This window comes from Tiliqua scincoides, chromosome 5 (assembly GCF_035046505.1).
Source record: "Tiliqua scincoides isolate rTilSci1 chromosome 5, rTilSci1.hap2, whole genome shotgun sequence".
Taxonomy (NCBI): Eukaryota; Metazoa; Chordata; class Lepidosauria; order Squamata; family Scincidae; genus Tiliqua; species Tiliqua scincoides.
This window is the reverse complement of record NC_089825.1, coordinates 141,112,748-141,254,634: the sequence shown is the minus strand read 5'-3', so window position 1 is coordinate 141,254,634 and position 141,887 is coordinate 141,112,748. Positions and strand designations below refer to the sequence as shown.

The 141,887-nt window shown below is 44.6% G+C and overlaps 18 protein-coding genes across 18 annotated transcripts; 6 read left to right on the top strand and 12 right to left on the bottom strand.

Annotated features, from left to right (window-relative positions):
• The first annotated feature begins 3,509 nt into the window (after positions 1-3,509).
• Positions 3,510-4,469, top strand: LOC136653985 (olfactory receptor 11G2-like). Its single transcript, XM_066630846.1, has one exon. The coding sequence runs from the start codon at positions 3,510-3,512 to the stop codon at positions 4,467-4,469; it is 960 nt and encodes a 319-aa protein (XP_066486943.1).
• Positions 4,470-9,811: 5,342 nt separating this feature from the next.
• LOC136653984 (olfactory receptor 11G2-like) lies at positions 9,812-10,756 on the bottom strand. The gene has a single exon (XM_066630845.1). It carries the CDS (start codon positions 10,754-10,756, stop codon positions 9,812-9,814), a length of 945 nt encoding a protein of 314 aa, XP_066486942.1.
• A 2,775-nt stretch (positions 10,757-13,531) lies between these two features.
• LOC136653983 (olfactory receptor 11G2-like) lies at positions 13,532-15,059 on the bottom strand. The gene is made up of 2 exons (XM_066630844.1): positions 15,050-15,059; positions 13,532-14,475 (listed from the first exon to the last, which is right to left on the bottom strand). The coding sequence occupies exon 2, from the start codon at positions 14,468-14,470 to the stop codon at positions 13,532-13,534; it is 939 nt and encodes a 312-aa protein (XP_066486941.1). The 5' UTR covers positions 14,471-14,475; positions 15,050-15,059.
• A 5,399-nt stretch (positions 15,060-20,458) lies between these two features.
• LOC136653982 (olfactory receptor 4Q3-like) lies at positions 20,459-22,265 on the top strand. Its single transcript, XM_066630843.1, has 2 exons — positions 20,459-20,471; positions 21,307-22,265. The coding sequence occupies exons 1-2, from the start codon at positions 20,459-20,461 to the stop codon at positions 22,263-22,265; spliced, it is 972 nt and encodes a 323-aa protein (XP_066486940.1).
• Positions 22,266-30,280: 8,015 nt separating this feature from the next.
• Positions 30,281-32,257, top strand: LOC136651874 (olfactory receptor 4Q3-like; the record flags this gene model as incomplete). The annotated part of the gene is made up of 2 exons (XM_066628605.1): positions 30,281-31,164; positions 32,227-32,257. Coding segments are annotated over exons 1-2 (915 nt in total), but the record flags the coding sequence as incomplete, so codon positions are not given.
• A 6,315-nt stretch (positions 32,258-38,572) lies between these two features.
• On the top strand, positions 38,573-39,541 carry LOC136654244 (olfactory receptor 11G2-like). The gene has a single exon (XM_066631188.1). The coding sequence runs from the start codon at positions 38,582-38,584 to the stop codon at positions 39,539-39,541; it is 960 nt and encodes a 319-aa protein (XP_066487285.1). The 5' UTR covers positions 38,573-38,581.
• Positions 39,542-45,114: 5,573 nt separating this feature from the next.
• Positions 45,115-46,059, top strand: LOC136653981 (olfactory receptor 4Q3-like). The gene has a single exon (XM_066630841.1). It carries the CDS (start codon positions 45,115-45,117, stop codon positions 46,057-46,059), a length of 945 nt encoding a protein of 314 aa, XP_066486938.1.
• Positions 46,060-51,033: 4,974 nt separating this feature from the next.
• Positions 51,034-52,017, top strand: LOC136653980 (olfactory receptor 4Q3-like). Its single transcript, XM_066630840.1, has one exon. The coding sequence runs from the start codon at positions 51,034-51,036 to the stop codon at positions 52,015-52,017; it is 984 nt and encodes a 327-aa protein (XP_066486937.1).
• A 3,146-nt stretch (positions 52,018-55,163) lies between these two features.
• On the bottom strand, positions 55,164-55,817 carry LOC136653979 (olfactory receptor 4Q3-like). Its single transcript, XM_066630839.1, has one exon. It carries the CDS (start codon positions 55,815-55,817, stop codon positions 55,164-55,166), a length of 654 nt encoding a protein of 217 aa, XP_066486936.1.
• A 7,889-nt stretch (positions 55,818-63,706) lies between these two features.
• On the bottom strand, positions 63,707-64,645 carry LOC136653977 (olfactory receptor 4Q3-like). The gene has a single exon (XM_066630838.1). The coding sequence runs from the start codon at positions 64,643-64,645 to the stop codon at positions 63,707-63,709; it is 939 nt and encodes a 312-aa protein (XP_066486935.1).
• Positions 64,646-73,510: 8,865 nt separating this feature from the next.
• On the bottom strand, positions 73,511-74,449 carry LOC136653976 (olfactory receptor 4Q3-like). Its single transcript, XM_066630837.1, has one exon. It carries the CDS (start codon positions 74,447-74,449, stop codon positions 73,511-73,513), a length of 939 nt encoding a protein of 312 aa, XP_066486934.1.
• A 4,989-nt stretch (positions 74,450-79,438) lies between these two features.
• LOC136653975 (olfactory receptor 4Q3-like) lies at positions 79,439-80,377 on the bottom strand. The gene has a single exon (XM_066630836.1). The coding sequence runs from the start codon at positions 80,375-80,377 to the stop codon at positions 79,439-79,441; it is 939 nt and encodes a 312-aa protein (XP_066486933.1).
• Positions 80,378-90,693: 10,316 nt separating this feature from the next.
• LOC136653974 (olfactory receptor 4Q3-like) lies at positions 90,694-91,632 on the bottom strand. The gene has a single exon (XM_066630834.1). It carries the CDS (start codon positions 91,630-91,632, stop codon positions 90,694-90,696), a length of 939 nt encoding a protein of 312 aa, XP_066486931.1.
• A 6,912-nt stretch (positions 91,633-98,544) lies between these two features.
• Positions 98,545-99,483, bottom strand: LOC136653973 (olfactory receptor 4Q3-like). Its single transcript, XM_066630833.1, has one exon. It carries the CDS (start codon positions 99,481-99,483, stop codon positions 98,545-98,547), a length of 939 nt encoding a protein of 312 aa, XP_066486930.1.
• Positions 99,484-108,184: 8,701 nt separating this feature from the next.
• LOC136653972 (olfactory receptor 4Q3-like) lies at positions 108,185-109,123 on the bottom strand. The gene has a single exon (XM_066630832.1). It carries the CDS (start codon positions 109,121-109,123, stop codon positions 108,185-108,187), a length of 939 nt encoding a protein of 312 aa, XP_066486929.1.
• Positions 109,124-118,872: 9,749 nt separating this feature from the next.
• Positions 118,873-119,811, bottom strand: LOC136653970 (olfactory receptor 4Q3-like). The gene has a single exon (XM_066630831.1). The coding sequence runs from the start codon at positions 119,809-119,811 to the stop codon at positions 118,873-118,875; it is 939 nt and encodes a 312-aa protein (XP_066486928.1).
• An 8,384-nt stretch (positions 119,812-128,195) lies between these two features.
• LOC136653969 (olfactory receptor 4Q3-like) lies at positions 128,196-129,134 on the bottom strand. The gene has a single exon (XM_066630830.1). It carries the CDS (start codon positions 129,132-129,134, stop codon positions 128,196-128,198), a length of 939 nt encoding a protein of 312 aa, XP_066486927.1.
• Positions 129,135-139,852: 10,718 nt separating this feature from the next.
• Positions 139,853-140,791, bottom strand: LOC136653968 (olfactory receptor 4Q3-like). Its single transcript, XM_066630829.1, has one exon. The coding sequence runs from the start codon at positions 140,789-140,791 to the stop codon at positions 139,853-139,855; it is 939 nt and encodes a 312-aa protein (XP_066486926.1).
• Between the last annotated feature and the right edge of the window lie 1,096 nt (positions 140,792-141,887).

Here is a 141,887-nt window from a genome sequence, read left to right as displayed (position 1 = left end):
TCAGTGTTCCAACCCCTAAAATTCAGCCACTGAATTGAGGGCAACAGATTCAGAACAGTCCAAAGAAAGTTCTTCTACACACATGTATAGAATTTGCAGCCACAAGATGTGGTGATGACCAATCCTAGGCATGTCTACTCAGAAGTCAGTCCCATTAGAGTCAGTGAGGCTTACTCCCAGGACAGGATTGGGCTGATGGGTGGCTGGATGGGTGCGGGAAAGTTGGTTAGGGCCGGGCTTGCCAGGCCAGCACCTGCTGCAGAAACAGACTGGGATAAAGAAGATAAGCAGATCAGCCTGGACGCTGCAGAAGAAAAGTGCATGGAGGGGGAGAAGAACACTGGACAAATGCAGACTGTTGCCTGTTGTGGTCTCCTCTGGAGGCTTGGAGTATCAGTCGAGAGTGCTTATTCAGTGGGGCAGATGGCATTCATGGTCTATTTCTAGGCTCACCCCTTGCTTGTAGCCCTTGGTTCCTGTTCCCAGCAGCAGCCTTTTGCAGCTGTCTGAGCCACCAAAACCTTACTCCCACTACCTTCCCTCATTTTCCTCCTCCCTCTGCCACTTCCCCTTTTAAGGAGCTCCTCATTCCTCCCCTCTCCTCATTTCTCCTCCTCTCAACTGCTTTCCCCAGGACCAGTGCTATAGCTCCGTAGAGCCACATGGTACCATGTGGTACTGGGTCGCACTTCAGGTCTTCCATGCCCGGTCAGGTCCTCCTCCCACTACCCCCTCCCAGTGATTTGGCCCACTGGCTTTAGCCACTGGCTGCAGGAGGCAATAGGACCTGCCCACCGCCTCTGCAGCAGTCAGTCATTTGGAGTTGTGTCGGTCACCTCTGAGAATGTGGGCAGTATAGCTCTAAGGTGCACGATCACCCTGAGCCTGGCTTCCTCCTCTGCCGCAGTCAGTCTCAGCATGGTCATCCTCTGAGCAATGATGCCCACAGAAGAAAAGGGCAACATCGTTCTGAGGCATGGTTGCTGGGAGTGAAGGTGGCAGCTTCTTCTGAACGCTGCCTTTGCTCCCAGAGAGCGTGTTGAGAGGACTGGCTGTAGAGGCGACAGGCAGGTTCTCCTGCCCACACAGTCATGCTTGGAGCAAAGCCAGTCACTTCAGAAGAAGCAGCTGGCCTCACCTCAAGCATTCCAGAAGTGATAGCAGTGACATCACCAAATCACTTTAATTATTTCCAGGGCAGCCAGGTGAGGGGAGGTATCTAGTGGTGTGATCCAGCACCAGCTACACCACTGCCCAGGACCCAATTGTTGAGTGATTATTAACTGTAGAATCCCCCCTCCCCCCATACAGATTGAGTGTGTGAGAGTTAATTCAGCTAGGCCTCCCTTGAACCCCCTTTTGTTTTTTCAACACTTTGGTACATTGTATTGCACCTTCACCCTCATCTCCATTTTCTTTTCATTGATGAATCACGTCATTGCACCATTGGCCATTATGCTGGGATCCTGTACATGATTATTCCCTCCCAACCCATGTGTTGATGTTTTGAATATGATACATGTGTTACTGCCAGTAGCATGGGACACAAAGGCTGACCACTCTCGAGCCAAGCACAGGAGAGGTTCATCGGGAAGCAGGTATTTATTTTTCACTTTGTATCTCAACCTTCCACTCAAGAGCTCAGGGTGATGAACATTGATTGCTACCCAGTTCACCCTCCACAACAATAGGTTGAACTGAGAGATGGTGACAATGTCAACCAGTGACCTTCACAGCTGGTCAGGGAAAACAATTGAAGATCTCCAATTCACTATCTACCACATACATGTCACTGGATCACCCTTTTGTGCTCTGGGCCTAGGAGGGCATCCAAAATGGGTCAACATTTGAGAGAGTAAACACTCTGGAAAATACAACCCATGGAGGAAGGGGGGAATGAGAAGGTAGAATCCTGCCTCCCAAAAGATAAAAAAGGATAAAAACTCTTATATACTTAGAGGGGTAGATGATGTGCTATCAGGTGTAGAGGCTAAATATATAAGGTTGATTATTAAGCAACGTATGTCCACTGTGGTCACAACTTGTTGAGTTCTGTGATGATGTCTGGTTCAGTGTTGATTAGGGTATTTGGATGGCACTATCATCCAACTTTTTTCTTACTTTGTATGCACTTTAATTATGCCAATAAAGATTACTTGAACTTGAAGATGGACTTGTTCTTGAGAGACCTATTCCCCAGGTGCGCTACACTCACTAAATAAATCTTCAGCCAAAACTTTTCAGCAGCACTGAAGCTGCTGACTGCATAATCAAACCAATATGCACGGCTCCTTCATTCCTTACAAACCGCAGATGAGGACATATTTGAGGCATAGACAATTCCATCCTTCCTCTCAAATTCCAGCATGGCACATGGTGAACGTTTGACTGGATGGACCAATGCCTTGAGTTACGCAGAGGTAGAGAAATGGAAATGATCTATTTTTATTTTTCAAATTTTCATACTGCCCTCATGGTAGCATCACGGTTCCTTTGCTCATTTTGCCCTCATAACAGCGCTGTGAGTTAGGTTGGGCTGAGAGATGGAGACGAAGGAGACTTGTGCAGAACTCTGGAGGGATGGGTTAGCATGCGGAATTCTAAACTCCTTCCAAGTCTTCTCCACAGAATCTTGCAGAAGCCCAGACTGAGATCATAGAGTCTTGTTTCCATTATAATTTTCCTTCTGCTAATGCTAAAAGATATTGTTATGAATGATGGGAGGCCACCCTTAGCTTGCAAACAATCCAGGGTCATGGGTTCATCTTCCATCAATGGGAGCTGTGATGACAGATGTGTTCCTGGTGACTACAGAATGTCTTTCCCTTGCTTTTGGAAGGTGGCAGTTCTCAGTGGAAGAGGATGGGGCAGAGGCAGTATATGGTCCTAGATATTAGAATTTTAGAGACAGAAAGAGCTGTGAGTTGGTTGGGCTGAAGCTGCCTTGGGATGCAGTTCCTTCTTTGGGGATCTGATGAAGGATTAAGAACTACACCACTTACCTAGAGTCATGTATTTCCTCCTTCTATGATTGTAAACAAAACAAGTGTGTGTGTGTGGGGGGGGGAACGGAACATGTCACCAATGCACACACATTCTCTCACAGGTATCACAATCCTGAAGCCGGCAGCCCTCAGAGGGGAGCAGCTCAAAAAAATGGTGACCACATCATCCAGTGGGCGCTGTGGCTACTGCCAGGGGCCTCCTGAAATATACATTTCAATATATTCAAAATTATAGTGACCTAAAATTATATCTCATAAATAAGACCATTTATTGGACTTATTTATTTTAAGATATTATAATTAAAAACAATTCAAAAATAATTGCTTCTGTGAAAGGAATCCCTTGTGATTTGCAGAAGGAATGCCCCACTACCCATCCTGTATAATATTTCTGCATGGCCTTTATATTTCAGCAGAAACAGAGAGGAGACTGATTTATAAAATTAAAAAAAAATCATGAATTTCTTCATGGTATTTAAAGATGACTGTTTTCTCCGAATCCAGATGGACGTGGCCAACAGAAGTGCTGTGCAAGAATTCATTTTGCTGGGCTTCCGTGTCGAGCAGCAGAAGCGTTTACTGCTTGTCACCTTCTTCAGCATTCTCTATATACTCACTTTGGTGGAGAACATCACCATTATTACACTGGTCCGTCTAGACATCTACTTGGGAAAGCTGCCTATGTACATCCTCCTGGGCAACTTCTCCTGGCTGGAGATATGCTATGTCACCACCACAGTACCCCGAATGCTCCTTGACCTGGTGTCTCCCCCTGGGGTCATCTCCTTCCATGCATGCTTCTTTCAGTTCTACATATTCTTTTCTCTTGGCACCACTGAGTTCTTCTTCCTCTCAGCCATGGCTCTGGATCGCTACTTGGCCATTTGTCACCCACTGCACTACCCACAGGTTATGTCTCCAAATTCCTGCTATGCCCTGGTAGCTGCTTGTTGGGTCTTTGGTTTCTTGGGATACATAGTCCCTACGATTTTGATCTCCAAGTTGTCCTACTGTGGCTCCAACGTCATTGACCACTTTGTGTGTGATCCTGGGCCCATTCTGTCCCTTGCTTGCCCTCCTCTAGGAAATGTTCCCTACGGCAGTCAAATTTTAATCAACACTCTGTTTTTAGCCAATGTCATCTTTGTTGTCATGTCCTATGGCATTGTGATTATCACCCTAATGAGAACCTCTAACCGCGGGAGTCGCAGGAAGGGCTTCTCCACCATATCCATCCACCTTGCAGTGGTCACTCTTTTCTATGGTTCGGTGGGAGGCATGTATTTAATTCCAGGTGGAGAAAGCCAGCCAGAGATTACAAAGGCAGTTACACTTTTCTACAGTGCTGTTACTCCCTTTCTCAACCCCATGATCTACTGCCTGAGGAATGACCAGGTGAAGGAGGCACTGGGCAGGTTGCTGAAGAGGAAGGATTGTTGGCTGAGGAGAAAGGTGGTGATGTGAAAATGGTTGAGCAAAGAATTCAATACAATCATATCAAAACGCCAAAGCACTCACTTGATGAAAGAAGCACCACTCCCTCCTCCGTGTCTACTGCCTAATTGAAGCTGAGGAGAGGGGTCAGGGAGGAGATTGTTGTCTAGTGACTACAAAGCAACTCACCTTTGAGAATCAGAATACAAGACACAAAACAGATTCTACTGGAATAAATTTGTCATAAATAAATGAAATGGATTTTCTGATTTGTTTTTGCTTTTTTTTTTTTAATTGGACAGTCTCAATTGTGTGGTTTTTTCATATTCTATGAAATGGAGATAATAATTAGGTAGCCTAGAGCAGCTCAACCAGGAGGCCACCTGAAGTGTTCATGGAGAGTGACAACCTTGGGGGGGGGGGGTGAACAGATGAGCCACCTGCCTGTCCACTATCTTCCCCAGCCTGTCACTTCCCTGGGCACTCTGATCCTCTTATGACTTGCTGGGAGCAAGTTAGAGGAGGATCACACAGCAGCTACTGAAGAATGAAGTTTGGGGAGGAGGGAATCTGCTGCAGCTCAAAATCGCTTCTCTGAACCTGTTTGGTGCTTACAAAGTACAATACAAGCAGGGAAAGGCAATTTGGAGTGCCCTTCTGTTTATAATGAGCAGAAGTAGAGGATGCTACAATTGCAACTTTGCATAACAGCAGTTTAAATTCTGGAAACTGCATGGGGGGGGGGGGAGTTCAAGTCCACCTCTCACAACATCCACCACACTTTTGGACCTTCTCATGACCACTTTCAAGTTAAAAAGAAAACTACTAGGGAGAGCCAGACATAATTTAGCCTGTATTTTTTACCTTGAAAAATGAGCATAGCATGCTCTACTGTCTTGGCTGCTATTAAACAGGACCTGGGCAGAGCAAGGAGGCTGCTGAAGCCAGAGGTAAGGGACAATGCAATAGGCTGTTGGGCTTCCTCAGCTTGCCTGATGCAGGGATGGGACAGGGCAAAAGGTTCCCTCGCTGCCAGGTTCTCAGTGGAAAAGCAACATTGTCTTGAAGAAACTCACTTGACTTCCTTTGAAAATCCTCATATATTTTTCCTTGGGAGGAAACACAAAATTCAGGTTATTTTCCCTTTTGTCAAAACATCAGTGCCATCTAGACACAACAGGGTGGCCAAGTTTACAGAAAGCCTGACTAGAACATGCCCCGTGCCTTTCCGTCTCAAAAACCCAAACACCTTCAGAATGCCCAAAGTGTTCTATATAGGCACTTTGCTACACCTGTGTCAGGATTCCTCAAGCCAAACATTTCAGAAGTAAGAAGAGCAGAGACTGTTACATATAAATAAAGGTAACACGCTGCTCAGTGGGAAAAGTCAATGTGCCTTCAGTAGTGTCCAGAACATTTATTTAATGTTTAATGTAGGAGGGAATCTGCTGCAGCTCAAAATCGCTTCTCTGAACCTGTTTGGTGCTTACAAAGTACAATACAAGCAGGGAAAGGCAATTTGGAGTGCCCTTCTGTTTATAATGAGCAGAAGTAGAGGATGCTACAATTGCAACTTTGCATAACAGCAGTTTAAATTCTGGAAACTGCATGGGGGGGGGGAGTTCAAGTCCACCTCTCACAACATCCACCACACTTTTGGACCTTCTCATGACCACTTTCAAGTTAAAAAGAAAACTACTAGGGAGAGCCAGACATAATTTAGCCTGTATTTTTTACCTTGAAAAATGAGCATAGCATGCTCTACTGTCTTGGCTGCTATTAAACAGGACCTGGGCAGAGCAAGGAGGCTGCTGAAGCCAGAGGTAAGGGACAATGCAATAGGCTGTTGGGCTTCCTCAGCTTGCCTGATGCAGGGATGGGACAGGGCAAAAGGTTCCCTCGCTGCCAGGTTCTCAGTGGAAAAGCAACATTGTCTTGAAGAAACTCACTTGACTTCCTTTGAAAATCCTCATATATTTTTCCTTGGGAGGAAACACAAAATTCAGGTTATTTTCCCTTTTGTCAAAACATCAGTGCCATCTAGACACAACAGGGTGGCCAAGTTTACAGAAAGCCTGACTAGAACATGCCCCGTGCCTTTCCGTCTCAAAAACCCAAACACCTTCAGAATGCCCAAAGTGTTCTATATAGGCACTTTGCTACACCTGTGTCAGGATTCCTCAAGCCAAACATTTCAGAAGTAAGAAGAGCAGAGACTGTTACATATAAATAAAGGTAACACGCTGCTCAGTGGGAAAAGTCAATGTGCCTTCAGTAGTGTCCAGAACATTTATTTAGGGCCCAATCCATCCAATTTTCCAGCACTGGTGCAGCACGATGCAACCTCAAGGTAAGCGAACACATGTTCCCATATCTTACGGAGGCCTCTATGACTGCTGCTCCCCCACAAGATGCAGTGCATGCTGCACTGGCACTGGAAAATTGGATAGGATTGGGCCCTCAATCTCTTAACCATCAAGCATCATTTTTAAGCATTTCACCCAGTTACCAGTATAACAGAAAGGCTGTTGGCGCCAGATCGGCGCCAGCACAGGATTGCCCCCTTCCCCAGCCTCGTGCAGCCAGGCTGAGGCTTGGCCGCGATTGGTTGTCGTGGCCAGGGGTGGGCGGGGCCAGGAGCGCCAGCCCGAGTGTGAGCGTGGGCTGAGTTCAGTTTGCTCCCAGCCAGCAACTCCTCCCGCCCGCCCTGTAACCAGTCTGGGATTAGCTGGTCGCATTTTTGGGCCGGGTAGAAATTTTTTGCAGTCATCCAGATTGGCAGTGCGATGACTATTTTTTGGCCTACCTCAGACTGGCACGGGGTGGTGCAGTTTTTTGGTTGGGAGTGTCGGTCACTTTATGGTTAGCAGGATACGTGTGGGGCAGGGTAGGTAGGTATCTGGCTCGCTGTCCATCCAAGGCAGCAAGGTGAAGGGTTAGCCTGAACCGCTCCCATGATGCCTGACCGGCTCCAGGAGGCAGGCAGGCGAACCCCTTGTCTGGGCTGTCAGGCCAGTGACGCTCTGGCGGCTGGTCTGAAGTCCAGCTGTCTTGCCCCCTTTGGGGGGTGGCGATGAAAGACCCAGGCTGGCTATTTGACAGCTGGGGCCTCGAGCCAGGAGGTACACCCAATGAGTTGCAGGGGGAGGTAGACGGCTAGGACCGTTTCCCCCATATGGCTCCGCACGTTGGTTTGAAGGTTGCCCTGTTGCAGTTAAAGTTTTAATAAAGTGGCCCATTTATAACCAAGCCGAAGTCTGGTCTCTTTATTTGGGGGTATGGGGGTAAACTTTATAGTACAGTTTCTTTCATATCCATTAAAATTTCCACCTAGAACTGGAACATCTTGCTTTGATTTGATTATAAGTGACAGTATGTCTCATAATGTAATAAGCCTCTATTCTGAATAACAATCTGTGCAATTGTAGCAGCCCAGTCCTATCCCCAAAGTCCACTGACAGACTGTGAGTTGTGCCATTGTGGCAGGCACTGCATCAGTCTGTGGAGCTCTGTCACCAATGCAAAGGGTGAAAGGCCACCTGTCACCAGCATTGCCCTTCAGACCAGCTACCAGGTTTCTGTTGGTGGTGGGTGTGGACTAGAGCCACACCTCTCAGGCGTGGATTGGGGGTGGGACAGGGTGGATCTTGGCAGCACCGTCCTCCATATTCTATCCCAGACCTGACATGCCCCTGTGGCGCTTCAGATCCATGCAAGCAACAGAGCTGGCATAGATCTGAGGAATCCCATAGGAGACCCGGGAGCAGCCAGGGAGGTAAGTAAAGTTTTTCTTGACTTACCTCTGCTGGTCAGCCTGGTCCCTGATTGGGATGCAGAATGCAGCTGAGGCCACATCTGCAAGGCAGTTCCAATGCCGTCTACTGCATGCCTACTCAGAAGAAAGTCTCGACTACTTCAGTGAGAACTGCTCTCAGGTAAGTGCGCAGCAACCAAAGATAGACATATTCCTGAGGTGACTGCCCCATGACTGCCCTGTGCTTTTGGCTCTCCCAAAAATAATATGACTTTCTTGTTATAGTATTTCCTCATCTTCCCACAGAAACAATTTTAATCTCCTTCACAAGATGGCATCCTATACTTCTTCCAGAAGGCCCTCCGTACACATTTAGTCTGTATTTGAGCCCCTGGTGGATCTGTTGAATTGATCGTTGATCTTCTTGAAGCTGGAAACTCTGTGACCTTGAGCTTTCTCTGTGAAAAAGCTCTGTGACCTTGAGCTCTGTGACCTTGAGCCCTGCCCTCTGGTATGAATGTTCCAGCTTAGGTCTGTGCTTCTCTTTTCAACATGCACCACAGTCTTCTTCACCTGGGCCAACTGACCCCCCCCCCCCATGCAATTAGGAAAAACTCATGAGGAAAGTGGGGGAATGGAAGGGACAGGCCAACACATTCGCGTTCCATTAAATGTGTGGGACCAGTTGGACTGGGCAAATATTGTCTAAACTGGTGGTTGTTTCACCTCATGCGTTCCATTCAAATGTTCTTGGGGAAGGTCACATTTGATGGCATTAATTGCCAAAGAGAATAAGGTAGTAATACTGTTTGGAAGGAACAGGAAAAAGCAGTGATCTTATACTAGTGTTCAGGGTATATAACCAAGGCAAAGTTTGCCCCTGCACAGTCGTATCCAACTCTAGGGGGCGGTGCTAATCTCCTTCTCAAAGCCAAGGGAGCCAGCGTTGCCCAAAGACATCTTCCATGGTCATGTGGCCACCATGGCTAAATACTGAAGTTGACAGACTGCTGTTACCTCCCCACAAAAGTGGTACCTATTTATCTACTTGTATTTACATGCTTTTGAACTGCTAGGTTGGCAGGAGTCCAGGCAAGCAGCAGGAGCTCACCCAGTCCAGTCTCACCCAGGGGTCTCAAACTCCTGGGCTACCGACCTTCCAGCTGACAGTCCAGTGTCTTCAACCACTCAGACGCCATGCCTCATATAACTAAAACAAGCCTTAAACAAATGGAATATGGTGTTTTTAACTAATTATTTTTATGGCTTTTCATGGATACACAATAATTACATGACTGAGACTGCAAAAACCATTAACAAATGACCCACTTTATTTTAGTGACTGCGTAGTATTTCCCTCAAACAAATCTGTCCAGATAACTTTGGTGCCTTTTGTTCTCCCTGAGAAGAAGCAAACTCCTGGGTGGTGGTGTGTAGCTGCCAGGCATCTACTCCCTCCCATCTGCAGTCATCAGCTACAAAAGTGGTTATCTGAGAGTATAAAATACTAAGGAGGCAGAGATAACTAACATCCAGTGAAAGCCTTCATTTGTTCTCTTTGGTTGGGTGGTAGGGAATATTATTTCATATTCTTTTTTTCTTTCCCCATTCTCCATTGTCACTTCAGCAATCCTACCTTTCTTCTCTGCAACCTGCCCAGAGCCTCCTTCACCTGATCATTCCTCAGGCAATAAATCAGAGGGTTGAGAAAGGGAGTAATCGCTGTGTAGAAGAGTGTTACTGCCTTTTTGACCTCTGATTGATTTTTTCCACCTGGAGCTAAGTACATCCCTGCAATAGATCCATAGAAGAGTGTGACAACTGATATGTGGATACAGATGGTGGAGAAGGCCTTCCTACGGTTACCTTGGTTAGATGTTTTCATCAGAGTGAGAATCACAATGCCATAGGAGAACACAACAAATAAGACATTGAGTAAAACCCCAGCATTCATAGCAAACTGAAGAATAGCAGGAGCACTTCCTAGTGGGGGGCAAGCCAGAGAGAGAATTGGCCCAGGATCACATAAAAAGTGGTCAATAATATTGGGACCACAGAAAGCCAACTTGGAGATCAAAATCAATGGGATGGGATACCACAGGAAACCAAGGACCCAACAAGCAGCCACCAGCGTATAACAGGAATCCTGGGACATCATTTGGGGATAGCGTAGCGGGTGGCAGATGGCCAAGTAGCGATCCAAGGCCATGGCTGACAGGAAGAAGTTTTCAGTTGTGCCAAAAGAAAACAGAAGGTAGAACTGGAGGAAACAATCACGGAAAGAGATTATCCCAGGAGGGGATGCCAGATCAAAGAGCATCCGGGGCACTGTGGTGGACACATAGCAGATCTCCAGCCAGGAGAAGTTGCCCAGAAGAATGTACATAGGTTGCCGGGCCAGGTGAGTGTCTAGAAGCACCAGTACAGTGATGGTGATGTTCTCAGCCAACGTAAGTGTATAGAGAATGGTGAAGATGATGAGGAACAAAAACTGCTCCTGCTGCCCAGTTCCAAAGCCCAGCAAAACAAATTCCTGCACTGCAGTCCTATTGGCCAACTCCATTGGGATCAGAGAACCAAACTCAAGGAGTTCAGTCTTCAGTTTTTTTTTAATATAGTAAGCAAGTGTGCACCATTCATAGCAAATGATGAAATACCTGCCCATAAAGCTATGAATTATCCTCTGCAAAGATCCTATAGCTGCTCTGGAAGAAAGCAAATCTGTTTATAAAGGTAGCCTTTGTCGGTAGATGCTAATTTGCGGGGGGGGGGGAGGAAGGAATTATTGCTCATTTGATGGTGGCATAGCTGGGCTGAATTCTCCCATTAAAAAAAAATCTTGTTTTCCTAGATCTCTTATAATGCACAAACATGGCTCAAATTTGCAAGGCAAGAGTGCATATTTAGGATTTACACACAGTTATGGGATAACTAGTCTTAGCTGAATGACCCTGAGTATGCCACTTTGTTTCAGAAGGCAATAATTGTCATGCAGGATTCCTCAGTCCACTAATCCAGAAATCTTTGCAAAAATTTTTGCAAGCCAGAGGTATCAGGACTCCACCAGAAAATGGTCCTTTAGTGGACTGAAATCCTACCTTCTGCCCTGACTCTGTGCTCAGGCATAGTCCTGGCGATGGACAAAGGAGAGAATGCAGAGTTCCGATAGTTTGGTTGTGGATTATTTACACAGCTTGTATCTTGGTTTAAATGAGGTGCTGAAGCTTTCCTTCAAGAAATGAATGGCCCAGGGGAACTTGTCTATTGAGGGTGGTTCTTTGTTTCCATCAAAACAAGACTATCCTTAGAGAATTGCCCCCACTGAAGAATCAGTGATTTATTTGCAAGGTTTTTGTTTTTCTGTGTCTTCTAATTGGGGTGGATGAAACCAGTGGCATCACTAGGGTGACATCTTAGGGTGACTAGGCATCACTGGTGACATCTGGGGGGGTGACACCAATACTGGACAAATTCTGGAAACTTTTTGGAAAATTTGTATTTATGAATAATACCATCATATTATATATACTCAGAAAGGAAATTTCATGCAGAATGTAATGAAACAAACCTTGCTGAATTATCTATATACTATCAAATGTCATGGCTAATTAATTCTAAAAAGAAAACACAACTGCTGCTATGTAACAAAAAGTGTATTTCCATAATTCAAAAGTGTCCGATGAGATTGATAGTTCTGAGAGCCAATGGGGTATTATTATGACACAGCAAGGAACCAATAAGGTGGTCATATGAGTCAGCTCTCATTTCCAGGTATCAGAGCTAATACCAGAACTCTTATTTGATTGTATGAGTGTCATCAAGTTGGCCACTGGTTTTTTTTGGTGGTTACTGATTTGTTGGGTGACCAGCATTGTAATAAATAAATAAATAAATAAATAAATAAATAGCAGTGGCGCCAACCCTGATGCCCTACTGATGCCACTGCATTTAGACTGTGTATGCTATTATAATTTTTTCTGTATCGTCTGATACGAGAGAAGGTCCATCATGATGGTGATGCAATGAGCTCTTTCACGAGGTGACACAAACCCCAATGATATCTCTGGATGAAATCATTAGTTTTTCTCTTGAATTTGTTTTCCATTGAACCTCCAGAATTCTTTTGAGAATATGTTTTGAATGCTGGTACGGACAAGAGCTTGCTGCATATGCATGAAGGACTCCTACTCCTTGTTTCGGTCAGTGTCACCATCACACTATCTCTGAGAAGTTTGGATGACATAAGAATATAAGAAGAGCCCCGCTGAATCAGGCCAAAGGCCCATCTAGTCCAGCTTCCTGACTTTTCCACATTTACTAAAAAATTACATCTCTGGTTTGTCTGAGGACCAAACTGTGTGCTATGTTAAAAATGCAGTTACCCATGCATCTCTTTTTTCTGACTTAAATAGCAGCTGTGGGAGGAAAGCAGGATCAGAAACATGGTGTGTGTGGGAGGGATTTTAACTTTCCCCTCCAGCTGTGGTCCCCATCTGGATCATTCATCCCCTCCCCACAGCTTCTTAGGAAGGAATTTTCCATAGGTGCCGAGTTGGACTTAGCTATGTCTTACAGCTGCTGAATGTAGATGGGAATATCTTGTAGTAGTTTTGCAAAGGCAGAATTTGAGTTCCACCATTGCAAATGCCACAGCACTACCTAAATGGTGAGCTGTGATTAGGTGCTTTGGAGCTACCAGCATGAACAGCTCCTTGCCCCCACCAATGGTCTACCCAGGTCATATCAGAGCAAGTAAGGTGTTGGCAGGGGCAGCCCATGGGAAGTTCTGGGGAAGATCAGGGTGGTAAAGGCGAGGAACCAAAAGTAGTTCAGAGGAGGGAGGGAGTAGATCAGGATGGCAGCTACACTCACCAGATCTGATCCCCCTTCCTTGGTCTGGATCCATCACTTTCCTCTCTTTGGACTTATACCAGCTAAAGAGCTGGCGTTGTCCAAGAAGACTCACAGGCAGCCAAACAGGAGGCAAGCAGAAAAGTTTTTTACATACCTCTTTCTGTCTATCTGGTTGCCTTCTCACCATAGCATATACTGTGAGCTCTGTTGGGGTGTGCTGCATGCTATGGAGTGCCAGGGGATAGAATTGGGCTGCTAAACAGGTAATAAATTTTTGCAATCATTCAGATTTCCCTTAAACCTCAAAAAAACATATTTTTTTAAATCCTGTTATCCAGCTGGGCTTTAAGAGATTGTTGAACTGCATTTTGAACTGCCTTGTGAATTGCCCATATTTAATTCGAGCTTCCACAATTGCCCCCCCCCCAAAAAAATCAAAAATCCAGCTTTTCAAATTCCAGCTGATAGTCTTCCCTCTTTACTCTTATGTCATCCTTTTCCTTCTCAAGAGCCTGATTAATGACTCTTTTACCTGGTCATTCCTGAAACAGTAGATCAATGGGTTGACCAGTGGTGTAACAGCAGAGTAGAAGAGTGTCACTGCTTTCGTGACTTCAGCATGACTTTCTCCATTGGGGCCTACATACATAGCCACTACAGATCCATAAAAAAGCATTACCACTGCCAAATGGGAAGACACTGTAGAAAAGCCCTTGATAAAACTGCTTTGTCTAGAGGTTTTCAACAGGGTGACAACTACACATACATACGAGAGCACAATGAGGAGGAAAGTAGCCAGAACCACGGAGGATACAAAGACAGAGAAGAGGAAGGGGATGTACCCCAATGGAGGGCATGCCAAAGCTAGGATTGGGCCAGGGTCACAAACAAAGTGGTCGATGGTTCTGGGACCACAGAAGGACAACCTGGAAATTAAGAACACTGGTGCAACATACCACAAGAAGCCAAGGATCCAACAAGCAGCTACGAGGGAGAGGCAGAAATCAGGAGACATGATACGTGGATAACGGAGTGGGTGGCAGATGGCCAAGTACCGATCCAGTGCCATCGCAGAGAGGAAAAAGCATTCGGTATTGCCAAGGGAGAAGAAGATATAAAACTGGAGCAAACAGGCATGGAAGGAGATGACTCCACATGGGAAGGTGAGATCAAAGAGCATACGGGGTACAGTTGCATTAACATAACACATCTCCAGCCAGGAGAAGTTGCTCAACAGGATGTACATTGGAAGTCGGGCTAGGCGACGATCGTGAACGACTATCATGATGATAATGAAGTTCTCAGCCAAAGTAAGGATGTACACAGCTGTGAAGAACATGAGAAGGAGCAGTCGTCTATGCTGTCCAACTCTGAAGCCCAAGAGAATGAATTCCTCCACCGTGGTCCCATTGACTAGCTCCATCTGGAGCACAGAACCGAAATGCAAGCAGGCTAATCACCCATTCTTCTGCTATGGTCAGTCTCATCTGATGGTCGGAATGGATGAAACCTATGTTGGTACGGTTTGGGTAGTCTTCCACTTACAGCATGCAATTGCTCCACTTTTAAGTTCTACGGTTTGTAGAGATAATGTTGGCAAATAGGTGCTAATTTGCTGAAGTGACCAATGATAGAGTAGAACTGCTTCTTTTTTTTAAAAAAAGAAACTTTAATATAAGTTGTGGTTCACAATTTGGACAGCTTCTTCATTTTTACATGCTTGGCTTGTTTTTTTCTGTTTTCTGTCTTATGGTCCATTGTCATGGTTTACATTTGCAAAGCAACGAAACATACAGATTCTGGATGTTCTAAAAGCTGAATTGAATGATATGAACTATGCACTCTTGTCTAAGCAGGTATGACCTTGCAGGATAGGTCCTAGGTCCATTTAGTCTAGAATTCTTTGCGACATTCCCAACAATCAGTAGGCATTTGGTGGCTCACTATGAATTGATCAGAAGACCCCATATGGACCTTCCTTCTGCCCCAATCTAGTCTAGACAACAGATTAAGGAATCCTGTTTGTTTTAATCAAGAACTTGGAGAAGCAGTGAGTAGCAAACTCTTTCAGATGGTTCTGTATATCTGGTCCTTGAAGAAATTTAACCTCTTAAAAGTATTTGTGTGACTCCTTGCTATACCTCCAGAGCACATGGCGCTGTTCTCCAAACAACCATAAACATGAAGCTGACACAATGCTGGTATTTTGAAGTCCAAGTAGTATCTCTTGTGTCCTATTCCTTGTTTGAAGGTGGTCTTGGTAGATAGTAGAGGAGAGGTTGCACTGTCAGCTGAGCTTGGGCAGGTTGGTTGTGAGCTCCAACTGGAGTTCTGAATGGAACATAAGCAGTGCAGCTTCAATCCTGTTTTAAAGGGTTTACAGAAGCCTTCATCCAAGAAAGGAATGACTTTTGGGAATTTGTCTGTTGTGGGTACTCCTGTTTTTCCATGAAAACAAGAGCTTCTCAGAGACCAATTGTTCCACCCTGGAGAATGTGAATAATTTACACATCTTTCAGCCCTGTAGCATGCCCCTGTGCCCACAGGGTATGTGCTACGTGCTATGGTGTGGGCATGACCTGAAAGCTAAAACTTTTTACTTGCCTCTGGGTAGGGCTCCTGGCTGCTTGTGGGCCTCTTTGGACCTCCACTAGCTATACAGCTTGCATTAGGAGGGAAAGGGGGCTGGTCGGTCCAGGGAATTGGGGATAGGATCTCACACAAGTTGCTGCTGCTGGGGTCCACCACCTTCTTCTTCTGAACCACCTCTTGCCCTTTCCCATCCCTGCTCCAAACCTCCCCCAACCACCTCCTCCTCCTCCTCATTCATGATCAGCCCCCCCTCTGATTTACCCAGGTTGGTGTGGTTTGTGGTCTGCAGTGGCAGATAGAGGGAACAACCAATGTTTGGGTGAGTGGCTCTGGAGCTCCCAATGTGAAAAGCAGACAGGCAGAATTATTATTAATTAACAGTATTTATATACCGCTTTTCAACTAAAAGTTCACAAAGCAGTTTACAGAGAAAAATCAAATAACTAAATAGCTCCCTGTCCCAAAAGGGCTCACAATCTAAAAAGATGCAACACCAGCATACAGCCACTAGAACAGACACTGCTGGGGTGAGGTGGGCCAGTTACTCTCCCCCTGCTAAAAAAAGAAGCACCCATTTGAAAAAGTGCCTCTTACCCAATTAGCAGGGGTTATTAGCAGAAGCTTTTCACTAGTCATATAATTAGCAGGGCAATAACCCAATAACCCTCTAACTCTGTGATTTTCAACCTTTACTATCTCAGGGCACACCGACAAGGCACTAAAATGGTCAAGGCGTACCACCAGGTATTTGACAATTGACAAGGCACACCATGCTGCCATTGTGGGGGAGAAGCTCATATCTCCCATTGGCCCTACTAATAAATGACCTTCCCCCAAATTCTTGTGGCATACTTGTGGACCACTCGCGGCACATTAGTGTGCCACGGCACAGCGGTTGAAAATGGCTGCTCTAACTACTCAGTCAGCTCCTGTCTGCTACCAATTGCTCTCTCAATTTGAGGAGCCCTTAGACCATACCAACATGTCAGTTTTGCCCTCCAAAACCTTGGTTTCCCAGCTAGAGTCCCCACTTGGCTTGCAAGAGAGTGCTAGGCACACTTAATGGGCATCAGGGTAGCATAAGACCAATTCACTGGAAGCCAGTCCCATTTATCACCCGCTTCCCCCTTCTGCGATTCCAGTAATTCACACAGCTGTAAATAGATAGGATTTATTAAAGGAAAAATGTAAGACAGGCACTTTGCTTAGGCATAGATTTAGCAATTTAAAGAGAACATACAATACACACCAAAATTAAAATAATAAAAACTAAGTCCTAGATAGTTAAATACTGTCACTCACCAAAAGTCTCACATCAATAAATCTCAGTCCATCAGCCAGTCCTGCCATGACCAGGGCCATCCATCCATCTTGGAACAGAGTGGTCAAAGCTCTGGCCCCACAGGCTCAAGAAGAACTAAGACAAAGTATGTGCCTAACAGGTGACTCTTATACTGACTTGAGCTCAACAGCCAATCAAAAATCAGAAGGAGCCAACTTTCTAGAGCACACATTTTGCACCAGTACCCACTTTTTAGAATGAGAATCTTTTGTGACCCACAGGAAGTGATGTCATGACCAGAAGTGACCTTATCAAGCAGGAAAATTTTTAGCACTCCTAGGCTGCAATCCTACCCACACTTACCCAGGAGTAAGTCCCATTTACTACCATTGTTAAAAGAATATACATAGAAGTTTGTTAAAAGTCCGGGTCTGTAACACTTCCCCAAATGCAGTCACATACTATGGTAGCATGAAGTCTAATATATTAAAGATAAAACATTGAAATGAATGGGGTCCCACCTGAAATTGGCTTGTGACCCACCTAGTGGGTCCCAACCCACAGTTTGAGAATCACTGTTCTAGAGGCAGATGTGCAATCAAGTCACTTGCTCATGGTGGATCACCCCCTCAACCTGAACCTGCAACTGGAACAAATTCCCAATCAAGGTGTCTTTGGCCAACCAAGTCACTCTGGGAACAGCTATCTCTTTGTTGATACAGTGTGGGTTGTCCTCCACTTAGAGCGTGCAACTACTTTTGAGTTCTGCAGTTTGTAGAGATAATGTTTGGCAAATAGGTGCTAATTTGCTGAAGTGACCGATGATAGAGTAGAACTGCATTTTTTTTTTTAAGAGAAACTTTAATATGATAGAGAGAAATTTCTTTCTTGGTTCTTTTAGCTGAGCAGCCAAACAGAATGACAGAGACTTGTACTGTTCTTAGTCCGTCTTTATTGCTCCAGCAGATATGCCATACAGGACAGAAACAAGACTGTCAGGACATAGGACCAGCCCCCAAGTAACCTCCCCTTTGCACACAAATTTATAACAATGTGTAAACAAGTTTAATGAGCCCCTCTGACGTAACTTGGCTCTCATCCTAGGACTTTTCACAATTCTCAGATCAGGAGGTCACTTCGCCCTGAATGTCTTGACATGTTTCCCGTATCTGTTCTTCCCACAGAAGTCCCTGGCCCCCAGCCCACTGAGCACTTGGTCATAAACATGTTTTTCACTTTATCTGCTGCTTAGGCAGACTTGAAGCTAGAGCTGCAAGCCTCTGCCTGAAGCCATGACACTAGGCCCTCAGCTGTCCATTTGCAAAGTAATATTCATTTCTGGCTCCTTAGGATAACTCACTAGATATATGATTTAATAGAAAGATTATAAAACAGGTAAACCCCTAAAATCTCTTGCAAATATAAGTTGTGGTTCACAATTTGGATAGCTTCTTCATTTTTTTACATGCTGACCCATGACATTGTGGCTGCTGGGGCTTATCCTGAGGAAACTTCCAGCAGCCAAAATATCCTCATGGGATGCAATAGAGTCCACATTGGTGCTGCTGAATCTGTTGGAGAATAATCTTACCCTCCTTGCACCATGTTCATTTTAGCACTAAACTGCGCAATTTTAGTCACGTATACCCAGAAGTTCAATGGGACTTACTCTCAAGTCAGCAAGCATAAGATTGCAACCTAAAACACATTCCCTGGGCAGTTGTCCTGACTCTATCTCAAAAGTTTAGCAATTATCTCTTTTGGCAAAGGCATCTGATTGGGAACCTGGGATCTGCTTCTGTGACTCTCTTTCCCCCAAGGGATAACTGTGAGCTGAGAGATTCCACAAGGGTCTTGACACACAGTAGTCTTTTCCCTGGTCTTGCTGGAGTTTTCATCATTACAAGCTCAGAGGCTTGGGTCATCTAATTCACTTCTCTCTTTTTGTGATTGCAGTTATGACCCCGTCTCTGAAGGGACAGCACCCCAAGTATAATGTTGAGGGTCAGGGCTGCTGGTTTTCACACTGGGCTCTAGAAGCAGAGTAAAGTTTCATGCTTTGAGTGGGGAGCAAAGCTAGTACTCTGGACAGATTGATACTATTTCTCCATGTTTTATTGCATCTGGCTTATAAATGCTCTGGTCCTTTAAGGAACCATGAGACTCTGCTTTTTATTTTTTTCAACCAGATACTATTCTTCCTGCTGAGAAAGTAGATCTGTAAATAGAACCAAGATTATTGGTAACATTCTCCCCTATTTTTCTTTCCCTTTGCTACTCATACTGATCTCCTGAATCTCTCCCCGCAACCTGGCAGCACCATATAGATCAGCAATCCTAAAGAACATTCAGCAATCCCAAACCCATCAATGCTTGCCAGCAACCAAGGTAACTTAGTTTGAATTGTGTTAAATAGGGGATTTAGAAGAGATCTGTGAATTCGCAAATGAGAACCATCAATGTTAAAAGTTCCTGTGTTCATATAGATATTCAAAGTAATGAGGAAAGGACAAGGGATGAAGGAGGCTGGGGAGGGGTGGAAATTATCTGAGAGACACAAACCTAATTGAAGTTAAGTTTTTAAAAGGCTATGTGTTTGTATAAAAATGTTAAAGTAATAGAGCTTGTGTTGTTTTAAAAATGCATGTCTACTCAGAAGTAAACCCCATTGAATTTAATGGGACTTACTCCCTAGTACGTATGTAGGATTGCATAGGATTGCAGCATAAGAGAAGGCCAATAGGCAGTGTACAATCACATCATGGTTTGATTTTTAAACAAAGGTACTGATGCTTAATCTGCTTAATCTGATGCAAGTGGCCCCTCCCCTTTGGAGCCATTCTGGGTGATGGGAGCAAAACGGAGGCAGCAGGATGGTTTTGCTCCCATTACCCAGAATGGCTCCAAAGGGGAGGGGCCGCATGCACGGCACATTCAGGCACCTGCAAAACTTAGTGCTTTGCACCCCCTCTAGCTACACCACTGTAGAGTATATCCTGTTAATAGTGTAGAAGAGGGAACTTTGGCTGTTGCAGATTTGAATTTTTATCCTTTCATGGCAAGTTACACACCAATTTCCAACTCCTTCTTGCATGCCTAGGGAGTTTTATCCTGCTTTGCACATGGCTGACTTAGAAATTTGCTTCCAAGAAAGTGTGCTTAGAATAGGAGCATCCTAAGCATGTTTACCAAGAACTTAGTACCAGTGTGTTTAATAAGACTTATTTCCAGGTAAGTCTCCATAAATTTGGAGCTTTGGGCTGCAATTCTAAACACACTTTCCTGCAAGTAAGCCCCACTGAACATTCTGTCCAAGGTTGCATATAAGCAACAGGGAACAGATGTGTACACCTGTGGGCTGGCAGAAATGGGTTAAAATACTATTTTACCCATGGTAGAATGAATTTCACTCCACAGGTGATCTGGGGAAGTGTTCTTTGTATTCGTTTTTGCAGTTTCATTTTTGCATGGGGCTCATGCATGAGGCTTGCCTAAGGGCCCAATCTTGTCCAACTTTCTAGCACCAATGCAGCTGCCATGAAACCAAGAGGTAAGGGAACAAATGTTCCCTCACCTTGAGGAGGCCTCCATAACTACCCTTTCACCACAGGATGCAGCACACACCCCACTGGTACAGCTACACCATGGGTCAAAAATTGGATAGGATTTGGCCCTAAATGAGCCTCAGGGGAAGAACTGGAAGAAGAACAGGTGAAGTAGAGCAGAGGGATGTAGAACGATGTATTAATATTCCCCCCTTTTGTTGTTTCAGTGACTGCCTGTGAGAATGCTAGCATCATGTCACATATCCAAAGGAGGAAGCCCAGAGAGTCATAGGGATTTTTTTTTTGATGGCCAGTGTGCCATGAGATGAAAAAATTTGAAAATCGCTGGTCTACTCACTTACACTCACTCTCACTCATATGTATCACACATGTACACACAAACAGTACAGGGCCCAGGTTTGCCTAGCCCTGAATTAACCTAAATTGGGGCATTTATGACTCAAGAGGCTGTCGTGCAACTGTTTTGGGATTGTTGACTGGAGAGTGGAGCAAACAACCTCAATGTGCCTCTAGTTAGGGTAACAGTTACCACCAGACAGAGTTTTCCAAAAGGATATAGTGTTTATTATGAGATGGAGAAGGAGCAAGGAAAACCAGTGTTTACCTGGAAGGTCAGTTCCTCAGGGACTTAAATGGCTGAGGATGAAAAAATATTTGTGAATGTTCTTAAGTGATGGAAAGAAAGATTGAAAGTGGGAGTTGGGCTGTCAGTTGAACTGAATTTCCAATGCCAGGGATTGGGTTTAAATGGGTTTAAAACAAGCACTGGGGAATGCCATGTTCTCAACATTCATGGATGTCCCCTGTCTTTCTCCCTAGATCCACCTGTTTCCATAAATGTTTCCACTGTCACGGAGTTTGTCTTCCTGGGTCTTCCCCACGTCCGTCCTATTCAGCTCCTTCTCTTCATTCTGGTCTTGGCTGCTTACACAATAGTCCTCCTGGGAAACCTTCTCATCGTGGTGACTGTGCATGGGGAGCCTCGCCTCCTCCAGTCCCCCATGTATTTTTTCTTGACCAACTTGTCCTTCTTCGACATTGCCTTGGGCTCAGTGGCTACACCCAAGCTGTTGACAGTCCTGGTAAGCAACAACAGGACCATCACCTTTCTTGGTTGTATGGTTCAGATCTCCTTCATTCACTTGATTGGGGGCTCTGAGATGCTCCTTGTCACCCTCATGGCCTACGACCGCTACATGGCCATCTGCCACCCACTGACGTACACAGCCGTAATGAACCGGCCATACTGCATCAAACTTCTTCTTTCCTGTTGGGCTGGAGGCTTCATCCATGCAACTATCCAGATGGCTTTGCTTCTCCGGTTACCTTTCTGTGGTCCAAACAAGCTGGACAATTTTCACTGTGATCTCCCGCAGGTGGTCAAGCTGGCCTGTGCTGATACCTACATCACTGAGCTACTTGTGGTGGCCAACAGCGGCCTCCTTTCGCTGGTCTGCTTCCTTGTCCTGGTGGCCTCCTATGGTGTCATCATGGCCACACTTCGTGGCCACTTCAGGGAGAGTGGAGGAAAAGCTCTGTCCACCTGTAGCTCCCATTTGATTGTGGTGTGCATCAGCTTTGTGCCCTGCATGTTTGTGTATCTTGTGCCTTTCTCCAGGTCTCAGACCGACAAGATGGCTTCTGTGTTCTATACTCTAATTGTGCCTTCACTCAATCCAATCATTTATACCCTGAGGAACCGGGACATGAGTGAGGCAATGGGGAAGCTGAAGAACAAGTGCCCTTGCTCACTCTCTTCTGTGAAAGGACAAGTATGAGTTGTGTTTTTTCATAGGAGTGTAAGAAGCATGCAGCACTTTTAATTTGGCTTCCAGAGATCTCACAGCCCTGATTCATACATAAGAACATAAGAACAGCCCTACTGGATCAGGCCATAGACCCATCTAGTCCAGCTTCCTGTATCTCACAGCGGCCCACCAAATGCCCCAGGGAGCACACCAGATAACAAGAGACCCCATTCTGGTGCCCTCCCTTGCATGACATATAGCACCTCCACAACCATCTTCCAGGTCCCTGCCTAGCTTGGAACACATGGAGATTCTGTTTGAGGGAACTGGCAGGTCCTTATGAGTTCATCGAGAGTCACCACAATTTCTTTGATGCGGGTGGCTCAAGAAACTGCTAACCGTGGAGATCCATTACACACCTAGGGAAATGGGTTCATACAGATGTACTCCCATGCAAGCTCAGTCATGCTGCAAGCCATTCGGCAGCACTGCACACTCCGAGAGGCAGTCAGGGTTGCTAGAAGAGTCCCTGCATCTTATTTTGGAAAGTTTTCTATTTATAGAAAATTGAGCTTTTGGAAAAGTGGTCTATAAATCTTTTAAGTAATTAACAGCCCAGTTCCTATGCTGGACTTGGTTGCTGGCTGGAGAACTTAGCAACAGTAGAGCAGACATCCACTGTCACAAAATGGCCACTGACAGGTCACTGGTGGCCATTTTGGGAATGCTTGCACAAGAGTTGGCAGTATTCCCCATCTGTCGCTGGACCCTTCTGCAACCAGAGGAGATAAGGCGACGGTGGGGGATGCATTGTGGATTGGGAGGCTTTTGGAGGAGTAAGGGGGTTCAAATCTGCTTTCCCTTCTGAATCCTCCTGACCCACCAACCCTGCTGGATACAGCACATTCCTTTTCAGCACAGTTGCACGGGGGAGGGGGAATAGAATTGGACACTAAATAAATAAATTCATGAAATAAACTGGGCAGTTGCTGTTTCATTTAAAGTTGCCAGTTAATTAGTTCATTAAAAGATTCAACGGTTCTAGGATTCTTTGGGGTCTGGTTCACAAAGGTCGATCACATCACCACTACAGGCATCCATTTGCATGTGCATTTGAATGAAACATTACAGATCTAAAACCAGACAGAGCACCTGTAACATCTCACATATCTTTCATGCCACTGCAGCAGTTTCTTTAACAGCAGCTTGATATGCAGATACTAACAGGGATAAATACTTCTCTCCATTCTCTGAGGAATGTCCTGGGAGATTATTGCATGTCAAGCAGTTGAACAACCCAATCCTATTAAACCCCATCTCCAACAAAGCTGCCAGTAGTGTAGTTGGAGGGGGTGTAAAGCACTAAGGGCGCAATCCTATCCTGTGCTGGAACAGGCAAGCCAGGAGGAACCTTGCGGCACCCCAAACCTAAGAGGTCGGGGTGCCAAACAAGCATCCCCCAGCACCACCTTCTGGGATCTGTCAGCCAGGAAGGAGCGGAACCACTTCAAAACAGTGCCCCCAAGCCCCAACCCGGCCAGCCGACCCAGAAGGACACCATGGTTGATGGTGTCGAAAGCCGCCAAGAGGTCCAGCAGGACTAACAGGGACACACTCCCCCTGTCCATTCCCCAGCAAAGGTCACCAAGGCAACCAAGGCAGTCTCTGTCCCGAACCCTGGCCTAAAGCCAGATTGGAATGGGTCCAGATAATCCGTTTCCTCCAGTACCCTCTGAAGCTGGGACACCACCACCCGCTCAATCACCTTGCCCAGAAATGGGATATTCGAGACTGGGCGAAAGTTGTTTAAATTAGTGGGATAATTTAATTATTAGTGGGATAATAGGATAGCTATTTCCTTTGAGTTGCTCCCTGGCAATGGTGCATCTGGAGACTTCACAGTTGCTCATGAGATCTCCATCCTAATCAGCATCAGGCTCTTGACTGAATTCCTAGTGATTTTGGTGAGAGAAGCCAGGGGCTGAAGGCACATCATTTGCGATCACATATGGTCATGTTCATCTTGGAGCAAGGACACTTCCAGGATGTGGTTCCGTCTGTAGATCTGAATAGGATAGCTAAGCAAGGAGTGGTTTGTCCTGGAATTGTTCCAAGGTAAAGCTTCTCACAAGCCAGCAAGGAGTGAGGAGGGTTGTGCAGGGAACCAAGCTTTGATTTTTGGCCTAAAGACCTGTGCAACCAGATTCCCTTTTGCTTTCAACCTAAGCAAAAGCAACATGAGACCCTCCTGGGTTACCTTCTCCTGGTACGTACTGAGCACCACGTACATATATGCACACATATATGTTAGAGAGCACCTTTGTAACACAAAGGTTCCTCCTCTACCCCACTGCACCATGAACAGGTGCTCTGCAAGACCCTAAGAAGGGGTCCACAAGGTCTCAGAAAAATATTACCTTCTCTTATGGAGAAATAAGTAGAGAATGGACTGCCTACAACTGACACTTCAGTGCCAGCTGCAAGCAGTCTGTTCTCCACCTTCTCTTGTAGTCCTTGGGGGAGTTCTCACTCAGTGAGGAGACATTGGAAGTGATAGAGGGTGTCTATCACTTCCAGTGTCTCACTGAGCAAGAGCTCCCCCATAGACTATGAGAGAAGGCTGAAGTGTCAGCTGAAGGTATGAGAGAAGACTGAAGTGTCAGCTGTAGGCAGTCCATTCTCTACTCTCTCTGGTAGTCTGTAAGAGAACACTTGTGCAAGAGATGATTCTCCATAGACCACAAGAGAGGGTGGAGAACGGAATGCCTGCAGCCATGGTGGGCACCAAAAGCAGCAACCTACACACCTTTTCTATAAATATTAAATCTCTAATACATCATCTCCAATTATTACAAATCTAATTATATTTTTCATCTGCAGGGGGTGGAGATCCAAGTGGTCCATGACAATCCCAATTTTGTCTCAGTGGTCTATGTACTCCTAATTGTTGCTGCCGTCTGGTTTCTGATTGTTTATTCACATTTCTTATGAAACAGAGGGGACAAGAGGGACCTGGGTGTATTGACTTCTAGCCCCATACCTTGTGACTCAGCATTTCCTTTGGCAAAAGCATCTGCTTTGGGATCTGGGACCAGCCTTTGTGACCCTTTTCTCTCTACTCCCCCCAAGGCATAATCATGGACCACTGAAATATTCACGATGTTTGTTGGCTCACTGCAGAGACAGGGCTCATTCTCTTGTCAGACCGGTGAAGTTTCCACTACTGCAAGTAGCAAAGGGTAATTGTTGCCACTTAACGTCTTCCATCTTCAAAGTATTGTCTGTAGGTTTTAACTATAGCTCTGCTTTGATGAGGAACAGCCTATCATGAACCAATCAGGAACTGCTGGAAAGGATTTTAGGAGATATGTGGCAGGTGGACTGTAGGGGATGGATACAACCTTTGTGTTCTGCTTTTGAATTTTTGGAAGCAACCCAAATCCACTGTTGGAAATGAAGCACTAGATGAGGTGGCCTGATCAGACATCATAATAGAGTCCATGCTTAGAGTGAGAGGAAAAGTTGGGAGTCAGAATTTATGGGTTCTGTTTAACTGTTGGATGCTCTCTATGGTAATTCATTGTTGACCTAGTGGGGGGTATTCTTGTTCCAGAAAGATCCAAGCTTACTGGTCATATTTTCTTTTCCTTTTCATGTGCACTAGCTCTTTTTTCCCCCTTCATTTTTCCTTGTCCTTGCAGTGTGATCTCAGGAGATGAACAACCCCGGAGAGAAACTGATGCTAGCTGGCAACAAAGGTATCTAACAAGCTAAACAAGACAATGGTAACCCCATGATCAGATCTCCCATCTCTTTATATTTTTTGTAAAAAGCAGAAACTGCAGAAGGGCTCACTTTGAATTGGGATGGCACTGTGCAGGAGGTGGGGATGGAATTTCTCTCTCCTGTGCCATTCTCCAATGAAAATCTCCCATCCCTGAAGCTGCTATTTGCCCCATTGGAGAAAACCTGCAGTCATGAATCCATGAATAGGACTCTGTGTGGCTTTCAAACTATGTGTGTCAGAGGCTGGTGATCTGAGGCTCAGGTAAATCTCAGCGAGTTGGATGTGAAGTGGAGACTTCATTGTGGTTACTGAAAAAATGTACACTTGTCTGCAGTAAGCAGAAGATGATTCACAGAAAAAGGGACTTAGATCTGCATGTGTTTGGTGTCTCTAGTGTGAATGCCTGTTTTTTTGGTGGTTTCTCTAGTTGTTTCTCTTGCAGTTGTGGTTTCTCTTGCAGTTGTGGTGGGGAAGATTGCCCTGAAACAGACAGCACTGGAATATATCATTGCAGAAATCCAGGGTATTTAGCATCTCAATCAGGCTGTTTTTTTTTGTTTATGTTTTTTTTTTGGGGGGGGGGGGCGCTATGGGTCATCTCTGACCACCATACCATTACAAACAGCCTATTCAGACCTCATACACCAAAGCATGATTTGGCACAACCTAAACAAAGCGTTTGCTGTTAGGTTGCAACTTTGGACAAACTATTGTTTCTGCAAACCATTGATTGCCCAGAAATCAGGCTCAGGCTTAACAACAAATCATATTAGCTGCTAAATTGGAAGGGAGAGAGAGTCAGAAGACAGACCACATATGCTTGGACTAATGTTTGAACAAATATAAATGTATGTATTATATAACTGGTGGACTGACTACGGTGATGTACCCTGTTTTGGGAATATAGAATATGGCCTTTTAAAAACTGCAAACTCTTCTGCATGCACCTTCAGATATTTGCAGTACAATTTAATGCCTGTTTACTTGAAAGTAAACCCCATTATGTTTCATGGGACTTACTCCCATGTAAGTGCGCATACTTGCAAAGTAGCTTACAGTGTACATTTTGACAGTAGGGAAGGCAGCAGAGGAGGGAGGGAGAAAGCTGATAAGGTGTCCTTGCAAGCAAGTATCATGTTTATGTTTGACTACATTTTGGGGTGATGATTAAGAGGTTTCTCCAAAGGTTTCCTGGACAATTTGACTTTTGAAGAGGCTTCTGCTCTAGCCTTGTAGGCATTGCTGGAAAACTGAGAATCTGTTAGCCAGCTTTTCATACTTTGCAAGTACAGATTGAAGTATTACATGAAGAATTCAGAATCTTGAAGATTATTTGTGTTCACCTTAATAAAAGGACACAAGTTCCTAGCCCTTAAGATTGGAATGATAGGTCTAAAAGGAAGTGGTGATGCTGGGTTTGGTGCTGATTTGCAGGCTTTCCTGTGGTCAAAGGGGAGAATTGCAGTGCCTATCATCAACTCTCTTACCCTGTCTATGGTGAGCAAAACAAAACAAATTGATGCAATTGGATAAGCAATTCAATGCAGTTTAATAATATGGGACGGATTGAAATGATTCAACCATATATGGACAGGCTGGAGAATTTGGACAAGAGTACTAAACATTTTTTAACACAAAGAATGCATGGTTCTGCATATGTAAAGATCTGTAAAAGCAATTCATGTGATACCCAGAATTTAACCTATGGTGCATCTAAGGTAACCTTTGATTCCAGTAGTTGGTCGACCAGTGGATGATCCATGACCAGTGGATCCACGACCAGTGGATGGTTGCATCCTGACTGTATGTTCAGGGTCAGCTCAAGAAGGATATCGTAGAGTTGAAAAAGACAAATACAGGGAGGATCAGTCTATCAGTTTCTACTAGTCATGATGGCTACCTCACTTCCAGACTGAGAAGCTTTATGCCTCTGAATACCTGTTGCCTTTCTGTCATGCCTGTGGGCTTCCCGTAGGCAACTGGTGGACCACAGTGGGAAACAGAATCTTGGACTAGATGGGCCTTTGTCCTGATCTAACATAACTTTTCTTGTGTACTAATGTTTATAAAAGTGAGGGTAGGGACTCCAGTGGTTTTATGACCTCTCATCAGTGGCTTGCATTGTTTTTCTTTCTTCACAATAGTGATCCAAGGGTCAATGCACACATTTCATGAGAAATATATGATTGGATTGCCTAAAGGATTTTTTTTTTAAATGGAAACCTGAAATGCAGATGCAGAGAGGCTGCAGATTAATAGCAGTAGTGGGGGAATATTTTAAATTGAAAAATAATACCAGAGTGAAGGGATAATCAAAACTGCAGCCCTTTGCAATCAGGACCCAGGATGGCTAGTGTTTGACCATGATGGGAAGACTGAATGTCTGATCTCCTTTTCTATATGAACAGCTCCTTACTTTCAATAAGCAATAATGTTACTGTGTGGATAAGATACAGGAAGGCCATTTGCATGCTGTCCTGTTGCCCATGGAGAAAGGCAGGGCAGAAAGTTTCAGATAAAGGAACTTGCTGGGAGATCCATCTATGTCAGGGGTGTCCAAACATTTTGGCAGGAGGGCCACATCATCTCTCTGACACTGTGTGGGGGGCCAGGAAAAAAATTAATTTACATTTCAAATTTGAATAAATGTACCTAAATGAATTTATTAGAGATGGAACTCATATGAATGAATGAAAGTCTTGCAGTAGCTCAAGGCCTGTAAAAGGCCTTGCACAAAGCAAGGCCAGCCTTTCCTTCTCTGCCACTGCTGCATCACAAACATGAAACAACAAGCAGTGGAGGGAGCCCTCGTCCCACAGCTCAGGTGTGAGGTCATCAGGCCAGCATGGGCTCCAGCAAGTCTCTGAAGGGCCAGAGGCTCATTGGAGACTGGGGTCTTCCTGAGGGCCTGATTGGGAGCCCCTGAGGGCCACAAGTGGCCCCCGGGCCGGGGTTTCGGCACCCCTGATCTATGTGATTTGAACCAACAGATGGAGGAAATTCATTGCTCAAGGAAGGTATCGTGAAGAAAATGTGTGAAGCAGATATTGCCCTTTGACTCTGTAAACTAGAAGGTATAACAAAGAGTAGCTCTAAGCAGCTCCTTGAAGAGTAGGAAGTCAGGGATGGGTGGTGCATATGAAGCTTCCTTTCGTGGCCCATCAGCAGGTTCACATGCTTTTCCCCACAACTGTCCATCAGAGTAGTTGAGAAGATCATGAGCATAAGAAAAGGCCTACTGCATCAGACCAAGGCTCCATCTAGTCCAGCATCCTGCTTCCCACAGTGATTAATCAGATACCTGTGACTGTTCCATAGGATTGCTTGAAGGCAATAGCCACCTTCAGCTGTTGTTTACCAGCACCTGAGATTCAGGGGGCCGACTCCCTTTATTGCCAGTTTAGCAGAAAATACTTCCATAAATCTTACTGAATTATACAGTAAAAGCTCAAACTCCTTACCCCAAGTCACACATTGTGGAAGCTTGAGAATCTACTGAGTAATTCAGTTAAAACAGCATTTGAGCAAGAGTGACTGTGTTCTGTCTGTGGTAACTTGAGGTCACTTTACTGAACATACTATCCATCAAATTTCCATATCCATAGATGCTGAGCCCATGACTGAAGGACCTCAGAGGACCTCTTGGACATGACCAGAAGTGCATTCCAGTCATGTCTGGGATGTGCTCTGCAGCATGGGGAGGTCTCTGGACACAACCAGAAGTCAGTTCCGGTTCTCGCTGGTGTCTTCCAGTCATGTCTGGGAGGTCTCCTGAGGTCCTCCAGTCATGGATTTGATTCCATGGAATTCAGTATCTATTGAGGGGGGTCCTGGAATGGATCTCCTGATGATACTGAAAGTCCACTGTAGTGATCCAAGGACTTCTTTATTCACATATAATGGAAACAATAGTTTCTCATTCTTGCATTGCATCTATCCAGAGTAGGACAGATCTCTGGAAGCTTTTCTCTTTAATGCCCCATTTAATGCCCCATTTTACAGGCCGGATTCCTCTATGATCTGCTGCTTTATGCTCTTTTTATCTGACTACTGTTTTTATGGTATCTGTTAATGTGTTTTTAATATGTTTTTTTAACTATTGGTTAAATTATGTTTTTTAATCTGTTTTTAACATGTTGTAAGCCGCCCTGGGTCCCTTTTAGGGAGAAGGGCGGGATATAAATAAAGTTGTTTATTATTATTATTATTATTATTATTATTATTATTATTGTTTCTCCTTCCAGATCCAAACATTGCCATGAATGTCTCTACAGTCACAGAGTTTGTCTTCCTGGGTCTCTCCCACTCCCGTCACATCCAGCTTCTTCTCTTTGTCCTCGTCTTGGTCTGCTTCCTCACAATCCTTCTGGGCAACCTCCTCATTGTGGTGACGGTGCATGCAGAGCCCCGCCTCCTTCAGTCTCCCATGTACTTTTTCCTGGCAAATTTATCCATTATTGATACATCTATAGGCTCAGTTACTATCCCTAAAATGCTGGCAGACCTGATGAGCTGTGGAAGGACCATTTCATTTGGGGGTTGTTTAGCTCAGGTCTTTTTCCTCCACTTCTTTGGGGGTACAGAGATGCTGCTCCTCACCCTCATGGCCTACGATCGCTATGTGGCCATCTGCCACCCATTGACGTACACAATCACAATGAACCGCCCGCACTGCATCAAGCTCCTCACTTTTTGTTGGGCTGGAGGTCTCATTCACACTGGCACTCAGCTGGTCCTGGTCCTCCGTCTCCCATTCTGTGGACCAAACAAACTGGACAACTTCTACTGTGATGTACCACAAGTGGTCAGACTGGCTTGTGCTGATACCTACATCCCTGAGATACTGATGGCAGCCAACAGTGGCCTGCTCTCCCTTGTCTGTTTCCTCGTCTTGCTCGTCTCTTATGGTGTCATCCTGTCCACGCTTCGAGGTCACTTCAAAGAGGGTGGTGGAAAGGCTCTGTCCACATGCAGCTCTCACTTGACAGTGGTTAGTCTATTTTTTTTGCCATGCCTCTTTGTGTATCTCATCCCTTTCTCTAACTCCAGTGTGGACAAGATGGCTTCTGTGTTCTTTACACTGATTACTCCTGGCCTCAATCCTATGATATATACTCTGAGGAATCGGGAAATAAAGGAGGCTGTGGGGCGGTTGAGGAACAAGTGCAGTTTTCTCAGGAACGTGAAGGGAGAAAAAGTATGAGTTCATAAGGATCATGAGGCTTCTTTTGATTACTAAATGTTTGTGTGGTTGGAAGTTCAAAAGTTTCAGTTCTCCACATAGTTGTGGGATCTATTTTTAAGTGGCCACCATGCCAAAATACATTATCTTAAATTCACATGTTGTGGTCTTATAAGAACATAAGAACAGCCCCACTGGATCAGGCCATAGGCCCATCTAGTCCAGCTTCCTGTATCTCACAGCAGCCCACCAAATGCCCCAGGGAGCACACCAGATAACAAGAGACCTCATCCTGGTGCCCTCCCTTGCATTTGTATTCTGAGATAGCCCATTTCTAAAATCAGGAGGTTGCACATACACATCATGGCTTGTAACCCATAATGGATTTTTCCTCCAGAAACTTGTCCAATTCTCTTTTAAAGGCATCCAGGCCAGATGCCATCACCACATCCTGTGGCAAGGAGTTCCACAGACCAACCATGTGCTGAGTAAAGAAATATTTTCTTTTGTCTGTCCTAACCCTCCCAACACTCAATTTTAGTGGATGTCCCCTGGTTCTGGTGTTATGTGAGAGTGTAAAGAGCATCTTTCTACCCACTTTATCCTTCCCATGCATAGTTTTGTATATCTCAATCATGTCCCCCCTCAGGCGTCTCTTTTCTAGGCTGAAGAGGCCCAAACTCTGTAGCCTTTCCTCATAAGGAAGGTGCCCCAGCCCCGTAATCATCTTAGTCGCTCTCTTTTGCACCTTTTCCATTTCCACTATGTCTTTTTTGAGATGTGGTGACCAGAACTGGACACAATACTCCAGGTGTGGCCTTACCATCGATTTGTACAACGGCATTATAATATTAGTCGTTTTGTTTTCAATACCTTTTCTAATGATTCCAAGCATAGAATTGGCATTCTTCACTGCCGCCGCACATTGGGTCGACACTTGCAGGTCATTATATGCATGTATCCTCACCACACAAACTTCGCTCACAACAGGAGAGGAAACTGAACGCTTTCCACATGCGCTGCCTCCGACGCATCCTCGGCATCACCTGGCAGGACAAAGTTCCAAACAACACAGTCCTGGAACGTGCTGGAATCCCTAGCATGTATTCACTGCTGAAACAGAGACGCCTGCGTTGGCTTGGTCATGTCGTGAGAATGGATGATGGCCGGATCCCAAAGGATCTCCTCTATGGAGAACTCGTGCAAGGAAAGCGCCCTACAGGTAGACCACAGCTGCGATACAAGGACATCTGCAAGAGGGATCTGAAGGCCTTAGGGATGGACCTCAACAAGTGGGAAACCCTGGCCTCTGAGCGGCCCGCTTGGAGGCAGGCTGTGCAGCATGGCCTTTCCCAGTTTGAAGAGACACTTTGCCAACAGTCTGAGGCTAAGAGGCAAAGAAGGAAGGCCCATAGCCAGGGAGACAGACCAGGGACAGACTGCACTTGCTCCCGGTGTGGAAGGGATTGTCACTCCCGGATTGGCCTTTTCAACCACACTAGACGCTGTGCCAGAACCACCTTTCAGAGCGCGATACCATAGTCTTTCGAGACTGAAGGTTGCCAATATAAATACAAATCCTCACCACAACCCCACAGTATGACATCATAAAGTCCAGTGACAAGCACACAGTGTAGCAATTGGAGTCTAGAGTCAGGACCAGGCAGACCCAGGCTTCAGTTCCTATTCAGTCATGAAACTTACGACCCAATCCTAACCAACTTTCCAGCACTCGTGGAACAATGCCAACTGGACCTGTACAGCATTCTGTGGTAGGGAGACTGTCATGAAGGTCTCCACAAGGTACAGAACATTTGTTCCCTTACCTTGGAGCTGAATTGCAGCTACATTGTTGCTGGAAAGTTGGTTGGGTTTGGACTGTATTAATGAATGAGCTTGCTCAGTCAAAATCTCTCAGCTGAACTTCTATCACTGGGTGGCTATCAGGATAAAATGAGGAGGGGAAATGATGTACGCATCTTGAGCTCCTGGTAAAAGGGGAGTATTAAAGTGTAATAGAAACAGAAGCATGACATGCCTCCTCAGTCCAAAAATGTCAAACAGCAAAAACATCACCATGTTAACTGGACTCTTTTTAATGTGGTCTTCTAATTTGTAGGAGAGGAATTGTCCCTCCTCGTCTCATCAGAGTGACTGTCTGCATCTTTTTAGAATGTGAGCCCTTTTTGGACAGAGAATTATTTATTTATTTAACTCTGTAAACCACTTTGTGAACTTTTTCTGTTGAAGAGCAGTCTATAATAATAATAATAATAATAATAATAATAATAATAATAATAATAAATATCACAGAAGAGACTACTTGAGTTAATTGGGGTTTTAGAGTTTTAGAGGGGTTTTAGAGTTGGGGTTATAACACTAGGTGAGTGGGGAAAAAAAGTAGTTGCCATTTTGCACTGGATTTGCACTGAAACTTCTCTATATTCATCATGGGAAGAGGGAATGCTGGGAATCTGATGTGACCTGAATTTTCAGCGTTTGAAGCCTTTCTCACAGCTGCTAGACACAGGCATAAAATCTAGTTTTATAGGCCAGAATATAAGAGGGAGGTATTGTATTCTGGCTTGAGAACTTTTGCTATGTACTCTGCCCCACAATACATAGGAGGTTTCACATACAGTCAGACACTTCCCTTGACCTGCAAGATATCTTCTTCCCCTTTTCAATATTTTAAAGGCAAAAATCAACATGGCCTTTGAAGTAGCTAATTACATTCAAGACTTTTCCTTCTTCCTATCTGGTATTTATAAAGCATAGTATTTATTTTTATTTTTTATTATTTTTTATTCTTTACTTTTTATTACGTGAACAAAAAAAAAAAGAGAATCACATGGATACATAATTATTAATTACATACCAAAAAAAGAAAAAAATGAAGAAAAAAATATATATACATGACCAAAGTTAATCTGCATATCAACGCATTTCATGCGGCTTACGTTATTATATTGAATAGCCTCCAGATATCCTCAGATATATCCATGCGTAATGGATGCCGATATGCCATTCGCTCAAATACTGATAAGGGCAAAATAACATCCATCCATCGGGCATATGTAGGTGGGCATCCTTCCTTCCAATGAAGTAACAAAAGTCTGAGGAAAGTGGAGCGGCTGCATGGAATGGGGGCTGCTCAGGAACGGGGCCTAGGATACAGCATATCTGCCGGGTCCCAGGCCCGCCTCCCACTTCCTGTCTTCCCCCTGGACCTCCCTCTGCCCTCCCTCCACCTGTCTTGGAACACCTCCATCCTGCCTGCTCCCCCCCTCCTCCCAGCCCTGCCCAGACCCTTGCATCGGCCAAGCTCGGCCGACGCGAGCCTCCCGTGTCAAGTCAGCATGGAGGCTGGATTCAGCCTCCGCAGGCCGGCAAGCGTCCCTGCGTTGGCCCAGCCCACTTGTGCCAGCTCAAGGCACAGTTTGGATTGTGCCTTCCAAGAGGATCACACAGCAGCTGCTGAAGGAAGAATTGGGGGGAGGCTGCTGAAGTTCGAAATAGCTTCTCTGAACCTGTTTGGTACTCACAAAACACAAAATAGGCAGGGAAAGTCCCCCCCTGCCCTTCTTCTGTTTGTAATGAGCAGAAGCTGAGGATGCTGGGCTTATGGGACCATCCTTGTCTCCACTTTCCCACGCCTAATCATTTGAAAATGGAATCTCTTGGGTCAAGTTCAACAGTCAATCCCCTACATATGACTTCTCTCTCCTGGGCTCTGGTCTTAGGTGATTTACTTTGTTCTGAACATTCAGAAGATGTTTGACAGAAGCAGCATCTGGGAAGCACAAAACACAGATTAAAGTGTGGTGGGAATGAGATGATGGCATCTTTTATCCCAGGAGATGTCGTTACAATGGTAACAGTTTTGCAATTTGGAGATTTTTTTTCCCCTCCAGGTTCATTGCAATCAGTGATTAAAACTGCAGCCCAGAACCTACCAGTTCCACTGAAGCTCTGGTCTGCAGACCAGTCTACTAGTCCACAGTATGGCCCTCTTTCACTCCATCAGAAGTGCAGGTGAACATCCCTGCAAGGCAAAAAGATCAGCATCCTTCCCCTCAAGTACAGCTGCAGCTGTTATGAGCTTTCTGCTGGTTGTTTCAACACTTTGACTCCTACTGAGGTACATAAAGGAGAACTATTAGAAAGGGAAGGGAGACTTGGTTGGGGAGTATAAAGGGAGGGATGTGAATAGATGGGAAATGTGGAGCTATCATTTTAAAATTATGCTTGGAGGGTGGAGAAGACAGAAATCCTTAACTTCAGCATATACCCCTCATCTCTGAATCCCACCAGAGTTCTCCGTAAATGTGCCCTTTAAATTTATTTACAGAAAACCTAATGTCCCTTTTTTTAAAGCTATTTGAACCTGCCTTCTTGCTCCTCATTGCCACAGTTGAGGACAAAAATAGAGATGGGGCTAATCTCTGTTTCAATGTATCTCCTGAGATCAAGGCAGCAGGTTTGGTTAGCACCTCCTGATTGAGTGATCTATCCACAGAAAAGTCAAGGACCTAGACAGGACCCTGTTACAAAATATTGCTAAGGGCACAATCCTAACTACCCGCTAGGCTGGCGCAAGTCCCTTGCACTGGCCCGAGAGGGTCGCAAACATGCAGGAAACACGTTTGCGCCATCCTAGGAGTCAGCTGGGCCGGTGGTACACCGGGCCATGGAGGCTGCATCCAGCTTACCCCGTGCCAATGGAAGATAAGTCTGCACTGGCTGAGCTTGGCTGGCGCTGGGGTCTACCGGGGGAGTGGGGAGGAGGCAGGGAGGAGACGGTTCAGGGTGGGTGAGGGAGGGAAGCAGGCAGGCCCATGAGTGGGCAGGCGGGGAGTAGGAGATGGGGCCAGGATCTGGCAGTTATGCCGGATTCTAATCCCTTTCCTGGGCAGTGCAGAACAGCTCCAGGCTGTTGGCTTCTGCTTGGAACTGCACCACCTTTTCAGGTGGTGCAGATCCAAGTAGCCCCACTGGGGCTGCTGTTGTTCTCCCTGGTGTAAGGGGAATTTTTTTCCGTTACTTTGGGCCAAGCCTCAGCCAGCCTGAAACTTGTGTTGAATACAGCACAGTCCTGCCGGCCTGCTGGTTCCAGTGCAAGTTAGGATTGCGCTGCCCAACAAATAAAAGCGCTAAATATTACATTTTATTTGTAAATATTAAATACTGCAAAGCCTTTGCTAGTACACACCGACAGTACCCCATGGAAAAGATAAAGAGAAACTGGCAGTGATGTGATGAAGGTCATGGTGGGATGAAGGAAACACACACTCCCAGTCACTTTTGAGCTTGACTTCTGTATCCACAGGCCAGGTAACAGCCATGCTCCCCAGGTATTGATTCCTTGGTCAGTAGTGGCAGGGCCAGGGCGATCTTCCCTTTGCTCCTTTGGGGTCCCGTACATAAAGAATTTTAAACATTAATTCCCCACCGAACACACAATCCTTACTCTGTTATGCACAGTTAGTTCACTGGGCATGACCTTGCCATGAACAGTTGGGTGCACTTTGTAAGAGAAAATCCACCTAGAAGAAATATCTGAGCAAATGACCTAAAAATGGAGCAGAGCAGCTCAGATGCTGTCTGTGGGAAGATGTTGCAGGCTGTTTATGGGACCATACTTGTCTCTAGTCTCCTGTGCTTGCCTGTTTGAAAATATATGTGTAAAAGTTGCTTTAGATGAGTCTGCAGAGCTTTTTCAGCCAAACAAAACTAAACCAGGCCATGCTCCCCAAAGGACCTCTAGCCGCTTCGGGAAGTGGAGAGCCCAGGATATGGGAGTGTTTCCCTGTTGCACAAGTAAAGCAGATGCATTGAATCACCCCTATTTTGTGCCTCCATGTCTGCTCAAACCTCTGAGAAAACCTGGATGACTTTGCAAAGGGAGGCACAAGGGAGGTTTCATCTGACAGCACAGCAGAACACTAGTCTCTAATCCAACCCTCATTTTGGAGTAGCACAGCTTGAGCAATGAGGTGGGAAGCCTTGGTGCACATCTCAGCTCAGCCATATTGGGCAGCTGTAGGGAAAACCTTTATTGATGATGCTGCCCCCATCCGTACATGATGGGTAATCCTGGTCTACCTTTCAAAGTTGTGTATGAATTGCATAGATAATATTTTCTGGAATGGTTTCTTGCTGAGGACAAGTATGCCTGATCTCAGGCAAGATATAGTCAGGGAAAAGACTTGGTTTTGTGTCACTAATGACATTGTTTGCTCCAAATCAGACAGCTCCCCCATGCGGCTTTTCTTGGAAGGTGCACATTTACTATGCAAGCAATGTGTAGCTGGTCATGGAATTTCCCCAGAAGAAATGGAAAGAAGGCTTCTCTTAAGCCAATCAACTGTGGGCAGGGTGGTGATTGCTCTGATGAAAGTTTTGGTCTGCCTTTCCATGTGGGACACACGGCCTCTTGCCGTCAGACAGATTCACGTGCCATGAGTGTTACCTGGCTCCATCAACTACTGTCATGCACCCAGCACCACATGCAAGTGCATTCACCAACGGGAGGAAAATGTCAGGAGATACATGCTATTTTGACAAAGTTCCATTGAGAACAATTGGAAGTTTTTACTTGTATAAACAGTGCAGTGTGTGTGGGTATGGGGGGGGGAGAACTCAAATTAGTCTGGAACTGTATATGTAGGCAACCTTCAGTCTCGAAAGACTATGGTATCGCGCTCTGAATGGTGGTTCTGGAACAGCGTCTAGTGTGGCTGAAAAGGTCGATTCGGGAGTGACAATCCCTTCCACACTGGGAGCAAGTGCAGCCTGTCCCTGGTCTGTCTCCCTGGCTATGGGCCTTCCTTCTTTGCCTCTTTGCCTCAGACTGTTAGCCAAGTGTCTCTTCAAACTCGGAAAGGCCATGCTGCACAGCCTGCCTCCAAGCGGGCCGCTCAGAGGCCAGGGTTTCCCACCTGTTGAGGTCCACTCCTAAGGCCTTCAGATCCCTCTTGCAGATGTCCTTGTATTGCAGCTGTGGTCTACCTGTAGGGCGCTTTCCCTGCACGAGTTCTCCATAGAGGAGATCCTTTGGGATCCGGCCATCATCCATTCTCACGACATGACTGAGCCAACGCAGGCGTCTCTGTTTCAGCAGTCTGGAACTGCAGTAAGACAAAGTACTAGAGCCCTGCCATGCTTTCAACAAGTTTCATAGATCCCACACCAGCTTTTTCTGAGGAATGAGCACACATAACCTCAGACAAGAGGGATGGGTGACTGCTCACGTGCCTTCCAAAAGACGGCACCTCCTTAGGCTTCATCATTCCATGGAAGCAGAGAGGCAAACAGGCCAATGATTGATCATGAATGCAGTGTGTGATGATCTTAATTATCATTATCTGATTTCAGATGGAGATGGCCAATAGGACCACAGTCCAGGAATTCATTTTGCTGGGCTTTGGAGTCACAGAGCTGAATCGTCATCTGATTCTTGCCTTTTCCACTATTTTCTACATACTCACTTTGACTGAGAACATCACCATCATCGCACTGGTGCTTCTAGACCCCCAGCTGGGCAAACTTCCCATGTATATACTCTTGGGCAATTTTTCCTGGCTGGAGATGTGCTATGTGTCCGCCACTGTGCCCCGCATGCTTTTCGACTTGGCAACAAGTACTGGGATCATCTCCTTCCATGCCTGCTTCCTCCAGTTCTACATCTTTTTTTCACTGGGCAGCACTGAATGTTTCTTTCTTTCATCCATGGCTTTGGATCGGTACTTGGCCATTTGCCACCCACTGCACTACCCACAAATAATGACAACAAACTCTTGCCATGCTCTAGTGGGTTTTTGTTGGGTCCTTGGCTTCCTGTGGTTCCTTCTTCCAGTAGTTTTGATGTCCATGTTGTCCTTCTGTGGTCCTAATATCATTGATCATTATCTGTGTGATCCTGGGCCAATTCTGTCTCTGGCTTGCCCTCCACTAGGAAATGCTCCATTTGTCTGTCAGATGTTCATGAATGCACTTGTTTTGGTCAATGTGTCCTTTGTGGTGCTCTCCTATGGCACTGTGATTATCACTCTGATGAAAACTTCTGGCAAAGGAAGTTGGAGAAAGGCCTTCTCCACCATATCTTTCCATCTGATGGTGGTGACACTTTTCTATGGCTCAGTGGCAGGGATGTACTTAAGTCCAGGTGGAGAGAGTCAGTCAGGGGTCACAAAGGCAGTAACTCTGTTCTACACGGCCATCACACCTTTCCTCAACCCTCTGATCTATTGCTTGAGGAATGATAAGGTGAGAGAAGCACTACACAGGTTGCTGGGGAGAAAGGTGAGATTTCTGCATACCAAAGTCACAGTGTAAAAGGTTGGGAGAGGGGAGGAAAGTAGAAAGTCAGGTGAAAACTGTCAACTACCTCAGGGCCTGATCCAAACCGGGTCTTGGGCCAGCACATGTCCCTTGCGTCAGCTCAGAGGCTGTTGTGAAAGTGCAATAAAACATCAGCTGAGCTTCACCAACACAGGGATCGGGGTGGGTGGGTGGGGAGGGCAGGGAGGAGACGTTTTGGGGCGGGGCAGGTGTTCCCGGGGGCGAACGGGCAGGGAGCGGGAGGTGGGGCCAGGATCCGGCAGTTATGTTGGATCCTAACCCTATTCCCGAGCAGCCCAGGGCAGTCCCAGATTGCTTGAATTTGCGCTACTGCTTGAGGTAGTGCAGATCCGTGTAGTCCCATTGGGGCGGTGTGTACATATAATTTACTGTGTACAGTTGTTCTTTATGTACTGTTGTCCTCTACCTTGTGTTTGTATTAAACAGAAAAGGGGTCTGCATATTTTGTGATAAAGATATAAATATGTGTATTTGCTTTGCAAGATTTATGATTGACATGATGCGTGCTTCTGCCTTACTCTGAGCATTTATCAAATCTTATAAATAAAAAGAAGCTTCCTACAAGGCTCTCCCTTTCTTCCCAGCAATGCTCACATGCTTCGAGAAACCTTTTCTTTGGGCACACATCCTTATACAAAATCCCAGAAATGTGGTATTGTGAGCATACAAACAAATGGTCCATTGTACTTCCACGTGACACAGCATTACTGTGAGTTTATGGTTGTTAGCGTTGTTTAGCGTTGTTGTGATCTCATCAGGTATTGTCCCTGGTATCTGTTCACATATTCACATTTACCGTGTAAAGGAGAGGGCACAGGGGACTCGTGCGTACTGAGTTCTACATCTATGGCTCAGCAATTATTTCCTTTGGCAAGGCATCTGCTCTGGGACTTGCCTTTGTGATCCCTTTCTCTTCCCCCTCAAGACATAACCACAAACCACTGAAATATTGACAGTGTGTTTGTTGGTTTAGTGTAGAGAAGGTTCATTCCCTTGTTCGATTGCTGGAGTTTTCACCGCTGCAAGCAGCAAAGAGTACTCATTGTCACTTCTTAATTTTCCAAAGTATAGTCTATGGTTTTTACCTGTAGCCCTGCCTAGACGAGGAACAGCCTGAGCCGCTGGACAAGAGCTGGTCTGGAATTGCTTCTCTCCTATCCCTTGGCTCTAGAAAGAGAATTGGATTTTGGAAGAGACCTGGAGATCTTCAACTCTGTAGGTGAGCTTTTGGTGATATCCAGCCATCCACTATTGGAAACAGAATGCTAGACCAGCTGGCCTGATCCAGTATAACAATCCTTACGTTTGTGCTGATAGTGGAAGGAAAGATTGGGAGTCAGGATTTCTGGATTCTGTCACTACATTTTATATTGGATGCTAGTCATGATAATCCATTGTTGACCTAATGCTTCTGTGACCCCAGTGGTAGAGTCTTACAAAGGGAGTACTAGTCTTTCGAAGGAAGGGGAGTTAGGATCCAGCCAGTGACCACTTATCTTTCTTTTTTCTTATTATTTAACTTTCTTATGCAGTAATATTTATCTTCTACATCTTCTACATCTCCCTTCATCCAGGCAGTGTGACCTCAGGCAATTAACAACCCTGGAGGCAGATTTGTTCTGGCTAACAACAAAGCTATCTAACGGAGGGTCAAGCTAAACAAAGCATGCGTGAGTGACATGTGTGAATGACCACCAATCTTAATCATTTTGAAAGTGTTGTTCCCAGTGTTTGATATATCTTCACATGCACCCTGGGTTGATGGTGAAGCAGGCAAGAGAAGATGGGGAGAGAAGTAAGGGGCAAACTAGGGTAGCAGGATGTGCATGGGAGAAAATCTACTTAGAGCGCAATCCTGAGTGCTCTCTGGACAGGTGCAAATGCTTGTTCCAGCATGGGTTAGGATTGGGCTGGGAGTTATGTGTTCTCTCTATCATTACAGAGAGAACAAATTTTTGGACTGAGGGCTGAAACATAAAACCAGATGTGATCTTTACGTATCTACTTACAGGGTTCCACTTGAGTAAGTAGCTGTCTGTTTCCCCTGTTATATGGGCCCTCACTTTTCTGTTTCCTCATGCACGATCCCTCTCTTTCTCTGTCCCTTACCATTTGACTGAACCATTTAATCTACCATTTTATCTTCTCTTCTCTGCATAATTATATGCTCAATCACTTCTAGATGTGTTTCGATTCTATAATGTCTGTAGTAAACTGTAACTTAAGTGATGCTGGTTTTACATGTTGACTGAAGATTCAACCAGGTACCTTGCAGTGAATGCAATGTGACTGAAACATCAGAACCATCTGTCATCAGACCTATGTAATATATTTTATTTTATTTAAGGGAGCGAACATGGAACCAACTTCAATATGTGGTTTTCCCAAAAGGTTTCATGTGATATAAGCTTTGGCTTCTGAGTGTGCAAGGGCAGATTTTGATCTCACTTGCAGTTTCATCATTTGAAGAATATGATATTTTTTTTAAATGAAACTATGTCATTCAGGCTGGACTGGTCCAGTGCTGGGCAGATCTAATAGGACATTCCTCCTCATTTTTAACTTTAATCTATTCCCCTGTAGTTTCAACTCATAGGCTGTATTCCTCACCTTCTTATGTGTGGCAGTCCTTTAGACATGTGAAGATAGCTAACATCCCCCCCCCCACTTGCTTGTAAAGATGGAAGTTGCCTAAACCATCAGGACTAACAGCCACTGTTAGACCTATATCCTCCATATTGTCTTGTTCCTTTCCAGATGGAAGGGTGTTTGGGTGGATGAATTGCCAGGTTATTAGCACATGTTTACATAAATCGTCCTGACTGAGATAGTACAAAACTGTATTCCATCATCCAAAACATTTATTGCAGAAACAGAAGAATCTACCTAGAAGTTGACTTACTAAGGAGCAAAAAGAATTTTGCAATAGTTTTTCCAGCACTGACACAGCTGTGTCAATGGGACATGTACTGCATCCTGCAGTTGGGTGGCAGTCATGGAGGCCTCTTCAAGGTAAGGCAATGTTTGTTCTCTTACCTTGGACCTGCATTGCCCTTACCCAGGGTCTCTGAGAGGAATTTTATCAGGGGGTACAAGTTTCTTTTGGGCCCCTTTGCAAAGGCAGAGGGGTGAAACAGAGCGGGGGAGGGCGGTAATGGGTAAGCAGAACTGGGGCATGGAGGGGTGAAACAGGATGGGAGGATGGAGACAGCTGGAAGAGGAGTCCAGAACTACCCACCCATGTGGAATCGACAGTAATAAGGAAAACCAAACACACACCTAAGTCTCCCTAAAATATTTTAAATATAGAAAACCATGCAGAAAATTAGCATCATCATATTTAGGCTCACACTAGAATAGAAAGTGTCCTGTGTGGACCAATCTGACTTCTGCAGCAGCTGTGTCCCTGAGCTCCTATACATTCCTTCATGGTAAGCAGATCCACAAGCCAAAGAGCTACTGTAGGTGTCACAGGATGATCCACAAGCTGACAAGTAATTTGCTGGCTGCATAGTAACAGGCCTGAAGCCTTGGCCATACCAGGACAGCACAGCATCCTGGGAGCCTCATGCTGATGCAATATCGGGTGACATGCATCAGGTGACCACATGTGAGTGTGTGTATGTGTGTGGCAGCAACTGCACAGCCAGCATGACTGTGCAGTATTACCAACGCTCTGATTGGATGTAGGAAGTATAAACGTCCAGCAGTGGCAAGCAAATGTGTGGGAGAAGCAGAGCATTGTGAGCCGGAGGCTACGTTAGTTGGAACAGAGAATCGTGTACCATTTGTACTATCTGGACTGTAAATATCTGTACATAGTAAAGGAGGAGTGTGGTAGAGAACTTCTGCCTTTGAGTCTTCTTTGTCGCCGGGGGTGAGGGCGCTCCAACCTTGAGGCACAGGAACGACAACTGCTGTGCAGCTTTCTGTGTGCCAAGCCGTTGGCGGAGCTCCAGCAGCAGAGCGGAGCCGTTCTGGAGCGGCTTGAGCACAACGCAGCTCGCAACAGTAGCAGGCCAGTTTCCTCCGAGATTTGACACTGTGTTAAGGAGTCTCATGTATGCATTCCTCAGCCCAGCATATATGGCTTGCTAGTAGCTGCACCTGTGCGCTCGTGGTAGTGTAACCAGCATCCCGTGTGGGCAACAAGTCTGAGTAGATAGGAAAATGTGAGATCCCAGGAAATTTCTGGGCCACCTCTTTTGGTTTCTGGGCCTCCTTTTTGACCCTGGGCCCAGGTACAAATTACCCCCTTTACCCCCCTCTCCTAGGCCCTGCCCTTACCTTGGTGCTAGAAAGTTGCTTAGGATTATGCCCTTAGACCCCCATCCTGTGGTCCACGCTGCGGCTCCGCGCTGCGGACCACAGTTGCAAATGTGCCGTAAGGCACGTTTGCGGGACTTACTGCTGGTCTCCCACAGGAGGTAGCCCAGCTCTGGCTGGTGCTGAGTCAGCGCGCAGTGGGCTCCCGGGTTCTGCGGCTCGGCGGTCTTTCTGACCGCCAGGCTGCGGAACAGGAGATGGGGCGTGGCCAGGGGCGTGGGGGAGGCATGTCAGAGGAGGGGGAGAGGCTGGTCTGTGGAGCTGAGCTCTGCAGGATCAAAGGCGCTTGGACAGGGCTGCTTGCCCTCCACGAGCGCCTTTAGCGGCAACCAAAAGGTCGCTGCTAAAGTGAGTAGCCCCATTGTGGGGCTGCTTCCCTTACTAAGGGGAAGGGGACAAACATCCCCTTCTCCCGAGGAGCCTCCCACGGTAGTCCTTCGTGGAGCTGCTGTGTCCCGGAGCTCCGGGCAGCTCAGGATTGGGCTGCTGGTCATCCAATGCTATTTTTGTTCACAACATCTCCCATTTTGTGGACCCAACAAACCAGACAAAAAGTGATGTTCCACAGGTGGTCACACAGTCTTCTGCCGACACCTACTTCACTCGTGGCCCAGTCCTATCTGGGCCTTAGATCTTATGATCCACCACCATAAGGCATGGAACAATGAAATCAGCTCTGTCTCTGTTGCTCTGTCATTTTGCAGGCCAGATAGGCCTGTGCAAATGGTCCATAGAGACTCCCTTGTTCTCCACTGGAACATGTACGTAAGTGATGGGAACAATTTGAAAAGGAGAATGGGTAGTTTGGGGGACCAGAGTGGGTCAAAAGTAGTTCAAGGGTGGGAGTTGGGGGCACTAGTGCGCATCAAGGTCCTATCCCTTGTTACCCAGTCCTTACCCGATCCCTCTCATCAGATTTACATCAAATAAGGGACTAAAGAAAGTCTGAGAATTCCCACTAGAGACCAAGAGGCCTATGGGGAGGAAAAAAAAAATTATTTACCTCTCCTAGGATTCCCACCATAGCATGCAGTGTGCACCTCTAGCAATAGCACTGCATGCTATGGACCAGCGGGGGATAGGTTTGGGCCCTGAGATGCTGATGGTGGTCAACAACAATCGTTTCCTGTTCTTGTATTGCACTTCAGTAGTAGATTAGATGTCTGCATGTGGCTAAACTTCATGTCCAAACGTTTTCCCCTCCAGGTCCAGCCATCCCTATGAATGACTCTACAGTCACAGAGTTTGTCTTCCTGGGCCTTTCGGACTCCCGCCCCATTCAGTTCCTTCTATTTGTCTTGATCTTGGCTTGCTACACCACAATCCTCTTGGGCAACCTCCTCACTGTGGTGACAGTACATGCAGAGCCACTTCTCCACCAGTCCCCCATGTACTTTCTTCTGGCCAATTTGTCCATCATCGATCCAGCCTTGGCTTCGGTAGCTGTCCCGAGGATGGTGGTGGACCTGATAAGGTGTGGAAGAACCATTACATTTAAGGAGTGTATGGCTCAGGTCTTCTTCCTCCACTTCTTTGGGGGCTCAGAGATGTTCCTCCTTACCCTCATGGCCTATGATCGCTATGTGGCCATCTGCTACCCATTGACGTACACAACCACAATGAACCGTCCTCGTTGCATCAAGCTCCTCACTTTTTGTTGGGCTGGGGGTCTCATCCACTCTGTCACACAGTTGGTTCTGATTCTCCGACTCCCATTCTGTGGACCAAACAAACTGGACAACTTCTACTGTGATGTTCCACAGGTGGTCAGACTGGGTTGTGCTGATACCTACATCACTGAGATACTGATGGCAGCCAACAGTGGCCTGCTCTCCCTTGTCTGTTTCCTCATCTTGCTCATTTCTTATGGTGTCATCCTGTCCACACTTCGAGGTCACTTCAAAGAGGGTGGTGGAAAGGCTCTGTCCACTTGCAGCTCTCACTTGACAGTGGTTAGCTTATTTTTTTTGCCATGCTTATTTGTGTATCTTTTTCCTTTCTCCAGCTCCAGTGTGGACAAGATGGCTTCCATGTTCTACACAATAGTAACACCTGCCCTCAATCCTATGATATATACTCTGAGGAATCGGGAAATGAAGGAGGCTATGGGGCGGTTGAGGAACAGGTGCATTTTTCGTTCATGTGTGAGGGGAGAAAAAGTATGAGTTATTTTTCAGAAGAGTCATGATGATATTTTATAGGCCTTGGACGTTTCTGAACACCTTCATAGCTGGATGCCACAAGAAATAAGTTGGACGCATATGGATCTTATAGAATGTGAGCCAGGAGTAGTAGTTCACCATGTACACAGTGCATATGCCTTTGCCCATCCCATGCAGTACACCTGTAGTGGAAAGTTATGGAAGGGACCCAGTACATTTGGTAGTTTTTCCCAAACATGTTTTTTTCCTCTTACCTATAAACCTCTAAACTCTAAGGATGCCCCAAGCTTATCATTAGTAAACATCACTGTAGATCAAAGCTGCAGTAGGTGCTCCACACACGGTCTCAGAGTCTGCTTTCACCATTGACTTCCTGGCGGCTCCAATGACTGAAGAGGGGCGTGGGGTTATCTGAATTATTCTTTCTATCTAATACTTGCCTGCATGTCACTTTAACCAATAAATCCTGTTCCTTTTGACCCACTGCTGTGTTTATTGTCCCCATATCCAAAGAGAATCATCACCCTCCTGTAATACACCACAGCCTCAGAGAGATAAGTGGAAAGCCAACATCGTGTCCTCTAATCATTAGAGTGGTTCAGCTAGATAATGGAGGCCCAACTCTGATCTTGAGCTGGTCAAGTTCCCTCAGCCAAACCTGCATTACTGGTTTGCTGTGAGGATGAAGTTATTAAATAATATTAAAACATCGAAAAGAGGAAAATATTTTACTCAAGTGAAAACTTTCTTACTAGTACTATCCTATTAGTATTTTCCGTAGCCGCCCCCCCCACTCACTGTTTGTAAAGAAATCTACTACTATGATTTAGCAATTATCTGTGCCTGATGTGGGACCTGTGCCTCTGTGTGACCTCGATTCCCCAAAGTATAATCACAAAGCTCTAAAATAGTCTAGCTGTGTTCCTTGGCTAGATGGAAAGAGACAGGACCCATTCCTTTGCCAGATAGGTGCAGCTTCCGCTGTTAGAAGGGTAAGGTTGCCATTTCACCTCTTGCTTCTGCAAAGCATAGTCTGTGGCCCTGCCTGGATGAGGAACAACCTGAGCTGCTGGTCAGGAGTTGATCAGGAATTGTTGATCTCCTGACCCTTGGATCCAAAAGAGACCTGGATTTTGGAAGATATTCTGGAGATCTTCATGCTGTGTTGGTGAGCTTTGGGTGGTATCCAGCCATCCACAATTGGAAGCAGAATGCCAGGCAAGCTGACCTGATCCAGCATAACAATTGTTATGTTTGTGCTTACAGTGGGAGGAAAGGTTGGGGGGTCAGGACTTTTGGATCCTGTCACTACATTTTATATTGGCTGCCATCATCCATTGTTGACCTTGCAAGTGGAAGGACTGGCTAGGAATTCTTAGAATTCATTGTTGCTCTAGTGTGCATTACCCTCCAAAGATAGGTGGTGGTCTCACAAAGAGGTGTGGGATTGCATTTCTTATGATGCTGTTCCTTTTGTTCTGCACTAAAATGCATCTTCTGTATCTTCTCTCATCCCTTGCAGTGTGATCTCAGGAGATTCACAACCCTGGAGAGAAACTGATGCTAGGTTGATGCCAGTTAGGTACATTCATTGTTAGGCAAGATAGAAGAGATAATGGTGATTCAATATTTGAGCTATAAATTGTATAAATCTATTTTTATAAATCTACCTGATTTATATATATTTTTTTAAAACAGGAACTGCAAATGAGTCCAACTTGAACTGGACTGAAACTTAACCTTTCTATTTTACCATTTTCCCAATGAAAATTGCTGATCCCCTAAACAGCAACTTGCTCTGTCAGGGAAAACTTGCAGAGGGACGACCAGAATCTCGGTGTGATGGTGGGAGACAATTCTTCTGAATTTGACAGCAGTTAAATGAATTGGGGCAGAAATCCCAGAAATTCAGAATTTCCATTAGAGTCTCTTGACACAAATAGCCAATTAAAAAAAAAAAAAAAAAGATGAATATATATTGCAATTTTTACCTCAACAAAATAAATTGAGACAAAATGCTGGAGATATTGAAAATACAAAAACTGGGAAAAGGTAGACAACAAATACAGGCAACAATCTAGAATACACCATAATATTACTAAATTCCTAATCAAACAAATAATCTTGAAAAGGTTGGTGTTGCATGGAAGGGTTGTTAAGGTCCTACTAAGAGTGTGGCTACTCACAATTGTTACTCGTAGTTTGGCATTTGGGATCCTTTGGCCGGATCCCAAAGGATCTCCTCTATGGAGAACTCGTGCAAGGAAAGCGCCCTACAGGTAGACCACAGCTGCGATACAAGGACATCTGCAAGAGGGATCTGAAGGCCTTAGGGATGGACCTCAACAAGTGGGAAACCCTGGCCTCTGAGCGGCCCGCTTGGAGGCAGGCTGTGCAGCATGGCCTTTCCCAGTTTGAAGAGACACTTTGCCAACAGTCTGAGGCTAAGAGGCAAAGAAGGAAGGCCCATAGCCAGGGAGACAGACCAGGGACAGACTGCACTTGCTCCCGGTGTGGAAGGGATTGTCACTCCCGGATTGGCCTTTTCAGCCACACTAGACGCTGTGCCAGAACCACCTTTCAGAGCGCGATACCATAGTCTCGAGACTGAAGGTTGCCAATACAAAGTTTGGCATTACATTAGAACAAATAATATTACAAATCACACTCATCTTAAAAATCACATTGGAATTGGGTTCCAATATAATACCTGATCATGGTTTGCTGCTAAATTGGCAGTGACAGAGGAAATTTGAGTACTCAGATCTGAACTGACCCATTATTTAGAAACTAAACAGTTAATATATATTGTGTTCATTATACCTTGACTCTGATGGGTGGAGTTTGGTGAATGTATGCTTTTAAATGGTATAAACTCATCTTTGTACACTTTTTGGAAATTCAGAGCTCTATCTATCTATCTATCTATCTATCTATCTATCTATCTATCTATCTATCTATCTATCTATCACTCACTCACTCACTCACTCACTCACTCACTCACTCACTCACTCACTCACTCACACCATGACGGCATTTTCAAGAACATCCTGATAAAAGCAGGAAATCTGGTGATGAGATTTTAATAAATAATTAAAATAAACATTTGTTTGAAACTCAGGTTGGCGTTACTTGCTATTGTGATAGTTGCAAGGCACGGATGGTGGCTATTAATAATTTCAGCAGTCCTTTTCAGGTGTTTTAGAGTCATGCATCCCCACAGGTACCCTGTGAAAAATGAACCAAGCTTGAAATAATAACCTGTAAAAAAAACCTTCCAGATATCAGAGATGGCATCCAAGATGCCATTAGGTTGGGGACCTACATGACTATACCCACCCCTGAATCCTCAGCACCAGAGGACTGCAGGTGTGATTGGGATAGCACAGATATTCTAGTTGAAAAAACAGGGCAAGAGGAAAGAGTTGACTCTCACCCCCCACAGCTATCAAATTTGCAGCCCTCTACAAGGTATTCAAGGGCCAGCATGTTGTCGTGTCTAGTGTGTTGGACTGTCCTGGGAGACTCAGATTTAAATTTCTTTCCCTTTTTGAGATGAAGAATTCTTCTCTTTCAATAAACAAGAATATTTCAAAACAAACATTTGTGCTCTGCCATGAAAGTCACTGGGTACTCTTGGGACAACCCCACTCCCTTAGCCTCATCTACCTGCGATGCCGCTCTGAACTCCTTAGAAGAAAGTTAGAACTGAAATGCAACTAAACCAAAGGTTTAGGCAGAAAGTTAAACCCTGTGATTCCCAAGTCCTTGTTGAAAGAACCAATCATGGATCTCTTGCATAACTGTAGCTTGGTCTTCAGAGATGGGGAAAATTAGCCATGCAAAAAATTTCTTATTCAGTTGTGTGAAAGAGAGCTAGTTATTTTGTCTGCGTGCACGATAAAGCATCACAAATTAGTTGAAATCAGCTCTTGGAAGCATATCAAATCAGAGAAGGGTAGAACATATGAAGCTGGTTCATACTGGGTTGGAGCCAGATCTTTGGTCCATATTGGTCAGTGTTACCTGCACTGACCAGCAGAGATTCTCCAGGTGCCTTGCCAAGATCTAATCGAGAAGCCAAGGATTGCACCTGGGTTGTTATTAAAAATGGAGCAAATAGCAGACCTCCCAACTTGCATCCCTCACCTATATTAAGCTAGAAGGAATTCTGAGTTCCCAGCTACTTCAAAGTATGTGGGAAGGTTTTAAGGACTTAAAATGAACCCTGCTGGATCAGATGAAAGGTTCATGCACTTCCCACATGAACCAACCAGATGTCACTTAGAAAAGTGCTTTAAGGCAACAGGCATCCCCAGCCATTGTTTCTCTGAAGCCAATATTTTGGGGCATACTGCCTTTGTACATGGAAGTTCCATATAGCCACATTAACTGACAGCTATTGATAGATCCGGATCTTCTTGATTTCCTTTAGTGCCAGGTTAGCAGAAAACATTTACTAATTAACAAAGCAGAAGGTTACATTTGAAAACTCAGCTCATAGGTTGGGGAAGCTTGAAGATCTATTGTGTAGTTGAGCTCCTACATTGTGTTGAGCTGCAACAGGTCTTTTCCCAAGCCCCTTGAGAAAATGTTCATTTTAATACTTAGTTTGTTGCCAGTGAAATAACACAGGTTTATGCATTGTCCTTGACAGGGTTGGCCCATCCATGAGGCCAATTGAAGTGGCCGCTTCAGGTTTGGTGGGGGGCTCCCACTTCCATCAGCCTCCTTACCTCCACTTTTTCTCCGCCTACTCACTGGAAAACCATCTCCAAAGCTCTAGCCTACTGGTTTCCTCTCCTTCACACTCCACCCCCCTCTTCCTTTTCCTATCCAGGGAGAGGGAAGAGCAGAGGACTGCATCACCAGGTAAGGGGGAAGTGCCTCACTGCCTCAGGTACTGATGTCTCTTGGGCCAACGTAGGACCTTGATATCAGATATTTGAGTTGAACCACTGAAGGCTGCTGATGTCAATGCTCCATTCTCTCTTTCCAAGTCCAGTCATCTTCATGAATGTCTCTACAGTCACAGAGTTTGTCTTCCTGGGTCTTGCCCACTCACGTCCCGTCCAGCTTCTTCTCTTTGTGTTTGTCTTTACCTGTTACATCACAATTCTTCTGGGCAACCTCCTCATTGTGGTGACGGTGCACACAGAGTCTCGTCTCTTCCAAGCCCCCATGTACTTTTTCTTGGCCACTTTGTCCATCATTGATACTGCCTTGGGTTCAGTGACTATTCCTAAGTTGTTAGCAGACCTGATGAGCTGTAAAAGGACTATTTCATCCGGAGGCTGTATGGCCCAAATCTTCTTCCTCCATTTCTTTGGGGGTACGGAGATGCTCCTTCTCACCCTCATGGCCTACGACCGCTATGTGGCCATCTGCCACCCTTTGATGTACACATCCACAATGAACCGCCCACGCTGTGTCAAGCTCCTTGCTTCCTGTTGGGCTGGAGGCTTCATTCACTCCGCTACTCAGATGGTCCTTGTCCTTCGCCTCCCATTCTGTGGACCAAATGAACTGGACAACTTCTACTGTGATGTCCCGCAGATAATCCAACTGGCTTGTACTAATGCTTACATCACTGAGATACTGATGGTGGCCAATAGCGGCCTGCTCTCCCTTGTCTGTTTCCTTATTTTGCTCATCTCTTATGGTGTTATCTTGTCTACAGTTCAAGGCCGCTTCAGGGAGAGTGGAGGGAAGGCTCTCTCCACCTGCAGCTCTCACTTGATAGTGGTCAGTTTGATTTTTGTGCCTTGCCTATTTGTTTATCTTATCCCTTTTACCAGCTCCAGGGTAGACAAGATGGCTTCCATGTTCTACACGGTAATCACGCCTGCTCTCAATCCTATCATATACACTCTGAGGAACCGGGAAATGAAGGAGGCTATGGGGCGTCTGAAGAACAAGTGCATGATTTCCCATGATTGTGTGAGGAGAGAAAAAGTATGAATTGTTCCTGATGAATTTCAGTATGCTCTAGACTGCTCTTGATCTCCAAATGACTGCAGGCCACACATGATTTGCTCTAATCAAAGCTAGGAGTTATCTATGGTGAATTTTCATGCAACCACTATGCCAGAACAGATTGCTTGGATCATGAATGTGATGTCATCCATGTAAGCACCTTCACACTAGAATGTTTTTCTAGAGCAGGGGTGCCCAAACCCCGGCCCGGGGGCCCCTTGCGGCCCTCAAGGCCTCTCAATGCAGCCCTCAGGGAGCCCCCAGTCTCCATTGAGCCTCTGGCCCTCCGGAGATTTGTTGAAGCCCACACTGGCTCAACGCAACTTCTCTCAGCGTGAGAGTGACTGTTTGACCTCTCGAGTGAGCTGTGGGATGAGAGCTCCCTCCACTGCTTGCTCTTTCACATCTGTGATGCAGCAGCGGCAGCTAAGGAAAGGCCAGCCTTGCTTTTTGCAAGGCCTCTTATAGGCATTGAGCTATTGCAAGACCTTCATTCATTCATATAAGTTCATCTTTAATATATTCATTTATGTAAACTTATGTAAATTTATTCAAATTTTAAATGTAAATTAATTCTTTATTTCCCCGGCCCCTGACACAGTGTCAGAGAGATGATGTGGCCCTCCTGCCAAAAACTTTGGACACCCCTGTTCTAGAGTCAAGGGGGGAGCCAACATGTTTGCCCCAGCACCAGGGACATTCAAATTCCCACTCACACAAGTAGCAGGATCAGTCAGAATTTTGGGCAATGATTAAATCAGGTCAGTCATTCAGCCCAATCTATCTCACTGGATTGTTGAGAGGATAAAATTAGGAGGGGAAACAGCTCCCTGAGTAACTTAAATTTTGCTGAGGGGCATGAAATGTAACAGTAATAAAATATTGAGGTATTCCTCCCACTTACAGTTGCTCAAACAGTGAATCCATATCCCAAAGAGAAATTACTTTTGATCCACTGGGGATTGGGTGCTTGTGTGTATGTGTGCCGGAGGGGGCAGGAGGGTGATTGGGAGGGAACACAGTGGGGCAGGGAGGAGGAGGAATGGGGAAGAACAGGGGCAGAATGAGGACTGGAAGGGGGCAGTATCAGCCACAGTCAATATCCTATCCCCTTCCAGGTTTCAATCCACCTTCCCAGGACCACTTGCACCAGTGAAATGGTGATTACTCGTGAAAGTAATCTCACTTGTGGAAGCCACTCAATATGTCTTAAATTAGCTCTATGGATGCTGGTCACAGTAGGAACAACGTATCTAGTTGCTATGATTCCATGTACCAGAGTAACATTTTCCAGGAGCTTTGAGAAAACAAAGGTAATAACAGACATGTTCCAGTGCTGGTAGCTTGTCCCCTGATGCAGGTGCATCAGCAGGTGAGTGAAGGGTTATGATTTGGCCCCAAACCTCTTAATACATAGAAATCAAGGCCCAACACATTTCAAAAGACTTTTGTTCAGGAGCACAGCAATTTTCAACTTTTTAATTTTCATGACACATTGACCTCTATGGACTTCTCTACGGTCTTTTCTTCTTGTGATGTTACTTCCAGCTTCCGGGAGACTCTTCCAGCTTCTGTGGTTCTATTTCTATGGCATCTGTCTGTAGTAATGATCTGTCTGTCCCTCTTCCTCCACCGGCAGAAGGACAGACAATTTGTTATCCTAGAAAAAGAGCCACAGAACCTGGAAGTGCTCTAAACTCCTGTGGCACACTTGTGAACCTTTCACGGCTCACCGGTTCAAAATCACTGGCAAAATAACTGACTGTAAACCCCAGACAGGCTACTGGATTTCCTGAACCAAACATTGATTTCTTGTGATGCCTCATGGGAAGCCTTAGTTAAGTTAGCATAATTGGACAGGAAATTATTGGTCCTGAAGATGTGGGATTCGGGTGTCCCAGTGAAAGTGGACCCTATGTTCTCTGGGAATTGGCATGGCCTTTTGCAGCTCTATGTCCTTCTGACTTACCTACAAGTCATAGTAGGTATGTGCAAGCTCTTGGTTTTAGAGGTAGGCTGCCTCTAACACCAAATAGGATGTCGTAAATCTCCCACCCTGCCCTGTTCAAGGGAAGTTTGGGACAAAGGGACCCCTGTCTTCAGAGGCATAGTGGGGTGGTATCAATGAACCCCTTGTTGTTCCTGGGAGCTGTTTCACTGGTATATTAAAAAAAATCTTTTACTACTTTTATTTATATTATTTATTGCTGTATTTATTTAAATGATTTACCAATATATACCACCTTACCCTCCAAATAAAAGGAGCAAATAATTACAATGGTGTGCTCTCTGATATCATTGCATTTAGTCATTATGTTATTTTTTTTCCTCAATAAATCTACTGCTTACAACTGAGTGGGCTCTTGTCTCTCTTAGGCTGCAGTCCTAACCACACTTTCCTGAGAATAAGCCCCATTGAACAAAATAGGACTTACTTCTGAGTAGATCTGGTTAGGCTTGTGCCCTTAGTGTTTCTTTGTTTTCAGGATGACAGGTTGAGGAAGTGTGCATTATGACTACATATTACAAGATCCCTAGTCATGCATATCTTGGGACATGTGTAAATGTGCAGTGCGTATGTCTCCAGAGCTTGTGGGTTAACCACATTTGTTTCATGGTGAATGGAAAACTGAACCAAATCAAACCTGTCTGGCAATAGTTAAATTCATTTTCCAAAGAAAAATGACTTTGGGGCTGGAATTGCAAGGTCTACCTCAAAGGCTTCCTGGTTTGAGGTTAGTTGAGCAAGTTTGTCTTCCTTGACACCTTTCCAAGGGTTTAAAACTAGCATTATGAAGAGGTAACCTCAGGTTGGAGCCAGGGTGGTTTCACCTAAGTGGATCTAGTCAGATATTCTGTCTCCTCCAGGGAAGAGGCACTTGGGGGGGGGGGGATAGAGTGTCCTATATACAACTTGTTTCAGTTATTAATTTGTTGCAATTAATAAACATGGTCTGACTTTATCTCAAATGCTTTGTGATCCAAGAAGTAAAGAATTCAAAAAATAGTACCTCATATGTGTAGATTTATGGTGCTGTGAGAATCCTGGCAGTTTGATGCCCTCTTGGCAGTGAATTTTAGGACTCATATGTACAATAACCGATTTGAAGGGGAAAGGAAGTTTCATACGACTACTCCCATTGAAGCAGCAAGAGAAGGTTACATTTGTCTTTCAACTTCTTCATGGCATCCTTCACCTCCTTGTTCCTCAGGGAGTAGATCAGAGGATTGAGGGCGGGGATTACCACCATATAGAAAATGGAGGCCGTTTTGTCCACATGGGAGCTGGAGGAAGGCTTAAGATACACAATGACAATGGGCCCATAGAAGAGGGAGACCACAATGAGGTGGGAGCCACAAGTGGACAGAGCCTTCTTACCACCCTTCCCAAAATGGCCACAAAGGGTGGCCAGGATGGTGAGATATGAAACTAGCAAGATCAGAAAGCAGGGTAGAGTTATCAGGCTGTCGCTGACCACCATGAGTATCTCGCCAACATAGATCTCTGAACAAGCCAGCTTGATTACCTGTGGGCTGGCACAAAAGAAGTTGTCCAGTACATTCGGTCCACAGAATGGTAGCTGGGTCATGACCACTGTCTGGAAGATGCCGTGAATGAGTGCTCCTATCCAGCAAAGTGTAAGGAGACTGAAGCAGTGCTGCCGGTCCATGATGGTTGTGTACCTCAGTGGGTGGCAGATGGCCACGTAACGATCATAGGCCATGATGGTGAGGAGGATCATTTCTGCACCTCCAAAGTGGTGGAAGCTAAAGATCTGGGCCATGCAGCCTCCATAAGAGATGGTATGGCCACTGTTCAACAGACCAGTCAGTAGGTTGGGAGCAGCCACCGAACCCAAAGATATGTCAAGGAGTGAGAGATTGGCAAGGAAGAAATACATGGGGCAGTGAAAGAGCTTGGGCTCAGACCACACTGTTGCCATGATTAGTAAGTTACCCAAAAGGACGGTGGTATAGCCAGTCAAGACTAGAGTTAAAAGTAATACCTGGGCAGTGTTGGAGCCGGAGAAGTCCAGAAAGACAAATTCTGTAATGGTGGACCCATTCATCTTGATGTCTGGTTGTATCAGGAGAAACAAATGAGATACTGTTAACTCTCCAGGACCTGCTTATCTCACCTACCACAGTATAGTCCCCTCCTTGAATTATATCTAGAATTCACAAGTTCTTGCTTTCATTTTTCTAGACTGAAATCCAGGCTACTGTCACAAGGGGTTACATACAAAGAAACATGGCAGATTCATGACACTTGCAACTTTTTGGTCAGTTTCCAGTGGGGGAATTTGCTTTGGCCAGACATAAGGAGTCTGGGAGAATCTATGCTGGGTGTAGCAGCCATACTCTCTTCCTTCTGGTAACTAGTTCTGAGTTGTGGCTGCTGAGATTTAACTAGACATTCTCAATAAGTATTCAAAACATCCATTGCTTAAACCTTTCACACTAATTGGCAAAGCAATGACAACTTAGAATAGGCTATTTCAGTGGTAGACCACTTAGACTTAGAACAACCTCAAGAAGCAGGGCTAGACAGTTCTGGGCTACAGAGCCATTGTGGTAGAGTAGCCAGAGCATTGTTCAGGAATTGGGGACCCAGTTAAAATCCTTAGTCAGTCATGGAGATCACTGGGTGTCCCTGTCTTTAAGGACATGTCTTTAACAGCCCCACTGGATCAGGCCATAGGCCCATCTAGTCCAGCTTCCTGTATCTCACAGCGGCCCACCAAATGCCCCAGGTAGCATAGCAGATAAGAAATGCCCCAGGGAGCACACTAGATAACAAGAGACCTGCATCCTGGTGCCCTCCCTTGCATCTGGCATTCTGATACATAGTCCATTTCTAAAATCAGGAGGTTGCAGATACGCATCATGGCTTGTAACCTGTAATGGATTTTTCCTCCAGAAGCTTGTCCAATCCCCTTTTAAAGGCATCCAGGCCAGATGCCATCACCACATCCTGTGGCAAGGAGTTCCACAGACTAACCACACGCTGAGTAAAGAAATATTTTCTTTTGTCTGTCCTAACTCTGCCAACACTCAATTTTAGTGGATGTTCCCTGGTTCTGGTGTTATGTGAGAGTGTAAAGAGCATCTCTCTATCCACTTTATCCTTCCCATGCATAATTTTGTATATCTCAATCATGTCCCCCCTCAGGCGCCTCTTTTCAAGGCTGAAGAGGCCCAAACACCGTAGCATTTCCTCATAAGGAAGTTGCTCCAGCCCAGCAATCATCTTAGTCACTCTCTTTTGCACCTTTTCCATTTCCACTATGTCCTTTTTGAGATGTTTGTCTTTGTTTGTCTCCATTCAGCCTACCTCATAGGATTGTTGTGAGGAAACAAAGGGGGGAATATGTGTGCTGCCCTGAGCTCTTTGGAGTAGGAATAGGATGAGCGAAACAATATTACATGTACCACTGGTCTGATCTGGACATTTGGCAGTTTCATGCATTCCACAAAAAGTTCCACCTTTTCTCCTCAATACCAGAGTTCTGAAGGCAGATAAAAATATGAATTAAGCCAGTATCCTATCCTGAAACAATTCTAACTTGGGAGGACTGATCTGAGAAAAAAAAAGGTTTGATTCCCCCCCCCCACTGCTTTATTCACAAATTGAATTCCTTGTATAAAGGAACATTGATGCATTTGTACAGACCCTTCAGTTTATTTCTTAATTTGATACCTAGATATGATAAAAGTCTCTCTATTCATCTAAATCCAGTTTTCTTTTAAAACAAGTCTTTAGTTCCCCTTAACCATACCACCACAGACCAAACAACCCCACTTTCCCCCTTTATTTAATGTGTACCCGGAAACTGAGAGCATAGTCTGAAAGTGTGAGAAAAAAAATTAAAAAAAAAAATTTCTTGTTACAAAATCTGAAGGTGTATTGATGGCTGGAGACAAACATAGACTCTCAAAAATGTATACGTTATTGTTGACATGTGTTTACAGAATACAATGTGTTTAAGTGGTAGGAAGATACTGGCGATAATATTCTTCTGAGCCTGTGGGAGAATATATGGAGTAAGGAACATAGATTTTGTCTAAAAATGAATTTGCAGGAAATCTGTTATAAAGTAACATGGGATGGCCCACTACTCAGTAGTTTAACCCCCCCCCCCAATTGCTATAACTCTGTATGGTGGAAAGTGTTGGAAAATAGGTACAACACTGTTTGCTATAGCCTAGAGGGCAGTGTATTGTCCAAAAGAGAGAAGACTCAGAGGTTACCAGTCTCCGACCTTTACTCTTGTCTTTTATAACCTATGGAGATATGTCCCCATCTTGCTTCCTTTTTTCTCTCTTTCCTAATTTTTTGCAACACATAGGAACTCCCTGTATGCGCTCTGCCCATTACATATAGTCAGTGGCACAGCTAGAGGGGGTGCAAAGCACTAAGTTTTGCAGAGAGCATCACTGCAGCGTGCAAGCAGCCCCTCCCCTTCCCCTTCAGAGCCATTCCTGGTGGAGGGAGCAAAATGGAGGCATACACCTCTGTTTTGCTCTCACTGCCCAGAATCGCTCTGAGGGGGAGGGGCTGCTTGCAAGCTGTGGTGAGGCTCCCTGCAAAACTTAGTGCTTTGCACCCTCTCTAGCTATGCCACTGACTATAGTCCACCATGTCACGAGTCCTTAAGCACACATGAAAAGGGAATATATTTAGGATTCTCTGCTCCAAAATCTGGGGCCTGTAAGATCAAACAGAGATGCATGTGCCTGTAGGGGCCTAACCCTATTCCCCACCAGTCCATAGCACACAAAGCCTCTACTGGAACACATGCAGTGTGCTATGGGGTGGAGGGGGGAGTAACCAGAAAGCCTGGGAGAGAAAAGTTAAGAAGTTTTGTATTTATCTCCCAGTAGGCTGCTTGGTAACAATGACCCACATCTTCTGACCCACACCAGCTATTTGGTTGGTGTAAGACCAAGGAGAACCAGGGGGTGTTTCAGGGTGGGGAAAGGGTGATATAATCTTGGGGAGCACTAGTGCATCTGAGTTTCTTCCTCTCCCACCTGCTGAGGCTATTTTGTACTCATTTGATCCCTTTTTCCAGCAGCTGGAAGTGACAAGCAGCCCAAGGAGAATGTTATGCGATGAGAATTTAGATTTTGGAACAAATTGTACCTTCAAAAAGAGGCTGATGGCATAATCCTATGCACAGCTAACTTTCATTAAGTTCAATTGGACTTACTTCCATGTATATATATTTACAGAATTGCAGCCTTAGAGCCCAATCCTAAGCACGTCTAGTCAGAAACAAGTCTCATTATAATAAATGAGGCTTACTCAAAGGTAAATGTAGATAGGATTGCAGCCTAAGCCAAGGAAACAAAAGTAATTGATTTGAGAGTCTACAAAGTCATAGAAATAACTCCAATACTCACTCTTGTTGGATCTAGGGCAGGTACCTTCCATCTCGGCAATCAAGACAGCATTCAAGGCAATCCTGCATCCTCCAAACTCTGTGATTTTGAAGATGCTCCGAAAGGTCAGAGAAAGGAGACACCAGTAATCCGACTGAGTAAAAGCAGACAGATGGAGGTGGAAGGTGGGGAAACCAGAGTGATACTCTTATGAAAAGGAAAGAACTAAGAACAAGAACGAGAACAGGTTTCTCCATGCAACTAGGCAAATGGGGAATCTGAGTGAGAAGAGGCATTCCCCAATATCTTTCACCTCTGGAATTGAACCGGCCCCAGCCTTTCAAGTTCCCCTTCATATATTCCTTCTGAGATCTGAGGATTTCACCTTCCATGTTGAAAGCCTGCAGTCTTGACCTAAAGTTGACGAAGACGTCAGCATCCTCGACAGTGGCGACTGCCGTTCAGTCCCAAATGGGTTAATCCCAAAGGAAAAAGATTTGAAGTTCTTGTAAACAACAAAACTTTAGGGGGCTTTTGTTCTTTTTCCAAGCATTTTTCCTCCTGGCACGGTGAGCCTACTGCAGCAGAAATTGGGCAGGTTATTGATTTCATCCTTACTCCACCTATCCTCGGTGTGGTAAACATATTTCCCTTCTTCTTGGATCCTTACAACAATACTGGGGAGGCTAGCAACTGACTCGAAATCCACCCACCTGAGGGCCCGTTCTTAAGTAAAGGCTGCCCACAGGGCACATCAGTGCTAACACAGGTTCTGCTGCATCTTGTTGGTGCCAGAGCCCATGCACAGATGGAGAGGCCGGTAATGTTTTTTTTTTTTTACTTGCCTGACTCCTGCATGGGTTCCTAAGGGGCTATTCAAACTTGTGCCAGCTCTTTAGGTTGTGCAAGACCGTAAAGAGGCTAGGAGGCAAAAGGAAGTGGGATATTGGCAAAGCCATTGTTGCTGATACCTGCCCTCTACCCACTTGCCATGCCCCAGGCAGCCACAATCCCTACCCTTTTTTGCCCTCTCCTTGCCTCGTTCTGCCCACCTCCTACCCCCACTACTGGCTTACCGGTGGTGGAGGTAGCTAGGTCCAGTGTCATAACGGGCCCTAGCTCTAGCTAGGATTGGGTTAACAGTCACTATGGCTGAAATCCTAAACACATTTTATATGGGAGTAGGTCCCATTGAACAGAATGAGACTTACTTCTGAGTAGACTCGTGCATCAATATTCTAGTCTGTCTCCTTACTGCTGCTGTTACATGCCTAGAATGTTCACCTGCTAAACTGTGGGAGCAGATCTGATGAAACTGATGGCGGTGGTGGAGGCTTTCCCCAGGGATGCTCACTTACCCCAAGACTTTTCCAATTGCCCCTCCTGTACAGCACATGCTGTGTTGGCACAGCTGCACTGGCGGGAAGGGGTCTGGGTAGGATTGGACTTTGAGACAGAAAATACGTGGTGGAGTCTTGAGGTGGTAGCATGGACTGTACCATTTCATACCATGGGGGGTGAGGTTTCATATTTGAATGTTATCTGTGTAAAAAACTACCTCTGGGGGAAAAAATTGACAGATCAGGGAACAAATGAGCATTGAAACAAATAACCCCCCCATTCAGCTGGTATGGTATGGTCCACTCTACCTTCTTATTCTGCTATAGACCAGCAGGTTGCACGACCAAATGATTACAGACAACCATGTCATTGCAACAGTAGCAGAGAAGCTTTATTACATCATAGAGCATTCAAAAATGGTATTCTAATACCACAATTTGTCGTTCTGCTTCAGGCACCGGATTGCCAGGGTCTGTCCTTATCTTTCTGATACACACACACACATATATGCACAAGGTGAGGAATATAGAATAACCTACATACAGAATAACCATCACATCAAGCATTGCTATGCTATTTTTTTAAAGGAATTTGTACCTCTCTAGGGGAGCCAGTAGTGTAGCAAAAGGGGGTGCACAATGGTAAGTATTGCAGGTGCCACAGACACATCATGTAAATGGGCCCTCCCACTCGCTGTGGGAGCCATTCTGGGCAACATGCAGGCAATTACACAGCACATTGCAGCACCTACAATACTTAGCATTTTGCCCCCCTCTAGCTACGCTACTGAGGACAGCAAGTGTGACTAATGGAGTAGTGGTTAGGTGAGGCCTCCTATACTAGAAATTCAAGTCAGAAATGTCACTATTCTCCTGCATCGGCCCAAACAGACATTCTTCAATTTCAGAACAAATTGCGAAGAAAGGGATTCAATACAATTCATTCAATAGAAACAAAGTCAGTTTATGATATCTTATTTGTACCCTTGAGTTCTAGATGATCCTGTTTTTTCTTCCAAGATTGACCATTCTTAGAAATATGAGATTATCCCATGACTGCAACAGGAGATCTAAATCCAGCTGGCCACAGTTAGGAAGAGAGTTCTATAAAACAGGTTGCTATAGAGACGATGTTGTAAGTGATCACAATACGCGAGCCCCTGGAATGTGTTTTCTGCTTACATGATGCAGAAGTGAAAGTGGGTGAAAACTTAGAAATGTAGATGGTGAGAGGGGATATATGGATATACTGAGAAGCCCCAGCTTCAACACCCATCTATGTGCAATTACAAGGGGAAGCTTGCTGATTTTGTTGGACTAAAAACAGGAAGCGAGACGTTTACAAAACCGTAAACATGTGCAGATACCTTTAAAAGGGATTGGACAGATTTCGGGAGGAAAAACCCATCACAGGTTACAAGTCATGATGGATATGTGCAACCTCCTGATTTTAGAAGTAGGCTACCTCAGAATGCCAGATGCAAGGGAGGGCACCAGGAAGCAGGTATCGTGTGTACTCCCTGAGGCATCTGGTAGGCCATGGTGAGATACAGGAAGTTGGACTAGATGGGTCTTGGCCTGATCCAATGGGGCTCTTCTTATATTCTTATGTCAACTTTCATCTGAATGAGCCACTCAGTTTCCTTATCTTCAGAAAGATCAGGGATCAATCTTGCAAATTACCGTGGAAAGTGAATGGTGGACTATAACTGTGTTGGGATTAGATCAAGAAAGATGTGGGTTGAAATCCTTGTCAGTCATAAGCTCACTGAGTTACAGGGGGTCAGTCACTATTGTACCACGTACTCAATCCTGAACTCCATGGAAGAAAAATGGAGGGAAATGACAGTAATACTGAAAAGATCACAGCAAATCCCACATATTCACAGCACTAATCTTACTGATGATTGATGCTAACTAATTTGAGTCCTGATTTTCGGATCAGCACAGGATGCAAAGCTGTAGCCCCCCCCCCCCCCCAAAAAAAAAAAAGAAGAAGAAGAAGGCAGCATTGTCAACTCAGCCTCCATCTTTCTCCACACGGCCTACTGAGATCCCAGAAAATGTCTGGGTATCAAAACATACTTCTGCAGCAGCTGTAGTCCAACAGCTGTGACCCTCAGCTCCTATCCACTCTTTCATGGTATGCAGATCCACAAGCCAAAGAGGCCAGTTTCCTCCCAGATCTGGAACTATGTTAAGATGTGTCATGTATGCATTCCTTGACCCAGCACATATGGCTTGCAGCCACAGTTGCTGCCATGCAGCCTGCAGTAGAGTCCCCAACATGTCTTGCGGGAGACTGGGTTGCCATTGCTGTGGTACCAGCAGCAGTGGAGGCCACGAGGCGAGCACTGCAGGGATCCTGCATGGGTAGTGAGCCCAAGTGAGATAGGAACATATAATATCCCAGGAAAATTTTGGGCTGCCTGCTTTGGCTCCTGGGCCCCTTTTCTAACCCCAAACCCAGGTACAATTTATCACCTGCACTTCCCTCTCATGGGCCGTGGGAACAACTATATGTAATGCTCTCTATCAGGTATACAGTACGTGTTGCCATGCATGTCTGATTTGTAGCAGTGTAAGGTAATATAAGATCTATTAATTCTCCAGTGGGAACATACCCTAGACATCATAAATAAAATCTGTTTTTACATTAGTCTACACACTACAATTAGTGCATTGGTAGTATCAATAACACCTCCTGGGGTTTTTAGCACTGATGGAATGCAAGAGAAATGCAAGTGTTATGTTCACAGACATCACCCATTCTGATGCAGCCATTTCACAGGCACAGTCTGTGAACTGAGCAATTCAACAACTAGTGCCACATGTGTGTAGATTTAAGGTGCTCTGAGAATCCTGGCCTTATAAAGCCCTCTTGACAATTAATGTTACGACTGATATACACAACCATTTATTTGACAGGAAAATGTAGTTCCACGCATCTACTCCCGTTGAAAGAGCAGAAGATGTTTACACTTGTTTTTCAACCTCCCCATGGCCCCCATCACCTCTTTGTTTCTCAGGGTATAGATCATGGGATTGAGGGCAGGGGTGACCACCATATAGAACACGGCAGCCATCTTGTCCACCTCAGAGCTGGAGACCGGTTTCATATAAACAAAAAAAATGGGGCCATAGAAGAGGCCAACCACAGTCAGGTGGGAGCCACAGGTGGACAGGGCTTTTGTACCACCCTTCCCGTAACGGCCACAGAGTGTGGCTAGGATGGTGACGTATGAAATCAGCAAGGTCACAAAGCAGGGTAGAATTATCAGACAGTCACTGAAAACCAAGAGTATCTCACTAACGTAGATATCAGCGCAGGCCAGCTTGATTACCTGTGGGATGTCACAGAAGAAATTGTCCAGCACATTCAGTCCACAGAGTGGTAAATGGGCAGTCACTACCATCTGGAACATGCCATGAATGAAGCCTCCTGTCCAGGAAAGTACAATAAGACTGAGGCAGCGTTGCCGGTCCATGATGGTTGCATACCTCAGTGGGTGGCAGATGGCCACATAGCGATCATAGGCCATGACTGTGAGGAGGAGCATTTCTGCACCTCCAAAAAGGTGGAAAGTAAGTATCTGGACCATGCAGCCTCCATAAGAAATGGTACGGCCGTTGATCAATAGGTCCGTCAGTAGTTTTGGGGCAGCCACTGAGCCCAAAGATATGTCAAGGAGGGAGAGATTGGCAAGGAAGAAATACATGGGGCAGTGAAAGAGCTTGGGCTCAGAACGCACAGTCACCATGATTAGCAAGTTGCCCAAAAGGACGACGGTGTAGCAGGTTAAAACCAGAGTTAAAAGAAAGAGCAGGGCAGCATGAGAGCCAGAGAAGTCTAGGAAGACAAACTCTGAAATGGCAGACCCATTCATCTTGAAGGCTGGTTCTAGCAGGAGAATAAATTGAGAGACTGTTAACCTCTGAGCCCTGCTCCTCTCACCTACCACAAATAGAATAATTAATAGACTCCACAAATTTTTGCTTGTACTTTTTTAGAAGCAACTCCAGGTTCCTGTTCCATTTGGACTCTGTCCTCTCTCGGTGAAGAACCTGTTTGTAAAATGCTGTGCAATCTGCAGTTTAATGGTTTTTGCATCTGATTTCGGGGGGGGGGGGGGTGTCCGCTTCTGCTAGTCCTGAGAAGTATGTGTAAGTCTGTACCCAGTATAAGTTCATGTGCTTGTGGGGAATAAGTGCAGAATTTTGACTTACACACAAGTAAAACCTCCCACAGTCACTGGCATAGCAGTGACAACTAAGGACAGGCTGTAGTTCAGTGGTAGAGCCTAGGCTTTGTAAGCAGAAGCTCCCAAATTCCACTCCTGCCATTGCCAATTAAAATGACCTCAAGAAGCAGGGCTGGACAGTTCTACAGGGCTACAGAGCCATTGTGACGGAGTAACCAGTGTGTTGCACAGAGATTGGGGAGACCCGAGTTCAAACCTGTAGTCAATCATAAGACCACAGTGGCTGCAATCCTATGCACACTTGCCTGGGAGGAAGCCCCATTGAATTCAATAGGAGTTTCTTCTGAGTAGATATGCATAGGATCGTGCTGCTCAATCCAGCCTACCTCGCAGGATTGTTGTGAGGATGAAATGGTGACCAATGTGTGTTGTCCTGAGCTTTTCAGAGGAAGGATGGGATATAGATGAAATGATAACACACGTACCACTGTTCTGACTTTGATATTAGGCAGCTTCATGTTTTCCACTAAGATTTCCACCTGTTCTCATTGCAGGAGTCCTGAAGGAAGATAAAACTAAAGATTTAGACTGTGTTTTCTCTGGAAACATTCAAACCCTGGAGGTCTTATCTAACTGATCTTTTGGGTCTTTTTTCTTAAGAGTCTTGGCATCTGAAGCAATCATTTGGTTTGCATACAATAATATTATATCCAGACCTAGTAGACCCTTCTTTGGGGATTGGACAAGTTTCTGGAGGAAAAATCCATTACGGGGTACAAGCCATAATGTGTATGCGCAGCCTCCTGATTTTAGAAATGGGTTATGTCAGAATGCCAGATGTAGGGGAGGGCACCAGGATGAGGTCTCTTGTTATCTGGTGTGCTCCCTGGGGCATTTGGTGGGCCGCTGTGAGATACAGGAAGCTGGACTAGATGGGCCCATGGCCTGATCCAGTGGGGCTGTTCTTATGTTCTTATGTTCCAACACACAGTCTAGGAGACTGTTTTTTTTGTTTGCTTTAGTCAAGAGCCATGTCATTAAAAGTACTTGGGCCCAATACTATTCAACTTTCCAGTGCCGATGCAGTTGCAATGCAGCCCTGAGGTAAGAGAACAAATGTTCCATTACCTTGAAAAGGCCTCTATGACTGTCTCCCCACCACAGGATGCAGCGTACATCTGTTGGCATGGCTGCATCAGTGCTGGAAAGTTGGCTAGGATTGGGCCCTTTGTCAATGTTTAATTTGGGAATATGGAACATGATTGGTAAATGGATGGAAATGGATCGGTCAATGCTGAAACAAAAAACTCAGTTGGGCAGCCCAGTCCTATCCTGCACTTATACAGCTGGGCCAACATGGTTGTGCATGAATGGAGCAGGCTGGAGGTTTCCTCAAAGTAAGGGGACATTTATCCCCTCACTCTGGGTAAAGCCCCTGATTGCACAATGGGCAACTCAGGTTTGCTCCTGATAAGTTGCCTCATGTTAGGTTTTCAGATCTGCAACAGAGGATAGGTTTCTGTGTCAGCCAGCACTGCCGATCCCACCCCCCTCCCAGGATCTGATCTGCCCATGTTTCCTCTCCCCATTTTCTCCATGCCATGTTACACTCCCTCCCCATACTCCCTCACCCTTTCCAGCCCCTGCTCTGCTCAGGGCAGCTCTTACATGCTCCAGGGCACTTTCCCTCTTGCTCCAGCACTAGCGGGATGGCTTCATGGCACATTTGGATTGATAGTCTTTCAAAAATTATTGTCAAAATATACCTCCCTATTTTATAGGAAGGCATTTCATATGCCTCCAACAGGTCTAAGAGTTCATGCCTAAATGTGTGCATGATGTTGGCGATCATAAGCCTCTGAGCACTTGGGAGAGCTTATGGAATAAGGAGCACGGATTTTTTCCTACATTTGAATTTGCAAGAAATTGTTATCTGGTAAACTGGAATGGTCCACTATGCCAGTAATTAAAAATAAAATTAATCACTGCTAAAACACGGAATGCTGGAAGTGGCAAGCCACCCAAGGAGACTTTACAATGAGTTTTACAGTGGCACTGTCCTGTTGCAGTTACATAGCTAGAGGGATGCAAAACACTAAGTTTTGCAGGAAGCCTTACCACACCATGAAAGAGGCCCTTCTCCCTCCTCTTTGGAGCCATTCTGGGCTGCTAGAGCAAAACAGAGGCTTATGCCTGGTTGCAAAGGGGAAGGTTTACTTGAACGGTGCAGTAAGGCTCCTTGCAAAACTTAGTGCTTTGCACCCCTTCTAACTATGCTACTGTCCTGTTGCATAGGGCTATTGGATGAAAATCAGAAAAATAATGGAAAAGGTTTTAGGCTATATTTCATTGAATCCTCTTTATTTTTATTAATGTATCACATAATAACATTGTATGGGGAAAAAAAATTGCATACATGTTTTCAGCTGCCTGAAGGTTCTTTGCATAATAGTGGAGACTATTGCATAATAGTGGACAATAGTGGAGACCCTTTACTATAAAGGGTTGGATAGAATGTGAGTTTATTAAAATGCTTACAGCTTTTGTATGAACAAGAGAGTAGAACATTCTGACAAAGTGAAATGAATTTATTTTTAAATGGGAACTACTTGGTCCATTTTGCACAAGTCTATATGGATTACAAGGCTTACATTCCTTTTTAAATGGTGCCATGAGGAACTGAGGATGAATGGAGCTATTTGCATAATTTAAAGTCTTATATGTTAAGGGCCTTAATTTTAGGATGGTGTTTCTGTTAGCGGGCATCTGGCATTTTAATTGGACTGGCATTTTAATCAAATGTAATTCTAACTCTTTCTGTGATCCATTGGGGTCTCCTTTGCTATTCATTGTTTTAATTGTTTTTAATGTTTTATTGCTGTGGTTGTTTTTTTAAAGTTGTAAACTGCCTAGATTGCCTCCACTAGGAGAAAGATGGGATCGAAAAATGTGAAATAAATGAATAAAAGGTTCTATCAGAACCTTCCGGAGTTATACTGTCCAATTTAATGGTAAATATTTATTTATTATTATTGTAAATATGCACTGAGATTAATAATAGGAAATAGACTCTTTTACAGTGCAAAAAAAATTTCATTAATTAATTTCCATGCTTTATCTTGTCAGCTGGTTGGTTCTTCACAGTCTATCACTTTTCCTTCTTTTACCTATTGCAATTCATTGTGTCAATTTTTGGCTCTAATTCTTTTTAATGAAAGTCACTTGGAGTGCTGCAAAAAGCAATTCTGGAATGCAATAAACTGTTATTACCCCAATAGCAACATCAGCAGCACTTTTACAGCAGAATCCTATACTCTTGTACTCAGAAGTAAGTTTCACTGAATTCAGTGGGATTTATTCCTGGGTGAGGGTGAATAGGGTTGCAACCCTAGTGTACCACAGCCAAATACATGTATGGATTTTGACTTTAATACAGCTTGGAGCTACAAAAAGAGGAATACCCAAAGAGGAAAGAAAAACAACTTCAGGAGTCTACAAAATCATAGACATAGCTGCAATACTCACTCTCGCGGCAGTTCACACTCAGAGGAGATCTGAGGCAGGTACTTTCCATCTCAGCGATTAAGACTTCATGCAAGGTAGTCTTGGATTCTCCAAACTTTGTGATCTTTTAAGAAGGCTCAGAATGTCCAGAAAAAGGAGATGCAAGAAGTCCAGGTGAGCAAACGGAGACAGATGGAGGTGGAAGGCGAGTTGGTGCAGGATGATACTCTTATGAACACCTGAGGACTAGATTGAGAATAACTTTCTCCTTGCAGCTATGCAAAGGGAGAGTATGAGTAACAATACTCATTCCCCCCCCTCCCCAATCTTTCAGCTCATCTTAAAATTAAGAGGACACAACCCTTCAGGTTTCCTTTAAAATAATCTTCCTTCAATCTGAGGTCCTAGTATTTCACCCTCTATATTCAAAGCTTGTAGTCTCTTTCTAAAGTTGACAAGGCTGTCAGCATCCTGGACGGTGCCAAGTGCGGTTTAGTCCCACATGAGTTAATTATAAATGAAGTTGATTCTGAAGTTCTTGTAAACTTTCAAAGGCACATGTACTTTTTCCCCCCAAGTGTGTTTTTCTGATTGGACGAAGAGCCCATGTCAGCAAAAGCTAAGCAGTTCATTCAGTTACTTTGTAGACAGCCCACCCAAACTGTGGCAAATATGGTTCCCTTCCAGTTTTATTCCTTACAACAACCCTGTAAGGTAGACTAGGCTGAGGGATAGCAACTGGTCCTAAATAACCTAGCTGGGCAAATGAGAGACAAATGCTATTCTCCCCCCCCCCCCCAATGCAGCTTTGTCAAAAACAGGCACACAGTATCTGCCATGGAGGGGGGAGGATGGACACAGAGGCTCAGGAGGCAAAAGGGGATTCAAATCCCCTTACATCTCCCATTACACTTTCGTAAGCCTTTCAACCTGTAATGGGTTTCCCTGGATCTGTGCAGGAAATTTTGCAAGCTTAAGTCCAAGGACAGAACAGGAGCAGGGAGGCTGCTGGAAAGCGGGATAGAATTTGTCACTATCACCACCAGACCCACCCCCTCCATCCCTCTCTGTCCCTGTTACACCTTTCCCTGCCTCTCCCAACTCTCCCGCTCAGTTACAAAAGGTTTGGGCTTTAAGTCTCTTTAGCCTAAGTACTGATTTAGGGCACAATCCTAACAAAGTTAGAAGTTAGGAGGAGTTTGGATGTGCCAGTCTCTGGGGGTCACAAAAGTCCTGTAACTGTTTCATGCGTAAATGTGTTTTGTGTTCTGTTTTAATGCTTTTTCTCTAACAGCCCAATCCTAATCTGTGCTGGAACAGGCAGTCTGGCTGGCCTGCACTGTATCCAGCGCAGGGATGGAGGTGATTGTGGCGCAACTTGGGGGCAAGGGGATTTTTTCCCCCTGGGTACCCCCTTACCCAGTCACTGCAATGGGGCTAAATCACTGGCACAGATTCGAGCAGCCCAGAGTTAGGTTGGGAGGTGATTTGGTATCCTGCCTAAGTGCCAGAGGCCAGTCCCACCCCCCTCCTGGGCCTGGCCCACCCAAAGCTCTGCTTGCTACCCCCCCCCCCGCCCTGCAGAGCTCTGGCATGCACATTTTGTACACCCTAAAAAACCCTCCCATCCACCCTGAGCCTCTTAACAGTGTTTGTCACTGACTCATCACCAGTTACTTCCAGTGGTATTTCTAATAGCTGGACCGTGCAAAGTGGTACAACTGGGGACAAACATTGAGGAAAGCTGTTCTAAGACATCTGAGCTAAAATCAGATGTCCAAAGCATGCCAGCTAAATCCTACCCACAACACTAAACACCCAGCTTGATACCTGCAGATAATTTATGCCATTTCCTGAAGATAAAGCTTTGATGAGGCTGAAGTTGGAAGTGGAAGGAGTGCCTGGCTAGATCCAAAAAAAAACAAAAAACCCTCTAGTCCAGTGCTCACCTTCCAAATGTGATCAGCCAGGAAATCATTTTGGACAATGACTTCATTCAGCTTCATGTGTAAATTCCAATGTTACAACTGGTCTTACAGCCATATTGGATCCAACCAGGACTTCAATTGGATAGTGGACTAATTTGTAATGGGCTCAAGGCTATGTGTGAAAAACCAGACCATGGTACAAAGGACTACTTTTTTTTGGGGGGGGGGGGGGAATTGATAGTGAGGCTGATTGAGGGCCAATCTTACCTATCCCTTTCTGCTGATTTGTATGTAAAGCATTGTGGGGATTGCAAATTTTCAGAAAAAATGAAGGGCAAGAGGGACTGAAGCTGCTTTCTCGGGAGTAGAGTAGGAGAATATTGCAAGGTGCCCACAATCACTTTTGTTTGTTCTCAGGAAAGAGAAGCAGGGAAAACGTCATTCCAGACCACTGACATGTCAGAGACCGTAGCATAACATAATCACTCTGATTGCTTTCCTAGTAGCTGGTATTCTGAGGAATCCAGTCTCAGAACAGTGTTCTTCTATCCAGTGGCATAGCTAGAGAGGGTGCAAACTACAAAGTTTTACAGGGAGCCTCACTGCAGTGTGAAAGTGGCCCTTCCCCCTCTCCTTTGGAGCCATTCCAAGCCACTAGAGCAAAATGGAGGTGTTGCAAGGTGCAAAAACCAAGATGTTACAAGAAATCTTAGATGTTGCACGGTAATCCCAGGTTCCAAAGCAAACTCAGTAGACAGTGGTGATCAAATCCAGGCCTTTATTTGTAAATCCATCCACGTCTCCAAAGGAGACTGCGAGCATCGGAAGTGTGAAGAAGAGAAGCCCAGAACGCTTTCTGCAGCTCATTTTTATAACAATCTGGGGTTCCCTCCTTGAAACATATACATGGAGACAATTCATTGGTGGGTTCAAAACATCTGTTGTTCCATCTTATACATACATCATATACAATTCATATACCCCCAGCAGTCAGCAAATGGCACTGCACTTCAATTTCGCTCAAAATGACCTCACCTATAACCATCGTATGACTTACTTCTGGCCTTCGAAATGCAACAAAATTGTTGCTAAAAAGGTTGCGAGCTCTGCTAAAAACAAAAAAACTGCTACTTCTGCATATTCTTTGAGAGCCTGACCTTTGTAATGTGTTAATCTGGAAATGCTTTGATATGAACTGGAAAATAGCTTTGATATGTTGTCTTAAACCTTTAATCCTGTTAGATCACTAAAACGTACTTAGGCTAACGTTAGTTACATGTGTTAATGCACCAAAACTGGTTTGAAATGAAAAACAAAATATAAAGAAACTAGGCTTAAAACTTTGATCTTCTATAATATATCTGGGGGATCTGGTGTCTTATACTGTTCCAGCATGTGTGTGTGCAGCCTGTTGCTCTAGTAATATTGTGTAGCTATCTACATATGTATATATGAAGTCTTTGAACTTAAAGCTTTGATACTAAGCCTGTGTATTAAAAAAAGCAAGACAGACTGATTTTAAAAGCACCAAGGAAAAATATATATATATTTTTCTCTTCTTTGGAGAGGACATTCTCCTTATCTGTTGCACACAAAGGCCTGTTCATTCAAATGCCTTTGTTTGAATGTATCAACATTGTTCTGCAGAGAGCATCTGTGGCAGGCAGCCCAGATCTTGCAATCGGCCTGACTTGTAGAACTGAAACCATACTGACTTATAAAACTGAAACCAGTTCCTTTTTTTTTCCTTTTCTCCTCCACTCCAACCTGCTTGGACATTTCTTCTTTACAACTTATACATACAAACCAATCAAAAACATACATTTCAGGTAAGCATTCCTGCTAAACTTCTACTGATAACACCTTGTATCAGAGGCATATGCTGGAATGGCTCGGAAGGGGAAGGGGAGGGGCCACTTGGAGGGCGTGGGGAGGCTCCCCACAAAACCTCATGCTTTGCATACCCTTTAGCTGTGCCATTGCTTCTGTCCAAGGCTGATGGGGGTAGATGTGACCTACCTCAGTTATGCAACTTCAAAGTTATTTATTTATATTTATATAATAGTTATTTATTTATATTTTAATTATTATTATTGTTATTGTTATTTCAGCAAATAAAAAGCAAAGTGGTCTAAAAAGCAAAAATAAAAAATAAAAATGTATAAATGGTCCCCCTAACCCAAAAGTGCTCACAAACATTTTAAAACACACACAGAGGAAACTGAGACACAGTGCTGGGGTGAATAGATTGTTAATATAAGAGATGCACCATTTTAAAAGGTGCTTCTTTGCTGAGCTAGAAGGGTTACAAAATTCTGCCGCAGCTGTCCATTATTTTATTTCTTTTAGTGGTTCTCACACTTTTAGCACTGGGACCCACTTTTTAGAATGAGAATTTGTCAGAACCCACCGGAAGTAATATCATGATCAGAAGTGTCACCATTAAGCAGGAAAATTTTTCACAATCCTAGGCTGCAGTCCTACCCAATCCTACCCCGAAGTAAGTCCCATTTACTGTCATATACACAATAGCCTGTTAAAAGAACAGATCTGTAACATTTCCCCAAATGCAGTCACATACTATGGTAGCATCAAGTCTAATATATTAAAAATAAAATATTGAAATGAACAGAGACCCACCTGAAATTGCCTCACGACCCACCTAGTGGGTCCTGACCCACAGATTGAGAAACACTGTATACCGAGTGCAATATTAAGAATCCTTGATTTGTAACAGTGTGAGGAAAAGCAAGGCAAGATTAACTACTTCTCCATGCAAGCATGCCCTAGTGCTTCACATCAAATCCGTTTGTACATTAGTTTACAAGCTATGATGAGAGCATTGCTAGTATGAATAACTCCTCTGGAGACTTCTGGTGTTGATGGAAGGAAAGAGGAACAAAAGTATGGAGTACTCAGACATCAGTTCCGATGTTGTCAAATTCACAAGAAAGTTGGTCAACTGGGCAACCCAAGAAATAATGCAGGACACTGGAAAACACACAGCGGACATTCAAGTTGCTCTGAGAAAGCAGCCTGTGTGAAACCCTCCTGATAGTGATTCTTGGGGCTCCAATGCATCACAATTGATTTGGCAGGAAAAGGACATTTCACAGATCTACTCGCGGTGAGGTAGCAGGAAATGTTTGCATTTGTTTTTCAGCTTTCCCATGGCTCCTTTCACCTCTTTGTTCCTCAGGGTATAAATGAGGGGATTGAGGGAAGGTGTGACCACTGTGTAGAACACAGCAGCCATCTTGTCCACCTCGTTGCTGGAGGCAGGCTTCATATACACAAAAAAAATGGGGCCATAGAAGAGGAAGACGACCATCAAGTGGGAGCCACAGGTGGAGAGGCCCTTCCTGCCACCCTTCCCAAAACGGCCACAGAGGGTGGCCAGGATGATGACATAGGAAAGCAGCAAGGACAGAAAACAGGGTATAAGTACCACGGTGCCACTTAAAACTAACAATAGTTCACTAAAATGGTAGTCTGAACAGGACAGCTTCATTACCTGTGTGATGTCACAAAAGAAATTGTCCAGCACATTTGGGCCACAGAAAGGTAGCTCAGCCATGACCACAGTCTGGAAAACACCATGAATGAGGCCTCCTGTCCAGGAAAGTATGAGGAGGCTGGAGCAGCGCTGCCGGTCCATGATGGTTGAGTACCTCAGCGGTTGGCAGATGGCCACGTAACGATCATAGGCCATGACAGAGAGGAGGAACATTTCTACAGCTGCAAAGAGGTGGAAGGTAAGTATCTGGGTCATGCAGCCTGCATAAGAAATGGTACCACCACCATTCAGTACATCGGTCAGTAATTTGGGGGAAGCCACAGAACCCAAAGATAGGTCGAGGAGAGACAGATTAGCAAGGAACAAATACATAGGGCTCTGAAAGAGCTTGGTGTCTGTCCACACAGTCACTATGATAACCAAGTTGCCCAAAAGGACAATGGTGTAGCAGATCAAGGTCAGAGTGAAAAGGAAGTCTAGAGCACTGCGGGAGCCAGAGAAGTCCAGGAAGACAAACTCAGTAACTGTGGATCCATTCATTTTGATGTAATTATCTTGCTGTTCTAGTGGAAGGAGGAAAAATGGATATTGTTAAGCCTTTCAGCCCTGCTTATCTCACCCAATGCAGCTCCCGGAACTATTAACAGAATTATTAACTACTAACATAATGACTATTAACAGAAGCCCAATTTCTTGCAGCCCAATTCTATCCTTGGCTGACCTGCAGGGTTGAGCATTGCCCACACATCCTCTTCTGCTTGTCCAGGGCTGACCAGGGATCATAGCACCATGGGGAGAGAAGTAGGAAGACTTTTTCCTTACCTGCTCAGCCAGGCCATGGTCAGAATTGGCCTACTTGGAAAGCAGAGTGAGACCAGGGAATGTGTCAAGGCAAGGAAGGGGACATAGGATATTGGAAGCTGCTCCCAGCCCAACCTCAACCTGCCCCTCGCCTGGCCAGATCTCTGCCCCAATTCTCTCCTGGAACATCCCCCACCAACTTACCTGTACTGTGGTCTTGTGGCCAGGGGTGCTAGCTGATCTGCTGGCTGCTTCAGCCTGCCCACTGTCCTGTCACCGTACTTGCAGTACCAGCAGCTAGGCCTTTCCAATAGGATTGGGCTGTTGTTTTCCTAAATGGAAATCCAGGACCCTGCCTCATGTTGCTACATACAATGAAAAGTTTCAGATAAATATTCAGGACTGTTTACTCTCTCTCTCTGAATAATTAGTTTGTAGAATGCTTTGAAAATCAAGCACATTAATGATGTTTGCATCTCATTAGCCAGTTTCTAGTTTGGAGGAGTTTGCTTTGGCTAGATGTAAGGAGTTCGGTGGACTCAATGCAGAGTGTAGGAGCTATTCTCTCTTGCTGCTGGAGAGTTGATGGAACTGTGATTGCTGAGATTTTACTAATCATTGCAAGCAAATCATCAGAACTAGGAACCATTGGTGTGTTTGTTTTTAAAGAGAGCTTGGACATTCAAACTTCTGAATTCTGAGTTCAGTTCCCCCACAAAATGTGTGTATCTATGTAGGATACATGCAGAGTTCTGACATGCATTCAGCTGATGTCTTCCACAGTAACTGTGCTCCACAGCAATTGTGAAAGAGTAACCAAAGTATTGTACAGAGATTGTAGAGACATGAGTTGAAACCTTGATCCAGCCTGAGAGATCACTGTGTGACCTTGGCTAGTCAATTCAAGAACCTCCTGGGACTAAGGTGAGGATGAAAGGGGGAACATGTGTGCTGCCATGAGCTCCTTGAAAGAAGGATAGGATTTAAATGACCTGACACACATACCACTGGTCTGATCTGGATATGAGGTAGTTTCATGTGTTCCACAAAGATTTCCATCTCCAATTGGTACTGCAGTTCTGAAGGTAAATAAAAATATGGATTGAGACAGGGTCCTCTGTAGGAACTCTTTAAACCAGTGAGGTTGCATCCATTTTCAACTACCCTTGATTTTAGCATTAGAAACTCTGACTCTTGTTCAATATATGAAGCAATTATTTGCTCAGAAGAATAATTTTAAATTCAGACCCTGCAGACCTTTTCTGTTTGTGAACGTGGACCTGAGATTGAACCTGGGAATTTTTTGGTCAAGATACATTTCGTTAAAAGACTTTGCCAATGTTTATTTTGGGAATATCAAACTGTGATTGGTAAATGCTGAAAAAGAAATCAACTTTAGTTGTAATGATGTTCCTACTGCTGATACTACATTAGAAAATATTATTATAATATCTGATATCGTTAGAAAATGAAAGATTTAATATTTCCTGCTGGCTTACAAAAATACTGATTTTTATTTTTTTGCTATAAAGGATCATGATTATATTTTATAGTCTCCTAGTTTATTTCATACCAAGCTATTGTACAGGTGTTCTCTGTCCAATGAAATTCAATTTCCCTCTTAATAACTTAACCTTTACTATTAACACCTCCAGAGGGGGGGAATCTTTGCTTTTCTCTTTATTTAATTTGCAATCAGCAGTTTAGAACACAGCCACATGACAGCTTGTGAAAGAATGGTTAAAGGAGAGGGCTGAGAAAGTACAAAGGATTATTGATTGCTAGAGAAAAACATTGACTTTCCTCAAATGTACAAATTACAGTTCAACAATTTTATGGTTAAATGCGCACAAGCGAGACTATATACCTCTGGAAATCTGAGAGAGCTTATGGAATAAAGAACATGGGTTTTCTGTAAATGCGAATTTGCAGGAAATCTGTTCCATGGTAAATGAGACATTAATGTGAAACGTAATCAATACCTGCTATATCTCTGTATTCTGGAAGTGACAAGCTGCCTGAGGGGACTGTTATCATATATGGTAGATCTCACCTTGTGCAAAGATTCTCACTGTCTTTCCAATTATGAGTAAAAAGCAATATGGAGCAAGTACCCTCCCAGAAACCAGCACTTCACTTCAAGGCAGTCCTGCATCCTCCAAACATTGTGATCAAGAATCAGAATGTACAGAAAAATGAGATACAAGAAATCCAGGTGAGCAAAAGGAAGGAGATGTAAATGGAAGGTGGCCTGGTCCAGGGGAACACTCTGATGAAAATGAGAGAACTGAGAACTTGAATGAAAATGAGCTTCTCCATGAAGCTATGCAAATGGAGAATTTGAGTAAAAATACTCATCTCTCCTCCCCAGTATCTTTCACTTCATCTGGAATCAAAGGGGACACAATTCTTTCAAGTGGGAATAATCCTTCTGCAGTCTGAGGTCTTTGGATTTCACCCTCTATATTCAAAGCCAGTGGATGAAGACAACAGCATCCTGGATGGCGCTGGCTGCAGTTCAGTCCCAAGTGGGTTAATTATAAACGAAAATGATTTTGAAGTTGTTGTAAACAACAGAACTGTAGAGGGCCTGCATGCATTTTTCAAATGCTTTTTCCCTTTGGAAGAAAAGCTTACATCAGCAAAAGTTGATGCAATTCATTATAGTATTTAATTTTTACCCCAGCCACCCTCACTTTTTCAGATGAAGTCCCCTTCACTCAAACTCCTTTTCCTCCACTTTCTGAATTTGAAAAGACAAATGAAAATGGAGCAGAGGAGTTAGGCTGAAGGAGAGGACAGGGCAAGATTGTCTCCCAGGAGATATTCTAGTTCACCACTTCCTTTTGCAATCACTTACATCTTCCTTTCCCAAACAAGACAGCATGTGAGAAGGAGTTGGAGTCTCCAAGAAATTGGTTGTGGAAGCACCTTCTGTGCTCTGACAGTCTGTTACCAAATGTGACGCAATTCTATCCTGTCCGTTACCAAAAGGGTGCAATCCTATCCTGCGCTGGAACAGGCAAGCCAAGAGGCTTGCATTGTATCCAGTGCAGGATAGGTGCCTAAAGTCGCTCAGCCGGAGGTAAGCCACCCTGGTCCCAATGGGTCTCCTTGGACTTGCACCACCTCCATAACTGCAGGGTTCCAGCCCTGCCTTCCCTGGGGCCACCCGCACTTTCCCTGCCCTCCCCCTGCCCTGGAACACCTCCCTCTTGCCTCCTCCCCACCCACCCCAGCAGAGGTAAGATTGTACTGGTTGCGGGTTGGAGACGTGGAGATTTGGGGAGGGTGAGGGAAGGCATCTCGTAGGTGTTCTGGGGTGGTGGGAAGGTGGGCATGGAGCCACAGATGACTTTTTAAAGGGAGGAGGGCCACTAGGCCTGAGTCCTTTAGTGTCACTTAAGGGTGATTTGGCGACTCAGAAGGTGCCTCCATTATTACTCATTTTCAAGTCACAGGAGGGTGTGACTCGACTTGAGTCAAGCTGCGCTGGGTTTTCTCATCCCTACCAAAGGGCTCACAGTCTGAAAAAAAAAAAAACACCACAAGAAACACCAACAAACAGCCACTAGATACTGAGAAACTGTGCCGAGAAATAAGGTGTGCTCCTCTGCTAAATATAAGAGCAGAGTAACCAGATACAATGCCTATACCTTTAAGCACGGTTTAGAAGAGGGCATTCTGGCAGGTGCAGCTCAACATGGAAGGGTTTAAAAAGCTATACCTGCCAAATCCCCTTCTTCTATACACTGGTTAAAGGTATAGGCACTTTCTTCTCCATTGTATCTGGTCACCCTGTATAAGAGATGCACCATTTTAAAAGGTGCTTCTTTGTCCAACTAGCAAGAGTTCAACACTGTGGAGCTCTATTATCCATTATATTCTCCATTATATTCCATTATAATATCCATTATAATGGATATTATATTCTCTTTTTAGGCTCCTTGTACAGATGTCCATATGCCAGATCCTGGATTTGGAACAGTGTGAAGAAATACAGCAGTGTTTCCCAAACTGTGGGTCGGGACCCACTAGCTGGGTCGCGAACCAATTTCAGATGTGTCTCCACTCATTACAATATTTCATTTTTAATATATTAGACTTGATGCCACTATGATATGTAACTGCATTTGGGGAAGTGTTACTGCACTATACTTTTAACAGGTTACTCTCTATAAGCTTTTAACAATGATAGTAAATGGGACTTACTCCTGGGTAAGTTGGGCAGAATTGTAACCTAGGATTGTTAAAAATGTTCCTGCTAGATGATGGCACTTCCGGTCATGACATCACTTCCAGTGGGTCCCATCAGATTCTCATTATAAAAAGTGGGTCCCGGTGATAAATGTATGAGAACCACTGGAATACAGGGCAAGATTCATAACTTCTCCAGTGGGAACATGCCCTAGACTGTGCACATAAAATCCATATGTACATTAGTGTACAGGCACTGATTACTACACTGCTAGTATTAATAACTTGTTTGGGAACTTCTGGTATTGATGGAATACAAAAGAAGGAACAGCATTGCAATCTCAGATATAATCCATTCTGATATCGAAAACACAAGAAGATCTGTGAACTGGGCAACACATGAAATAATGCCACATATGTGCACATGCAAGTTGCTCTGAGAAAGCAGGCAGTTGGAAGCCTTCCTGACAGTGATTCTTGGGGATTCTATGCATAAGAAGCGATTGGGCAAGAAAGGGAAGTATCACAGATCTACTCCTGTTGAGGCAGCAGGAAGTGTTTACATTTGTTTTTCAACTTTCCCATGGCTCCTTTCATCTCTTGGTTCCTCAGGGTATAGATGAGGGGATTGAGGGCAGGGGTGACCACCATGTAGAACACACCAAGCATCTTGTCTACCTGGTTGGCGGAGGCAGGCTTTATATACACAAAAGCAAGGGGCCCATAGAAGAGGAAGACAACCATCAGGTGGGAGCCACAGGTAGATAGACCCTTCCTACCCCTCTTCCCAAAACGGCCACAGAGGGTGGACAAGATGGTAACATATGAAATCAGCAAGATCAGAAAGCAGGGGAACAGTATCACACCGTTATTGAAAACCAAGAGGATTTCACTAACATGGACGTCCGAACAGGACAGCTTCAATAACTGTGTGATGTCACAGAAGAAATTGTCCAGCACGTTAGATCCACAGAATGGTAGTTTAGCAGTGACCACTGTCTGGAAAATACCATGAATAATTGCTAATATCCAGCAAAGTATGACAAGTCTGGAGCAGCGCTGCCAGTCCATGATGGTTGCATATCTCAATGGGTGGCAGATGGCCATATAGCGATCATAGGCCATCACAGTCAGGAGGAACATTTCTACAGCTTCCAAAAGGTGGAAAGCAAGTATCTGGGTCATGCAGCCTGCATAAGAAATGGTACCACCACCATTCAGTACATCGGTCAGTAATTTTGGGGCAGCCACAGAGCCCAAGGATACGTCAAGAAGAGACAGATTGGCGAGGAAGAAGTACATGGGGCTCTGAAAGAGTTTTGCATCGGTCCACACAGTCACCATGATTAGCAAGTTGCCCAAAAGGAGAATGGTGTAGCAGATCAAGACCAGAGTGAAAAGGAAGCCTAGAGCACTGTAGGAGCCAGAGAAGTCCAGGAAGACAAATTCAGTAATGGTGGATTCATTCATCTTGATGGCTGGTTCTAGTGGGACAAAAAGTGTGGATACTGTAAAGCCTCCAAGCCCAGCTTATGTCACCCACCATAGTACCTCCCCATTAATAGAATTTAAAAGCTCGTATTTTTGATGCCCAATTCTGTCCTTGGCAGACCTGCGGGGTGCAGCAGTGCCCACAGATTCTATAATGCATGTCAAGGGTCGAGCAGGAACAATAGTAAAAGACTTTAACAGGTTGAGTGTTGTTATTCACAAGGGTTTCGTTCCCAGAACTCACCTGGATGGCAAAAATCGCACTAAAGCAAATCAATTTAAAAAACAATGTCCTTTTGCCCAGCAATTTAAAAACAGCCTTGCTGACTTTTTGTATTGCACACAAAGGCAATCACTCTCTCTCCAGGCACTTGGAAAGGCTTCACTCTGAGGCAGCAACCCCTCCCTTCCCCAGGAGCCAGCACAGGGAAAGAATGGAGGAGGTGATAATGACTTGCATTCTTTCATGTGCTCAGGGGGAAGGGAGGGGTCACTTGCCTGGGAGTGAGGGTGTTCTAAGTGCCTGGAGAGAGAATGATTGATGGATTGTCTATCAGCTGTCCTCTCCCCCATTAACAAAGCTATTGTTAAATGTCTTTTTTCCTTTGATTTAAAGGGCCCTTCTCATCACGTTGAGATAAAATCATTAGGTTATACTTGTCCTTACCTAGCCATGCCATGGTCTGAATTCACTTAGTAGTTAGATCTCAGAGTTAGACCAGGGGATTGTAAAGCCCAGGAAGAGGGCATAGTATATTGGAAACCGATATCCTCTTCCAGCCTGCCCTCAACATGCCTTTGGCTTGGCCAGATCCTCACTCCAATTTTCACTAACACCTCCCCACCAACTTACCTGCACTGTGGGTGTGTGTCTGGAAATGCTAGCTGATCTGTTGGCTGCTCCGGCGTACCTGCTGTCAAAGAAGCTACAGTACCAGAAGCCAAGTCTTTCCTATTTTGATAGGATTGGGCTGTTGTTTTTCTAAATGGAACTCCAGGCCCCATTCTCCTGTTCTTACATAGAAAGGCAAGTGTCAGATCAATATTCAGTACTCTGTACTCTCTCTCTCTCTCTCTCTCTGAAGGGTTTTTAGAAAGCGTTGCAAACCAGGCAAATTAATGATGTTTGCATCTCATTGGCCAATTTCCAAATTGGGACATTTTGCTTTTACCAGATGTAAGGTGGAGTCAATGCAGGTGTAGTAGCCATTCTCTCTTGCTGCTAGAGAGTATGATGGAGTTGTGGTTGCTGAGATTTCAGTAGGCATTGCAAGCCCATCATCAGAACCTTGAGGACTAGGATCCATGCAATGCATATATTTTATGAAAGCTCAGACTTGCAGACTTCTGAATTCTGAGTTCAGTTCCCCACCAAATGCCTATGTGGAAAGTGGGCACAATTCTGACACACATGCAGCTAATTCCATTCATAGAAACTGAACTCCAAAACAAATGTGAACAAATGTACTGCAGTTCTGAAGGTAGATGAAAATATGGATTTTCACAATGGACAACACAGTGTCCTCTCTAGGAACTCTTTAAACCAGTGAGGTTGTTTCCCTTTTCAAAACTACTTCTGATTTCAGTATAAAAGGGTTTGAGGCTGAAATCCTATACTCTTGGGAGGAAGCTCCACTCACCACAACTGGACTTACTTCTGAATAGATGGGCATAGGATTGTGCTGTGAGTCTGTTCAGTATCTGAAGCAATTATTTGCTCTCCAGACAAGAATAATTTTAAACTCAAACCCAATAGATCCTTCCCTTTCTGTACACATGAACCTGGAAGATCAAACCTGAGATTGTTTTTGGTGAAGATATCGTACATTTCATTAAAAACTTTGCTAAAGTTTATGTTTTTTTTTCAAATACTGAACTGTGATTGGTAAATGCTGAAAAAAAAAAATTCAAGTCATAATGACATTCCGACTGCTTATATTCCATTAGAAAATGAAATATTTAATATTTTCAGCTGGCTTATTAAAAAACTGATTCTTTTCTATAAAGGATCATGGCTATATTTTATAGACCCCTCGTTTATTTCATAATTTTTTGCCAAGCTGCCTACAGTACAGATGTTCTCTGTTCAACTAAATTAAGGGTGAAATCCAGAGCTGTTGCTGGGCCAGCACAAGCCCCTTGCCCCAGCCTGGGAGTGGAACTTGCTTTCAGGGACTTTTGAACCTCCTTGAAAGTCATGGCGGCCAGTGCAGGGATGAGCGCCAGCCTCCCAGCGCTGCTTTCCAGACTTTGACTGGTGAGTTGCACTGGCCGAGGGCAGTCGGCACAGGGATGTGGGGACGGAGTAGGGGGAGGCTGAAACAAACACATTCCAGGGGGGTGGGCAGCAGGCAGGACCATGGTGGCCCAAAGCCGGGCAGGAGTGGAGCCGGGATCCGGCACTTGGGTCAGATCCTAACCTCACTTCTGGGAGACCTGGCACAGCGCCGGGCTGCTTGGATCTGCGCCACCTCGTTAGGTGGTGGAGAACTGAGTAGCCCCATTGCTGCCGCGTTACCCAAGGTAGGGGAATTAATTCCCCTTGCCCCGGTCTGAGCCGCAGCCAGCCCCAACCCTGCGCAGGATACATGCAGGCCTACCTGTCCCAGCTCAGGTTAGGACTGGGCTACCTGTTTCCTTCTTAAGAAGCTAACTAATTTCCCCATTACTAATTATATCCTCAGAGAATTTAAAAAAAATTTGCTTTTCTCTTTCTTTAATTTGTACCTTGTGGTACTACAGAGTACAGCCACTTGACAACTTGTGAAAGAACAGCGTTCTCTTTTTGTTCAAGGGAGGGCTGACAAAGTTGGAAGAAATATTGATTGCTAGAGAAAAAACATAAACTTTCCACAAAACTACAAAATTTTGTCAAATATGCCTCGAAACTGAGAAAGTTTGAAGATTTATTGTTAATTGGGCACAAGGGAAAAGAGGGTTTATGGAATACGGAACCTAGATTTTTCTCTAAATATGCAGGAAATCTATTCCACGGTAAATCAGTTGATACACTACTTTGTAATAAAAAAATAAAAATTAAATTAAATTAATACCTACCATTTCTCTGTATCTTCGAAGTGACAAGCTGCCTGAATGGGCTGTTATCGTACAAAGTGGATTCCACCTTGAGCAAAAATTCTCACTGTCTTCGTAATTCACCCGGAAATGGGTTCTGAAGGAAGAACCTTCCCAGCAACCAGCATGAATGGCTTCATTCCAAGGCAATCTTACATCCTTTAAATATCATGATCTTTCAAGAAGATTCAGTATGCACAGGAAAGTGAGATGCAAGAGATCCAGGTGACCAAGAGGAGGAGGATGTACATGGAAGGTGGCCTGCTCGAGGACAACACTCTGATGAAAATGAGAGAACTGAGAACGTGAATGAAAATGAGCTTCTTCATGAAGCTATGCAAGTGGAGAAGCTGAGTAAAAATACTCATCTGTCCTGTACAGTATATTTCAGTTCGTCTGAAATTGAAGAGGGCAGGATTCTTCACGCTTCCCTGGGAATAATCCCCCTACAATCTGAGGTCACTGGATTTCACCTCCATATTTTAACAGTCCATGAAGACATCAGCGTCCTAGATGGTGCTGACTGCTGTTTAGTCTCAAGTGGGTTAATTATAAAGGAAAATGATTTTGAAGTTCTTGTAAACAACAGAACTGTAGAGGGCCTGCGTGCTTTGTTCCAAGTGTTTTTTCTTTAGGAAAGGAAAGCTTACGTCAGCAGAAGCTGATGCAATACATTTTTAAAAAATTTGTACCTCTTTTGTTTGGCCTTTTCAGCCACACTAGACACTGTGCCAGAACCACCATTCAGAGCCTTTCGAGACTGAAGGTTGCCAACTAAATACCCCAGCCATCCTCACTTTTGCGAACATGGTTCCCTTCCCTTTTGTCTTTGCAATGGCCCAGTAAGGCCGACTGGGTTGAGAGATGGCAGCTGACTCAGGATCACCCAACAGACCAATTAATGGCCCAGTGTTACACTCGGCCAGAGGGGTGCAGTTCTGCCAACACTATCTCCACTGCCTCCCATGTGCTGGCTGGGGACCAGGTTAGTAAGAAAAAATTACTGATCTCCCCTCTCACTCCATGGTCCTATATGGGCCTACTCAGATCTATGCCAGCCCTTTTGTTCTGCCTTTTGGTGCTTATCGGCTACTACATCAATGGCACCACTGTGTGGGCTATCAAGTGCTGGGGCAATGGTGGCCCATGTGATACTCTGGCAGGATGATAAACTGCCAGTGTATCATGCTGATAGGAGTAGACTGCCCATTCCTCTGGACCAGGGGTGTCCAAAGTTTTTGGCAGGAGGGCCACATCAGTTCTCTGACACTGTGTCGGGGGCCGGGGGGGGAAAGAATTAATTTACATTTAAAATTTGAATAAATTTACATAACTTTACATAAATGAATATATTAAAGATGAACCTATATGAATGAGGGTCTTGCAATAGCTCAATGCCTATAAAAGGCCTTGCACAAAGCAAGGCTGGCCTTTCCTTTGCTGCCACTTCTGCATCACAGATGTGAAAGAGCAAGCAGTGGAGGGAGCTCTCATCCCTCAGCTCACACGAGAGGTCAAACAGTCGCCCTCACGCTGAGAGAAGTTGCATTGGGCCAGTGTGGGCTTCAACAAATCTCCGGAGGACCTGAGGCTCATTGTAGACTGGGGGCTCCCTGAAGGCCGCATTGAGAGGCCTCAAGGACCACAAGTGGCCCCCGGGCCGGGGTTTGGACACCCCTGCTCTGGACTAATAGCCCAATCCCAGCGCCCAGGGCTGCAGCAGCGGCGAAAGGGATACTGTTGCATCCCATGGGGCTGGGAAGCAGCCACAGGGCTACAAGGGATAAAGAAACTTATGCTTCCTTACCCCATGTAATAGCCAGGTGACCCTGATGGGTCTCCTCAGATCTGTACCCACTACTGAGCAGGGCAGATCTGAGGAGACCCACGTCAGGTCTCCCAGACTGGGATGGGCATTTGGATATGGTGGCAGGGTCTGCTGCCATAGCTGCCCCCCACCCTGCTCCCTCGCTCTGCCACACCTTCCCCCACACTCTACTCACTCCAGAATACCTCCCCCCCAGACTTACCTCTCTGCTACCTGGTGCTCACCCAGAACTCAGGGTAGTGGTCCCTAGTGTGGGCTTGCACTGGGCCAGCTTTGGTGCCAGACCTGCATAGATTGTCACAGGTGTGCCTTATGGCATGTTTGCAACAGTGTGTGCTGGTACTGGGCCGGTGCAGTCCTGTTTGGGTCTCAATCTGGTGGTTTAGCCATAACACAAGTTCTCCCTCAAAGTTTTCATTGGACAAATATTGTTCTTCTTTCTTTGTACATAGTCAAGTGCACCAGTCCTCTAGACCAGGGGTGCCCAAACCCCAAACCTGGGTCCACTTGTGACCCTCGAGGACTCCCAATGTGGCCCTCAGGGATCCCCCAGTTTCCTATGAGCCTCTGGCCCTCTGGAGACTTGCTGGAGCCCGCACTGGCCTGATTCAACTGTTTGACATCTCGTGTGAGCTGTGGGATGAGGGATCCCTCCACTGCTTGCTGTTTCACGTCTGTGAAGCAGCAGTGGCAGCAAAGGAAAGGCCAGCCTTGCTTTGTGCAAGGCCTTTTATAGGCTTGAGCTATTGCAAGACTTTCATACATTCATATAAGTTCATCTTTAATATATTAAATATATTTAATATATTCATTTATGTAAACTTATGTAAATTTATTCAAATTTTAAATGTCCCCCAAAACAGTGTCAGAGAGATGATGTGGCCCTCCTGCCAAAAACTTTGAATACCCCTGCTCTATACAATGTGCCCAGGATCTACAGCACCGCAAAAGACCAAAGTAGCACTGCTGAATGTTCCAGGGTGAAGATAGGCCAACACTACTGAGAACAGACTCAGTTGGAAGTCAAATCTTTTGGGTCTGTTGAAGAGCATTTGGAAGGATTTGGGGGAATTCTTCTAGAGTTAGATTTTGGGGGCACCTGAAGTTGAGCAAGGTGGCCCCAGACCTTTCAGTATAGGAGATTGGGAACAAAATGTTACCACCACCCCTTCTTCAGTGGCACCTCAGCAGGTGCAACCACCACTGCCCCTGCTCTTGCTTGAGGTGCTTCTCCTCCAGTTTCTGGATTTAAAAAGTCAAACGAGAATGGAGCAAGAGAATGAAAGTGGAGAGAAAATGCTAGATTGTCTCCCAGGAGATGATCTAGTCTACCACTCTCCTGCCTCTTGCAATCCATTTGCAGCTTCCTCTTCAAATCAGAAAGCATGTGAGAAAGCGAAGGAGTGGTCAGTGGCAGCAACCTACCCATGGCTGACCAATGATTGCTTGCAAAAGTGTATTTAGTCAGAACTGCCTACCACTCCATGTGCCGGAGCTCCCGCTGATCCTCTTGTGGAGGCTCGTCTTTTCCTTTAGTGGCAAGATATCTGTGACACATCAAATGATGGGGTAGCACCCTACAGTCTGACTTTATTGGTTTACATGTGAGACCCCTGATTCAAGTCAATGTTGCATAATCCATTAACAAGGGAGGCAGCTCAGTGACAATTGCATCATCAGTGGGAAGTATCCAGTAATGTCTGTCAAGCCCTTTTATACCCAACTGCTGCCGTCAATGGAAAACCCAACTGCAGCTGTCAATGGAGAACTAAGTGTGGTTGACTTGGCTCCTTCCCACCAACAGTCCCAACATAACACTCTTTTCTTGGGAATTCCAATCACAGGTTTTAGCAGCAGAATCTTCTCAGTGTGTGGTGCTGTCCACTTGCCCATCAATTGTTGTCAGGGTTGGCCGACCCATGTAGACAGGAGAGGATTTAGTTAAGACTGAGCTGTTAGAAGCACTGAACATGTTTGTCACTTTGACTGCACATGAGACAAGGAAAGATTTGAGATTTTGTGGCTTGATGGCAAGGCTGCCATGTATTGATGAGTTGTGGCCCTGCCACACATGACCAAGCATACGTTGGACCTGATTTACCCCTTTGTCATGGACAGATCATTACCTGGTGCAGTGTTAGTTGATGGTGATGCCTAACCTCTGCAAGGGGTTGTGGGCAAATTATGTGGTCTGCTCTGGAAGGCTAATGGAGTCAATTTCCTGAAGATTTTGGGTGACATTCCTGCTACCAGGGCTGACAATACACCCAAGAATTGGGGGGGGGGGGACCAAGAACAGTCAAATGACAAAAAAGTGATAGTCAAGCTCACAGCATTGCCTCCCTCAGTCACAACCAGGCATTTTGCAGTGAAAAGCTAATACTGTTAGGTTCACACTATAACCAGGTCTTCACTTGCAGTAAACCAGAGTTTCTCAACCAGTGGTACGGGTACCACCAGTAGTACTTGAGGTTGTGTCTGGTGGTACTCACAGGACTCCTGGATACCCGCTGCCTGGCAGTGAGACCAAGAATGTGATGCAATGAACAGTGATAGCTCAGTGGGCAGAGTTTTCCACGCTCAAAAAAGCCTCCTGCCTACCTTGAGCCTCTTACTGGTGTTTGTTGCATTGCATCTGGCCTCCCAACCCAGAAGAAACTGATGATGATGTCAGCACCAGTTTCCTCAGGTGGTACTTCAAATAGGTGGACCATGTGAAGTGGTGCGGTAGAGGACAAATCTTGAGAAACTTTGCAGTAGACTGAGGCAGGAAAGAGGTGGTGGAATCCTGAAGAGGGTGCATGAAGTGTACCATTTCAAACAGAATGTGGGGGATATCGTTTTTGAATGTGCTCTGTGTGAAAATCTGCCTGTAAGCAGAAATCTGGCAAAGCATGAAATGTAGAAGGGGTGGAGCAACCATATCTCTATATGTCACAGGCAGAGCAATCCTAACTTGCGCGGGAACAGGCAGGCTGACAGGACTGCGCTGTATCCAGCACAAATTTGGGGCTGACTGCAGGCCGGCTTGGGACAAAGGGAAATAATTTCCTTTACCTCGGGTAACACCCCAGCAGCCCCAATGGGGCTACTCGGATCCACACCATCTAATAAGGTGGTGCAAATCCGAGCAGCCTGGACAGGGCGACCAGATGTCATAACTGCCAAAGAGGACAAGGCACCCCAATGTAGGGCATCCAAGAAAAATGTAGGGCATGACAAAAGCTAAAAACACTCATATATGAATTTCATGTGATTAATTTAAACACTGTATTATTTATTATTAAATTTAAAACTATATTACATATAATTTATTGCATAGAATTTAGTCATTACAAGAAGGCTATGTGCTGCCTGCAGGGGCCCACTCACAAGGAAAAGGACATTTACATTATTTTCCAGGATATGAGGTTTAAAAAGAGGATATGCCCTGGAAAAAAAGGACTTCTGGTCACTCTGAGCCTGGAGCTGCTCTGGGCTGCCTGGGAATGGGGCTAGGACCTGACCTAAGTGCCGGATCCTGGCCCCGCCTCCCACTCCCTGCCACAGGTTGCCATATGCCACCCACCCCTCTCCCTCCCCCCGTCCCGCCACCCACCCTTTCTCCGAAATGCTTTCTCCTGCCTCTTCCCCGTCCTCCCCACGCCCCCCACCAGATCCCAATGCTGGCCTGAAAATCACATATCCCCTAGTACAGCACTCAATTTCCACTAGTAAGCAAGGAAAACGTCATTCCAGACAGCTGACACGTGATACACTGTAGCAGAACATAAATTCTCTCCTACTGAATTCCTCATAGTATTCTGGGGAGTCCTGTCTCGCAATAGTGTTGTTCTATCCAAGGGCTTATAGAGGGTAGATGTGACCTGCATCACTTATGCAACATCAGAGTTATTGTGATTATTATTTTTACAAATATTTATATATCACTTTTCAGCAAAAACCAAAGCTCACAAAGCGGTTTACAAAGAGCCCTTTGGGGAGAAAGGTGGGGTAAAAATTAAATAAATAAAGAATAAATGCCAGGATTATTATTATTAAATGGTCCCGTATCCTGAAAAGATTTACAGCCTCTAAAAAGCACGAGCAACACCAGCAAATGGCCACTAGACACTGAAATGAATTCACAGGGGTGAACAGTGCACTCCCTGATAAATATAAGAGATGCCCTACTGAAACTGAAAAACTATAAGAGATGCCCTATGTTTAAAGACTCTTCTTTACCCAGCTACAGTGGCAGACCTGCCATTAAATGAACCAGGCAAATGACCCAGGTGCGAAGCCTTGTGTGCCTCTAGGACCACACAGAAACCTCCCTGAGGCTCCTGACTCAGAAACTGTGCTTCCAAGGGGGTGCAACATCTTTTTTTTTGGGGGGGGGGCATCATGGACCTGTGCCCCAGTACACAGGGCTGGGGAGGTCCGCTACTGCCCAGCTAGCAAGAGTTTTGTAACTGTGAAGCAGCTGTTCATTTTTCTGTTCCTTTTTTAGGCTCCTCATACAAATGTCTATATTCAGAATCCTTGATTTGGGACAGTGTGGGGGAATGTAGGGAGATATTAGTCACTGCTACAGTAGGACTATGCCCTAGAACAGTGGTTTGCAAACCTTTGAGCACCAGGACCCACTTTTTAGAATGATAATCTTTCAGAAACCACCAGATGTGATGTCATTAAGCTGGAAGTGATGTCATGGCTGGAAGTGGCATCATCAAGTAGGAAAATTTTTAACATCCACAAACAACAAAATCAAAATAAATTAAGTAAATTAAAAGTTTACAGTAAATATAAGTTTAAACATTTATTTCAAATAAAGAAGTACCCTCTTAAGCTTCCCAAGCCATTGATGATCTGTTTTTTAAAAATTCCCCAGACATCCCAAAGGCTACAAACCTATCCGCACTTACCCAGGAGTAAGCCCCATTGACAATCATTGTTAAAAGTATTTACATAGTAACCTGTTAAATGCACAGATCTGTAACATTTCCCCAAATGCAGCTGCATACTATAGTAGCATCAAGTCTGCTATAATAAAAATGAAACATACATTGAAATGAATGACAACCCACCTAGTGGGTCCTGACTCACAGATTGAGAAATGCTGCCCTAGACTTTGTACATACAATCCATTTGTATATTAGTTTACAAGCGATAATTAGTACATTGATACTATTACTAACTTCGCTGGGGTCTTCTGGTACTGATGGAATGCAAGAGAAGAAAAAGAACTGCATTCTCAGACATCATCCATTCTAACGTTGTCAAACTCACAAGAAAGTCTGCAAAATGGGCAATGGAAGAAATAGTGTCAGATATGTACACAGTCAGGTTGCTCTGAGAAAGGCAGTTGGAAGCCCCCTTGACAATGATTCTTATGGCTCCTATCACAGATCTACTCCTGTTGAGGCAGCAGGAAATGTTTACATTTGCTTTTCAGCCTTCCCATGGCTCCCTTCACCTCTTGGTTCCTCAGGGTATAGATGAGGGGATTGAGAGCAGGGGTGACCACTGTGTAGAATACAGCAGCCATCTTGTCCACCTGGTTGTCGGATGCCGGCTTCATATACACAAAAGCAATGGGCCCATAGAAAAGGAAGACGACCATCAGGTGGGAGCCACAGGTGGACAGTCCCTTCCTACTGCCCTTCCCAAAACGGCCACAGAGAGTGGCCAGGATGGTGACATATGAAATCAGCAAGGTTACAAAGCAGGGTAAAAGTATCACAGTGTCGCTGAACACCAAGAGAATCTCACTAACATGGATGTCTGAACAGGACAGCTTCATTACCTGTGTGATGTCACAGAAGAAATTGTCCAGCACATTCGATGCACAGAATGGTAGCTTAGCAGTGACCACTGTCTGGAAAATGCCATGAATGATGCCTCCTGTCCAGCAAAGTATGAGGAGGTTGGAGCAGCGCTGCCGGTCCATGATGGTTGCGTACCTCAACGGGTGGCAGATGGCCACATAGCGATCATAGGCCATGACAGTCAGGAGGAACATTTCTACTGCTGCAAAGAGGTGGAAGGTAAGTATCTGGGTCATGCAGCCTGCATAAGAAATGGTACCACCACCATTCAGTAGATCAGTCAGTAATTTTGGGGCAGCCACAGAGCCCAAAGATACATCAAGGAGAGACAGATTGGCAAGGAAGAAATACATGGGGCAGTGAAAGAGCTTGGTGTCAGTCCACACAGTCACCATGATGAGCAAGTTGCCCAAAAGGACAATGGTGTAGCAGGTCAGGACCAGAATTAAAAGGAAGAGTAGAGCACTGCGGGAGCCAGAGAAGTCCAGGAAGACAAACTCGGTAACTGTGGATCCATTCATCTTGACGGCTGGTTCTAGTGGGAGAAAAAGTATGGATATTGTTATCCTTCCCAGCACTGTTTAACTCATCCAACATAATATATTTCCCTCCTGGAACTATTAATAGAATTAAAACACTTGTGTTCTTGGGCCCAATTCTATCCTCTGCCGACCTGTGTGGTTCAGCAGTGTCCAAGGACCATAGCACCATGGAGAGGTAGACTTACCTACACATTCACATCATGTTCCTGAAGAGGCCTACTTGGATAGAGAGTGAGAGCAGAAAACACTCAAAGGCAAGGAAGGGGGCATCGGATATTGGCTGCTATCTGCTCCCAGCCTGCTCTCAACCAGTCCCTGGTTTGGCAGATCCCCACCCCAATTCTCCCCCAGAACAGCTACCTCCCCTCCAACTTACCGGTACTGTTCCAACCTGCGTGCTGTCACTGATGCTACAATACCAGCTGCCAGGCCTTTCAAATTCTGACAGGAATGGGCTATTGTTTTCCTATATGGAACGCCAGGCCCCCGTCTCATGTTTCTACAGAGAAAGACAAGTGTCCTATCAATATTCAGGAATCTGCACTCTCATTGATCAATGTTTTTATAAAAAGCTTTGCAAACTAGGCAAATTAATTACACTTGCATTTTGTTAGCCAACTTCCAAAATTGGGGATTTTGCTGTGGCTAGACGTAAGGTGCCTGGTGCAGTCAATGCATGGTTGGCCAGAAGAATTTAGTAGCCATTCTCTCCTGCTGCTGGAGAGTATGATGGAGTTGTGTTTGTTGAGATTCCTGTAGGCATTGCAAGCACCACATCAGGGTTTTGAGAACTAGGATCCATGCAATGCATATATTTTATGAAAACTCAAGAGTTCCAGGCTTCTGAATTCTGAGTTAGTTTCCCCACAAAATGCATGTTCCTATGAGGGATGTGAAGGATTTTGACACACATGCAGCTATCACTCTCCACAGTACGTGTGCTCCTAAGCAAATGTGAAAAAGTAGCCAGAGTGCCGTGCTGAGTTAGACATGAGTTAAAACCTGTGCTGAGTTAGTTATGAGTTAGACAGGAGTTGAAACCTTGATTTGGCCTTGGCGATCACTGAGTGACCTTGGCCAGTCACTCTGTCTCAATTCAAGCTACCTCCCTAGACTATGGTGATCATAAAAGAGGGAACATGTGCGCTGCCCTGAGCTCCTTGGAAGGAAGGATGGGATATAAGTGAAATGATATGACACACGTACCACTGGTCTGATCTGGATACTAGGTAGTTTCATGTGTTCCACAAAGATTTCCACCTCCAGTTGTCACTGCAGTCCTGAGGGTAGATGAAAATATGGATTGAGGTAGTGTTGCCTCTAGAATCACTTTAAACCAGCATGGGTGCATCCCTCTTAAACTTCTTTTGATTTCAGTAAGAGAGTCTGACTCTGTTTAGTAAGTTTATGTCCAGTATCAGAAACAATTATTTGCTTTCTATACAATAAGAATTTTAAACTCAGACCCAGTAGACCCTTTTCTTTCTGTCTACATGGAGCTGGGAGATTGAACCAGAGATTGGCTTTTGTCAAGATATATTTCATTAAAAGACTTTGCTAACATGTGTTTTGGGACTATTGAAATCTAATTGCTAAACACTTTATGAAAATTCAGCTCAGGTTTTCTGCTGATATTCCACTAGCAAATGAAAGATTTAACTAATCCTGTTCGTTTATTAAAAAACTAATTTTTTTTGTGGTTCATGGTTATATTTTATAGACCATGACTATTGACTATAGACTATTAAACTATCATTTAAAAGTTTAAACTAGTTTTATAGACCCCTAGTTTATTTTAATCATTTTTACCAAGCTATCCTAAATGTGTTCTCTGTTCAACTAAATCCAGTTTACTTCTTAATAAACGAATTTCCTATTTACTAATTCCAACCCCCTCCACCATGGGGGGGGGAACTTTTGCTTCCTCTTTATTTAATTTGTACCCCTCAGTATAGAGCTCAGCCACGTGGCAGTTTGTGAAAGAATGGTCAAAAGACAAGACTGACAAAATAGGAAGAAATATTAATTGATTTAAAACATTTATTTCCACAAATGTACACATTATTTGTAAATTATGCTTCAAAACTGGAACGGTTCAACAAATTTATGATTAAATAAGCACAAAAGTTAGACTACAGCATAAACTACAACATATTCCTCTGGACATTTAAGACTCTTTATAGAATAAGGAACATTGATTTTCTCTAAATATGTATGTGCACAAAATCTGTTCTTTTATAAATGAGATCGCATACTGCTCAGTAATGAGGAATGAAATTAATACCTGGTATGTCTCTGTATCCTGAAAGTGACAAGCTGCCTTAGGGGGTTGTTATCGTATACGGTGGATTTCACTTTGTGCAGAGATTCGCACTGTCTTCCGAATTATCAGTAAAAGGCCATCTGGAGCAAGTAACATCCCAGGAACCAGCACCACTTTGTTTCAAGGCAATCCTGCATCCGCTAAATACAGTGATCTTTCAAGAAGGTTCAGAATGTACAGAAAACTGAGACGCAGGAAATCCAGGTGAGCAAAAGGAAGGAGATGTAAATGGAAGGTGGCCTGGTCGAGGACAACACTCTGATGAAAATGAGAGAACTGAGAACTTGAAGGAAAATGAGCTTCTCCATGAAGCTATGCAAGTGGAGAAGCTGAGTAAAAATATTCATCTCTCCTGTCCAATATATTTCAGTTCAGCTGGAATTGAAGAAGGCAGGGTTCTTCACATTTCCCTGGAAATAATCGTCCTGCAATCTGAGGACCTTGGATTTCAGCCTATGTATTGAAAGCCTGTTGTCATTTTCCAGCGTCGATGAAGACGTCAGCATCCTGGATGGTGCCGTCTGCCCTTCAGTCTCAATTGGATTAATTATAAGTGAAAACAGTTTTGAAGTTCTTGTAAACAACAGAACTTTAGAGGGCCTGCACGCTTTTTCCAAGTGCTTTTTTCCCTTGGAAGAAAAGCTTACATCAGCAGAAGTTGATGCAGTTCATTAAAAAAAAAATGCACCCCAGCCATCCTCACTTTTACAAACATGGTTCCCTTTCTCCTTATCTTTACCAGAGTTCAGTAAGGCTGATTAGACTGAGACTGATCCAGGACCACCCCACAAAGCAATGGATTGCCCAATTCTATCCTCGGCTGGCCTGTGGGGCGCTGTGACGTGTAGCACATGGCTAGGTTATTTCCTGGACCAGGAAATAAGAAATGTTTCATTTATCATCTCTGTCACTCCATGGTCCCCTGTGGGTCTAGTCAGATAATGTAACTCTTCTGTGTTGACTTTTGGTGCTTACTGGCTGCTGTACCATTGACAACACTCTGGTGGAATGCAAACTCTGCTGGAGTATCATGTAGATAACATTAGGCTGACCATCCCTCTGGACCAGGGGTGCCCAAACCCCGGCCCTGGGGCCACTTGCTGCTCTCGAGGCCTCTCAATGTGGCCCTCAGGGAGCCCCCAGTCTCCAATGAGCCTCTGGCCCACCGGAGATTTGTTGGAGTCCACTCAGGCCCGACGCAACTGATCTCAGCGTGAGGGCAACCGTTACCTCTTATGTGAGCTGTGGGATGAGGACTACCTCCACTGCTTTCTGTTTCATGTCTGTGATGCAGCAGCGGCAGCAAAGGAAAGGCCAGCCTTGCTTTGGGTAAGGCCTTATAGGCCTTGAGTTATTGCAAGACCTTCATTCATTCATATAAGTTCATCTTTAATATAGTCATTTATGTAAACTTATGTAAATTTATTCAAATTTTAAATTTAAATTAATTCTTTTTCCTCCCCGGCACCTGACATAGTGTCAGAGAGCTGATGTGGCCCTCCTGCCAAAAACTTTGGACACCCCTGCTCTGGACTAACAGCCCAATTCTAAGCACCATGGTGGAGCAAAGCCATAAGGGCTACTGCTGCATCCAGCAGCCCTGCTGATCATGCTGGGGGAGTTCAGTGTCTGTGCTGAGGCCCCCAGTGTTGGTTGGGCTCAGTGGGGTTTAAGGCTGCCATGACAACCATGCGTCTGTCTTAACAAGTTGTGTCCAACATGACCAAGCACATGTTGGACCTGATTTTCACTGCTAGGCAGAGGGGGGTGATTTGGTGGTGATTACGGACCTAATCCTATCCAACTTTCCAGCACTGATGCAGCTCAATGCAGCCCAAGGTACGGGGTCAAACATTCTGTTACCTTGAGGAGGCTGCTCTTGTCTGTCTCTCCACCACAGGGCATGTTCCACTGACACAGCTGCATCAGCACTGGAAAGTTACACAGAAGTGGATCCCAAGATGACACTTTCATAGTGGACAGATCATTACCTGGTATGGTATAGACTAATGGTGGTGTTTAACCTCTGCAAGGAAGGAGGCCAAATGGTATGGTCTGCCCTGGAAGGATGATGGATTCAAATGGTTTTGTGAAGGATTTGGGAGACTTTCTTGTTACCAAGGTTTGCAATTCACCTATTGCTCTGGTTGCCCTCTGGGATGAGGACATGGCTAGAGCTTTGGACCAAGTAGCTGCTATGTGACCTTGACCAGGTTGTGGTTATTCACATCAGTTTGGGGAGGTTTGGCTAAATGGTTGGGGAGGGCATGACTGAAGGAGGGGATATCCAGTAACATTGGACTGCATCTAACCAGGGCCCGAAATACATTCTTCCCTGGTTTGTAATGGGCTTCAGGATGTGTGTGAAACCCCACACCATGAGCCAAAGTACTACAATATTTTGGCACAAGTTAGGGAGCCACACTCATGACAAATAGTTTCTTGGCCTTTTGTGCTGTTTCCATTACTCTCAGAAGCTGCTTTCAGAATTCAAACTGACCAGGAGTCTTAAGCCATGCCGTGTCGATGTCATTATTGATTTGGTTTATTTTGATTCCAGAGCCTCCAAGGTTTGTTTAATGACAAACTCAAATGTACTGCACATGTGATCATCAACATAGGTTAAGAAATTCTGGCTAAAACAATTGCTGTGGTTGTTTATGGAGATTACCTGACCATCAGAAACAGGAGGGGACGGACTAAGAAGAATCAAGTGATATAAAAAGAAGTGAGAGTGGAGCGTACAGCACGGCCTCCCTCAGTCACAGCCAAGCATTTTGCCCTCAGAAGCTAATTTGGCTAAGTTCTCACGATGGCCAGGTCTTCACATGCAGTAGACTGAGGCAGGAAATAGGTGATGGAATCCTAAAGAGGTTGCATGAAGTGTACCATTTCAAACAGAATGTGGGGGATATCGTTTTTGAATGTGCTCTGTGTGCAAATCTGCCTGTAAGCAGAAAACTGGCAGAGCAGGAAATGCAGAAGGGATGGGGGCAACCATCTCTCTATTTGTCTCCTTACAGTAGCGATTTTCAACCCTTGTGCCATGGCACACCAGTGTGCTATGGTTGGTCCACAGGTGTGCTGCAGGAGTTTGAGGAAGCTCATTTATTAGTAGGGCAGTTGGGGGATTTGAGTTCCCTACCAGCGGTATGGTGTGCCTTGTCAGTGGTCAAAATATTAATGACGTGCCTGGACAATCTTAGCACCTTGTCAGTGTGCCATGAGATGAAAAATGTTGAAAATCATTGCCTTACAGTATAGCCCTGGCACCACAAAACATGGAGCCTTTCTCAGGTTATGGAGGCATGTCCTTCTTATGCCCAGATCCTATAGTGGGCCCAAATTAATGCTTTGGTGTAGGAGGGTCTGGGTCAAGGGTGTGTCACAGAAACAATTCTCTATTTTTCTCCATTGAAGCCTCCCTCCAACACATCTGAGCGAAAATCAAATGTTCAGAACACGGCAGCTCAATCCCAGCCCCAAAATTCCAGAACCTGCCAGAAATGAGCAGGTAACTCCTGCTGATTGTTTAAGGTGCAGCTGTGATGAGGTTCATGTTGAAAGTGGAAGGAGGACACGCCTTGCAGGATCGAATCACACATCCCCTAGTTCAGCACTCAATTTCCAATAGTGGTCAGCAAGGAAAATGTATATATATAAATGTATATATATATAATGTATATAATTATGTATAAAATTTTTCAGCAGAAACTTAAGCTCACAAAGCTGTTTACAAAGCAAAGTGGTTTACCCACTTTTTAGAATGATAAGCTGTCGGAAGACACCAGAAGTGATGTCATTATCCTGGAAGTGATGTCATGGCTGGAAGTGGCATCATCATACAGGAAGAAATTTTAACACCCACATGCAATAAAATAAAATCATATAAAGTAAATTAAAAGTTTACAATAAGCATAAGTTTAAAAATTTATTTAAAATAAAGAACCCGTCCAACCTCCCAAGCCATTGCTGATCTGTTGTTTTTTTTTAAAGTCCCCAAACATTCCAAAGGTTGCAATCCTATCCACACTTAATCAGGATTAAGCCCCATTGACAATCACTGTTAAAACCATATATAGTAACCTGTTAAATGTACAGATCTGTAACATTTTCCCGAAAGCAGTCACATACCAGGGTACGATCAGGTCTACTGTATTAAAAATGAAATACACATTGAAATGAATGGGGAGTCATATGAAATTGGCATGGAACTCGCCTAGTGGGTCCCGACTCACAGTTTGAGAAATGGTGCCTTAGACTTTACACATAAAAACCATTTGATTATTAGTTTACAAGTTATGATTAGGAGATTGATTAATAACTTCTCTAGGGAATTCTGGTACTGATGGAATGCAAGACAAGCAAAAGTATTGCAATCTCAGATATCATCCACTTTGATGCCAAACACACAAGAAAGTTTGGAAACAGGGCAATCCAAGAAATACCACCAGATATGTGCACATTCAAGTTGCTCTGAGAAAGCAGGTGGTTGGAAACCCTTTGGACAGTGTTTCTTGGGGCTCCTATGCACAAAAATTGATTGGGCAGGAAAGGAAAATATAGATCTACTCCCATTGAGGCAGCAGGAAATGTTTACATTTGCTTTTCAACTTCCCCATGGCTCCCTTCATCTCTTGGTTCCTCAGGGTATAGATGAGGGGATTGAGGGCAGGGGTGACCACCATGTAGAACACAGCGGCCATCTTGTCCACCTGGTTGTTGGAGGAGGGCTTCATATACACAAAAACAATGGGCCCATAGAAGAGGAAGACGACCATCAGGTGGGAGCCACAGGTGGAGAGACCCTTCCTACCACCCTTCCCAAAACGGCCACACAGTGTGACCAGGATGGTGACATATGAAACTAGCAGGGTCAGGAAGCAGGGTGTAATAATCACACTGTCGCTGAACACCAAGAGTATCTCACTAACATGGACATCTGAACAGGACAGCTTCATTACCTGTGTGATGTCACAGAAGAAATTGTCCAGCACATTCGATGTACAGAATGGTAGCTTAGTAGTGACCACTGTCTGGAAAATGCCATGGATGATGCCTCCTGTCCAGGAAAGTATGAGAAGGCTGGAGCAGCGCTGCCGGTCCATGATGGTTGCGTACCTCAACGGGTGGCAGATGGCCACATAGCGATCATAGGCCATGACAGTCAGGAGGAACATTTCTACTGCTGCAAAGAGGTGGAAGGTAAGTATCTGGGTCATGCAGCCTGCATAAGAAATGGTACCACCACCATTCAGTAGATCAGTCAGTAATTTTGGGGCAGCCACAGAGCCCAAAGATACGTCAAGGAGAGACAGATTGGCAAGGAAGAAATACATGGGGCAGTGAAAGAGCTTGGCGTCAGTCCACACAGTCACCATGATGAGCAAGTTGCCCAAAAGGACAATGGTGTAGCAGGTCAGGACCAGAATTAAAAGGAAGAGTAGAGCACTGCGGGAGCCAGAGAAATCCAGGAAGACAAACTCGGTAACTATGGATCCATTCATCTTGATGGCTGGTTCTGTTGGGAGAAAAAATATGGATACTTTTTATCACACCCATCCCTACTTATCTCATCCAGCAAAATATATTATCCTCCTGGAACTATTAACAGAATTAAAACGCTTGTGTTCTTGGGCCCAATTCTATCCTCTGCCGACCTGTGCGGTTCCTTAATGCCCCAGGAGCTTAGCACCATGGACAGTTTGTGTTCTTGTGGCCCAATCCTATTCTTGGTTGATCTGTATGGTTAAGCAGTGTCTACACGTCCTGTGCTGTATGTCATGGGCCTGCTAAGGACCATAGCACCATGGAGAGATAAGTAGAAAGACTCATCCACACCGTGTTCTCGAATTGGCCTACTTGGATCACAGAGTGAGACTGGAGAACAAGGCACCGGAGGCAAGAAAGTGGGCATAGGATATTGGAAGCTGATATCTACTCCCAGCCTTCCCAAAACAAGCCCCTGGCTTGGCCAGATGAGTTGGCTGTTCCAGCCTGTGTGATGTCACTGATGCTGCAATACCAGCTGCCAAGCCTTTTGAATTCTAATATGAATGGGATGCTGTTTTCCTAAAAGGAACTCCAGGTTCCTGTCTCATGTTTCTACAGAGAAAGACAAGTGTCATATCAACATTCAGGAATCTGTTCTGTCACTCATCAATCTTTTCATAAAAAGCTTTGCAGGCCAGGCAAATTAATGATGCTTGCATCTCCTTAGACAATTTCCAAAATTGGGGACTTTGCTGTGGCTAGATGTAAGGTGTCTGGTGGAGTCAATGTGTCATTGGTCAGAAGAATTTAGTAGCCATTCTCTCCTGCTGCTGGAGAGTATGATGGAGTTGTGTTTGTTGTGATCCCTGTGGGCATTGCAAGCACCACATCAAGGTTTTGAGAACTAGGATTCATGCAATGCATATGTTTCAGGCTTCTGAATTTTGAATTAGTAGTAGTAGTAGTAGTAGTAGTAGTAGTAGTAGTAGTAGTAGTAGTAGTAACTTCCTTGTCATTGTGCTACAGCACAACAAAATTTATGCACCTTTGAGATACAAGCATAAATATATACTACAGTTCCAACAATCACACTCTACGCGCTCACCCACACATTCTGTACAACATGCATCATAATATAAAAACAGTATAACAGACCATAATGCCCAGGAGCATGATAACAACTATATCGCCTTATTCAACGTAATTATGGCTGTGGGATAAAAACTGTTCAGGAATCGTGTGGTGCTGCTCTAATAGTTCTGTATTGTCTACCCGAAGGCAACAGTTCAAAGAACTTATGAGCCGGATGGAAGGGGTCTCTCAGAATACTATGTGACTTCTGCAGACAGCGAGATATTTGGATGTCCTCCAAAGCTGGTAGATGAGGGTTGATGATGTTCTGCGCGATCTTAATAATTCTCTACTAGCCTTTTTGTCCCCTGCAGAGCAATTTCTGTGCCACACCAAGATATCATAGGTTAGGACACTCTCAGTGGTGCAACGATAGTAAGACACAAGCAGCTGCTGTGACAAATTTAACCTCCCAAGCTTCCTCAGAGAATATAACTGCTTTTGTGCCTTTTTTTATCAACATGCTGGTGTTAATAGTCCATGAGAGGTCCTCTGTGATGTACCCAATGTATGTGCCTATTTGGGAAATGTGCACAATTTTGACACACATGAAGCTAATTCCGTCAGATATTGGGCTCCAAAGCAAATGTGAAGGAATAGCCAAAGTGTAGCACAGAGATTGGAGAGGCATGAGTTGAAACCTTGATTCGGCCTTGATGATCACCAGGTGACCTTGGCCAGTCACTGCGTCTCAATTCAAGCTACCTCCCTGGACTATGGTGATCATAAAAGAGGGAACATGTGGGCTGCCTTGAGCTCCTTGGGAAGAAGGATGGGATATAAGTGAAATGACATGACACACGTACCACTGGTCTGATCTGGATACTAGGTAGCTTCATGTGTTCCACAAAGATTTCCACCTCCAATTGTCACTGCAGTCCTGAGGGTAGATGAAAATATGAATTGAGGTAGTGTTGCCTCTAGAGTCAGTTTAAACCAGGGTGGGTGCATCCCTCTTAAACTACTTTTGATTTCAGTAAGAGAGTCTGACTCTGTTTAGTAAGTGTCTGTCCAGTAGCATAGCCAGAGGAGGGGTTGAGCTGTAAGTCCAGCTCTGATACTCGGCATGTAAGCTGCACCTCCCCCTGGCTCTTGCTGCCATTCCAAGGAGCGAAATTAATGCAGAGGAGTCTCGTCTGTGTTGCTTTCAACCCTGGACAGGCTCCGAGAATGAGGAGTAGGGGCAGCTCACATGGCAAGTTTCGGAGCCATGTGATATTTACAGCTCCACCCCCCCCCCCTTGGTTTCTTTCTGTCTACACGGGCCTAGGAGATTGAAACAGAAATTGTTTTTTATCAAGATATATTTCATTAAAAGACTTTGCTAATGTGTATTTTGGGACTATTGAAATGCAATTGGTAAATGCTGGAAGAAAATTCAACTTAAATAATTTTCTTATTTAAATAAGTTTAAATAATTTTTGTTCATGGTTATATTTTATAGGCCCCTAGTGTGTTTTAATAAGTTTTACCAAGCGATCCTACAGGTGTTCTCTGTTCAACTAAATTCACTTACCTTCTCAATAAAATAATTTCTTCTTTACTAATCACACCCCCTATCTGTCAAAGGTGTGGGGAGGGGCACATTTGATTTCTCTGTATTTAATTTGAACCCTGCAGTAAAGAGCACAGTCACATGGAAGGTTGTGAAAGAATGGTCAAATGACCTGGCTGACAAAGTAGGGAGAAAGTACTGATTGATTGAAAAAAAGAAGTACTTTCCACAAACAAACTATGGTACAAATTATTTTTATATTATGCCTCGAAACTGGAACAGTTCAGTGAATTTATGGTTAAAATGGGCACTACAAAAAGAAGATTATAGTATATTCCTGTGGGTATTTAAATTTGTTTATGGAATAAGGAACATTGATTTTCTCTAAATATGTATGTACACAAAATCTGTTCTTTTATAAATGAGATAGCATACTGCTCAGTAACGAGGAATGAAATTAATACCTTGTATGTCTCTGTATCCTGAAAGTAACAAGCTGCCTGAAGGGGTTGTTATAGTAGATGGTGGATTTCACTTTGTGCAGAGATTCGCACTGTCTTCCGAATTATCAGTAAAAGGCCATCTGGAGCAAGTAACCTCCCAGAAACCAGCACTGCTTCGTTTCAAGGCAATCCTGCATCCGCCAAATACTGTGATCTTTCAAGAAGGTTCAGAATGTACAGAAAATTGAGACGCAGGAAATCCAGATAAGCAAAAGGAAGGAGATGTAAATGGAAGGTGACCTGATCCAGGGCAACACTCTGATGAAAATGAGAGAACTTTTGAAGGAAAATGAATTTCTCCACGAAGCTATGCAAGTGGAGAGACTGAGTAAAAATATTCATCTCTTCTCCTCAGTATCTTTCACTTCTTCTGGAACTGAAGAGGGCAAGGTTCTTCAAATTTTCCTGGAAATAATCGTCCTGCAATCTGAGGTCCTTGGATTTCATCTGTATTCAAAGCCTGCTGTCATTTTCAAAAGTCGATGAAGACGTCAGCATCCTGGACGGTGCCGACTACCTTCAGTCCCGATTGGATTAATTATAAGTGGAAATGATTTTGAAGTTCTTGTAAACAACAGAACTTTAGAGGACCTGCATGCTTTTTCCAAGTGCTTTTTTCCCTCGGAAGAAAAGCTTACATCAGCAGAAGTTGATGTACTTCATTAAAAAAAAAAAATGCATCCCAGCCATCCTCACTTTTGCAAACATGGTTCCCTTCCCCTTTATCTTTACAAGAGTTCTGTAAAGCAGATCAGGCTGAGAGATAGCAACTGACCCAGGATCATCCCACATAGCAATTAATGGCCCAGCTAACGGGATGTGTGGGTTGCTGCAGTGCGTAGCACGTGGGCTGACTACTTCCTGGACCAGGAAATAAATGTTTTCACTTATAATCTCCATCAGCCTGAAGAAAACACAGGTCATGGTTCAGGATGTGAACTCACCTCCCTGCATTACAATCTCTGCGCATGAACTGGAGGTTGTCCATGACTTTGTGTACCTTGGCTCAACGATCTCCAACATTCTTTCTCTCGATACCGAGCTAAACAAATGCATCGGTAAAGCAGCTACCACGTTTTCCAGACTCACAAAGAGAGTCTGGTCCAACAAATGTCACGCCTATTTTTAAAAAGGGAAAGAGGGGGGACCCGGGAAACTATAGGCTGGTCAGCCTAACATCCATACCGGGTAAGATGGTGGAATGCCTCATCAAAGATAGGATCTCAAAACACATAGATGAACAGGCCTTGCTGAGGGAGAGTCAGCATGGCTTCTGTAAGGGTAAGTCTTGCCTCACAAACCTTATAGAATTCTTTGAGAAGGTCAATAGGCATGTGGATTTGGGAGAACCCGTGGACATTATATATCTGGACTTTCAGAAGGCGTTTGACATGGTCCCTCACCAAAGGCTACTGAAAAAACTCCACAGTCAGGGAATTAGAGGACAGGTCCTCTCATGGATTGGAGGCCAGGAAGCAGAGAGTGGGTGTCAATGGGCAATTTTCACAATGGAGAGAGGTGAAAAGCAGTGTGCCCCAAGGATCTGTCCTGGGACCGGTGCTTTTCAACCTCTTCATAAATGACATGGAGACAGGGTTGAGCAGTGAAGTGGCTAAGTTTGCAGACGACACCAAACTTTTCCAAGTGGTGAAGACCAGAAGTGATTGTGAGGAGCTCCAGAAGGATCTCTCCAGACTGGCAGAATGGGCAGCAAAATGGCAGATGTGCTTCAATGTCAGTAAGTGTAAAGTCATGCACATTGGGGCAAAAAATCAAAACTTTAGATATAGGCTGATGGGTTCTGAGCTGTCTGTGACAGATCAGGAGAGAGATCTTGGGGTGGTGGTGGACAGGTTGATGAAAGTGTCGACCCAATGTGCGGCGGCAGTGAAGAAGGCCAATTCTATGCTTGGGATCATTAGGAAGGGTATTGAGAACAAAACAACTAACATTGTAATGCCATTGTACAAATCGATGGTAAGGCCACACCTGGAGTATTGTGTCCAGTTCTGGTCGCCGCATCTCAAAAAAGACATAGTGGAAATAGAAAAGGTGCAAAAGAGAGCGACTAAGATGATTACGGGGCTGGGGCACCTTCCTTATGAGGAAAGGCTACGGCGTTTGGGCCTTTTGAGCCTAGAAAAGAGACGCCTGAGGGGGGACATGATTGAGACATACAAAATTATGCAGGGGATGGACAGAGTGGATAGGGAGATGCTCTTTACACTCTCACATAATACCAGAACCAGGGGACATCCACTAAAATTGAGTGTTGGGTGGGTTAGGACAGACAAAAGAAAATATTTCTTTACTCAGCGTGTGGTCGGTCTGTGGAACTCCTTGCTACAGGATGTGGTGCTGGCGTCTAGCCTAGACGCCTTTAAAAGGGGATTGGACAAGTTTCTGGAAGAAAAATCCATTATGGGGTACAAGCCCTGAAGGGTAAGCGCAACCTCCTGATTTTAGAAATGGGTTATGTCAGAATGCCAGATGCAAGGGAGGGCACCAGGATGCGGTCTCTTGTTATCTGGGGTGCTCCCTGGGGCATTGGGTGGGCCGCTGTGAGATACAGGAAGCTAGACTAGATGGGCCTATGGCCTGATCCAGTGGGGCTGTTCTTATGTTCTTATGTAACAAGAAGCTGACGGAACATACCAAGATCCAGGTCTACAGAGCTTGCATCCTGAGTACACTTCTGTACTACAGTGAGTCATGGACTCTTCACTCACAACAGGAGAGGAAACTGATCGCTTTCCACATGCGCTGCCTCTGACGCATCCTCGGCATCACCTGGCAAGACAAAGTTCCAAACAACACAGTCCTGGAACGAGCTGGAATCCTTAGCATGTATGCACTGCTGAAACAGCGATGCCTGCGTTGGCTTGGTCATGTCGTGAGAATGGATGATGGCTGGATCCCAAAGGATCTCCTCTATGGAGAACTCGTGCAAGGAAAGCGCCCTACAGGTAGACCACAGCTGCGATACAAGGACATCTGCAAGAGGGATCTGAAAGCCTTAGGAGTGTACCTCAACAGGTGGGAAACCCTGGCCTCTGAGTGGCCCGCTTGGAGGCAGGCTGTGCAGCATGGCCTTTCCCAGTTTGAAGAGACACTTTGCCAACAGTCTGAGGCTAAGAGGCAAAGAAGGAAGGCCCATAGCCAGGGAGACAGAGCAGGGAGAGACTGCACTTGCACCTGGTGTGGAAGGGATTGTCACTCCTGAATTGGCCTTTTCAGCCACACTAGATGCTGTTCCAGAACCACCATTCAGAGCGCGATACCATAGTCTTTCGAGACTGAAGGTTGCCAACTATCATCTCCATCACTCCATGTTCCTCTGTGGGCCTACTCATATAATGCAGCTCTTTCATGTTGCCTTTTGGTGCTTACTGGCTGCTGTACCATTGGCAACACTCCATAGACCACCAAGGGGCTGGTGCCAATGGCGGCCAGTGCGATACTCTGGCGCAGGCGTCTCCAAACCTTTCAGTATGAGGGTTGCATCATGTAACTGACACAGTGTCAAGGGCCAGAAAATAAATAAATAGCAAATATATGGAGGACCAAAGTGCTGAATGCAATAAGTGGTTGGGGGTGGAAGGAGGAGGGGAGCAGAGGGCAAAATTGATAAGCACAGGAAATGGGGGGAATTGATTTTGAAAAAGCATCACACAACCTACAATGCAAATCTCAAACTTTCTGCCCCGTTTGAAGTTTAATGAACATTATATTTATAATATATTATATTCCAGATCTCTCAGAATCCAAACAGTAAATATCTCATTAAGCCCCTAGAGGTGCTGAATGGAATGCAATGGAATGAATAACTTCTTTCCATTACATTGCATTATATTCAGCACCTCTAGTGGCTGAATGTGGTATAAACTTGGTGTGGGCCTTCAGCTTTGCATGCTATTTAAGGGATTTGCATTTCTCTGGCAGAGCATGTGTGACTGCTCTACTTGTGGTATTATAGTATACATAATTATATTAATAATAATAATAATACATATTAGCCTATGTTATTAATATTAGCTTATATCTGTATTACCTTATATCTGTACATCTGGTTCAGGATGGCCTGATGCCCACCTTTGTCCATTAGGATCCAACTGTTCTGGGAGATTATCCAATAACAATGAGCTAAATCTGGCTGGCCACAGTTAGAGAGATGATTCTACAAGAGGTCAAGTTACAGAGACTAAACTGTAAGGAAGCACGTTACATGAGACTCTAGGATGTGTTTATTGCTTACATGGCACAGACATGAAAGTGGGCAACAACTTATAAATGTAGATGATGATAAGGAATGATATGTATCTCCCAAGAAGCCCCAGCTTCAACTTCAACTCATCAATGTGAGTCTTCAAGAACAAACTTTCTGGTTTATGGAACTCAAGACTTTTTAGACAACTGTCTCCCTTCATCTGAATGGCCTACTTCCGCTATTCAGTTTCCTTATCCTGAGTCAGACCAGTGGTCTACCTAACCCACTGTTACCAATAATTAAATAGCAGACAATTATAGCATTAGACTGGGACAAGAAAGAATCAGGTTGAAATCCTAATCAGTCTTGGACAGCCCAATCCTACCTGAATCCCCTTGTGATACAGCTGTGCCAATGGAGCATGTGCTGCATCCCACAGGGGAATTTCACAAAGGTAACATCTGTACTCTTGCCCCAGGATAAGCCTACAACACCCCACTATATAGCTGGTGAAAGTCCAAGTGCACCCGGTAAGGGGGTGATTGGCTGCCGCCAATTCATCCCCTTCCCAGCCTCAATAAGCCCTCTGCCCTGCTCCAATCTCTGCCCCTTTCCTCATCCCCATCTCCACCCAATTCACCCACCCTCTGCCTCCCACCTGCCCCACACTAACTTACTGGTGCCAGGGCTTCTCCTCTCTCCACTGGCACTGTGGCAGTGGCCAGGCCATGCATGTTGGTGGCACGGCACTTTACGCTGCCAGGACTTTATGCTGCCAGGATTCTCGTTCTAGTAGTCCCTGTCAGAATTGGGCTGTTACACTGGACCAGTCACAAACATGCCATGCATTCGAATCTGAAATGAAGGGTGGCGAAAATGACATTAATATATTTAAAAATCACTGCTGTAATAGTAGACGCAAAAAAAAGTCTACTAAAAAAAAACAACGTGGATACTCACGTCCATCTTTAAAAAGTTATTAAAAGTGTTCCTTAGCACTGCTTTCCTCAGTGGCTGCAGGGGTGGAGGGCAGTCTCTGGTATGTGCACTGTAGTCCACAATCCCCTGTCTTAAGTCCGCAAGCCCCCTGCCTGATTAATTACGATTACTACATTGCTATTGTCAATAACTTCTCTTGAGATTTCTGGTACGGACAGAATGCAAGAGAAGCCAAAGTACTGCAATCTCAGGCATCATCAGTTCTAATGTTGTCAAACTCACAAGAAAGTCTGCAAGCTGGGCAACCCAAGAAATAATGCCACACATGTGCGCATTCATGTTGCTCGGAGACTGCAGGTGGTTGGAGGAGCTCTTGGCAGTGGTTCTTCAGCCTCTTATGCATAACAATTGATTTGGCAGGAAAATGAAGTCTCATAAATCTACTCCTGTTGAAACAGCATGAAATGTTTACATTTGTTTTTCAGCCTTCCCATGGCTCCCTTCACTTCTTGGTTCCTCAAGGTATAGATGAGGGGATTGAGGGCAGGTGTCACCACTGTGTAAAACACACCAGCCATCTTGTCCACCTGGTTATTTGAGGCAGGCTTAAAGTACACAAAACCAATGGGTCCATAGAAGAGGAAGACAACCATCAGGTGGGAGCCACAGGTGGACAGAGCCTTACCACCACCTTTCCCAAAACGGGTGCAGAGGGTGACTAGGATGACGACGTAGGAAAGCAGCAAGGTCAGAAAGCATGGAAAAGTTACCAGCGTGTCGCTGATTAACAAGAGCAACTCACTAATGTAGATATCTGAACATGACAGCTTCATTACCTGTGTGATGTCACAGAAAAAATTGTCCAGCACATTCGGGCCACAGAGTGGTAGCTTAGCAGTGACCACAGTCTGGAAAACACCATGAATGAGGCCTCCTGTCCAGGAAAGTATGAGAAGGCTCAAGCAGCGTTGCTGGTCCATGATGGTTGCATACTTCAGTGGCTGGCAGATGGCCACGTAACGATCATAGGCCATGACAGAGAGGAGCAACATTTCTACTGCCGCAAAGAGGTGGAAGGTAAGTATCTGAGCCATGCAGCCTGCATAGGAAATGGTACCACCACCATTCAGTACATCGGTCAATAGTTTTGGGGCAGCCACAGAACCCAGAGATATGTCAAGAAGAGAAAGATTGGCAAGGAAGAAATACATGGGGCTCTGAAAGAGCTTGGCATCAGTCCACACTGTCACCATGATTAGTAAGTTGCCCAAAACGACAATGGTGTAGCAGGTCACAACCAGAGTGAAAAGGAAGCCTAGAGCACTGCGGGAGCCAGAGAAGTCCAGGAAAACAAACTCTGAAACTGTGGATCCATTCATCTTGATGGCTGGTTGAAAGATGTGTTGGTTGAAAGATGGCTGGTTGAAAGACAGGGAGAAAAAAAAAATGTGTAAACTGTTGACCCTTCCAGCCCTGCTTATCTCACCCAACACACTTCCTGGAACTATTTACCTTCTGGAACAATTGACAGAATTGAGAAGCTCAATTTCTTGCAGTTTGTTCCTATCCTTGGCCAACCTGTGGGAAGAAGGAGTGGAGTGATAAGCGAGAAGACTTTTGGCCTTACCTACTCAGCCAAGCCATGGTCCCAAATTGGCCTACTTGGATCTCAGAGAGAGAGAGAGAGAGAGAGAGAGAGAGAGAGAGAGAGAGAGAGAGAGAGAGCAGGGGACATTTTTCAAGTCCAGGAAGGGTGCATAGCATGAGATACTGGAAACTGATATCATCTCCAGCACATTGTCAACATGCCCCTGGCCTGGCCTGTTCTCCCACCCGATTCTCTACTAGAGCACCTTTCCACCAACTTATATGCACTGTCAGTGCATGGCTAGAAGTGCCAGTTGATCTGCTGGCTGCTCCAGCCTGCATACTGCTACAGTATCAACTTCTACACCTTTCAAATTATGGTAGGTTGTTACAGTAGCATAGCTAGAGGGGGTGCAAAACACTAAGTTTTGCAGGATGCCTCACCTTGGTGTGCATGCAACCCCATCCCCTTCAGATCCATTCTGGGCCGCTAGAGCAAAACAGAGGCATCACCTCCATTTTTCGGTAGCAGCCTGGAATGACTCCAAAGGGGAAGTGAGATGGGGCACTCACACACCATGGTGAGGTGCCCTGCAAAATTTAGTACTTTGCACCCCCTCTTTTTATCTAGGCCCCAGTCTCATGTTCCTATATACAAAGAAAAGTTTCAGATCAATACTCAACACTCTGTATTCTTTCTGAAGAACCAGTTTTTAAAATGCTTCGCAAACCAGACACAGGTGTAGCCAAAGTGTTTTGCAGAGATTGGAGAGACGTGATTTCAAGCCTTGATTCAGCCATGAGATCACAGAGTGACTTTGGCTAGTCACTCTGTCTCAATTCAGTCTAGCTCTTAGGATTGTTATGAGGATGAAAGGGGGAACATGTGTGCTGCCCTGAGCCTCTTGAAGGAAGGATGGGATATAAATGAAATGATGTGACATGCTCATACACTGTTCTGATCTGGATGTTAGGTAGTTTCATGTATTCCACAAGGATGTCCACTTTTGTTTGTTACTGGCATTCTGAAAGTAGATGAAAATATGGATTGAGAAAGAGAGAGTGTCCTCTCTAGGAACAATTTAAACCAGGGAGGGTGCATCTCTTTTAAACTACTTCTGATTTCAGTATAAGAGATTCTGACTCGGTTCAGTAAGGTTCTGTTCAATATCTGAAGCAATTATTTGATTTCTATACAATAAGAATTTTAAACTCCAGTGCTTACTTATTAAAAAAAAACTTGCTTTTTTTACATTTGTTTTTTGCATAAGTATTCATGGTTACATTTTATAGACCAGTGTTTCTCAACCAGTGGTACGGGTACCACCAGTGATACTTGAGATGGTACTTGCGGGACACCTGGACACCTGCATCCCAGCAGTGAGATCAGGAACATGACATAACAAACAGTAGTAGGAAGCTTGGCTCATTGGATAGAGCTCCAAAGCATGCTTTTCCACTCTCAAAAAAGCCCTCCCATCCACCCTGAGCCTCCTACTGGTGTTTATCACATTGCATCTGGCCTCCCAACTCAGGAATAACTGGCGATGATGTCGTAGTTGCTTCTGGTGGTACTTTTAATAGGTGAACCATGTGAAATGGTATGGCAGAGGACAGACCTTGAAAAACAGTTATAGACGCTTGTTGCATTTCCCTTTTTTTAACCAAGCTATTGTACAAGTGTCCACTTGTACAAATAAATTCAGCTAACTTCTTAATAAACTAATTTCTTCATTATAATTCACAGCTCCAAAAGGGGAGGAAAACTTTTGCTTTTCTCTTTATTTAATTTGTACAATACAGATTAGAGCACAGCCACATGATTGCTTGTGAAAGAACATCCCTTTTTTTTGTCAAAAGAGAGGACTGACCGAGTAGGAAGAAACAGTGATGGCTAGAGAAAAACATAGACTTTACACAAATGTACAAATTATATTTGAAATATGGCTCAAAACTGGAACAGTTCAAATAATTTATGGTTAAATGAGCACAGGAGATAAAAGATTGTTATATTCCTGTGTGTATTTGATATTGTTTATGAAATAAGCAACATAGATTTTTTTCTAAATATGAATTTGCAGGAAATCTGTCCCATGGTGAATGAGATTGCACATTGCTCAGTAATGAGAAATAAAATTAATACCTGTTATATACCTTTAACTTGAAAGCGACCAGCTGCCTGAGGAGAACCTTATCATATATGGTAGATTACACCTCGAGCAACGATTCTCACAGTCTTTGCAATACGCAATGAAAGGGGATCTGGAACAAGTACCCTCCCCGCGACTTGCATTGCTTCATTGCAAGGCAAACCTGCATCCACGAAATATTGTGCTCTTTCAAGAAGGTTCAGAATTTACAGAAAAGCAAAATGCAAGAGATCCAGGTGAGCAAGAGGAAGACGATGCAAATGGAAGGTGGCCTGGTCCAGCACAACACTCTGATGAAAATGAGTGAACTGAGGATAAAAACGAGCTTCTTCATAAAGCTATGCAAGTGGAGAAACTGGGTAAAAAAACTCATCTCTCCTTCCCTGTATCTTTCACTTCATCTGGAATTTAGGAGGGCGCAAGTCTTCAGGTTCCTCTTGGAATAATCTTCCTGCAATCCCAGGTCTTTGGATTTCACCCTCTATATTCAAAGCCACTTGATGAAGACATCAGCCTCCTGCATGTTGTTGACTGTCCTCTGGTCCCAAATGGGTTATTATAAATGAAAATGATTTTGTTCTTGAAAACAACAGAACTGTAGAGGGCCTGTATACTTTTTTTCCAATTGCTTTTTCCCTTTGGAAGAAAAGGTTACATCAGCAGAAGTTGATGCTGTTTATTTAATTTATACCCCAGCCACTCTCACATTTGCAAACATGGTTCCCTTCCCCTTTTATGCTGAAAGGGAAAAAAAAAAAATTGTTTAAGGGCCTGATCCTATTGGGCTCTAGTGCCAGCCCTGAGTTCTAACGCTGATGCTGGGTGTCACAAACATGCCATAAGGCACGTTCATGAATCCGCAGATAAATGGCATGAGTGGGGAGGACTTCATACCCCTGCCATGCTGCAGAGGAAGCCCTAGCTGCTTGCGGTGAGAAAGTAAGCACTGGGCAGTACAGGGGAGTGGGGAGGGTGAGGGGAGGCATTGCTAGGTGCGGGAGGGTGGGAGAGGGTGTAATGGGGAAGGACTGACCTGGAAGGGAGTCCTGGGGGGCCTCTTCTTCTGTATCTTATCCCCTCTGTTGGGCTTGGAAGCCCGACATGGGGCTTCTTGAGTCTGCCCAGCAATCTATCTGGCACAGACTTGGGTAGCCGCACTGCAGGGGCTGGGGCTCTACTAGGGGTAAGGGAATGGATGTCCCCTTCCCCTGAGCAGACCTTCGGCAGCTTCCCAGGCTCTGTAGGATACAGCAGCAGACATTTTGGCGTCGCTGTAGCCTGCAGTGTCAGGAAGTACAGAATTTGGCTGCCTGTCATAATCACATGTCTACAGTCAATTTTCTGCCCAGAAAATTAAAGGTTTAATTTTTTTTTCACGTGATTTTAGTAACAAATTGAATTTGCTGTTTAAAAGTTCATTTTTATACTTTATACAGGCACTCTGCTCTATTTCTTAACTGTATACCTATATATGATACAATCATACAGGCTTGTCTGTCCCTCTACACTCAGTTTCATGAAAATAAGTTCCTAGGTACCTTCTTTACTCTTCATTAACAACCCTCCCCCCATGAATTTCCCTTTGTTTAATTTGTAACCTGAAATTTTGTACAACCGGTTAATATGGGATTGTAATGGAAAAATTACATTGTAATGAAATTAATTGTAATGAAAAAATGAAATACGAAGAGGTATTGATGGCTAGAAAAAAAATCATAGTCTTTCAAATATATACAAATTATTATTAAAATATTCCTCTGGACATGAACACGTAAATATTTTTTTTTTTAATTGGGTAACAGAGACTGACAATAAGATTTCTCGAACCATTTCTGAGAATTTATAGAGATTTATCTTAAAGGTGAATTTACAACAAAAGTGCTTTGTGGTAGTACAAGATGTTACACTACTCAATAATTAGAAATAAAATCAATGACTGCAATATGCGGTATGTTGGAAATGAAAAATTCCCCAAAGAGGAATTTTGCATATATGATGGAGTGGTTGTCATATATTATGGAGTTTACCATAGAGAGATTGGAAGGTCATTGAAATAACCAGGCTACAGTCCTTGTTAATGTTGCCATGAGGGATTGATCTTATATGTAGCCATCTGTGTGTCAAAATATTTTGCTGTTAAACTTCTGATTTAAAAATTTTGTAGATATGCAAGGGTACACATAATAAAATAAATTACTTTCCTCCATAACTCAAACATATTTAACTAAAAAAAACAGCAATTTAATATTCTATCTAGTCCATTGCTATGGAGTTTAGGCTGTCCATGGTTTATAATTTTTTTTTATTTTACTGATTTCAGTCACTCTATCACCTCAAGGACTTTCTTTAAAAATTGAAAGTCGCTTGGAGTCTTGCAAATTGAAAAGCAACTCCTGCCAGGGATGTGCGGGGTGGGGCAGAAGATGAGGCAGATCTGGCAGACTTACGAAACACTCACAATGCAAGCACTCTAGCCACTGTTCAGAGTACGTGGGTTGCATTTGTGCATTCACCATACTGCACGCCCCTGACTCCTATGTGCAATAAATGATCACTACACCAATAAGAGCAGCACTGGTCAGTTTTGCCCAAAATATATACATGATGATGTATGAATTTAGGCTTTGAAACCACCAAAGAAACAAAAAGAACTGATTCAAGAGTCTATAAAGTCTCAGAAATAAGTCATAGGAATACGCTTGTTGCAGTTCACACTCTAAAAGGAGCTGGGGTTAGTACCTTTAATCTCAGTGATCAAGACTTCATTGCAAGGCAGTCCTGCAGCCTCCAACCCTTGTGATCTTTGAAGAAGGCTCAGAAGGGATGCAGAAAGAAATTCAGCTGACCAGAAGGAGGAGAAACTTGGAGGTGGACGGTGGTGTAGGAGAGGATGATACTCTTAAGTAATGAGAGAACTGAAATTGAAAATAAGATTCTTCCAGCAACTCTGCAAATAGAGAGTTGGAGTGAGTATACACCCTCCCAGCATGTTTTTCTTCATCTGGAGATGAAGAGGACACAGTCCTTCAACCTGCCCTGGATATAATCCTCCTTTCACCTGTGGACCATGATGAAAGCCTGTGCTGTTCCTTGAAGACGTCAACATCCTGGGCAGTGCCACCTGCTGTTCAGTCCCAAATGGGTTAATTACAAAGGAAAAAGTTTGGAAGTTTTTGTAAACAACCAGGTCAGTGTGCTTTTTCCAAGTATGTTTCCTCCTTAGAAGAAGGGTCTGTTGGCAACCTTCAGTCTCGAAAGACTATGGTATCGCGCTCTGAAAGGTGGTTCTGGAACAGTGTCTAGTGTGGCTGAAAAGGCCGATTTGGGAGTGACAATCCCTTCCACACTGGGAGCAAGTGCAGTCTGTCCCTGGTCTGTCTCCCTGGCTATGGGCCTTCCTTCTTTGCCTCTTAGCCTCAGACTGTTGGCCAAGTGTCTCTTCAAACTGGGAAAGGCCATGCTGCATAGCCTGCCTCCAAGCGGGCCGCTCAGAGGCCAGGGTTTCCCACTTGTTGAGGTCCATTCCTAAGGCCTTCAGATCCCTCTTGCAGATGTCCTTGTATTGCAGCTGTGGTCTACCTGTAGGGCGCTTTCCTTGCACGAGTTCTCCATAGAGGAGATCCTTTGGGATCCAGCCATCATCCATTCTCACAACATGACCGAGCCAACACAGGTGTCTACATCCACAAAAATACTTTTATGTATTTGTACTCCACCCGTGTATCAGGAGGCAAACATGGTTCCCTTCCTCATTTATCCTTCAGCAACCCTGTAAAGTAGATTCAGCTGAGAAATACCAGCTGGCTCAGAATTCATCCAATGGAGCCATAACATCTCTCAGGCTTGTCCAGTAATGGCTCCATCCTATCAGTCCTTCCACTGATAGAACTCATGGAAGCCCTAGGCCACTGGTGCTACAGCCACAATGATTGTCCACTGGAACGAATGACTGCCAACCCTGAGTGTGCACCAATGTAGTGCTCAGCCCCCAATGGAGCCAGTAGGTCAGTGGGGGGGGGATTCCATGGAAGGATTGGGAAAGATATTGAGGCTGGCTGAGTGCATTCTGAGAGTGGGGCCATAGCATTCAGCAGAGCCCACACCAGTGCTACGGCATGCTGTGGGCTGGCCAAGGGTAGGATTGAGCCATAATATAGCCAAAGCACCACCTTTCTCCTTCAGTTTTCACTGGACAAATTTTGCAGTAAACACATGTAGTTGCACCAGTGATCTAGATGACGTGTTCAGGACCCTAACAGCCTAATCCTAATTTCCACCATGCTATAGAGTGCAGGTATGGATGCACACTGCATGATAAGGGGGGGGGGGCAATTGGACAACCAGGAGAAGGTAAACAAAAACATTTTTACTTGCCCCCTAGTAAGCTGCCCAATCACCTATGGGCCCCCTTGAATCTGCATCATCCATTTTGCTGGCATAAATCCAATGAAAGCTGGGGGAGTTCCAAGGCAATAGGATCTAGTTCAAATAACTGCAACCAGGATCTACCCCTCCATCTCCCAAGATGCCCCCTGCCTTCCCTGACCTGAAACTCCCCCTGCTTTCCCCATCCATGAAACTACCTCAACACTGGCTTACCGGAGTTAGCACAGCCCAGGCTCTGTGGTGTAGAGCATGCAAAGCTGTCAATGCTTTGTGTTGGCAAGTCCTAATGGCCCAGCAGCAGGACAATGTTTGTGTCATTGCTGGGCCTTTTACAATAGCAGGACATGTCCCACTGTCTAAAAGGCAAATAGGATTGTTTCAGTAGTTAAGTACAGCAAGGGACAAAGGGACACTACTAAGAGTTCCTGGGCGATGGTAGGCCAAAGTTGATGACAATAAGCTCACCTTGAAGTAAAATCACATGGGTTGCATTGAACAATATTGTTTGTACTGGAAGGAGGAGTGGAATTTTTGGTGCCTTTATAGAGTCAGATTTTGGAAACATTCTGAGATGAGCAAGATCATCCAAGATCTTCTAGCACCAGAGGTTTGAAGCTGAGGGTGACCACCAGCCCTTCTTGGGTGACGCATCAGCAGATGCAAGGACCTGCCACCATTGCCACTGCACTTTACTCTTGCTCCTTCTCCACCACTTTCTGGATTTGAACAGATAAACTGAGCAACAGTGGCAGTGAAGGAGAGGAGAAGACTACAATGTCTCCCAGGAGATGCTCTTTGATGTATCTCTTTTCCCAGCTTCTACTTGGCGCCATCCAAAGTGCTCAGCCTTAGACAGCTGCTTGACACATGTCAATATATTCACTTGCCTTTACCAAACTTGTGCTTCATTTCCATAGAACCAAACAATATTATAAATGAGAAGATGCTTCCTCTATAACTGAATTTAGACTTCTGTCCTTCCCTATCCCTGGAACTTGTGCTAGGCCACAGTATCGCTAATGGACAGAAACACTGTCCATCACAGTTTCTGCATTGAAGCCTCCTTCTAATCTAAAACATCTGAGCTAAGAATGGATGTCCACAGCATGCCAGCCATATCCTAGCTAGAAACAGGCAGGTGGCTTCTGCCATTTCCTCAAGGTAGAGCTTTGACCAGGTTCAAGTTGGAACTGGAAGGAGAACGCACTTTACCGGATCAAATAAAAATCCACCCATCCAGCTCATTTTCCACTAGTGGTCAACTGGGAAATCCTTCCGGACAGCTGACAAGTGAAGCGCTACTAGAGCATAACAACCACCCCTTCCCTTGTTTTCCTAGTACTCTGAGGAATCCTGAATTGGGAGAGTGTTCTTCTGTCCAAGCAGTGATAAATGGTAGACCTGACCTGCATCAACGATGCATCTTCACATAACTTTTGAGCAAAAAAGGAGACTCACAAAATGGTCCACGGAGCAAAAATAAATAGATAAATGTCCCCCAGTCCCCAAAGGGCTCAAAACTTTAACATATGCAGAAGGAATACCAATGAATTGCAACTAGAAGAGAAAATGTGCTGGGATAGTTTGTCTCTTCTTGCCACATATAAGAGATACACTACCTGAACCTGGGCCTCTTTGCTCAGCTATTATGGAGCAAAAAAGCATATAGTTCTCCATTTTTAGGATCTTCATACAAAGTCCAATACTGAGGATTTTATTCTTCTTTGATTTCTAACAGTATGAATAGGGCAGCATTCATTATTTCTCCAGTGGGGACATGCCCTAGACCTCTTACATTTCTTACATGAAATCCATTTCTACATTAGGACACACTAGCCCACATATTCACAACAATTCCATTCCACTAGATTCTATTACTCACCCCATCAAGTGGATGAGTGCATAATAGATCCTATGCTGATGCATTCTGAGGTGACAATGGAAGAGCAAGACACCTGGAAGTGGGTCTTCATAGATTTATTTCCCCACTGATTTGGTATCCACTGATTTTTTTTTTTTTTAATCCACTTGTGACAGTGCCTAGCCAGATTTTTGGGATTTTGTACATGAGCAGAGTTATTTAAGCCTGTTCTGAGCATGTATAGAGTGCTTGGCCAAAGTAGGCCCTGTACTTAGCTGCTTGGGTCAACAAGGTATTTTAGAAGATGCCACTTGAATGCCTCTTTGTGTCTGTGTTAAAGAGGAAGTGGTGTTGCAGACACAAGCTTTAACCGCAAGAAGTTGTTCTGTAGAACTTTTGCAGTTAAAAAGAAAACAGGAAACTGCTGGCTAACCGCAACAGACAGGTGGCTAGAAGAGAAAAGAGACTTTTGCAAGTGTGCTATTAGCCAATGCAGGGAGGAAGAGATGGGATTTTTTGCAGCTAGAAAAATTTCACATATTAAAAGAGCCATATTTAGTAAGAACATGCTAAGCAGAATTTGAGTAAGGGGCTGTGTAGGCAGGGACAAAGCCCCATGTGATATGCTGTTTCACACCAAGAATGTATCCAAGGCTTTGCAATTTGCATTTTTCCAATCAGAAGTCCAGCCAATGCTTTGGAAGTTTAATAGAAGTTTGTTTGTATATTAACTCACACCTTGAAAAAATCGGGGTCACAGACTTTGGAAGCTATTCCTCTGTGACCAGCAGCCGGCTGAGAATAAAAGCTTGCTTTCCTTGAACCCTCCTTGGTGTCCGCTTCCATCCTTGGTGGGCCACTGTGAGATACAGGAAGCTGGACTAGATGGGCCTATGGCCTGATCCAGTGGGGCTGTTCTTATGTTCTTATTCTTGTGTGAACCTGCAACACACTGAGTGTTCCTGAATGGATTCCATGCTTTCTTGATTTGTAACAGTGTGAGGAATGGTAGGGCAAGATTCATTCCACATGCAGTGCCCTAGATCTTCCAGTATACATAAAATCAATTTCTACCGTGGAGCTTATTAGGTCTCATATTATTAGTACAACAACTGATTTGGCAGGAAAAGGAAGTTCCACATATCTACACCTGTTGATGTAGCAGGAAATGTTTACATTTGTTCTGCAACTTCCCCATGGCTTCCTGCATCTCTTTGTTCCTCAGACTGTAAATGAGAGGATTGAGGGCAGGGGTGACCACCATGTAGAAGATGCTGGCCATCTTGTCCACCTTTGAAGTGGTGGAGAGTTTCATATACACAAATAAAAGAGGACCATAGAAGAGGAAGACGACCATCAGGTGGGAGCCACAGGTGGAGAGTCCCTTCCTGCCACCCTTCCCAAAACGGCCACAGAGGGTGGCCAAGATGGTGGCATATGAAACAAGCAAGGTCAGAAGGTTAGGTAGAATTATCAAACCACCACTGAAAACATAGAGGATCTCACTGACATAGATGTCTGAACAGGCCAGGTTTTTTAACTGTGTGATGTCACAGAAGAAATTGTCCAGGACATTTGGTCCACAGAATGGTAGCTGGACTGTGACCACTGTCTGGAAGATGCCATGAATGAGGCCTCCTACCCAGCAAAGTATGAGAAGACTGATGCAGCGTTGCCAGTCCATGATGGTTGTGTACCTCAGTGGGTTGCAGATGGCTACATAACGATCATAAGCCATGGTACTGAGGATGGAAACTTCTACACCTGCAAAAAAGTGGAAGGTAAATATCTGGACCATACAGCCGTCATATGAAATTGTACAGCCGCTAATCAGTAGATCAGTCAGTAGTTTTGGGGCCGCCACCGACCCCAAAGATATGTCAAGGAGGGACAGATTGGCAAGGAAGAAATACATAGGGCATTGAAAGAGTTTGGGCTCAGTCCACACAGTCACCATGATCAGCAAGTTGCCCACAAGGACAATGGTGTAGCAGGTCAAGACCAGAAGTAAAACTAACAACTGAGCAGACTGCGAGTCAGAAAAGCCCAGTAAGACAAACTCTGTAACGGTGGATCCATTCATCTTGATGGCTGGCTCTGGTGGGAGAAACAAATGTGATACTATTAACCATGAAGATCCTGCTCATCTCCCTTAACATTCTGAATCCCCCCCCCCCACACACACACACACACTATGAATAGAACCGAAACCTTCTTGCTCTCATTTTTCTGGAAGGAACTGGTTGTTCCTGTCTCTGTACTGCGTATAAAAACAATTTTGCCCAATATACAGGGTTCTTTGCTCTCTCCAAATAATCTGTTTGTAAAGTGCTGTGCAGTTTAGTCAGATTAAACAGATTAAGGGCCCAATCCTATCCAACTTTCCAGCTCCAGTGTAGCCACAGTGCAGCCCCATGGTAAGGAAACAAATGTTCCCATTCCTTGAGAAGGCCCCAGTGACTGTCCCTCCACCATAGGATGCAGTGCACACCCCACTGGGACAACTGCACCACCACTGGAAAATTGGTTAGGATTGGGCTCTGAGTTCCCTACATCCACTCTTAACCATTGCACTGAACAAGACTTCAAGTAGCAGGGCTGGACAGTTCTGGGCTACAGCACCATTGTGAAGGTGTGGCCAGAGTGTTGTACTGTGATTGGGGAGACAGAAGTTCAAATCTTTATCCCTTTTTCAGCCATGGAGATTGCTGGGTGACCATGGCCAGTCTCTCTCTCTCTCTCTCTCTCTCTCTCTCTCTCTCTCTCTCACAGGTCATTTTCAAACATTGGTGTGACACAAAAATTCCCCATGTGTGCCATGGGAATTTGGGAGAGTGTCATTTATTAGTAGGGCCATTGGGGGATGTGTCAACTGTCAAAAAACTGATGAGGCAGCAGTGGCATATCTAATGATTGTGTAGCCCAGTGCCAAGCTCATAATGATGCCCCAGATGCAATGTCACAACCGAAAGCGATGTCACACCTGGACTTTTTAAAAAGTGAAAACTGGGGGAAAACAAAATAAAATTTAATTAAGTAAATTTAAAGTGTGCCCCTTATTGGTTAAAGACACTGTGCTGGACTGAAGAGGGATAGTTTTTCTCCCCCTGCTAAATATAAGAGGAGCACCACTTGAAATAGTGCCTCTTTTTTCCAGTTAGCAGGGTAACTGTATTATGATACATGGAAATGAGAGCAAACTAAACACCTTTTTAGTTGCATGCTGTATCATAATAACATGTCATTGGCTCTCAGAACAGTCAGCCTCACAGATAGGTTTTGAGTTAGAAAATCCAGTTTCTGTTCCACAAGGCAGTTGTGTTTTCATTTTCTGGTTAATTACTCATAACTTTAGTACAGATATTCCAGTGTGGCGTGTTTCATTGCAATCTGCATTAAATTACCTTTCCAAAGATATATTACATGATGGTATTATTCATACATATCAATTTTTTTCCACAATTTTGGGCACTAGTGTCAAGTTAAACTTGTTGCCCTGTGCAACTGCTACCCGCTGCACCCCGTTAGCTATGCCACTGGTGTGCCTTGACCATTCTAGTGCTTTGCCAGTGTGCCATGAGATGAAAAAGGTTGAAAATCTCTACTCCTGTCTAACCTACTTAAATCACTGCTATGAGGATCAAGGGAGGAGATGTGTGTTGCCCTGAACACCTTGGTGGAATGATGGAATACGAATGAAACAGTATCACATACCCTTATTCTGAACAGTGTGTAAAGCAGCTTCATGTGTTTCACAAAGATTCCCATCTCTTCTTGTTCCTGGAAAATAGATAAAAATACAGATTGAGACAGTGTCCTCTGTGGAAACTATTTAAACCACAGGAAGTTCACCCTGGGGACACCTTGCTGATTTCAGCATAAGAGTAGATGACTCCATTCTGAAGCCACTGTTTGCTGTCATACAATAATACTTTTATACTTGGACCCAGGAGACCCTTCTCTTTCTGTCATCACACAGATGGATTCTGAGTTTTTTTTTATTTTTGGTCCAGATATATTTCATTAAAAGTTGTTGCTAATATTGAGTCACTGGACTGTTAATACTGGACTGTGATTGGCAAATGTTGAGGGGAAAAATTGGCTAAAGTTTTAATGACATTCCTACTACAGATAAGTTACAAAAAATGAAATATTAATTTTTTCTCTACTGGCTTATTAACAAACTGAATTTGTTTTATGATGGCTCATGGTTATATTTATCGAGGCCCTGCAGTTTATCACGTAATTTTATGCCTACCTATCATGCAGGTTCTCTGTTCGATGAAATTCAGTTTCCTTCTCAATAAAGTGATTACCATCTCCTTAACTATTGATACCCCAAAACAAACAAAAAACTTTTGCCCCCCCTCTCTCTCTCTCTTAATTCCTACCCTGCAGTTTAGAGCACAACCTCTAAACAAAACTGTAAGCGGTTTTCTCTGTAAACCGCTTTGTGAACTTTTAATTGAAAAGCGGTATATAAATACTGTTAACAACAACAACAACAACCAACACCTCATGACAGTTTGTTAAACAATGGTTAAAAGTAAGGGGTAATGAAGAAATAGGGATGACTGGAGAAAAGTTTAGATTTTTACAGATGTACAGAGTGTTGAAATACACCTCAAAACTAGAAAAGTTGAATGATTTTTATGGTTAATTGGCACAAGAAATAGGAGATGATATTCTTGTGAATATTCTTATGCAGAGGCATCACTAGGGTTTGCATCACCCCCAGGATAGACCACCTCTAGGGTTTGTGTCATCCCCATGATGTGAGATCTCACTGCATCAGCCCCATGATGGACCTCCTCCTGTACCAGACCATACAGAATAAGTTACAATATCATACTCGCAACCTAAATGCAGTGGCATTGCAAGGGTTGGTGTCACCTCCATTAACATTACATATTCCTTTTAATATATAATAATACAGGTCACCCTGTAAATACATAACGAACAAAAAAATCAGTGGCCAACTTGATGACACTCACACAGCTGAATCAGAGTTCTAGTATTAGATCCAGCACATGGAATGAGAGCTGACTCAGAATGACCTTCTTGGTTAACTGCTGTGCCCAAATAACACACTATTGGCTCTTGGAATAGTCAGTCTCATTGGTCAGTTTTGAGTTAAATAAATCCACTTGTTACATAAGGCAGCTGTGTTTTCCTTTTCTTCAAATAAAAATATGTATGAAATCTACTGCAAGATTATATGAAGTAGTAAAGTTCTCAGTACATATATTGTATACACAGAGCACAATCCTGATATGCAGAGCACAATCCTGCACATAAATCCTTTGTCTATGCTCAGATGTAACTCCCATAATTTTCATTGGAGCTTATTCCCAGGTAAATGTGTATAGGCTTGCAATCTCAGTAAGCTTTGGACAAAAGTATGTATGAATTTAGATTCTTCCTTCAACTTGTAGCTGCAAGAGGAGGCACACCCAGAGAAGCAAACCCAACAGATTTCATAGCCTGCTGAGTCACAAAAATAAGCATATTACTCACTCTGGATGCAATTCACACTCAAAGGGGATCCGGGGCAAGCACTGTCCATCTCAGCAATCCAGACTGCTTTCAAGGCAACCTTGCCTTCCTCAAATGTTGTGATCTTTCAAGAAGGCTCAAAATGGACAGAAAAGGAGGTGTAAGAAATTCAGGTGAGAAAAGTAAGGAGATGGGAATGGGAGATGGAATGGTGTAGGTCGATACTCTTCTGAAAATGAAAGAACCTCAATGAAAAGAAGTTTCTTGGAATGATGCAAGGGGAGATTGTGAGTGAGAATATGGTTCCCCCCACCTAATATCTTTCATCTCCTCTGGTAATCAAGAGGATGCAGCCCTTCAAATGTCCCTTGATATAACCCTTTTGCAGTCTGAGGTCCTTGAATTTCACCCTTTATGTACAAAGCCTCTTCCTACAGTTGTCAAAGACGTCAGCAGCAGCAGCAGCAGCAGCAGCAGCAGGCGCAGTGCTGACTGCTGTTCAGTCCCAAAGCGGTTAATTACAAATGATGTTCTGTCCCAGAGGGGTTATTTACAAATGATGTTGAAGTTCTTGTAAACTTTGGAATGAAAAAAGACTTTGAAGCTCCTGCAGACAACAGAACTGTAGAAAGCACATGTCCCTTTTCTCAAAGTTGGTTAGTTGATTTAGGCTGCAATCTTATATGCACTTTCCTGGGAGTAAGCCCCACATTCATAGAATTGTGCCCTTATTTAATTTACACCACAACCATCCTCAGTGTGGCCAGCGGGGGTACCTTAAGAACATAAGAAGAGCCCCACTGGATCAGGCCATAGACCCATCTAGTCCAGTTTCCTGCAACTCACACTGGCCCACCAAATGCTTCAGGGAACACACAAGACAGCAAGACACACCATGTGTCCCGGTGCCCTCCCCTGCACCCGGCATTCGAAGTAACCCCCTTCTAAAATCAGGAGGTTGCACGTACCCATCATGGCTTGTAACTTGTGATGAACTTTTCCTCCAGAAATCTGTCCAATCCCTTCTTAAAGCCATCTAGGTGAGATACCATCACCACTTCCTGTGGCAAGGGGTTCCACAGACTAACCACACGCTGGGTAAAAAAATGTATTCTTTTAACTGTTCTCTCTCCCAACACTCAATTTTAGTGGTTTTCTTTTTCTTTTAATTCTCCTAAGAGTTGAATAAGGGTTCTTAGGCTGAATAACAGCATCTGGCTCAAAATTCACTTGGTGGAACCTCAGTGCCAGGAAAGGGGTAGACGGGCCTCAGAACCCTGCTGATGTGCTGGAACATGTCTCAGGATCTGCATGCTCTACCTTTAGAACTGCATGCTCTAACTTTAGAACCAGGGGACATCCACTAAAACAGGGGACATCCACTAAAATTGAGCGTTGGGAGAGTTAGAACAGATAAAAGAAAATATTTTTTTACTCAGCATGTGGTTGGTCTGTGGAACTCTTTGTCACAGGATGTGGTGATGGCGACTGGCCTGGACGCCTTTAAAAGGGGATTGGACAAGTTTCTGGAGAAAAAATCAATTATGGGGTACAAGCCCTGATGGGTAAACGCAACCTCCTGATTTTAGAAATGGGTTATGTCAGAATGCCAGATGCAAGGGAGGGCACCAGGTTGCAGGACTCTTGTTATCTGGTGTGCTCCTTGGGGCATTTGGTGGGCCGCTGTGAGATACAGGAAGCTGGACTACAAGATGGGCTCGTAGATGGGCCTATGGCCTGATCCAGTGGGGATGTTCTTAGAAGTGGGTTACCTCAGAATATCAGATGCAAGGAATGGCAACAGGATGCAGGTCTTTTGTTGTCTTGTGTGCTCCCTCAGACATTTGGTGGGCCACTGTGAGATACAGGAAGCTGGACTAGATGGGCCTATGACCTGATCTAGCAGGGCTGTTCTTATTCGCTTAGATGACTATCAGGTTGGAAGTGGAAGCAGTAAAATGTGGGGATTTATGCACTTATTTTATACATGCTTTTCTTGAATGTTGTATTGATTTGTGATGATGTATAAATTAAAATCAAGTGGAGTAGTGAAGCAAAGACATCAGGCAAAGGGAGAGGGAAGGGGTTCCTTCAGGTCAAGAGTGAAGCAATAGGAATGAAGGAAGGAGGTGATCCGGATAGAAGGACAGCTTATCTCCTTACTGGATGACCCACAGGAAACCTGCTGACAAAGTGAGATGATGGAGTTAGGGCACAGTCCTGACTGGCATTTGCTCCGTAAAGCACGTTTGCACCTCCTCGAAGGGAAGCCGGGCCAGCATTCCGAGCAGCTCCGGCCTGCGGAGAGAGGATGACAGAGGATAACTCTGTTCAGTACAGTTCTGTTCAATATGTGAAGCAGTGGTATAACTAAGGGGGTGCAGGGGGTAGCAGATGCATCAGGCATCAAGCTTTAGGGGGGGCAACCAGTTGAGCTTGACACAAGTGACCAAAATTGTGAAAATCTTGGTATGTATGAATAATACTATTATGTTATATATCATTGGAAAGGTAATTTAATGCAGAATGCAATGAAATAAACTGCATTGGAATATCTTTATTCTATCAAAAGTTATGGCCAATTAACCATAAAATGAATGGTTCATTCATTCATAAAATGAAAACACAACTGCCTTATGGAACAAAAAGTGGATTTTCTTAACTCAAAACTGACCTATGAAATTGATTGTTCTGAGAGGCAATGACATGTTGTTATGTTATTGACATGTTGCAATGGCATGTTATCATGATATAGCATGAAACTAATAAGATGTTAATATGAGTCAGTAATGTCCATGTATCATAATACAGTTACCCTTGCTAACTGGGTAAAAAGGCACTTTTTCAATTGGTGCTCCTCTTATATTTAGCAGGGGGAGAATAAATGTCCCTCTTTACCCCAGCATAGTGTCTCTAACCAATAAGGGGCACACTTTTTATTTTATTTTTCACACTTTCCTCCCTTCCCGCTCCCTCCCCCGGCACATCTCCCCCCCACCCTCTCCCTGTCTCCCACCTTCCTGGCATGCCCTGCCCTCTGCTTGCCCTCTGCCTACCCTCAGCCCACCTCCCCCCTGCCCAGAATGCCTCCTCCCCACCTTCCCCCATGCCACCTTACCGCTCTGCTGTTCGGCGGTCCATGTGACTACCAGCACTGGGCTACCACCAGCACTCACCTGGCATTAGGGGCCGCAAACGATCCTTATGTCATGTTTGCGGCAGTGTGCGCCAGCAGTGAACTGGAGCTCCAAGTCCAGGATCAGGCTCTAGAACAGCTATTTCCGGTGGTTCACAAGCGACCCTGTCCCTTGACCTTTGGTTTCCTCAGAATGCAACACAGAAGCATTTAGTCACTTCTGTGTTGCGTTCTTCAGTGTGCCAGGGCCAAGGGAGGGGGTTTCATGCCTTGCTTGGTCCTGAAAATAGCTGTTCTAATTCTCAGAGACTGACTTCCTGCCTGGCACTATTACGCACTACAATGGTAAGAAAAGTGGTTTTCAAACTGCTATTTAAAGGGATGCTTAAAAAATTTTTTAAAGTGGATTTGACTATGCATGGTTTTCAGCATCTGGTGGGGTTCCAGCAATGGAACCACTGCAGATGTCCAGGGTGGACCATACTGTAAGTCCAAGAATTGCAAGTTAAGAATCCAAACCGATACACATGGTGAGATGAAAGAAATATTTTCAGTTTTTCTATTCCAAAATATTAAAACATTCCACATGATTGTCATACACTTGGAAGAGATGGAAGTTAAAAAGACACATTTACATTGATTTTAGCTTCCAATGGCCAGCTTCATTTGCCTGTGATAGAAGGAACTCTCAAGGAAATTGGCTTTAATGACTAACTAGAATGAACCATTTGATGGTTTTTCAATTAAGATTGGCAAAGGGTGGGAGGGGCCATCCTGTCTAGGAAGCTCACCAAGTTTACAGAGCACAAACAAAGAAATAAATGATCCCCTTTCCCAAAAGGGCTCACATTCTAAAAGGAAGCCGGAAAAAAAACACCAGCAAGCAGATGAATCCACAGGTTCCAAACCCACAAAGAGCCCACCTGTATAATCCCAAGACCAAACTTGTGTTTCATTTTCATAGAAAGAAACAATGATTTGAACAAGAAGTTGCTTCCTATATTGAGTTCAGACTTCTTTCTTAACCCTGGAGCCCAACCTGCCTTTCTGGCACCTTCAGAGGCCTCTGCACACATCACAACACCTCCAGATGGTGACCAGGTAACATCTCAGGTGGCGTCCGGAAGAACAATGGACCAGGACCCACGGATTTGTTTATCCAAGGGTTTTAGTATCTGTGGGGTATCCAGGAACAGATCCCCCAGAGATACCAAGTCTGACTTTATCAGGGAAGCACAAATTTAAACAGTGCCTCTTTGTCCAGCTGTTGTGGAGCAGTTAGACATAAATTGACCTATTTTTAGGATCTTGGTACACATTTCTATAGAGGTAGGACCTGGTATCCACTGATTTGACTCACCACAGATACCGGGGTCCACCTTTAAATGCCTTGTACCAAGGGAAAAAGCAAAATCTAATTTCCCACCTTTGCACTGTTAAAGAATTAAAATTCCATTCCACTAGATTCCATTACTAACCCCATCAAGTGGATGAGTGCATAATAGAGCCTAGGCTGATGCATTCTGGGGTGACAATGGGAGAGCAAGACACCTGGAAGTGGGTCTTTATAGATATTTTTCCACTGATTTGGTATCCACTGATTTTTTTTTTTAAATCCACTGAGGGTTCCTGAATGGAACGAGGCATGACCTGTATTCAGGATCCCATGCTTTCTTGATTTGTAACAGTGTGAGGAATGGTAGGGCAAGATTCATTCCACATGCAGTGCCCTAGATCTTCCAGTATACATAAAATCAATTTCTACTTTGGAGCTTATTAGGTCTCATATTATTAGCACAACAACTGATTTGGCAGGAAAAGGAAGTTCCACATATCTACACCTGTTGATGTAGCAGGAAATATTTACATTTGTTCTTCAACTTCCCCATGGCTTCCTTCATCTCTTGGTTCCTCAGACTGTAAATGAGGGGATTGAGGGCAGGGGTGACCACCATGTAGAAGATGCTGGCCATCCTGTCCACCTTTGAAGTGGTGGAGGGTTTCATATACACAAATAAAAGAGGACCATAGAGGAGGAAGACTACCATCAGGTGGGAGCCACAGGTGGAGAGTCCCTTCCTGCCACCCTTCCCAAAACGGCCACAGAGGGTGGCCAAGATGGTGACATATGAAACCATCAAGGTCAGAAGGTTGGGTAGAATGATCAAACTGTCACTGAAAACATAGAGAATCTCACTCACATAGATGTCTGAACACGACAACGTTTTTAACTGTATGACGTCACAGAAGAAGTTGTCCAGGACATTCGGTCCACAGAATGGTAGCTGAGCAGTGACCACTGTCTGGAAGATGCCATGAGTGAGGCCTCCTATGCAGCAAAGTATGAGAAGGCTGAAGCAGCACTGTTGGTTCATGATGGTTGTGTATCTCAATGGGTTGCAGATGGCCACGTAGCGATCATAGGCCATTACACTGAGGATTGAAATTTCTACACCTCCAAAAAAGTGGGAGGTAAATATCTGAGCCATACATCCTTCGTATGAAATTGTACAGCCGCTAATCAGTAGATCTGTCAGTAGTTTTGGGGCCGCCACTGACCCCAAAGATATGTCAAGGAGGGACAGATTGGCAAGGAAGAAATACATGGGGCTTTGAAAGAGTTTGAGCTCAGTCCACACAGTCACCATGATCAACAAGTTGCCCAAAAGGTCAATGGTGTAGCAGGTCAAGACCAGAATTAAAACTAACAACTGAACAGACTGCAAGTCAGAAAAGCCCAGTAAGACAAACTCTGTAAAGGTAGATCCATTCATCTTGATGGCTGGCCCTGGTGGGACAAACAAATGTGATACTGTTAAACCTCCAGATCCTGCTCATCTCCCCAACCCTTCTATATTTCACCACCACCCCCCAATCTAAACCATCTTGCTCTTGTTTTTCTGGATGGAACTGGTGGCTCCTGTCTGTACTGCAAACAAGAACAAATTTGACCCAATATACGGGATTCTTTGCTCTCTCTGAATAATCTGTTTGTAAAAGGGCTGTGAAGATCAGCCAGATTAATCAGATTTAGGGCATAATCCTAACCAATTTTCCAGCACTGGCATAGCTGTGCCAGTGGGGCATGTGCTGCATCTTGCAGTTGGGGGGCAGTCACAGAGGCCTCCTCAAGGTATGGCAATGTTTGTTCTCTTACCTCGAAGTTGCATTGCCCTTATGTCAGTGCGGGAATGTGGGTTAGGATTGCACCCTAAATTCCCGAGGTCCACTCTTACAATTGCACTTAACAGAACTTCATGTAGCATGGCAGGACAGTTCTGAGCTACAGCACCTTTGTGAAGGTGCAACCAATGTGTTATACCATGATTGGGGAGACAGAAGTTCAAATTCTTATCCTTTATTCAGTCACAGAGATTGGGTGGCCATGGCCAGTTGCAGAATGTGTCAATTGTCAAAAAACAGATGGTGTGCCTTGACTATTCGAGTGCCTTGCTAATGTGCTGTGACACGACAAAGGTTGAAAATCTCTGCTCTAGTCTAACTTACTTCAAATAATGATACAATATCACATACCCTTGATCTGTAAAGTGTATAATGCAACTTCATGTGTTTCACAAAATTTCCACCTCTTCTTGTTCCTGGAGTTCTGAAGGCAGATAAAAATACAGATTTAGACAGTGTCCTCTGTTGAAACTGTTTAAACCAGAGAAGGAGCACCCCTTGTGACCCCTTTTTGATTTCAGCATAAGAGAGTATGACTCCGTTCAGAAGCTACTGTTTGCTTTTCATACAATAATACTTTTATACTTGGACCCAGGGGACGCTTCTCTTTCTGTCATCACCCAGACTGAGAGATAAGAGATTTTTAATTTTTGTTCCAGATATATTTCATTAAAAGTCTTTGCTAATCATGAGTTCCTGGACTGTTAATACAGGACTGTGATTGGCAAATGCTGAGAAAAAAAAATTGCTTAAGTTGTAAGAACATTCCTACTGCTGATATGCCACGAAAAATGAAATATCAATTTTGTTTCCCCACTGGCTTATTAACAAACTGAATTTGTTTTATGATGGTTCATGGTTACATTTATAGAGGCCCTACAGTTTATCATGTCATTTTATGCCTAGCCATCATGCAGGATTCTCTGTCCAATGAAATTCAGTTTCCTTCTAAATAATTACCTTCTCCTTAACTATTCATGCCCCCAAAACAAATGAAAAGCTTTTGCCCCCCCCCCCCCCAATTCATACCCTGCAATTTAGAGCACAGCCTCCTGACAGTTTGTTAAACAATGGTTAAAAGTTAGGGGTAATGAAGAAATAGGGACGGCTGGAGAAAAATTTAGATTTTTACAGATGTACAGAGTGTTGAAATACACCTCAAAACTAGAAAAGTTGAATGATTTTTATGGTTAATTGGCACAAGAAATAGGAGATGATATTCTTGTGAATATTCTTATGCAGAGGCATCACTAGGGTTTGCATCACCCCCAGGATAGACCACCTCTAGGGTTTGTGTCATCCCCATGATGTGAGATCTCACTGCATCAGCCCCATGATGGACCTCCTCCTGTACCAGACCATACAGAAAAAGTTACAATACCATACACACAACCTAAATGCAGTGGCATCAAGAGGATTGGTGTCATCCCCATTAACATCACTTATTCATTTTAATATATAATAAAACAGGTCACCCTGTAAATACATAACCAATAAAAAAATCAATGGCCAACTTGATGACACTCACACAGCTGAATTAGAGTTCTACTATTGGCTCTGGCACATGGAAATGAGAGCTGACTCAATATGACTTCCTGGGGTGTCCAAATAACACCCCATTGGCTCTTGGGACAGTCAGTCTCATTGGTCGGTTTTGAGTTAAATAAATCCACTTGTTGTTACATAAGGCAGTTGTGTTTTCCTTTAGGGCTATTTGTCTATAGCTTTTGATAGAATACAGATATTTCACATGATGGCATTATTCAAAAATATGAAGATTTTCACAATTTGGGCCAGTAGTTGTGTCACCCCACCCCGCGAATGTCTCACCCCTCTCACCCCCCTAACGATACCACTGGCTTAGGGAATAAGGAATGTAGATTATCTTTAAATAAGAATATATATGAAAAATGTTGTTAGATTATATGAAGTAGTAAATTCCTCAATACATACATGAAATGTAAAATGTAATGTAAAAAAATGTAAGTGTAAAATGTAAAAAAATTGCTCTGCATATCAGAAATGATGTGCTGCCTGAGGGGACTTGCATCATATGTGGTAGACTTTACTATCTGCAAGTGATAGTAAAAGAAGGTAAGAAACATATTTTAAGGACAAAATACTGGATAATTCCAATGCAAAATATTGGAGTCTTAATACTAACCATGGATGGGTGGTGGAATGTGGGAATATTTGGCAATGGCAAAGCTGAAAGCCTGTGTACATGGAAGAGAGAAGGGACAAAGGGCGCAATCCTAACCCCTTATGCCAGTGCTTTCCAGAACTGGCATAGCAGTGCCAATGGGGCGTGTGCTGCATCCTGCAGTTGGGGGGCACTCACAGAGGCCTCCTCAAAGTAAGGGAATATTTGTTCCCTGACCTCAGAGCTGCATTGCCCTTATGTCAGTGCTGGAAAGCACTGACATAAGAGGTTAGCATTGCGCCCAAAGTGAACTAACTTCATGTTTAAATGGTGACTATGTGCAAGTGTTTTGCACAAGTCACACTTTGTTACATTCCTTTTTTTCCATGTTGCTATGAAGAATTGATGTTGCAGTCAGATAATTGAGTATCAGGATCTTTTTGGAGTTATACTGATTGACATAATAATATTGTAAATATGCACTGGCACTAAAAATTTAAAAAATAAACTTCTTTTTAATTAATCAGCTGCTATGGCATTTAGCTATTCATGGTCTACCAGTTTCATTTTTTGATTCATTTCAGTTCATCGCATTGGTGAATGCTTTTTCTTATGTTTTTTTTTTTTAACTGATAGTCTGTTAGAATATTGCAAACTGTAAAACACCTCCCAGATGCAATGAATGACCACTACTGCAATAGTAGCAGAGCACAATCCTGTGCATAAACCTGTGTCTATGCTCAGATGTAACTCTCATAATTTTCAGTGAGGCTTATTCCCAGCTAAATGTGTATACGCTTGCAGTCTTATAGTAAGTTTTGGACAAAACATGTGCAAATTTCTATTCTAAAACAACCTGTATTTGCAAGTGGCATACCCAGAGAGACAAAGACAACTCACTCCATGGTCTACAAACTCAGAAATATAATACTCACTCTCAATTCAATTCACACTGAAAAAGTATCTGGGGCTGGCACCCTCCATCTCAGCGACTGATACTTTATTGCAAGGCGATCCTGCAGCCTTCAAACTTGGTGATGTTTCAAGAAGACACAGAATGTCCAGAGAAGAAGAGATGCAAGGAGTCCAGGTGAGAACAGTAAGGAGATGGCAGTGGAACATGGTGTGGTGTAGGACAATGCTAAGATGAAAATGAGAGAACTGGGAACTTCAGTGAAAACAACTTTCTTCTTGCATAGAGGCAAAGGGAGAGTGTGAGTGAGAACACTCCTCCCCTGTACCACATATCTTCCATTTCCTCCGGAAATCAAGAGCATGCAGCCCTCCAAGTATCCTTTGATATAATCCTCCTGCAATCTGAGGTCCTTGGATTTCACCCTCTATGTACAAAACCTTTTCCTATAGCTGACAAAGACGTCAGCAGACTGGACAGTGCCGACTGCTGTTCAGGCCCAAAGGGGTTAATTACAAATGATGTTGATGTTGAATTTTGTGAACTTTAAAATTAAGAAGACTATGAAGTTCTTGCAAACAACAGCGCTTTAGAGGGCGAATGTTCTTATCCTCAGATGCAGAAGTTGGTTCAGCTGATGTATTTAACTGACACCCCAGGCATCCTCAGTGTGGCCAGCAAGGGTCCCTTCTTCTTTTATCCTCCTAAGAGCCAAATAAGCAGCTTTGGTTGAGTGCTAGCATCTAGCACACAATACACCCATCCGAGCAACTAATGGCCCAATCCTGTTATGTCAGCATATCTTGAGATATGCTTATAAAGTCCAGTACTATGCAATCATCATGCTGTTGCTAGGCCAGTTGAAGCCACTGCTGTAAAGCAGGGGGCATTTTGTGAGTGGGGAGGGGGAAATTTGGTGTGGGGAGGGAAAGGGAGTGGTAGATCCCAGTGGCAGTGACTTGCCCAGGATTCCATTCCTTTTTTCTTGCTTTGGTAGAATCTCTGCCTCTCCTTGGACTTCCACAAACAGGGAACCAAGGGGATAGGACCAAGGGAACAAACAGGCAAATATTTTTACTTACCTTTTCCTTGTTGTTTGATCATGCCCCCTCCACACATTGCAGGGCATGCCCAGTTGGCACAGTATATGTGGCTTTAGCTTGGCAGGAGATAGCAGTAGTTTGCCTAGGTGGCCTCAGAGCGGTTGGGCATTCCTCACAAAGTGTGACTTCCAAACATTTCTGGGTTCCTTTCTCAGTGTCCATGTTGGGGCACTTGCACATTTGAGGGATGATCAGTGATGACTTGCAAGGGAGCCCTGTGGAAGGGAGTCAAGGAAGGAGGGGTCACTAAGGGCAGCATTACAATCCAAGACTGGATCTCCCAGCCTCTGTCTTCATGTCAGGGGGCCACTGGAGGCCAGTGATGGTTGTTTCCTCATAGCACTTGGTTGCCTAAGGGCAGATACTTCTATGGGTATCTCTCCTCTCTGCCCCACTCTATACTGCCACTCCAGGGGGTGTAGTTTTGTGCTTAGCTTTGCCTCTCCCCATGTCTTCCAACAGCACCAAAGACCAGCTGCAAATCAGAAAGAAACATGTTATAGCCTGTGGATCACATCACTGTGGAAGGAGGGCAGCTGTGAATAAACAATGTCAAGATGACTGACCAGCGGAAGTGAAGAAAAATGGCAACAGTCACAGCAGACTTCTGGGCACAGGGGTTCACGGCAGGGGAGCCCATAGAAGGAAGGGGAGGGTTAGCAGCAGAACACAGCAGAACTGGCCCTCCTCACCCCCGCAGTGTCTTTTCTAGTGGCTGCCTGCTGGTGTTCTTTTGCATCTTTTTAGATTGTGAGCCCTATTGGGACAGGGAGCCAGTAGTTATTTGATTTTTCTCTGCTTTGTGAACTTTTTGTTGAAAAGCGGTATGTTAATAACACATAAGCTCATGATGAGAGAAGCTGCTAAGTCCACCTCCTGAGTGCCATGAAAAACTGAGTCTGGAAGTCAATGGCACCTTGGATTGCTTGACCCAGTGAGAGGGAGTCACGCGAGCCTTGAGGAGGTGGATGGAAAGTGAGGCAATCCCCTCCTCCACTTCTGAGGCCAGTGTGGACCTCAAGTAGAGGACCTGCTAGATGGCTGCCTACAGAGGGCTAAGTAGAGAGTGGAGAGTTGAAGGAGACCAGTGAAGAGCCATGCTGGTGCTCGTGAGGAGGCCTTACAATTTGACAGGCTTTCTTGCATCCTAGTGAAATAAAAAATGCACAGGGTGCACTTCTTAAAGCAGGGTGGCCAACCCACCGCACACCACATGCCACTTTTGATGTAGAGAATCGTGAACATACCACTCCACCTTAACAGAATGGAGAATGGGTTCGAAAGTTGACACTACTAACACTGGAAAGATCACTGCTACTTATAACAGATTCCACATGTTCATCTTTGCAGTCTTGCCAATGGTGCATGCTAACCAGTTTGAGTATTAATATTAGGACTGCACAGGCAGCAAATCAGCTGTAGCCCCAGAAGAGGGGAAACAGCATCCAATCCCACATACTACCCAGCTGGCCTTTTTTGATGTACCTCTTTTCCTAGCTTCTACTTGGTGCCATCCAAAGTGCTTAACCTCAGTCAGCTGCTTGACACACGTCAGTATATTGACCATATCAAGCTTCTGCTTCATCTCTATAGAAATAAACAATATTATAAATGAGAAGAGGCTCATTGGAACTGGAAGAAGGACACATCTTCCTGGATCAAATAAAAATCCACCCAGTTCATCACTGGACAGTGTTGACTGCGGTTCAGTCCCAAAGGGGTTAATTACAAAGTGGCTGTTGAAGTTCCTGTAAACTTTAGAATGAAAGAGAACTTTGAAGCTGCTGTAGACAACTATACTGTAGAGCAGGGGTGCCCAAACCCTGGCCCTGGGGCCACACGTGGCCCTCGATGCCTTTCAATGCGGCCCTTGATGCCTCTCAATGCGGCCCTTAGGGAGCCCCCAGTCTCCAATGAGCCTCTGGCCCTCTGGAGATTTGTTGGAGCCCACACTGGCCAGATGCAACTGACCTCTCTCATGAGCTGTGGGATGAGGGCTCCCTCCACTGTTTGTTGTTTCACGTCTGTGATGCAGTAGCGGCAGCAAAGGAAAGGCCAGTCTTGCTTTGCTCAAGGCCTTTTATAGACCTTGAGCTATTGCAAGACCTTCATTCATTCATACAAGTTCATCTTTAATTTATTCATTTATGTAAACTTATGTAAATTTATTCAAATTTTAACTGTAAATTAATTCCTTTATTCCCCGGCCCCCAACACAGTGTCAGAGAGATGATGTGGCCCTCCTGCCAAAAACTTTGGACTCCCCTGCTGTAGAGGGTGAATGTCCCTTTTCTCAAATGCCGAAGTTGGGTAGTTGATTTATTAAATTTCCACCCCAGGCATCCTCAGTGTGGCCAGCAGGGATCCCTTCATTTTTTTTTAACCTCCTAAGAGTCGAATAAGGGTGCTTAGGCTGAACAATGGAATCTGGCTCAAAATTCACCTGGTGGACCTGCTGATCTTTTAAATTAAAAAAGCGTATCTAAATAGCAATTTAAAAACCACTTTTCTTACCATTCTACCTGAACAGAGCAGCAAGTAGGCAGTCTCTGTGGATAAACAGCCCAATCCCGAGCTGCCCGGGGCACGCAGCTGCAGCGGTGCCGAAAATGGCAGTCGCCGCATCCTGCACACTTCAAGCAGCCGCAGGCAACACCTCGGTAGAAGGGGACTTTCGTTCCCTTTCCCTGGGTAAACGGAGTAGCCCCGCAAGGAGGCTACTTGATACACCACCAACAAAAAGGTCGATGGTGAATCAAATGCCTCCGGTCGGGCAGTGAGCCTAACACGGAGGCTTTGGATTCGGTGGAGCATCACTCCACAGGTCACACCTCCCTCCCTTCCCGCTCCCTCCCCCGGCACATCTCCCCCCCACCCTCTCCCTGTCTCCCACCTTCCTGGCATGCCCTGCCCTCTGCTTGCCCTCTGCCTACCCTCAGCCCACCTCCCCCCTGCCCAGAATGCCTCCTCCCCACCTTCCCCCATGCCACCTTACCGCTCTGCTGTTCGGCGGTCCATGTGACTACCAGCACTGGGCTACCACCAGCACTCACCTGGCATTAGGGCCCGCAAATGATCCTTATGGCATGTGAACCGCCAGCAGTGAACCGGCACTCCAAGCCCAGGATCAGGCTCTAGAACAGCTATTTCCGGTTCACAAGCGACCCTGTCCCTTGACCTTTGGTTTCCTCAGAATGCAACACAGAAGCATTTAGTCACTTCTGTGTTGCGTTCTTCAGTGTGCCAGGGCCAAGGGAGGGGGTTTCATGCCTTGCTTGGTCCTGAAAATAGCTGTTCTAATTCTCAGAGACTGACTTCCTGCCTGGCACTATTACGCACTACAATGGTAAGAAAAGTGGTTTTCAAACTGCTATTTAAAGGGATGCTTTAAAAATTTTTTAAAATGGATTTGACTATGCATGGTTTTCAGCATGGGGGGGGGGGGTTTTCTGGCAATGGAACCACTGCGGATGCCCAGGGTGGACCATAATATAAGTCCGAGAATTGCAAATTCAGAATCCAAACCATTACACATGGTGAGATGAAAGAAATATTTTCAGTTTTTCTATTCCAAAATATTAAAACATTCCACATGATTGTCATACACTTGGAAGAGATGGAAGTTAAAAATATACATTTACATTGATTTTAGCTTCCAATGGCCAGCTTCATTTGCCTGTGATAGAAGGAACTCTCAAGGAAATTGGCTTTAATGACTAACTAGAATGAACCATTTGATGGTTTTTCAATTAAGATTGGCAAAGGGTGGGAGGGGCCATCCTGTCTAGGAAGCTCACCAAGTTTACAGAGCACAAACAAAGAAATAAATGATCCCCTTTCCCAAAAGGGCTCACATTCTAAAAGGAAGCCGGAAAAAAAACACCAGCAAGCAGATGAATCCACAGGTTCCAAACCCACAAAGAGCCCACCTGTATAATCCCAAGACCAAACTTGTGTTTCATTTTCATAGAAAGAAACAATGATTTGAACAAGAAGTTGCTTCCTATATTGAGTTCAGACTTCTTTCTTAACCCTGGAGCCCAACCTGCCCTTCTGGCACCTTCAGAGGCCTCTGCACACATCACAACACCTCCAGATGGTGACCAGGTAACATCTCAGGTGGCGTCCGGAAGACCTATGGACCAGGACCCATGGATTTGTTTATCCATGGGTTTTGGTATCTGTGGAGTATCCAGGAACAGATCCCCCAGAGATACCAAGTCTGACTTTATCAGGGAAGCACAAATTTAAACAGTGCCTCTTTGTCCAGCTGTTGTGGAGCAGTTAGACATAAATTGACCTATTTTTAGGATCTTGGTACACATTTCTATAGAGGTAGGACCTCAGTCCACCCAGGCTCCTCAGCATCATCAGATCCTTCCACAAGGACATGAAGGGCACTGTTGTTTTCGATGGCTCCACATCAGACCCCTTTGACATCTGAAGCCGCGTGAAGCGGGGCTGTGAACTTGCACCAACCTTGTTTGGGATTTTCTTCGCTGTCCTGCTGAAGCATGCCTTTGGAACTGCAACAGAAAGCATCTATCTCCGGACCAGATCAGACGGAAAGCTCTTCAACCTCTCCAGACTGAGAGCAAAGTCCAAAGTCCAGCTGAAATGTCTGCGTGACTTCCTCTTTGCCGACGATGCAGCTGTCACTACCCACACTGCCAAAGATCTCCAGTAGCTCATGGATCATTTTAGCAAGGCCTGCCAAGATTTTGGACTGACGATCAGCCTGAAGAAAACACAGGTCATGGTTCAGGATGTGAATTCACCTCCCTGCATTACAATCTCTGCACATGAACTGGAGGTTGTCCATGACTTTGTGTACCTTGGCTCAACGATCTCCGACACTCTTTCTCTCGATATCGAGCTAAACAAATGCATCGGTAAAGCAGCTACCATGTTTTCCAGACTCACAAAGAGAGTCTGGTCCAACAAGAAGCTGACGGAACATACCAAGATCCAGGTCTACAGAGCTTGCGTCCTGAGTACACTTCTGTACTGCAGCGAGTCATGGACTCTCCGCTCACAACAGGAGAGGAAACTGAACGCTTTCCACAGGCGCTGCCTCCGACGCATCCTCTGCATCACCTGGCAGGACAAAGTTCCAAAAAACACAGTGCTGGAATGTGCTGGAATCTCTAGCGTGTATGCACTGCTGAAACAGAGACGCCTGCGTTGGCTCGGTCATGTCGTGAGAATGGGTGATGGTCGGATCCCAAAGGATCTCCTCTATGGAGAACTCGTGCAAGGAAAGCGCCCTACAGGTAGGCTGCAGCTGCAATACAAGGACATCTGCAAGAGGGATCTGAAGGCCTTAGGAATGGACCTCAACAAGTGGGAAACCCTGGCCTCTGAGCAGCCTGCTTGGAGGCAGGCTGTGCAGCATGGCCTTTCCCAGTTTGAAGAGACACTTTGCCAACAGTCTGAGGCAAAGAGGCAAAGAAGGAAGGCCCATAGCCAGGGAGACAGACCAGGGACAGACTGCACTTGCTCCCGGTGTGGAAGGGATTGTCACTCCTGGATCAGCCTTTTCAGCCACACTCGACGCTGTGCCAGAACCACCTTTCAGAGCGCGATACCATAGTCTTTCAAGACTGAAAGTTGCCAATAGTAGTAATAGTAGGACCTCAGTATCCACTGATTTGGTATCCACTGTTTTGACTCACCACAGATAACAAGGTCCACCTTTAAATGCCTTGTACCAAAGGAAAAAGCAAAATCTAATTTCTCACCTTTGCACTGTTAAAGAATTAAAATTCCATTCCACTAGCTTCCATTACTTACCCCATCAAGTGGATGAGTGCATAATAGAGCCTATGCTGATGCATTCTGGGGTGACAATGGGAGAGCAAGACATCTGGAAGTGGGTCTTCATAGATATTTTTCCACTGATTTGGTATCCACTGATTTTTTTTTTTAAATCCACTGAGGGTTCCTGAATGGAACGAGGCATGACCTGTATTCAGGATCCCATGCTTTCTTGATTTGTAACAGTGTAAGGAATGGTAGGGCAAGATTCATTCCACATGCAGTGCCCTAGATCTTCTAGTATACATAAAATCAATTTCTACCTTGGAGTTTATTAGGTCTCATATTATTAGCACAACAACTGATTTGGCAGGAAAAGGAAGTCCCACATATCTACACCTGTTGATTTAGCAGGAAATATTTACATTTGTTCTTCAACTTCCCCATGGCTTCCTTCATCTCTTTGTTCCTCAGACTGTAAATGAGAGGATTGAGGGCTGGGGTGACCACCATGTAGAAGATGCTGGCCATCTTGTCCACCTTTGAAGTGGCAGAGGGTTTCATATACACAAATAAAACAGGACCATAGAGGAGGAAGACTACCATCAGGTGGGAGCCACAGGTGGAGAATCCCTTCCTGCCACCCTTCCCAAAATGGCCGCAGAGGGTGGCCAAGATGGTGACATATGAAACCAGCAAGGTCAGAAGGTTGGGTAGAATGATCAAACTGTCACTGAAAACATAGAGAATCTCACTCACATAGATGTCTGAACACGACAACTTTTTTAACTGTGTGATGTCACAGAAGAAGTTGTCCAGGATATTTGGTCCACAGAAAGGTAGCTGAGCAGTGACTACTGTCTGGAAGATGCCATGAGTGAAGCCTCCTATCCAGCAAAGTATGAGAAGGCTGAAGCAGCACTGTCGGTTCATGATGGTTGTGTATCTCAATGGGTTGCAGATGGCCACATAACGATCAAAGGCCATGACACTGAGGATTGAAACTTCTATGCCTCCAAAAAAATGGAAGGTAAATATCTGAACCATACATCCTTCATACGAAATTGTACAGCCACTAATTAGTAGATCAGTCAGTAGTTTCGGGGCCGCCACCGACCCCAAAGATATGTCAAGGAGGGACAGATTGGCAAGGAAGAAATACATGGGGCATTGAAAGAGTTTGGGCTCAGTCCACACAGTCACCATGATCAGCAAGTTGCCCACAAGGACAATGGTGTAGCAGGTCAAGACCAGAAGTAAAACTAACAACTGAGCAGACTGCAAGTCAAAAAAGCCCAGTAAGACAAACTCTGTAACGGTGGATCCATTCATCTTGATGGCTGGCTCTGGTGGGAGAAACAAATGTGATACTGTTAAACCTCCAGATTCTGCTCATCTCCCCAACCCTTCTATATTTCACCCCCGCCCCCCCCACCTAAACCTTCTTGCTCTTGTTTTTCTGGATGGAACTGGTGGCTCCTGTCTGTACTGCAAACAAGAACAATTTTGGCCCAATATAGGGGATTCTTTGCTCTCTCTGAATAATCTGTTTGTAAAGGGCTGTGAAGATCAGCCAGATTAATCAGATTTAAGGCACAATCCTAAACAACTTTCCAGTACTGGCATAGCTGTGCCAGTGGGGCGTGTGCTGCATCCTGCAGTTGGGGGGCAGTCACAGAGGCCTCCTCAAGGTATGGCAATGTTTGTTCTCTTACCTCGAAGTTGCATTGCCCTTATGTCAGTGAGGGAATATGGGTTAGGATTGCACCCTAAATTCCCGAGGTTCACTCTTACCATTGCACTTAACAGAACTTCATGTAGCATGGCAGGACAGTTCTGAGCTACAGCACCATTGTGAAGGTGCAACCAGAGTGTTATGATTGGGGAGTCATGTTCAAATTCATGTTCAAAGTAAGTTCAAATTCTTATCCTTTATTTAGCCATGGAGATTGCTGGGTGGCCATGGCCAGTTGCGGAATGTGTCAATTGTCAAAAAGCGGATGGTGTGCCTTGACCATTCTACTGCTTTGCCAGTGTGCCATGAGATGAAAAAGGCTGAAAAACTCTGCTCTAGTCTAACCTACTTAAATAACTGCTATGAGGATCAAGGGGGGAACAGTGTGTTGCCCTGAACACCTTGGTGGAATGATGGAATACGAATGAAACAATATCACATACCCTTAATCTGAACAGTGTGTAAGGCAGCTTCATGTGTTTCACAAAGTTTCCCATCTCTCCGTGTTCCTGGAAAATAGATAAAAATACAGATTGAGACAGTGTCCTCTGTGGAAACTATTTAAACCAGAGGAGGTTCACCTTGGGGACCCCTTTCTGATTTCAGCATAAGAGCAGATGACTCCATTCTGAAGCCACTGTTTGCTGTCATACAATAATACTTTTATACTTGGACCCAGGGGACCCTTCTCTT

Bases quoted from the DNA above. Each gene is read 5' to 3' on its own strand.
- LOC136653974 (XM_066630834.1), bottom strand. From the start codon at position 91,632: ATGAATGGATCCACAGTTACCGAGTTTGTCTTCCTGGACTTCTCTGGC.
- LOC136653970 (XM_066630831.1), bottom strand. From the start codon at position 119,811: ATGAATGGATCCACCGTTACAGAGTTTGTCTTACTGGGCTTTTCTGAC.
- LOC136654244 (XM_066631188.1), top strand. From the start codon at position 38,582: ATGGAGATGGCCAATAGGACCACAGTCCAGGAATTCATTTTGCTGGGC.
- LOC136653979 (XM_066630839.1), bottom strand. From the start codon at position 55,817: ATGGCCCAGATCTTTAGCTTCCACCACTTTGGAGGTGCAGAAATGATC.
- LOC136653975 (XM_066630836.1), bottom strand. From the start codon at position 80,377: ATGAATGAATCCACCATTACTGAATTTGTCTTCCTGGACTTCTCTGGC.
- LOC136653980 (XM_066630840.1), top strand. From the start codon at position 51,034: ATGCTCCATTCTCTCTTTCCAAGTCCAGTCATCTTCATGAATGTCTCT.
- LOC136653973 (XM_066630833.1), bottom strand. From the start codon at position 99,483: ATGAATGGATCCATAGTTACCGAGTTTGTCTTCCTGGATTTCTCTGGC.
- LOC136653969 (XM_066630830.1), bottom strand. From the start codon at position 129,134: ATGAATGGATCTACCTTTACAGAGTTTGTCTTACTGGGCTTTTCTGAC.
- LOC136653984 (XM_066630845.1), bottom strand. From the start codon at position 10,756: ATGGAGTTGGCCAATAGGACTGCAGTGCAGGAATTTGTTTTGCTGGGC.
- LOC136653977 (XM_066630838.1), bottom strand. From the start codon at position 64,645: ATGAATGGGTCTGCCATTTCAGAGTTTGTCTTCCTAGACTTCTCTGGC.
- LOC136653976 (XM_066630837.1), bottom strand. From the start codon at position 74,449: ATGAATGGATCCACAGTTACTGAGTTTGTCTTCCTGGACTTCTCTGGC.
- LOC136653981 (XM_066630841.1), top strand. From the start codon at position 45,115: ATGAATGACTCTACAGTCACAGAGTTTGTCTTCCTGGGCCTTTCGGAC.
- LOC136653983 (XM_066630844.1), bottom strand. From the start codon at position 14,470: ATGGAGCTAGTCAATGGGACCACGGTGGAGGAATTCATTCTCTTGGGC.
- LOC136653968 (XM_066630829.1), bottom strand. From the start codon at position 140,791: ATGAATGGATCCACCGTTACAGAGTTTGTCTTACTGGGCTTTTTTGAC.
- LOC136653985 (XM_066630846.1), top strand. From the start codon at position 3,510: ATGGACGTGGCCAACAGAAGTGCTGTGCAAGAATTCATTTTGCTGGGC.
- LOC136653972 (XM_066630832.1), bottom strand. From the start codon at position 109,123: ATGAATGGATCCACAGTTTCAGAGTTTGTTTTCCTGGACTTCTCTGGC.